The sequence below is a fragment of the Tiliqua scincoides genome, chromosome 4, assembly GCF_035046505.1.
Source record: "Tiliqua scincoides isolate rTilSci1 chromosome 4, rTilSci1.hap2, whole genome shotgun sequence".
Classification (NCBI taxonomy): Eukaryota; Metazoa; Chordata; class Lepidosauria; order Squamata; family Scincidae; genus Tiliqua; species Tiliqua scincoides.
The window spans coordinates 216,533,551-216,655,446 of record NC_089824.1 but is presented as its reverse complement, the minus strand read 5'-3'; the positions used below and the strand labels follow the sequence as shown (position 1 = coordinate 216,655,446).

General features: G+C 46.4%; 1 protein-coding gene across 1 annotated transcript; it reads right to left on the bottom strand.

The window, feature by feature from the left end:
* Positions 1–586: 586 nt before the first annotated feature.
* Positions 587–120,011, bottom strand: NTSR1 (neurotensin receptor 1). The gene is made up of 4 exons (XM_066626414.1): positions 119,325–120,011; positions 24,554–24,755; positions 1,628–1,718; positions 587–833 (listed from the first exon to the last, which is right to left on the bottom strand). The coding sequence occupies exons 1-4, from the start codon at positions 120,009–120,011 to the stop codon at positions 587–589; spliced, it is 1,227 nt and encodes a 408-aa protein (XP_066482511.1).
* Positions 120,012–121,896: the final 1,885 nt, after the last annotated feature.

Genomic DNA, 121,896 nt, shown 5'->3' with positions numbered 1-121,896 from the left:
CTGAGTTCAGACCTAATTCCAAACATACAGTAAAGACCCTGAGAATTGCATGCCCTTCTTTATTACATGATACATTCTTCTTTCTGTAAAGACTTGTCAGATCTGGTTCTCTCCAACCCTCATAAAACATCATCCTTTTCACTAAAACACACACCAACAAAGCCTCCCTATCATTTTACAATCTCAGGATCACCAGGAAAGGTGTTCTTAATCTTTGCAATGAGTCCATGGTACTACTACACTGAGCAATGACAGACTGTGGTACAAGAGGCGTTCAAGCTTGGCCAACATGGACTCCATAAATGCAGTGGCTCCCTGGATGAGCTCACAGGGATGCCTAGGATGGACCAGAGTTACAAAACATGGAGACATTACTCACAAGAGGCAACGGCCAATGCATTAACTTAACCCCAGAGTTAACCAGCGGAACGGACAAGTACCCGTTCCACTGTATGACAGCCAGCGAAACACATTCATGCTATGGTGAATTTGGCCATGTAGAGAAGCAGTCCAGCTCTCTTCACAAGTTCCAATTTTGTCTTGAACTGAGCCGCTTCTTCTTCCCTTCCTTGGCGATGCTCAAGTCTCAATATGTGGTTTCTCTGGTGACTTGGCTGGAGAAGGTATGGTTGCTGGAGATACTGTTGGATTTCCTGGTGAACTTGGCTCTCTTCTTCTTTCTCCAGGGCAGGCACACACACAGGAGCGTGGAGAGGAAGATCTGGCGGAAGTTGGCTGACACCAGGTTGTACAAGACCGGGTTGATGGCTGAACTGACGTAGAAGAGGATGTTTGTCAGCATGTAGAAGTAGTGGTAGAAGTCATAAAGGAAGCTGATAAATAAATAAATAAATAAATAAATAAATAAATCTAAATTGAGCAGGAACGCTTGTTTGGGGGGGGGGCAGAATTTAACAAAACAAGTGTGTATGGGAATTCAGGCACAGTTGCATATTTTCCCCTTATACAAGACAGTTATGTATATCTAGAGATTTGCGGGCTTGAGCAAGAGGAGGATATTGAAAAAACCTATTTTCTTTCCCAGGCATAAAAAGGTTGTACTGATGAAATATTTTCTCTTTCAAAATTATTAACAAATTGCTTGTCCTGTACTGACTGTATCCATTAATAGGGCCAACAGCTCAGGGGAAGATGTTCTCCGTAGAGAAGGTCCCAAGTTCAGTCCCTGCCATCTCCATTTAAAAGGGTTAGTTAACATCTGATTCAGACCTTTGAGAGCCTGCTGCAGGTAAAGAAGACCATATGTTCAGAACAAGCAGTCTTGGATGGTGAATGAGCACATTCAGTCCTCACCTGAGCTGCCAGTCTGGCTTGTTCTCCTTTAAGTGGAGGGAAGTTTTCCTTCGGACTGCAGGCCTGATGGACTGGGGGCTACATGACCTCAACTCAGTCACTGTTAGAATCACTCTTGGAAGGGCATGAATACATGTCCTCCCCTTGAGGGAGGAGGTCTAAGGTATCATCGAGCTAGGGTACCCAAGATGATGGGGACTTTTGGTTCTCCAACTGCTATCTTCTCCCATGAAGTCAAGTGTTGGCTATGGGGTGGCATTGCTACAATGAATGTTCAAAATCTGCAATTGGTGTTCAAAATAAAATTACTCACTCTGTCCACTGGTCTTCTGGCACATAGCAATACATAAGTCGCCGTACGTGATAAGGAAGCCAGCAGACTACAAAGGCAATCACAACAGCTCCTGCAAGGGACAAATATACAAATCATTGCCTCCAGCAGTCTTGAGACTAGTCAAAAGGCAAGATAAGAGATGATTGGGTCCCTGTGTTATAGAAAGCAGAGTCAATATCTCACTGCCAGTGCACAAGCAGGCTCACCTGTTGTCTGTGATCATTGCTGCATTCTATGTAAAAATGTTTATCTTTCACCTACCTATGACATAGTAATAGAAATAACAGGAACGACTTCTAATTTATAAAGGAGTTGGAATGTGCCATAAAGAAAAGGTGGCAGGCATAAGGAGAGATGAATATTTTACTTATGAAAATATTTTATTCTGCTTTTCAGGCCAAACTAGGGCCCGCAATGCCACAATGTAAAACAAATGTATAAAAACAGTAAATACAGAATGAGAACAAGCCAGGAAAAAAAAAAAAAAAAACTACAGGCAGTTAAAATGCTCACAGCATCAAAAAAAAAAAAAAAAAAGCTCAAACCAAATAAAAAGCCTGGTATAACAGAAAAATTTTTCAGTTCCTCTAAAAGCCACGAAAAGGATGGTTGGTCAACCATTCTTCTCACAGAAAGGAGTTTCTCAAGTTGGCTGCTGCAGCTGAGAATGTCCTACCCCATGTTCCAGCAGGCAGGAATATGTTGACAAACGGCAAACAGGAATATGTGAGAAAAGAGCAGTGTTAAAAAGTCTGAAACTTGGTTAAATAATATGAAAGAGCACCAGCAGAGTATTAGAATTGGTTCAAACTGTGCTCTCATCAAGTTATGTCACAAAAAATAACATCTCAGAGGTGTGCTGTCCCGTCCCAATGGTAACCTCTTAGCAGGGCAACCAGATACAATGGAGGACAGAGTGCCTGAGCCTTTAACCGTGGCATAGAAGAGGGAATTTTGGCAGGTGCAACTTTTTAAACCCTTCCCTGTTGAGCGGCACCTGCCAAAATTCCCTCTTCTATGCCATGGTTAGATGTTCAGGCACTCTGTCCTCCGTTGTATCTGGTCACCCCTGCCTCTTAGAGACCAGCTCTTCCTAGATGAGCCCTTCCCCACCTATTAATAGGCCCAATCCTATCCAGCTTTCCTGTACCAATGCAGCTGCAATGCAGCTCCAAGGTAAGTAAACAAATGTTCTGTTACCTTGAGGAGGCCTCCATGACTACTCCCCACACCGCAGTATACAGTACATGCCTTGTTGGCATAGCTACATCAGCGCTGGAAAATTGGATAGGATTGGAACCTAAGCTTTTTAGCCATGCTCAACCTCTCTTGAGAAGTGGGACTTATTCAATAGTCATCAGTGCTGGAGTATGGATGCAATGCTGCCTGCACAACTCTAGGAGGTGGGGAATTCTTCAGACACCTGAGACACCTTGCCTGCCCTCTGTGGTACCTGTAGGAGGTGTGTCCCTATGCAACTTCCTACCTTCCTGAACATCCTGCTCTCTCTCATCCTGACCAGGTGTCTGTGTTCTGTCCCCAATGGCAGACAGCCAATGCTGGTGAACATCCCCTCACACCCATACAGCTGTAGAGTTCTCTAGGTTATAGCAGCCTCTGATAATTTGGAACATGTATATGATTGTAAACTAGAAGTATATCTTTTTGAATCCTTAACTGCCTCTGCTCCTGGGTGTTCACTAATAGCAGAAAACTAGCCGGGTAAGTTTTCTTTTTCCACAGAAAAAGGGAAATCTTCTGCTGATTGCCTTGCTTCCTAGAATTACTCAGCTCCCTTTTCCAACAGTCAGGACTCAGCTGGGCTTGCTCCAGATTGCTGGCTACTAAGACAAGGACATGGTCCAACATGGGCAAGGTTCAGTTCAGTGAACTCAGATCCGGGCCCAAGGGCCAGTGGTAGGAGTGTTGTAGTCAGGGCTAGGCTGAGGGTAGAGTTCCAGAGACAGTAGCAAGGCACCAGCATGTGTTGACACTGCTCTTTGAGTTGAGTAGCACTGACTGATAAGCAAACTCCGAAGACAGAGTTTCATAGGTCCAGGTGAGTGGGGATTGGCACGTGGGGTCAGCTGACAATGACCGGGGTGCACCTTTGCCTGGCAACACTGAGGTTGGCAGAGAAGCTGCAGTCCTGGTGGTGCCAGAGGTGTGGTGCTGGAACCTGGGAGCCCCTCCAATGTTTAACAGTAGTATCCCTGAGCTTCTGGGACAGGCTGACTGGGCATCCTCTTTTTCCAGGACATGTCCTCTTTTTTTAGCCTCGTGTCCTGGACTACAAAATGTCCTCCTTTTTCCTGTCAGCAGGCCCCCACAAGCAGCACAGTCTTCTTGTAATTAATAAATTGTATGTAATATATTGTATGCAATATAGTTTTAAATTTAAATCCAAATAATATAGTGTTTAAATCAACCACTTGAAATCAATATACCTCTGGAACACAGGGATCTGTGTATTCAATAATCCTTAAATGCTTCTTATAGAAATGTAAAAGCAGTGTACAAAGATTGTACATCAGTACATCGTTTCTGTACATCAGTACAGAAAACAGCAATAAAATTAATCAGCCAGACAAAAGAATGTCATTCAAAAACACAGCAGGAAGGGGTCATGTGAATTTCTCACTCGGGAAGGACATTCTGAAGCATGGGGTTACAACAAAAACGCTTCCTTTCTAATGGAGGTCAGCCTATTAGTTGGCTGTTCTGATTCAGCAATACTGTTTCTGGATGCTTAATGGATTGCTGTTGGTTAGGGTTAGTGTGATGATTTAAATGTTGCACACAGCTGTTTTTCAAAGCACAAAGGAGTAAGATGGAAATCCAACCAGGAACTCACTTGTGGATCTTAACTGCCTGATACAGTTAATACCAGTGATTCTGGGTCTCTTTTTATTTTACTTGATGCGGGCAGAACACCCATGTGTATACATGGGTATGTGGTGCTGGGTGCATGCCAAGAGAGCACACTCCAAGCCACTAAGGTGGTTTCAGAAGCAGGACTGGTAGCAAGATAACTCAGATCCACAGGATGAGAAGACGGGCACACATTTGGTAATGTAATCTCTGCCCATTCCCCCTTTTAATCAGGCTAGCAGGGAGGAAGCACCTGATTTGCACAGCACATTTGACCCTTGACGTGGAGCAAACAGATTGCTTGCACCATCAAGGAGTCCCCAATCCCAGCTGCCCTCACCAACTCCATGGCCGAATGCAAACAAGGAGGTAAGTGAATGGAGCAACTGGCCTCTTGAGCTAGTGCTGCACCTTCCAGCAAGGTGCAAATGCAATAGACAGACCAGTGGTGTAGCTAGAGGGGGTGCAACGTGCTAAGTTTTGCAGGAAGCTCCACAGGGTGTGGGGCCCCTCCCCCTCTCCTTTGGAGCCAGGCGAATGCCTCTGTTTTTCTCCCACCACTTGGGAAAGGGGCCCCTTGCATGCTGCGGTGAGGCTCCCTGCAAAATGTAGTGCTTTGCACCTCTTCTAGCTATGCCACTGAGACAGACCCATTTAGAAATGGGGATGAGATAACACATCCCAACAAAAGTCTGTACAAAAGATTGCATGGAACCCTATGGAAGAAAAATATATGCTTTGAGTGGGAATGATGAGGAGCACTAGTCTTGTCTTGTCTAGTGTGTCTTGTCACTTTTGGAGCCTGCAGAAATAAATAATAATGCAGGCTTCTCACATCCCTATCTTGGGCAAGCCTCAATGACTCAAGGGAGGTTAAAACGCAACAACCCCATTAAGCCATTCTGAGCTCCTTTGGGACAAGAATTACATGTGATAAATACAGTGACCAAAAATAAATTATCCCCCCAGATTATGATTTAATTGGGGTGTCTCATTGGACCCTCCAGAATGGATTACTAAAGTGCATTTTCCAAGTAAGTTTAAAATTTGGATGCTGCAAAGCTGCACCAGTCTGGTTTACCTGCTGTACTTGATATGTGTTCCTAGACCTAGAGGATGAAACCACTGAGTAGCTTTTTGCCTTCACTGTCACTCTATATGATTTTCTTTAGCACCACTATTTCCTGTTGCTTGTCATAGCATTTCATGCCCAAGGGACACCATCAGCGGTTCATTCCATGCCAGTAAAAGTTCACTTGGTGGAAAGAGAAGATTGGATAGTTCTTTGGGAGACCTATATTATGTGACATGAGTGAAGCCAGAGTCTGTTCCCAGTGAGCAGGTACATCCATTTCGGGACCAGTTCTTTTCATTTGCTATGGTACTGGGAGCAACATCCTCATTCCGAGGCAACTTGCTGGTTGAATGACTTCCCCAATATACTATGTGGGATGCACTGAGAGGATGCGGCCCGGAGTTTTGGATTATGTCCTAGGTCTATTTTTCAGAGCCAAGCGATGAGGGAGTCTAGCTAAGCAAGACACCTTCATTTTTAAAAATGCCTTAAAAAGAAAATAAGGATATGGTCAACTGAAAGAGAAATACAGAAAGCTGGGGACTGTCTTCCCAAAATGGCTGCCACTCCATGCAATGGACACTGGGTAGCTGCCAGGGGCTCCCAATGTCTCCTCGGGGAAGAGGACATTCATCCCCTTCCTTTGGGTAAGGGAAAAAGACTTTAGAATACCTCTCTTACACTCCATTGCATTCATTTCTCCACACCCAATTTCCCACGGAATTTTAGACTCCGCCTTAATCCCACACCAAAAACATGCCAATATTTTAACTGTACAGCTAACTAAACCTTCCTAAATTCAGTTAAATATTTGCAGATTCTTCCCCTCCACTCCCCTCTATTGTCTCCCTGCTGTCAAATGAAACCTGTAAGCAGCTTACAGCAGTGACCTGACTTTTTTCTGTAAAGCACCAGGCATATGGATGAAACCACATAAAAACTTCAAAGGCTGATATAGCAGAGTGATGGGCAGCCCAATCCTGAGCTGCCCGGTGCCCGGGGCTGCTGCAGCACCAAAATGGCTGCCACTGCATCAAATGGATGCCAGGCAGCTGCTGGTGGCTCCCAACAACTCGTTGGGGAAGATGACATTTGTCTCCTTGCCTTGGGTAAAGGAAGAAGCTCCACAATGGGGCTACTAAACTGCTCCGGCTACTTAACACTGCATGGGGCTTGGATTTGGTGGAGCCAAGCTCCTTGGGACCCATCCCCTCCCATCCCCTCCCGCCCTGCCCCTCCCTCTGCCCTGCCTTTCTCCACCCTGGACCCCCTCCCTCCCCACCCCGACTTATCCTTCCACCATGGAGTGCTGGGTGACATCTAGCTGGCCTTCCACCAGTGGTGGCCCAGTGTGGACTTGTGCTGAGCCAGTTCCAGTGCTGGGCTGGTGCTGTCTGTCACAAGCATCCTTTACAGCATGTTTGTGATGGGCTCTAAGGCCCCAGTCCTATCCCTCACCAGTTTATGTGATGCAGTGGTGCCAATGAGTGCACACTGTATCCTACAGTGGTGGGGTGACAGATGGCCTGGGTGAGGTAGGTAAAAATATTTTTTATTTATCTCCTGGTAGGCTGCCTGGCCATGAATGGGTCTTCTTGGACCTAGCCAGATATTTAGATGGTGCAAGTCCAAGGAGCTTCAGGGGTGGGTCTAGGCCAGGAAAGAGTGATAGGATACTAGTGTGTACTAATGCTGCTGAGATCAAACCCCTCCTGCCCCCTTTCCACCCTGCTCCCCACCCCAGTCCTCTCCCAAATCACTCCTGCTGTCCAATTACATGCTCTAGCATGGCTTGGGTAAGCTGTTTGCACATGTGTGGGGCCTCCAGTTGCTTGTGCAGGTGGTCCAGTAGCCTGCAACAATATCCTGCTTTTTGCAGCACTGCACTGGCACTTAACGGCGGTGGATCAGGAGATCTGCCACCATAAGTGCTCAAAAGGACTGGGCTACCCAAGGCTGAGTGATGAATCTGGAAGTCTAGTTAAAATCTTACATTTGCTATGAACATCCTGGGTGGTTTAGGCAAGTGAGTCTCAGCCTCATCCTGCCCATCTCCCACATTGTATGAACTCTAGCACAATAATGTATACGAAGCATTTAAACATCTGAAAATGCAATAGCAATAGAGGATACTGCTTTCTTTTAGTGAGTGTGCTTTGTAAAAAAGTAACATGCACACATGGGGAAAATCAGTGAGTGTGCAAGGATCCTGTGTAGTGGCCAATGGCACGGCACAGCAGTTTGGTGTGGAAAAGGGGAAGAAAGGCAAGGGTTAAAGCTGGACACTAAGGAGATCAAAGGGGTCAAGAAAAAGATGCTGCCAGGGATTGAACCTGGAACTTCTGCTCGAAAAGGAGATGCTGTACTACTGAGCAACAGCCCTTCCCTTTGCAGTGCAAATGCAGAGTATTATTTTCAAACATCAGTTGGTTCAAATTACTTCTTTATTTGTTTCTGGGTTTTTTTTCCCCGTGGCTTGACTTGCTACTATAGACATCCTAGCAGTGGCATAACCAGAGGGGATGCAAAGGATTAAATTTTGCAGGGAGTCTCACTGCAGTGTGCAAGGGCCTCTTCCCCCCCTTTGGAGCCATTCCAGGGTGGAGGAAAACAGAATACTCTGAAGGGGAGGGTCCTTTTGCACGTTGCAATGAAGCTCCCTGCAAAATTTAGTGCTTTGTGCCTCCCCCCTTGCCATGCCACTGCATCTTGGTGCACCTAACATTTGATGTGCTGCAAGCAATTGGAAAATTTGCAAGCCTGATGTTTTGCTCTCCATGGTCCTGAAAGTTGTAAACAAAGGAAGAGTGTTTTGTTGTTAGGAAGTCCATGGCTGTTTATTCGGACCAGGGGTGCCCAAACCCCAGCCCTGGGGCCACTTGCGGCCCTTGAGGCCTCTCAATGCAGCCCTCAGGGAACCCCCAGTCTCCAATGAGCCTCTGGCCCTCCAGAGATTTGTTGGAGCCTGCAATGGCCCAACGCAACTGCTCTCAGCGTGAGGGCAACTGTTCGATCTCTCATGTGAGCTGTGGGATGAGGGCTCCCTCCACTGCTTACTGTTTCACATCTATGATACAGTAGGGGAGCAAAGAAAAGGCCAGCCTTGCTTTGTGCAAGGCCTTTTATAGGCCTTGAGCTATTGCAAGACCTTCATTCATTCATATAAGTTCATCTTTAATATATTCACTTATGTAAACTTATGTAAATTTATTCAAATTTTAAAAGTAAATTAATTCTTTTTTCCCCCTGCCCCCAACACAGTGTCAGAGAGGTGATGTGGCCCTCCTGCCAAAAACTTTGGACACTCCTGAATCAGTTAGACAACTGCTAACACCTTCTACAGGACTCCTGCTGTTTTAGCATCCTTGTGATACAGAACAAAAAGAAGCAAAATACAAGATCTCTCCCGACATAATGGGTACTGCACAACTCAAATTAGACAGTGAGATTCTTGTGAGACTGGATTTTATCATGTTCATGATAAAATCTGGTAAACATGATAAATAGTTTGAGCAAATTACTTGGGCAGAAGCAAATTTGCCACTTACCTTTCTCCAGCCATAAAGTATCCTCCACTGGCACAATCCTAGTTATGCCAGTGAGAGAGTGGACAGAGAATTGGGCCAACAAGAACCTAAGAAGGCAATGAGATGGTTTGGGAAAGATTTATACTTTTGAACGCTTTTTTGGGGTCTTTGACAGATTTCTTTGCAATCCAAAAAGCTTTAGATCTGTATATTTGACTTGTTGCCGTGACTCAGTAAATGAGTAATCAATTAGTAAGATATTTATGGTAATTTTGCAAACTTCCATGCAATCACACTGCTATTAGAGTTTTAAAAACTGAATGAAACATGCAATTAACTGTACTTGTTGTAAGGTCCTCCCCTCACACGTACACACTTCAGTTGGATCCCTTTCAACCCAGTCCTCTTTAAAGTTCTTCCATGGCAGCCTCATTTCCCATGAGTCATATACTCTGGACATTTCAGCTGGAGTACTGGAAGATTCCCCTAACTTTCTACTTGACGAAAATCTTTCAGTTGGTGTCATGGGTGGGCCACCAGCAGCAGTGGTGAAAAGGGTAAGACTTGAGAAGAAAAAAGCCAGCATTAACTTTCTTTCCCCCCCCACTTTTTCCCCTCCCCCCAAATTTGAACCCAGAACCCAAAATTTGAACCCAGAAGTTACCAGCAGAGAAGACATCTTTCTCTAAAAGCTCTGAAAATAAAACAAACTATCTGATATCTAAAAGCCAAAACAGGAAGTACTAAACCAGATGAGCATCAATGGGGAGAGTAGTCCATAACCAGGAAGTCACCATCAAAAACAGGTTCGATACCTTTCAAACCTTGACACCTGCATGGAATGACCTGCAGTGCATTCTGATGCAGATGGGATTCTTCTCTTAGTTAAATCAGCGAGTACATGTTAACCGAAGCTTGTACCATGTGCTCAGGCCAAATGCAGCCCACTCCACCAGGTGATCAATAAACCCAGTGCTGTTGCTTCTTTCCTGCTCAGGACTGCAAAAACCAAGTGTGTAGGTTTCGAGTGGCCAAGTATATGGTTGATGGGCAGCCACTGGCATGGTGAGTTGCCTTTTCTGCAGGCCTGACAAGAAAGCTTGCAGAAAAAAATGGAGACATATTTAAGTTGGCCTAAACTGAAAACAGGGGTGCAGGGCTGGAGGTCTGGTCTAGAGGGTAGAGCCTCCATTTGCCTGAAGATTAACATCCACAAGGTCGCCAGTTCGAGGCCACCGGCACCGTGCGACCTTGAAGCAGCTGGCAAGCTGCAGCTGAGCTGTTCCATCTGCTCGGAGCGTGGGAGGATGGAGGCCAGAATGTTAAACCAGATCGGAGTGTAACACCTTGAATGTAGTGGTTCCTGAAAGAAAGAACCTTCTTTCAATTTGTAAAAATCCCTGCGTGGATTTAATAAGCCTGCTTATGTAAACCGCCTTGAATAAAGTCTTGAATAAAGACCAAGAAAGGCGGTATATAAATACTGTATATTATTATTATATTATTATTTGAAAAATTGTCTCCTCCCCAGAAGCCTTCCTGAGAATTCTATTTCACTCCACACTTCCACCCCCCCCTCCCCACCACTTACGGTTGGATGTATGATGGGTTGGTAACCAGAACAGGATCTTCTCAATGATGGCATTCAAGATTTGAAATATCCTCCTGAGAAGTACATCTAGTGCCAGTGCTGCCTGTTTTCAGACAGGCAGTGAAGGCCATTTTCAATCAGCAGTCTTTTTGGAATTGTGTTCTTCTTGATTCAGGATTTAATGTCAGCTGCTGATTTTAATTGGATGTTTAATCTGCTGCTTTAATGCAGCATTGATTGATAAGTGTGTTTTGGGTTTTGATGTTAGTTGTATGATGATGCTGTTCATAATTTTAGGGCAGCAAGATACCTCGAATGCCCTGGTAGAAAGGCAGGATAGAAATTAGTAAACAACAACAACAATGGTTTGAATATTTGCTCCCCCGTCCTGCAGTATGCTATTTGGCAATTTGGGAGGCGGCATGATATGGTGTGAAAATCTTCAAAGAATGCAACTTTGGCCCCAGTCCTATCTCTCACCAGTCTACACAATTCAATGTTGCCAATGGAGTGTGCACTGCATCCTATGGTGGAGTGGTGATCAGAAGGCATCTCCCAAAATACCCAGTTCCTCCCTCTCCCTATTCAAAATCCACTCTCCCATGCCAGCTCACATGCTCCAGAGCAGGTCACCATTTGCAGCAGTGGGTTCAAAATGCCTATAAGTGGCACGCTGCATGCACTGCTGTATGGCCTGTAGTGAGAGAGGAATTCTGTTCTGCTGTTGTAACTAGGCCAGTAGGATTGGGTGATTAGACTGTGAGCTCCTTGTGGGCATCCATTGTTAGATGGTAATGTATATGTAGAAAATAGTCTACAGAGTATTCTTGGGGATGAATACAGGAACAGTTAACTACTCAACCACTTCAAGGGAAAGCAAAGGCATATTCAAAAGGATTTAGAAAGTCAATTCCACCCTGTGGAGCTCTTTGAACTATCCCACTTGGTTGGCATTGGCAACTGAGCAGAAGGACTCCAATCACTGGCAGACTAACTTGTTTAATTGTGCCAGATGGGCTCAGTTCACAAACTGGCACAAGCTGATAACTTGGGTGGTGGTGGGGGGGGGGGGAGAATTGTATCTGCATAAATAGCCTGGGGAATAAAGTGCAGGAGAAGAAGAAAAAAGCATGAACCCTCTAATCCCCAAGGCTTATGGTATCTGGCCCTTCAAGGTTTAAATCTTTCAAGTGCTACACCTGTTGCCCTCAGAATTAGGGCTGATTCATATGTTGCCAGAACACATGGACCCAACTCCTTCGTGACTGGTCCCCACAATTGTACCAGCTATGTCTGAATAACAGAATCACAAGGGTCACATAAGAAGTTTCTGTGATAGTACTGTGAGCCTCCCAGGAAGATAGGGCACTGATGTGAGAACTTCCCATAGTCCATCTATCCCACTTGATTTGCTTATTAAAATTGAACAGGACTGACATTGAATCCAGACATGCAGAAATGGCCGCTTCGGCAACATATGAATCAGGCTGCAGAGAGCTAGTGATGAGAGAGCTCTTTTATGTTCATTTGAGATGTATTTACTTAAAGATTTATCTGCTGCCTTTCCTACTAAAGACTAACGGCCCATAAGTGTGTTTGGAAGCCACACTGAAGGTACCCTGATGTTGGCACAACATCCTTTACGTCCTAAGCCTGGTCAGGCAGCATCACGTTGGTACAGCCCTCCCAGTAATGAGGGCTTCCCAGTAACATTCTAAGTTACAGCAGAGAAGGACTCCCTGCTTGGAACCCTGGAGAGCCACTGCCAGTCAATGCTGAAAATCTGGGGAGGGGGGATGGTGATGTCCCCACAGCATATTCTTAAAAACACTTTCTTTGGAGAATGTTCACCTCTTTTCATGCCTGCTCACAGCCACTGTTTCCTTGTTCTGCTTCTGCCCTGCTACTACTTCCTCCATCTTGCCTATTTGAGGGCTTAAGAACAGCCCCACTGGATGAGGCCAAAGGCCCATCTAGTCCAGCTTCATGTATCTCACAGTGGCCCACCAAATGCCACAGGGAACACGCTGCCCTCCCCTGCATCTGGCATTCAGACATAGCACATTTCTGAAATCAGGATGTTGCACATACACATCATGGCTTGTAATCCGTGATGGATTTTTCCTCCAGAAATTTGTCCGATCCCCTTCTTCCACCTTCATGTGATTGTCCCAGCCAATCAGGGATTCTGTCATAAATGCAATGACGCCACAATGCTCCAGAGCTAAGCAGATTTGGCTATGTGCTGGCTCAATGAAAACGGTTTAGAATGGGGGTATTGCTTCCTGATACAATCAGACACGTGACCGTAGCCAATCAGGAATGTGTAGACAAATGAAGTCTTTTCAGGTCAATGGTTCCTTAATAGGCAAACACTTTCATTCCTTTAGCATTGATCCCTGAAAAATCTCCAAAAAGCAAGGAGAATTTGCTTTTTTGCTACTTGATGATGGTTTCCATGAAAATTACTCCCCCAGGTGTTCTGCACATTAGTCACTTCGATGTGGAAAGTTCTGTGTGTTAAGCCCCTGATAAGGGGCTTATTTAAAAATGCATGAAAGTAACTGTATATGTCTCAGCTATGGGTGCACCCTAACAGGAAGAGCAAAATCAGGGCAAGATTGCACCATTGACTACATACAATAACTTGCAGAATTTTCAGTTGCCGATAATCAGAATTCCTAGCTTCTCAGCTTTTATTTAGAGCGATGGTGTAGCTAGAGGGGGTGCAAAGCACCAGGTTTTGCAGGGAGCCTCACTGCGATTTGCAAACGGCCCCTTCCTCTCTCCTTCGATTTTGCTCCCCCTGCCCAGGAGGGGAGAGGGAGGAGCTACTTGCATGCTGCGGTGAGGCTCCCTGCAAAACTTGGTGCTTTGCACTCCTGCTAGTGATGCCACTGATTTAGAGAGGGGCAGCCCAACCCTGAGCTGGCTCCGTGGAGGGCTGCCGCCAAATCCTGCGCCTCTTGTGCTACAGCAGGAGGCTCCTTGGGAGAAGGGGACGTTTGTCCCCTTTCCCCGATTAAGGGAAGCAGCCCTGCAGTGGGGCTACTCTCTTTAGCGCCGACCAAAAGGTCGGCACTAAAGTAAAGCCACTTGTGTAGGACGCGCAGCCCTCCATGAGTGCCCTGGATCCTGCAGAACAAAGCCCCACGGATCTGCCTCTCTCCCTCCTCAATAAGTCTCCCGCCTGCCCTCCTGGCACACCTCCTCCCCGCCCCCTGGCACACCTCCTGCCTGCCCCCACTGGCCTCCCCACTCTCCAGAATGCCTCTCCCATGCCCCCACCCCCACCTCCCGTTCCACAGCCCGGCTGTCTGGGAGACTGTCGAGCCGCGGAACTTGGGCCACCAACCGGCGCTAGCCCAGCACTGGCCAGCGCTGGGCTAACACTCGTGGGAGCCTGGCAGTGAGCCCCACAAACATGCCTTACAGCACGTTTGTGACTGTGGCCTGTGGCACAGAGCCGTGTCGTGGACTACAGGATTGGGCTCTATTGTATTGTATTGGCAACCTTCAGTCTCGAAAGACTATGGTATCGCGCTCTGAAAGGTGGTTCTGGCACAGCGTCTAGTGTGGCTGAAAAGGCCAATCTGGGAGTGACAATCCCTTCCACACTGGGAGCAAGTGCAGTCTGTCCCTGGTCTGTCTCCCTGGCTATGGGCCTTCCTTCTTTGCCTCTTTGCCTCAGACTGTTGGCAAGTGTCTCTTCAAACTGGGAAAGGCCATGCTGCACAGCCTGCCTCCAAGCGGGCCGCTCAGAGGCCAGGGTTTCCCACTTGTTGAGGTCCACTCCTAAGGCCTTCAGATCCCTCTTGCAGATGTCCTTGTATCGCAGCTGTGGTCTACCTGTAGGGTGCTTTCCTTGCACGAGTTTTCCATAGAGGAGATCCTTTGGGATCCGGCCATCATCCATTCTCACGACATGACCGAGCCAACGCAGGCGTCTCTGTTTCAGCAGTGCATACATGCTAGGGATTCCAGCACGTTCCAGGACTGTGTTTGGAACTTTGTCCTGCCAGGTGATGCCGAGGTTGCGCCGGAGGCAGCGCATGTGGAAAGCGTTCAGTTTCCTCTCCTGTTGTGAACGAAGAGTCCATGACTCGCTGCAGTACAGAAGTGTACTCAGGACGCAAGCTCTGTAGACCTGGATCTTGGTATGTTCTGTCAGCTTCTTGTTGGACCAGACTCTCTTTGTGAGTCTGGAAAACATGGTAGCTGCTTTACCGATGCATTTGTTTAGCTCAGTATCGAGAGATAGAGTGTTGAAGATCATTGAGCCAAGGTACACTAAGTCATGGACAACCTCCAGTTCATGCGCAGAGATTGTAATGCAGGGAGGTGAGTCCACTTCCTGAACCATGACCTGTGTTTTCTTTAGGCTGATTGTCAGTCCAAAATCTTGGCAGGCCTTGCTAAAACGATCCATGAGCTGCTGGAGAAGAAGCGCTGAACAACATTGAGTGCCTGCCTTTGCTGGAGGAGCTTGACAGTGAACCAACCCTAGAAGAACTTCACGTGGCCCTGGACTCCCTTGCCTTTGGCAAGGCACCTGGGAAAGACAGCATCCCTGCTGAAGTCCTAAAGTGCTGCAAAGAGATCATCGCTACTGAGCTGCATGAAATCCTCTGTCTCTGCTGGAGAGAAGATGAAGTACCTCAAGACATGAGGGATGCAAACATCATCACGCTGTACAAGAACAAAGGTGACAGGGGTGACTGCAACAACTACCGTGGCATCTCTCTCCTTAGCGTTGTAGGAAAGTTGTTTGCCCAAGTTGCACTAAAGAGACTCCAGGTACTTGCAGAGAGTGTTTATCCAGAATCACAGTGCAGATTTCGAGCCAGCAGGTCCACCACTGATATGGTATTCTCCCTTAGACAACTGCAGGAGAAATGCAGGGAACAATGACAGCCACTCTTTATAGCCTTCATAGATCTCACGAAGGCCTTCGACCTGGTCAGCAGGGATGGCCACTTCAAGATTCTCCCCAAGATTGGATGTCCACCCAGGCTCCTCAGCATCATCAGATCCTTCCACAAGGACATGAAGGGCACTGTTGTCTTCTATGGCTTCACATCAGACCCCTTTGACATCCGAAGCGGCGTGAAGCAGGGCTGTGTTCTTGCACCAACCTTGTTTGGGATTTTCTTTGCTGCTCTGCTGAAGCAGGCCTTTGGAACTGCAACAGAAGGCATCTATCTCCAGACCAGATCAGATGGAAAGCTCTTCAGCCTCTCCAGACTGAGAGCAAAGTCCAAAGTCCAGCTGAAATGTCTTCGTGACTTCCTCTTTGCTGACGATGCAGCTGTCACTACCCACTCTGCCAAAGATCTCCAGCAGCTCATGGATCGTTTTAGCAAGGCCTGCCAAAATTTTGGATTGGGCTCTAAGTTCTTAGCAATCATGATTGTGAAAAATGGTTCTAAGACATGAAAGCAACCAATCTGATAAAAGCTCATACTTCAGTGAGTGCACCTGGACAAGTTATCACTTTCTTCTACTTACAATACACCATTTGTAATTAGATTTTAAGACATCATATTAATGTTATTCTTATTTTTTTTTAATCCTTTTTTCCCCCAAGAATGTCTTGCTGATTTTCTTAAATGCATGCTAAACAGGACACGGTGGTAATCTTAGAAAATAAGAAATGAATGCAAAGTAATTTGTATTTATTCATCACCTGACCCGCAAGAACATTTGGGGTCATCTAAACTAGATGTGGAATAGAACCCCTGCTCACTGGGTAAGAGGCACTCTTTCAAGTGGGTGCTCCTCTTTTTAGCAAGGGGAGAGTGCAGCTCCTTGGCTGCCCGGGTGGGAAGTCTCGGGACTGGAGGACGTCATCCTGGAGAGGAGGGAAACAATCCCCTAGGGGGGATCCCTTCTCCAGGGGATGGGCCCGTATCCGAGCGCACTCGGGATACTCCTCGGCGGGAGGGGGGTCGGGGGCTTCTTGTAGTGGGGGATTCAATTATTAGAAACATAGAGAGGGGGGTTTGCGACGGATGTGAGGACCGCATGGTGACTTGCCTGCCTGGTGCGAAGGTTGCGGACATCACTTCTCGTCTAGACAGGCTAGTAGACAGTGCTGGGGGAGAGGTAGCGGCTGTGGTGCATGTCGGCACCAACGACGTGGGCAAGTGTAGCTGGGAGGTCCTGGAGGCCAAATTTAGGCTTTTAGGCAGGAAGCTGAAAGCCAGGACCTCAAAGGTAGCGTTCTCTGAAGTGCTACCTGTTCCACGCGCAGGGCCAGCTAGGCAGGCGGAGATCAGGGGTCTCAATGCGTGGATGAGATGGTGGTGTAGGGAGGAGGGGTTTAGATTCGTTAGGCACTGGGGAACGTTTTGGGACAAGCGGGGCCTGTACAAGAGGGACGGGCTCCATTTGAACCAGAATGGAACCAGACTGCTGGCGCATAACATTAAAAAGGTGGCAGAGCAGCTTTTAAACTGATCCCTGGGGGAAGGCCGACAGGAGCCGAGGGGCATCCGGTTCGGGACTCCTCATCCCTATGGGATGAGGATGGGGAGGTTAGAGAACAACAAGACAAAGGCAGGGTAGGAGAAGAAATTGGGAAAGGTGGGGTGATGGGATGTGATAGACGGTTTGGCACAATGAGAGGATGCGGGGACAAAGAAGCAAATAAGCAGCCCATCCTGGGGCATTCCGTGTATAAATGCTTTTATGCAAATGCCCGAAGTCTACGAGCAAAGGTGGGAGAACTGGAATGTCTGGTGACAAGGGAAAATATTGACATAGTGGGCATAACGGAAACCTGGTGGAATGCGGAGAATCAGTGGGATACCGCAATCCCGGGCTATAAACTCTACAGGAGGGACAGGCAGGGGCGTGTTGGAGGTGGGGTGGCCCTTTATGTTAAGGAAGGGATAGAATCCAGCAAAGTAGAGATTGAAGGTGGGTCCGACTCCACCGTAGAATCTCTGTGGGTTAAATTACCAGGCTTGTGCAGCGATGTAATACTGGGGGCGTGCTATCGTCCTCCAGACCAGAAATCTGATGGGGACCTTGAAATGAGGAAACAGATCAGGGAGGTGACAAGGAAGGACAGGGTTGTAATCATGGGGGACTTCAATTATCCTCATATTGACTGGGTCAATTTGTGTTCTGGTCACGATAAGGAAACCGGATTTCTTGACGTGCTAAATGACTGTGGCTTAGATCAGCTAGTCAAGGAGCCCACCAGAGGACAGGTGACTCTGGATTTAATTTTGTGCGGTACGCAGGACCTGGTTAGAGACGTAAACGTTACTGAGCCATTGGGGAACAGTGATCATGCTGCGATCCGTTTTGATGTGCACGTTGGGGGAAGAATACCAGGCAAATCTCTAACAAAAACCCTTGACTTCCGACGGGCAGACTTCCCTCAAATGAGGAGGCTGGTTAGAAGGAGGTTGAAAGGGAGGGTAAAAAGAGTCCAGTCTCTCCAGAGTGCATGGAGGCTGCTTAAAACAACAGTAATAGAGGCCCAGCAGAGGTGTATACCGCAAAGAAAGAAGGGTTCCACTAAATCCAGGAGAGTGCCCGCATGGCTAACCAGCCAAGTTAGAGAGGCTGTGAAGGGCAAGGAAGCTTCCTTCCGTAAATGGAAGTCTTGCCCTAATGAAGAGAATAAAAAGGAACATAAACTGTGGCAAAAGAAATGTAAGAAGGTGATAGGGGAGGCCAAGCGAGACTATGAGGAACGCATGGCCAGCAACATTAAGGGGAATAATAAAAGCTTCTTCAAATATGTTAGAAGCAGGAAACCCGCCAGAGAAGCGGTTGGCCCTCTGGATGGTGAGGGAGGGAAAGGGGAGATAAAAGGAGACTTAGAGATGGCAGAGAAATTAAATGAGTTCTTTGCATCTGTCTTCACGGCAGAAGACCTCGGGCAGATACCGCTGCCCGAACGGCCCCTCCTGACCGAGGAGTTAAGTCAGATAGAGGTTAAAAGAGAAGATGTTTCAGACCTCATTGATAAATTAAAGATCAATAAGTCACCGGGCCCTGATGGCATACACCCAAGAGTTATTAAGGAATTGAAGAATGAAGTTGCAGATCTCTTGACTAAGGTATGCAACTTGTCCCTCAAAACAGCCACGGTACCAGAAGATTGGAGGATAGCAAATGTCACGCCTATTTTTAAAAAGGGAAAGAGGGGGGACCCGGGAAACTATAGGCCGGTCAGCCTAACATCCATACCGGGTAAGATGGTGGAATGCCTCATCAAAGATAGGATCTCAAAACACATAGACGAACAGGCCTTGCTGAGGGAGAGTCAGCATGGCTTCTGTAAGGGTAAGTCTTGCCTCACAAACCTTATAGAATTCTTTGAAAAGGTCAACAGGCATGTGGATGCGGGAGAACCCGTGGACATTATATATCTGGACTTTCAGAAGGCATTTGACACGGTCCCTCACCAAAGGCTACTGAAAAAACTCCACAGTCAGGGAATTAGAGGACAGGTCCTCTCGTGGATTGAGAACTGGTTGGAGGCCAGGAAGCAGAGAGTGGGTGTCAATGGGCAATTTTCACAATGGAGAGAGGTGAAAAGCGGTGTGCCCCAAGGATCTGTCCTGGGACCGGTGCTTTTCAACCTCTTCATAAATGACCTGGAGACAGGGTTGAGCAGTGAAGTGGCTAAGTTTGCAGACGACACCAAACTTTTCCGAGTGGTAAAGACCAGAAGTGATTGTGAGGAGCTCCAGAAGGATCTCTCCAGACTGGCAGAATGGGCAGCAAAATGGCAGATGCGCTTCAATGTCAGTAAGTGTAAAGTCATGCACATTGGGGCAAAAAATCAAAACTTTAGATATAGGCTGATGGGTTCTGAGCTGTCTGTGACAGATCAGGAGAGAGATCTTGGGGTGGTGGTGGACAGGTCGATGAAAGTGTCGACCCAATGTGCGGCGGCAGTGAAGAAGGCCAATTCTATGCTTGGGATCATTAGGAAGGGTATTGAGAACAAAACGGCTAATATTATAATGCCGTTGTACAAATCGATGGTAAGGCCACACCTGGAGTATTGTGTCCAGTTCTGGTCGCCGCATCTCAAAAAAGACATAGTGGAAATGGAGAAGGTGCAAAAGAGAGCGACTAAGCTGATTACGGGGCTGGGGCACCTTCCTTATGAGGAAAGGCTACGGCGTTTGGGCCTCTTCAGCCTAGAAAAGAGACGCTTGAGGGGGGACATGATTGAGACATACAAAATTATGCAGGGGATGGACAGAGTGGATAGGGAGATGCTCTTTACACTCTCACATAATACCAGAACCAGGGGACATCCACTAAAATTGAGTGTTGGGCGGGTTAGGACAGACAAAAGAAAATATTTTTTTACTCAGCGTGTGGTTGGTCTGTGGAACTCCTTGCCACAGGATGTGGTGCTGGCGTCTAGCCTAGACGCCTTTAAAAGTGGATTGGACGAGTTTCTGGAGGAAAAATCCATTATGGGGTACAAGCCATGATGTGTATGTGCAACCTCCTGATTTTAGGAATGGGTTAAGTCAGAATGCCAGATGTAGGGGAGAGCATCAGGACGAGGTCTCTTGTTATCTGGTGTGCTCCCTGGGGCATTTGGTGGGCCGCTGTGAGATACAGGAAGCTGGACTAGATGGGCCTATGGCCTGATCCAGTGGGGCTGTTCTTATGTTCTTATGTTCTTATGTAACTAGCGCACCTCACCCCAGCAGTGTCTTTTCTAGTGGCTGTCTGCTGGTGTTCTTTTGCATCTTTTTAGATTGTGAGCCCTTTTGGGACAGGGAGCCATTAGTTATTTGATTTTTTTCTCTGTAAACCGCTTTGTGAACTTTTAGTTGAAAAGTGGTATATAAATACTGTCAATAATAATAATAATAATAATAATAATAATAATAATAATAATAATAATAATAATAGAAGAAGAAAAATTTGATTTGTTAGAGAGAAAATGCCTGCCTAGAAGAAAGAAAAAATGTTTTCCTTTTCTAAAATTATTATCTCATGTATTATATCTTTTAATGAACTATTATTTTTTTTTAAAAAGGAGTTATTGTTATTATTATCAGTGGTGTCACAATCCACCAGATATTTGGACTGGGTGCTTTGATGTTCACCAGTGGCATCTCTGGTGTGAGAGATAGGGGGCCGTGAATTCCCAGAACTCATGTGGATGGCAAAATCCATTCTGGGCAAGGTGACAAGGGTGAATAACAAGACTCAACCTGTATTCTGATTTTTAATAAAACAAGCAGTTCACAAAGTAGTTTACATAGCAAAAATAAATCAGTAAATGGTTTCCTGTCCTCAAATGGAAGATGCCTAGGAAGAGAGACATCAGCAATAAACAGCATGCTGGGGTAAAGTTCCTCTCCCCCTGCTAAATATAAGAGGATGCGACTTTAAAAGGTGCCTCTTTGCCCTGTTAGCAGGTGTTCACATGCCAGCAATGAGAAATATAATGAATATTATAGAAGGGCACTCAAGGGTCAAGAAGGGCATTCAAATATTCATCCTTCCTCTGGAGAACAGATACTGAGTCACAGACAGAAGGCATTCCAAGGAGTTTTCAGTGAACGTGGAAGCTTGCACAAAGTTAGATGCAAAGCAGTGAATTAAAATAAAAGGAGAGTATTGTTTTTCTGCAGTTGTCTTTATCATATTCATAAGCAGCAAACGATTGTGCTTCCAATGAAAGGTTTGTGAACTGCATAACCAATACACAGTCACGTGCTGTGATTTGATAGAACCCTGGGGGTTTGGGCAAAGATTTAGTGGTTTAATGCAACCAAAGTTGCTCACGGACATTGCAATTTAACAGCAGAAGTCTTCAAAATTATACTCGGCTGCTTAATTTAAGGCTGCCCAGTTCCACTGTGGCAACAGAGCAGCTAAATTCACGGCAGCCAGAGGAATTTGTGATAACTTGCATAGAAAAATCAGCAAAACTCATTACAAGCACACTGATAGCTTCTGTTCTTGGTGAGCAGCTGGAGGGCAGAGGCACATGATCAGTCAGCTCACAAAGTCAATCTGGGCAGGCAAGACTGTTTTCCTCTTTCCAGCCAGGTTCATCATTGTTGGGGCAGTTGCCAGGGTCCACAAGCTCTCACTCTTGGGATAGGCCTTGCAGCCTTATCCCCAGCAAGCAGGTAAAGGGGAGGTGCAATTTTTATTCCCAGAAACAAGAATTTCAGGTAGTTGCTGCACCCCTAAATTCTCCCTTTTTTCTTGGATCACCAGCCCATGAGAGAGAAATGCATGTAACTTTTTAGCATATGAATTCAGCCTTGTTGTCTTTCCCAACAAGTCCTGGGAAAATAAAAGGCTCTGGGATTTATTGCTGTGCCAGTAAGTTGGTTATAGCACTGTGTCTGTTCATCGATTTTGTGGGAGAAGGAATGTTGTAATTTGATCCTAAAACAGTTAGCCACCAAGCTTAGATTGAGTGAATCTCATTTGTGCATGAGAGAGAGGAAGACATGGTTTTGCTATCCTGGAGATGCTTGTGTTTCTTTAAGGATTTCAACTATGACATTACAGTTTCTTCAGAACTTAGAATTACATAAAGCTAACAGAGGTGGAAAAAACCAATCCTGTGCAGTTACCGAAATAACAGAATGAGATTTTAAGATTATTTTTCTTTCAGGCATGCTGTAAAATTCTATGGATATTTTTCAGCAAAAGCCTGTACACATTTACTGAGAAGTAAGCTCATTCTAGCCAACTGGCCTTACGCCACAATCCTGAAGGCTGACCTCAGCTGAAGTCTCACACTTTCCAATGGGGCTTATAGCAGCACTGGGGACAAACAACACTGGAACTAGGATGTGTAGATAGGAGGAAGTCCACTCATTCCCCATGTGCTATTTTCATGCTGGAAATCCCCCCCCCCCAGTGGTAATTTGCTTCAAAGGCAACTATTTCATGGGCAAAAGCAAAGTTGGCAAACTTTTCTAATTTGAAGGAGTGAAGATGAATGCCATAGATATAGGTAACTACGAGAAATCAGTGAAGTTCTACAATTGCTGTGATGGACTCAGTCAGGCTGAGGTATTAGATTGAAGAGCAATAGTAGTAGCTGGTGAGTCAAGCTAGAATTCTATAAATTATAATTGATAGTATGTTCAATTATATAAGTGGAGCTGAATTGTCAGTAATGAATAGCAAGTGGTCATGCTGAATGCAATTGTATCACAAAATCCAATACTCCCATTTTCTCCAGAGTTTGGTTTTGAAATTAATTTCATTTAGGACTGCCATGCAATTAAAGAGCTTCTGCTTCATTCATTGATTAACTATTTTAAGCCCATTATCAAATACAATATGATTTCAATACTGATAGATTCAGGATAGATTTGATATTACAATTACTGTACTTAACATGATAGATATACATAATTCAGTTTGCACACGTCTATTTCAAACCTCAGCACAAACTCAAACAGTAACATGTACTAGGATAGTTATCCTAGGTCAGGGATGTCAAGCATAAGGCCAGGGGCTGGAAGTGGCCCGCAGAAGCTTTTTATCTGGCTCTCAGCTGCTGAGCAGTGCTGAAGTGGCACTGCTGAAAGGGCAGCCCACAAGAAAATTGGGCTCTCCCATTTCTTGAAATATGATCAAGATTTGTGTGTTTTCTGTCGTTTGCAGCTAATGAGTTCCTAAGTGAGAAAAAGTGCTTATTTTTGGTTATGACCTGTTTAATGACAACACTTCCTGCCTAATGACATCACTTTCGGCCCTCAGCAGGCATCATGAATGCTATTTGGCCCTTGGTATGAAATGAGTTTGACACCCTTGTCCTAAGTCATAGAAAATACAGGCAAGAGTGCTTCTTTTGTCCGGGCCTGAACAGTAGTATAAAGCATTCTGGGATAGCATAGGAAATTCTGTTCGAGCCATGTATGTGGTTAGGTAGGAATTACATTGTCAACACCATGCAGTACCGTTGTCTCCACACAACCACATTAAAGAACCTTTGCCAAGAAACCGTGCTTGGCAGTGCCCATATGAATGAGTTCCAAACTCAAATCCTTATACACACTTGAGAGGTATTGGGAAGGTGCACTAGTGGACTGAAATGGAAGAGTAAAGAATGGATGAGTTTCCCATCAAAGTGCTTGGTTATTCTCTGTAGCTTGCTTGGGATGGAGGAAGCATCTACCTTATCAGGTGCTGTGATGGCTTGTTTTTTCTCCTTTTTTTTTTGCAGTAAAAAGGGAAAGCAGGGAGCAGGACAGGGGACATGATCACTGTCCATTAAATGCTACTTCCCTTAGACCAGTAGCATAGCTAGAGGGGGTGCAAAGCACTAAGTTTTGCAGGGAGCCTCACTGCGGTGTGCAAGCCCTTTTGGAGCCACTCGGGGCTGCGAGAGCAAAATGGAGGCACGGAATGACTCTGAAGGAGGGAGGGCCGCTTGCACGCCGTGGTGAGGCTCCCTGCAAAACTTAATGCTTTTCACCCCCTCTAGTTACACCACTGCCTTGGGTAGTCTGCCTTCTCCTAACTTCCCTAGACAGGTGCCCATGAAACCATGAGGACACTTGGGCAAGACTAGTTCCTGAAATACTCGTATTTCTTGCAAATACAGCTTCACAAACTTATCCACTCCTCACATCCTCCACCCATTATGGCAACAGGCATTCTGGGTAAATAATATAAACAGGAGCTGACACTAACAAGCCTAACAAGCTAAGAAATGCTTTGCTGATGAAACCTGAACATTTGGTAGTTTCTTTTCAGAGGGTAACAATCAGTAGCTTCTCTTAAGCACCAACCTGCATTTTTTTTTTTAAAAAAAGTTGACCGAAATAGGGAAAGTATGAACAGTGTTCAAAACCAGAGGTACATACGTAACACTCGAACTCCATGCTTCAAGGCTTGGACACGGCCGGGTTCTATGGACATGCTGAGCATGGTTTGCTGCCCTCCAATAGTGCACACCTGGTTTTCTTGTGCGGCTTGCCTGACCATGATGATCAGCTGATTGGCAATGATGGTGTTCAGGACGGAGATGATGGCCATTGGGAACACAAAGGAGATGAAAGCATTGACCTGTGAAGGGGGGGAGAAACGCAGCTTGAGTTTGGTGAAACACAAGGCGAGCAGTGACGTTTTGCTTCCCTCTGAAGAGCATGAGGCCAAATGCTGCAGCTCTAAAACATGCATGACATTCAGCAGAGCTTAGAATGGTGAAAGATGTTGTTTGATCTACTGTATGTACAGCAGCAAAACACCTCCTCACCAGAGCCAGGATTCTAGCGCCAAGGGTCCTTTGCCATTAGAAGGCACACTCAATTTACTCTTTTATGAGGGCCAAACTAGATGCAACATTAACAGCCCAATCCAGTGCCAGGGCAGTGCCAGCAGCTGCAGGCCAGCACACTGCCCTGGCAACGGGCTGATGCAGAAGTGCCATAAGACACTTTGCTGATGGTGGACAATGTACAGCACTGGTAGAGACGCCAGTGTCAGTTGGTACTGGGCCTCTGCGCCAGTGAGACACAGAAGAGGAGTGTGTGGTGGTAAGTGTCCTTGCCAGGTGGTGCGGTTTCTGGTAGGGGAGGCTGGAGGAAGGCGGGGAGGGGCAAAACTGGGTGGAGGAGGATGGACCGGAGGGTGGTTCAGGGCTGGCAGGGGGTGGGAACGGTGGCAGAAGCCGCCACCGCATCCTACCCCCTTCCGAGCCATGGAGCCCCACATGGCTCTCCTTGGTTCTTTGCCAGTTAAATAGTCCATTGCTTCTTACAGGGAAGGGAAAACTGCTTTTTCAGAATGTGGCAGATACAGGGAGGCTCCCTCACCATCATATTTGTACCCCACAACCCTGCAGACATGCTACCCAAATGGATGAGTATGGAATCCCCCAATGTGATCCTAGAAAGCAGAGGTTGGTTGCCCATTTGATGCTTTTTTGGCTATGCCTGAAGATCAGGCCTTTGAAGGAGCTTAGTCCTTCAGGGTGACTTCTTTAATAAAAACAGTTGACATGGGGCACATGGTGAACCATTTGTTTGATCCCCTGCCTCAACTCTGGACTGCCTCTGGGACCTCCCCACTAACTGAGATGATTTTACACTAGACTCCATAAAAGCCCCCAGATTTTTTTTATTCAAGGATTGATAGCTCCAGCTTGGTTGTGGGCACAGAGTCATACTTGGGGCTACTACTTTATGTCAGAGAGAGACTGTGGGCCCAGGGTGAACATAAGAACAGCCCCACTGGATCAGGCCATAGGCCCATCTAGTCCAGCTTCCTGTATCTCACAGCGGCCCACCAAATGCCCCAGGGAGCACACCAGATAACAAGAAGACCTGCAAGGCATTCTGGGAATTGTAGTTAAGAACATAAGAACAGCCCCACTGGATCAGGCCATAGGCCCATCTAGTCCAGCTTCCTGTATCTCACAGCGGCCCACCAAATGCCCCAGGGAGGACACCAGACAACAAGAGACCTGCATCCTGGTACCCTCCCTTGCATCTGGCATTCTGACATAGCCCATTTCTAAAATCAGGAGGTTGCACATACACATCATGGCTTGTAACCCGTAATGGATTTTTCCTCCAGAAACTTATCCAATCTTCTTTTAATGCGTCCAGGCCAGTCGCCATCACCACATCCTGTGGCAAAGAGTTCCACAGACCAACCACATGCTGAGTAAAGAAATATTTTCCTTTGTCTGTTCTAACTCTCCCAACACTCAATTTTAGTGGATGTTCCCTGGTTCTGGTGCCACCTATTCATCTAGGTGCCACCTAGCAAGGGGCCCATTGCCCCACACTGATGACATCATCATTATAATCATCAAAGAGTTATTGAGACCAAAACCCTTCTTCTCACAGTGGCCAAGCAGATGTCTCCAAGAAGCCCCCAAGCAAGGCTTGACAGCAATAATAAACCTATTCTCCTCCATCAATTTCCCTATTAAGAAACCCACAGAGAAAAGTGAAGGACAACAAGTGAGTGATTAGGAAGAAACCTAAGAAGAAACCTCTGTACACCATGCGTTCAGGGGGCAAAACCTTGTTCGCAGGAGGAGGCCCTGGGTGCATCTAGATTAGTGCTTGCGCAATGAATGGCAGTACAGGGCACCTGCTTCCTCCTCTCTTTTGAAACTCTTGAGCCCCCCTAAAAAGCAATTGATGAGAATGGCAGGGGCCTCTAAGCAATGACATGGGGTGTGATTGGGGGGCCTGTGAGGGGAGGGGGGAACAAACCAGAAACCATGAAGCCCACAAGTTGGGGTTCAGCTCTGCAACACTGGTAGTTTCAGCGTATCTTTCCTCTCCCCTTCAAGCCTCCCACACTGAGCCCCACCCTGTCCCATTGCACTCAGTTTCTTGCTGCCACATTAATTGAAAGAAGCCATTCATCTTGCTATCCAAAGAGCCAGCAGGTTGCCTCTTGGTTTCCATAGCACAAGGTAGCACTTTGTAACATCCATGGCTTCTGATTCACAGTTGCTGATTCATTCACGTCTTTAAAAAGAAATATATGTATATAGCCTGGGCTCTCCTTAGGCTCTGATTTGTTCCATCTCTTCGGAAGCTGTCTCCTGAGTAAAAGTTTATGGCTGCTCCCTGTAGCCAGCGATTCAATTGGCCAATAGCCACTGCCTGCAAGGATTAGAATTGACTGGACTAGTAAATCTAACTTACATCACTTCTAAAATCCAATGTATGTATTTTTTGAAGGAACAAAAGGAGATGAAATAACTTGTGCTTGAATCTAATAGAAGACCCTACAAACATCAAATGCAATTGTGGATTTTTTTGGTGAGGATTTCCCCATATTTGAAGTACTATTTTAATATGGGTTGAGACCAGTTTAAACATCATTGCTTCTCTCAAATAACCCTGGAATGTGTAATTCTGCCAGGTTTCTGAGATCCCTCAATTCTTTCTAGGATTATAGTTCTTCAGACACCGTGGCTTTCCCTAGGGTGGGCGCTATGATAAACAAGGTATGAACTAGTTAACTTAAATCTGTAATGTAGACATATAGTACTCGTATTTAAAACTGCATGATCTCAGATACACTTAACGTCGTGCAAAATCAACCACCAAATCAAATCCCAAATCCACTAACTCAGCATTTCTCAAACTGCGGGTTGGGACGCACTAGGTGGATCGCATGCAAACTTCAGGTAGGTTATGTAGTACCTAGCTCAGCTGCCATTGAAAATACAGAGCTGAAAATACAGGGTACAGAGTTGCTGGGCAGGGTGGCCTCCCAGGGGAAGAGATATGGTGCTTTGCCCTGAATCGGTGGGAAGATGGGATGCCAGAAAAGGGGAAGAACTGTGTGGATGGAGAAGGTTCCAAGTCTGCGTTCTGCTTTGACTTCCAAGATATGGAATGTTTGAATTCTAAACTATGCAACAGCACAGCAAAAGTATGCTGTATAATGGAATTTTGGCTGATCATAGCTTTGAAGCCTAAACTGATGATGCCACTTCTGGCCATGACATCATTTCCAGGTTAATGACATCACTTTTGGTGGGTCCCAACAGACCGTCATTCTCAGAAGTGGGTCCCAGTGCTAAAAGGTTTGAAAACCACTGCACTCACTTTACAGAAATCATGTCAATTCATCCCTGTTTGTGACCTTTGTTCCTTGAGGACAATCCCCCAATCCATCCTCAATAGTTTTGCTCTCTTAAATAATTCCATCAATTATTTGTATGGTCACCAGAAAACATGCCATAAGAACATAAGAATAGCCCCACTGGATCAGGCCATAGGCCCATCTAGTCCAGCTTCCTATATCTCACAGCGGCCCACCAAATGCCCCAGGGAGCACACCAGATAACAAGAGATCTCATTCTGGTGCCCTCCCTTGCATCTGGCATTCTGACATAACCCATTTCTAAACTCAGGAGGTTGCGCATACACATCATAACTTGTAAACCTGTAATGGATTTTTCCTCCAGAAACTTGTCCAATTCCCTTTTAAAGGCATCCAGGCTAGATGCCATCACCACATCCTGTGGCAAGGAGTTCCACAGACCGACCACACACTGAGTAAAGAAATATTTTCTTTTGTCTGTTCTAACTCTCCCAACACTCAATTTTAGTAGATGTCCCCTGGTTCTGGTGTTATGTGAGAGTGTAAAGAGCATCTCCCTATCCACTCTGTCCATCCCCTGCATAATTTTGTATGTCTCAGTCATGTCCCCCCTCGGGCATCTCTTTTCTAGGCTGAAGAGGCCCAAACGCCGTAGCCTTTCCTCATAAGGAAGGTGCCCCAGCCCCGTAATCATCTTAGTCGCTCTCTTTTGCACCTTTTCCATTTCCATGAAAAGGGTTCCAATAGTGGGATGGTGATGGCTGGGACATAAAAAAGTCACAACCAACCCAAACCTATGAGGCCTTTATTGACAGTGGATCTCACGTTCCACCACTATTAAGTGGTGCTATAAACAGCATGCCATTGTTGTGCGTGTTGGACCCAGCAGCACAAACAGCCAGCAGCTCTGTGCACCTGCCCACTGACAGAGCAGATAAGTTGGCAGCGGGGGCAGGTCATGGGTGGTAGGGAGGAAGAAAGCAGGGGGGCAGTTTTGGGGCTGGAGGAAGTGGTTCTCGGTGGCAATAATTTTTCCTTGGATCCTATCCCTATTTTTCCAGTCCTACCTGTGTCCCTTCTCTCATCAGATTTACACCAGCAAAATAGCTAGCATAAGTCTGAGGAGAGCCACTGGTGACAGGATTCCTACCAGGAAGTAAGTTTAAAATATTGTATTTTGCACCATTGCATACAACATGCATGCCATCAGCACAACTCCATGGCAGAAGGCAGTGGGTTATAGGACTGATCTATAAGGAGAGTTTTTAAACTGAATTTGCCTTATCTGGAGCTACCCAAAACTTTTAAATTTAAGTTTATATAAATATAAAACAAGCCCTGCTGGATCATCCAGCTGACCTCCTTCTCACAGTGGTCAACAAGATGTCTCTGGCAAGCCCACAAGTAGGACTTGAAGGCAATAGCCCTTTCCTGCTGTGGCTCCCTGGCAACTGATAGATTCAGTGACATGTGGCCTTTGAAGACAGAGCTTCAGACAACCATTATGGCGATCAGCCAATGCAAGATCCCTCCTTGGCCATTAATTTATGCAGTGCCCTTTAAAACGCATCAAAGTTAGTAGCGATCATCACAGCTTGTGGTTGCAAATTCATTACATTAATTATGCAGGGTGTGAATAAATTGGTGATGTGGATTACATGACTCTAAGTTGTGCGTTCCTAAAAAACATTTCTCCCAGAGGTCAGAACAAGTGTGCAGAATCTGGGATCCACTTCATTGGCATCCTTCAGTCTCGAAAGACTCTGGTATCGCGCTCTGAATGGTGGTTCTGGAACAGCGTCTAGTGTGGCTGAGAAGGCCGATTCGGAGTGACAATCCCTTCCACACAGGGAGCAAACGTAGTCTGGTGTGTCTCCCTGGCTACGGGCCTTCCTTCTTTGCCTCTTTACCTCAGTCTGTTGGGCAAGTGCATCTTCAAACCGGAAGTGGCCATGCTGCACAGCCTGCCTCCAAGCGGGCCACTCAGAGGCCAGGGTTTCCCACCTGTTGAGGTCCACTCCTAAGGCCTTCAGATCCCTCTTGCAGATGTCCTTGTATCGCAGCTGTGGTCTACCTGTAGGGCGCTTTCCTTGCACGAGTTCTCCATTGAGGAGCTCCTTTGGGATCCGGCCATCTCCCATTCTCACGACATGACCGAGCCAATGCAGGCGTCTCTGTTTCAGCAGTGCATACATGCTAGGGATTCCAGCTCGTTCAAGGACTGTGCTGTTTGGAACTTTGTCCTGCCAGGTGATGCTGAGGATGCGTCGGAGGATCCACTAAACTGTGATTTTCAGCCTTTTTCTTCTCATGGCACACTGATCTCTACGGTATTTTCTTTCTTGTGATGTACTTCCGGCTTCTAGGACTCTCTTCTGGACTCTGTTGCTCTGTTTGTACAGCAACTGTCTGCAGTAACGAATTGTCTGTCCCTCTTCCTCTACCAGCGGACAGCTGCCCTGTTACTACAGACAGCTGCCCTAAAAACAGAGCCACAGAACCCAGAAGAGTTTCTCAGCTATTTTGAACTGCTCTGCTCCAAACTCTCACAGCACACCTATGGACCTTTTGCAGCACACTGATGTGCCATGGCACACTGGTTGAACATAACTGCACTAAGCAATCACAGGGTGTAATCCTGAAAGGGATATGGGGTGGCGCAAGTCCCTTGAGCTGGCCCAGAGGTGTCGCAAATATGCCATAAGGTACATTTGTGCCACTGAGTGAGAAGGGAGGTTGGCCCAAGCCTTGCGGGCTGACACAAAAGGTAAGTCCATGCCAGCCGAGTCAGGCCAGTGTGGGGATCGGGCAGGACGGAGGCATTTCAGGGTGGGGGAGGAAAAGAGTGGGCCCAATGGTGGGCTGTGGGTGAGCAGAGGGTGGGACCAGGATCTGCCACTTGTGCTGAATCCTAATTCTGGTCTTGGGCAGCCTGGAACAGCTCTGGGCTGCTCAGATCTACACCACCTCTTGAGGTGCACAGATTCAAGTAGCCCCATTGGGGTTGCTGCACTATTACCTGGAGTAAGGGGAAGGAATTTCCCTTATCCCAGGCTGAGCTGCAACTGGCCCCGACCCCACATTGGATATGTGGCAGGTCACCTGGCCTCCCTGTTCTAGCACAGGTTAGGATTGGGCTGACAGCCTAGCAGTCATGTAGGGACAGTGTCCCATCAGGAGAAATATCCTCTGTCTCAGGTGCCTGCTTGAGGTTGCAAAACAGTGGGGTTGTCAAATCTTGCAGGCCACACAATACTCAGTTGAACTGGGCAGGCCTGACTGAGACCAACTTGCAATTTCCACCCATCCTTCTACTGACAGCTTTTCTAGTCTGTGAGTTTGCAAGCTTGTTGCTTGCATTGGCTTAAAAAAAAATTCTTGGGTTTCTTCTTATGAAACATCATGGTAGATGAACTATGTTCTCTCTCCACAGAAATCATCTAGCCAAGGGCTTTGGAGATATCATAAATAGCAAGAGCAGGGCTGGAATTGTTTATGAGCACCAGAGAACCACAAGATGAATGGAGGGCTTTGCAGCAGAGGTACCTCAGAAGATGAAAGGGTTGCCACAGTTTTTAAACTTTTGAAACATTAATAATATTGAGCTCATATGTTGTACTACACCATCTCTAAAACCATAAAACTGGGATCGTTAGCAGTAGAACTTGTAGGGATTTTTGCCAACGGACAAAGGATGAGCTGACCGTGGTGTAGCTAGAGGGAGTGCAAAGCACTAAGTTTTTCAGGGAGTCTCACCATGGCATGCAAGTGTCCCCTCCCCTTTGGAGCCATTCCGGGCGGCTTGAGCAAAACAGAGGTATATGAGACCAAAAGGTCTCACAGCCTAGAATGGCTCTAAAGGGGGGGGGGCTGTTTGCATGCCACAGTGAGGCTCCCTGCGCAACTTTCTCTTGTGGCCCAGAAAGGTTTTGTTCTTGCAGCCCGGAATGGCTCCAAAGGGCAGGGGGCAGCTTGCATGCTGTGGTGAGGCTCCCTGTAAAACGTGCTCTCGCAGCCCAGAATGCTTTTGCTCTTGCTGCTTGGAAAGGCTCTGAAGTCCCTCCCTCCAAGCTGTTGAATGTATTGAGCCCTATGGAAATCGAAACTAAGCATTTACTTGTGAGTAAGCAAATGTGCCTTGGCTCATAGTCAGGTCAGGCAAAGGGGACTGTGAGGCCACCAGAATGATCCCAACCTGATGGAACTGGAGCTCAACAAATGCTCCCAATAAAAAAAGAATAAAACAGAGACTTGAGAGGGTAAGGTGAATTTTTTCTATTTTAGACTTGTAAAGCTAGGTGGGTGGGTCCTGATAGGGATATGCTTGAAACATAAGAACTTAAATTGAACTGGGCATTGGGTATGGCTGAAAATCTCACTGATTTTGTGTGTGTGTGGGGGGTGTTATTACAGGTTACAGACAAAATTCACTTGGTGGATCAGGGCTATCTTCCCCTTATTTGTTTTTCTTTAACTTAATTATTTATTTTAATTTGCTTGATGATGTCACTTCCAGCCATGGCATCACTTGAAAAATTAATTAATTATGTTGTATGGATTGACAAAAATTTATGGGCCTTGGATGTCAAATGACCTAGCAACGCCACTCTGACTGACTGACTCTCTCAAAACTCAATTTGAGTGGATGTCCCATAGTTTTGGTGTTGTGGGAGAGGGAAAAGAGCTTCTCTCTATCCACCCCCTGCATAATTTTGTATGTCTCAATCATGTCCCCCCTCAGGCGCCTTTTTTCTAGACTGAAGATCCCCAAATGCTGTAGCTTTTCCTCATAAGGGAGGTACCCCAGCCAGTAATCATTTTGATAGCTCTTTTTTTGCACCTTTTCCATTTCCACAATATCCTTTTTGAGATGTGTTTGAGATTCATGGATTTCCATGAATATTTCCACCCAGTCACATGTGGGCTGTTTAGTACACACCCACAAAAGGGGACATGTGAGTTTTTTAAGGCAGATCTGAATCCTTGCTGCATGCCAAGAACACATTTTTATCTGCTTTTGGTTCAGTTGTACGTCACATCTTTCACTCAAAGGCACAGACATTTGAGCAGCAGAAAAACAGACCTGGATCATTGTTCCACATTACATGTCAATGACGTCTGCAATTGGTTTGATGGTGCCTCAATGTACCCCTTGAGTCATTGCCTTTATTTCTGTTTGCGAATTCAACCATAATGTCCTCAAACCTGCCACTTCTGTAGAATGCTTCTCTGCAGCAAAAAATAGGTGGTTTATCCATCGGAAGCAAAAGCACTCCTTTGCTAGATATAAAACACAACAGGAGTCCAGATAACTGTAACTGGAAGGATTATTGGTTGACTTCTAAAATGAAGGGTTCTGCAGCACCAGCCCACCTAGATACTGCACACCCGACATAGAAAGCCCTGCAGTACCAGATGTACCAAATGAGCAGTGAGGTTCACAGTCAGAGGTATTTTGTCTTTACTTTCCAGAACTTGGACCTAGCATTCAAAACAGAATCCTTCCAGCTTTCAGCCTTGGCTATATCAAACACTGAGCAGTGTAGGAATTCGGGTGGGCTGCTGGACCACTGCATAATCAAGGTGGAAGAAGGCAATTCTCTGCAGGGAGAATTGGAAAGCTGTTCTCAGCACATTTTTTGAGAGAGGTGGTTTTTCTACTTTGGATCCGGTATTGTCAGGCATTGGATCCTAGAACTACAGGAAGTAAATCAACTCAGAAAGGCCATTTCTCTCAGTTGGACCTGAAGTTTCAGGGTATCTTGATTGCCTTGCCGTGTGGTGGGTTAGCCCTGCGTTAACGGAGACTTGTGCATGGGTACACTTCATCCCACTTTCATTAAGGAGGGGAAGAGGTATTGATAAGTTCTTGCCAGTTCCTCTTAGTCCTTCAGCCAGGACTGTCTAATGTGAGAAGCTGTCCTTAATTAGTGGTGAGTCCATAGAGACCCAGGCAATTTCAGCAGTGCAGGTTTAAAATCAGGCCTGGGCGCCTCCATGCTACCAAAGATTGCCTTTGCAACAAAATCACTGGCTGAAATATTTAGTGGAAGAGCACAGTAATAGATGGGTCTAATCCCGGTTTGGCTCTTCATTGATGTCAGAAGTCTGAGTGCTAAATTCCCCCCTGGAGATGAGCCAATAGTGCCTTATTTGCTGCAAGCAAGAGACAGAACGAGGCACTAGCCCACTTCCATCCAGCTATCACACTGGTGATCGCTGGAGCCGAAAAGCAATTCAGTTGTCTCACTGCTAACATTTTGAGAGATGCAATTATTTCTTCTGGAGCAGAGTAATTTCTAGCTCTCATGAAACCAGCAAACTTCCATTCTGCTTCTCATTTGACCCAGTTAGCCTTTAGTGCCAGTGTACAGTAGTAGGGGAGCATTTTATATGGCAGAAATAGCTGTCACTTTTCCTTCCATCTAAAGAAATAGAGAAAAATGATTTCTTCCTTTTAAGTGAGAGTCACACTGCAGTTATTTTAATGGATTTTTTTTTAAAGAATCATGTCCAGAATTATGTTTTATTTTTAAAAAAGTTTAGGCGCTAAATTTCATATTATTTTTTGGTTTGTTTAAATAAACTACCTGCCTTACTTTTCAAGTTTAGTATGAATAGCATTTTTTTAAAAAAATCCATTTTTACATCCAAACCCTAAATATTTTGGGTGGAATATTGAACATGGGTTTCAGTGGTTAAGTTCCACTGAGTTAAATACACAACTAAGAACATCAAACCCTGTGATTTCAATCTGGGACAGGTGGTCCCTGCTGGATTTGCTCTGAAAATAATCCAAGAAAACTGGATTAATTTCCTGGACATCTGCTGGACACCCGAAAATTAATCTGGTCTCCAGATTAGGTGTGGATTTGGCTGCTAGTCCCTGGTACATGGCAGTGATGTCACTGCATGCATGTACCAAGTTCCTGGATGATTGACTACCCATGGACTAGATGTGTGCTGCTCAGAGCTCTGTCATAGAAAGTGGAGTATGTATGTAACAGCCTTAAGGGCTTGCAAATAGAGTGGCCAGTTTGATAGATTGGAAGTACAGCTAACAACTGTACTTCCCCACCCCTCCATGTTTCTGACCATGTGATTATTTCTCTGGGGGGGCTAAGAATTTTGGTTCTATACATTGAATATCTGCAGCTAAAATAAGTTTAAAAATTAATCATTCAACAGTTTTTTTAACTTTTTATAACTCACAATGACAACACACAGGAAGAAGGGAAAAAAGATCTCTGTGTGTGGATAACTGGAGGAAAGGCAAGAGAATAGAAACCGAGGAGGGGTAAGAGGGGAGAGGCTATAGAGTGATTCAGTGGCGTAGCTACAGGGGTGATGGGGTAAGTACTGCAGGTGCTGCAACACGCTGTGTAACTGGCCTCTCCTACTTGACATCAGAGCCATTCCAGAAAGCAATGGCAATGCGCAAGTACCTGTGAGTAGTTGTCGCTGCCCAGAATGGCTCCAATAATAAGCGTGGGGGGGGGGGGTAGCGTATAAACAGCGCATTGCAGCACCTGCAGTTCTTACCCAGCCACCCCTGTAGCTATGCCACGGGAGTGATCGACATTGTCATGCTGCAAGAACGAAAGGTTGAAAGCCAGTCTCCTGTGTTTAAAAACCAGCAATCTAAATGTCCTGTGCAGTGTCCTTGTAGAATTGTCTACAATATGTCACCCGCTCAGAGGTGGAGAATGCCATCAAATCTTCAGTCCACTGACATTCACAGGGAGGCAACCTACAATGTTATTAACAGGGCATGGATGAGCCAGTTTTGCTGGCCCTCAGGCAGTCTCCACATGAATGCTATATCATCTATCAGGTCTGTGAACCCCAGGTAGGCAGGAGTGCACACTCATTTTGAGGTGAACAGTACAATGGAACAAGTAACAGAACATCTTATTCTGCCTGGTACCCCCTGCCCCACTATGACTGTAATTGGCTGCAAACTAATCTTGGGGAAGCAGTGATCCAATTTTGCACTTGGGTCTGCTTTATTCCTTCAGCCTGTTTCCAAATCACCCTACAGCCAGTGCCTTCAGTTGTCGAAAAGGGCTCTGCATGCTGACCCAATCCTCAATAGGTTTGGACTATTTATACAGGAGATGTTACCTGTGCACTTGCTGTCAAGCTCTCTCTCTCTCTCTCTCTCCACCAAAATTGAACAACATGGGAGTTTCATTGAACATATATCTCCAAAATGTAGTTTGCCAATCAGAGGAGAAGATGTTCACATTGTAAAGCGCAGCTGAGTCCTGAAAACTTCGGAGAATTAAAAAAAAAATTAGGAATTGCTTCCTTCAAATGAAATCCACAATTGATCAGGGATGTGCACTGTACCTCTCTTCTCCAGGGTGGCTAGCATATATGTACACCATGGGTTGTGGCAGTGGCATAGTTAGAGGGGGTGGAAAGCACTAAGTTTTGCAGGGAGCCTCACCGTGGTGTGCAAGCTTCCCCTCCCTCTCCCCTTCAGATCCATTTTGGGCATTAGCCTCCATTTTGCAGCCACTGCCTGGAATGGCTCTGAAGGCCAGAGGGAGGGGTTGCTTGCACGCTGCGGTGAGGCTCCCTGCCAAACTTAGTGCTTTCCACCCCCTCTAGCTACACCACTGGGCAGTGGGCAGATCTCAGAGGTCTGCAAAGAAAGAGTGAGATGTTCCCACCCACCATCAGTCTCAGGGTTTTATGTTGCCAACACACCTGGGAAAAACAGCTGTCTAACATAACATTGGTCCTCTGTTTTTGTTTTTATGAACAATCTTCCCCACTCTCACTCTCTTATTTTGATGGGAGCTTTTGTGTCTCACAAAGCCTCATCACATTCCTGGACACTTTAATGAGAATGTGTCTGAGTTTAAAATTGGAGACTTTGAGCCCAATCCTAAAGCCTTCCTCCCGCTCCACAGCTGCAGTTGCACCAAAAACTGGCATGGAAAAAAAAAAATAAAAAAAAATCTGGGCTTCATTGAATACATGGGGTATTTGCTCCTGATCTTTAATTTTGATCTAAGGTGCGCAAATTTACAAACCATTTTGATGTTGCCAAATTCTTTTCTCATCTAAATCTTTTTGTTTAACTATTAACTGAACCTCACAGCACTTCAAAAGTTGGTTAAATTATTACACTTTTTAAGAGCAAGCTGTCTGGAAGAGAAATATGATTATTTGACTCTGCTGAAGGTCATCCGGAGCAGAACCAAGAAGTTCCAATAACCCCCATTAATTCCTGGTTCCCCTCACTTCTGCCTTCTTCCCATGAGGCATAAGGAATGCACTGCACATGGAGGCGATGAATGCAAGAGGTCTTCCTCTAGAGCAGCCATTTTCAACCACTGTGCCGTGGCACACTGGTGTGCCATGAGTGGTCCACAGGTGTGCCACAGGAATTTGGGGGAAGGTCATTTATTAATAGGGCTAATGGGAAATGTGAGCCCCCACTGGCAGCATGGTGTGCCTTGTCAATTGTTAAAAACTTGGTGGTGTGCCTTGACCATTTAGTGCTTTGTCAGTGTGCCATGAGATGAAAAAGACTGAAAATCACTGCTCTAGAGGTCTTGTAATGTTTTTAACCTCCCCATACAGGTAGCCAGAAAGGCTCCCAAGGTGAACAACTGAGCAGAAATGCATAAAAGATTCTCCAAAACAAATGAAACACTAAAACGAGAGAAGCGGCATAACCAAACAGCAGCACTACTGGCAGGCCATATGCCCTCCTGAACAGAAAAATCTTAGTTAACCTTCGGAACCAGCTTAGGACCAAATTGCATGTTACGTTAAGCTGATTGCTTGCCAATCGAGTTTTAGTTTGTTCTTTTGTAAATAGCAGCCATGGGGCAGGGAATCAGAGTGGCATGGCAGTGTGGGGGAGATGGGATTAATGATTTCTCTTGCACCATGGTCCTGTTGAATGCCCCCCCATGTGTGTGTGTGTGTGTGTGTGTGTGTGTGTGTGTGTGTGTGTCTGTGTGTCTGTGTGTGTCTGTGTGTGTCTGTGTGTAAAATTTCAAAAAAGAAATGGGGAAGACGAATTAACCCCCAAATCTGAGCCTGATCAACTCCCCTCCTCTTGTGGCTACTTACAAAAGAGAAAAAAACTAGAGGGCACTTAATACCAATAAAGGTTCTCGACTCGAAACTAGGAGGGCAAATGATTTGTTCAACATAACTCGTAGCCTGGTCTGTAGTCACATAGCCTGGTCTACAGTCACGTGGGCCTCTTGCCATGATGTTTCACACAGAAGGGAGGAGGCAGTGAGGGTGGGGGGGAGCAGCAGATGCGGGATGGCAGATAAACCCACCTGGCTCAAAACTGCTGGATGGAACTTTAAAAGGAGCCAGAGACCCAGACTTTTCGAAAGGGGGGGGTGTTTATACTTTGGACTCCCCACTTTTATTTCTTGTCCCACACCTAACCATTTTTGTAACAAAACCTACAGAACAAATCTGTAACCTACACAACAAATCTGAAACAAATGTGTTAAAACCTACAGAACAAATTGTCACCGGGATGCTGACAACCTACCCACAGACCATAAGGGGCCAAGATGGAGAGGAACATTAGTTTTCTTTTTCATTAAACGCAAGGGGCACCTGAGAGCACAGCCACAGTTCATTTCTGGGAAATGCCAATACTGGCTTTTTGAGGCAAGAGTCACGGCCCACCACAGTCCATGACAAAACACCCCACCGGAGCCAGAAAGCTCTAACCTGATGTGAGGAAACCTTTTGTTACAGACAGGGCCAGCCAGCCCACACATGACGCCACCTCAATATGTGCATAGTGTTCCTGTTGTCTCCTCAAAATTCACCTTTTCATCGAAGCCTGTGGCTTAACCCCTTAATCCTCAGGTCCAGCTCTAATACCAACTGCAACCAGGTCTAAGTCACATATAGCTATATTAACTCACATTCTTCCCTGATACCTTTCCTTCTCTAGGACACTGGCTCCCAAACCTTTTTGATTGGCAGCTCCCTGGACCATTGGGCCGTTGGTTGCAGCTCCCCATTAGGGCTATAATCCTATACATTATATGGGGTGGTGGGTTTTTTTGTGAGGATTCTGTGGCCCCCCTGACTGGCTTCCATGGCTCTCTAGAGAGCCACAGTTCACAGTTTGGGAATCACTGCTCTAGAACCAAACAAGGTGTTACTTTAAACAAGACTCAGGGCCCACCCTAAGCCGAATGGTCCAATTTTGTCAAATTGGGCCCCAGTCTTTTGGGGTGGCGGGTGGATTGCCTGCTGCTGCAGCCAGCATTTTGGGGCCTGGGAGGGTGGCAGGGTGAGTAGAGCACTGGCTCATATGGGCCTGTCCACTCCTGAGCCTGTTTGGCCCGAAATGGACCTCCCGGAAATATTGGTGGTGACATCATGTGCTTTGTGCATGACACCACAAGTGTGCACCGCACCACAAGCTAACTGGCTCTCCATGCTATATGCCATGCTGTGCTTTTTCACAACACCACAAGCTAACCTGGCTCGCCGTAGCCGCAGTCACCATGGCTGCAGAATGAGTGTGGGGAATACGCATGGATTTTGGGGGCCCTGGATGAGTGCTCTGCATTGGGCCCTGCCACTCTTGGGGCTGGCCCTGACCAGAACTAGTAGATTTAACCTTGCTGTGCCTCATGGGCCCAGCATTTCAAAGTCAAATGCTGGCAGTCTGGAACATCTTGTTGAATAAGAGTGACTCTGTTGGAAATATCGGCCATGTTGGATTATATGAAATTGTTGTGTTTTGTAGCTGTTTTGTGGCTGAGTGGGAAAAACCAGCTGAAGCTGGTCTGAGGTAACATCTGGCTATCTAAGTCAAATGTGAACATCATGCCCATATATGGTTCATGCTCAGATGAGAGACATGTCCATATGTGGTCATTGTCATTAAGTATAAAAGTGGGTTGTTGTTTCTGCTTGACAGGAAGAACAGCTGCATAGAAGCGTCTTGTCCTGCACTCTGTTCTCTATTCCAGAATAAACTTGATTGTGTTGATCCTCTACCTACGTGTGTTCGTTGGCCAGCACACCAGGTTAACCTGCGCATAAGGTGCACAGCACATTTTGCTAACAGTATGAAGCTGTCTCATATGAAGATGTGAGTGCATCTAACTCAGGGCTGTCTTGGTGCTCCAAGGTCTCAGGCAGCCATTGCTGGGATCCCTGAGCAGCTTTTCGGTGAAGATCGAACCTGAGAATTTCTGTAAAGCACATTTTTTTTTCCACTGACCATGCTTTGGTCCATCCCCAAACCCTAGGAGAGTGTGTTTAGGGGTCATAGGCCTCCCTCTTTCATATAGCCAGAGGACCAGACTAACTGTTCCTTTGAAAAGGACTTGCAATCACTTTTACCAGGATGATCTTTTCAGCATGGCAGGAAACAGGTTTCCCAGGGTTTGTAGCTGAAGGCCACCTCACACCACCAATATTTCATGCCAAGGCAACAGGAAAATGACAGGTTTTAGGCAACTCATTATGTGGGAATGTCTGGAGAAGGAAAAATAACCATGGGCAATCGCTCACTGAAGATCTCTGAGTGCTCACTGATGAAAGCTCCAGGAGAGATTTTTCTGACTTTCTCTACATAGCCAATTAAATGTGTACTTCGAAGACTCTCACTCGCATTATGGAACTTTTGCAATTGTCTGCTGGCCCTCAGCTCCTACTGGGAAACTGATTAGAAGAGCTTGGCAGTAGCCGAATAGGCGGGTTCATGGAGGATGGATGACAGATAGAACTGTCTTGACAGCTAGATACAAAAGTCAGAGGCTCTGATTCAAAATACCCATGAAATGAGGATTCTGTCTTCCATGGTCTGTAGAAGATCTTCTGGACTGGGCAGGCCTGGGCAGAAAGCATCTGAATGGAAGAAGGATGTATAAAAAGAGGCTGCTTAACACTTCCTCCTGATCCTTTCCCAGATCAAAATCACCCTCTCCACGCTGCTTTTTCACTCTTTGGGGAAAAGATACAGGGACCTAGAAATTTTTCTCCTATAGGTGAAAAAGTAAGTTATCGAAGGTGGTTTTGCATAGAAAACAGAGTGGATGGGAAAGACAAAAACAAAAAAACCTAAGCGGTCTCTCCACACACACCCTTCTTCCACTCATTTGTAGCCTCCCCTATTTTGCTTTGGGTTTAAAAAAAATACCATGGAGGAAACAAAATTATTTAGAGCAAACTTCAATCCTCTTTCAGCAGTATTTCTCATCAGTACAGTTTTAATTACCTTTAGTATTAGCTGGTGTTCCTTCTGGGGAAAGATGTATGCATTTCAGGTACACATGGAAACATCTAAATCTGTGTTGTAGGTGCTCACAGTATTTGTAGATGTTGCATGTGTAGGTGTTGCACATACTCTAGTAATAGATCAACACACCTTAAGAAGTATGATTGATGATAAATCAAGTCCCTCCATGCACAATGGTTCCCAAACTGGTGGTTTGTGACCCACTAACCAGGAAAGCACTTGTCCCTTTAAGAGGCAGGGAAGGGGGAAGGCAGAAGCCAGTGTGGCCACCAAGGAGGACAGTTGTGTCGTACTGCTGCAACCCCTGATGCTGGGGCAGCATGCCTAGGAATGCGCCTTCTCTCCACTCTGGAGGGCAATGTGGGATCTCTCACTCTGCTGTGGTGCCAGCCAGGGAGCACATCAGCAGGATTTGCTGCTCTTCCCAGCTGACTGAGCAAATGGAACATCCTGCTGGTGGTAGAAGGTTGACCCAGGAGGTGTATCCCACTGGCAGTATCAGCAGGACAGTGAACCTTCTCTCTACTCTGAAATGAGATGTGGGACCTCTGGCTCTAATTTAGCAGATGCCACAGCATTGGCCAGGAAGTACCCCAGTAGGCCTTGCACTGTGCTTGCCAGCACTCAGCTTGCTTGCTCCCGCATGGAGGCGGGCTGGCCTCCACTGACCATGGATAAATTGACCAGGATTTTTAAGGAGGGATAGCAGAACAATCAGCACAAGCGCCCCCTTCCTATAGTAAGATATCCTGCCCCCCAGACTAGTTACTGATCCATAAAACAAAGACAGGAGCATTGGCTACGGTTTCATAAGAAAAACTTCACACACTTCATGTCAGAAATACTTCCTTTCACAAGAAATACTTCATAGTGGTATACATACATCTTCTGACTGGCTCAGAGGCCCTACTACTTTGGAACAGAGAATCTAGAAGCTGTTCCTCTTGAATGGAAGTGTGGTGGTGGTGGTGGGATTATGGAGTCCATGCACACATCCCACGCATTCTTCTCTGGTGAGAAGAGAGAATGTGAGGAAGAGGGAAGGAAGGAACCAGTGTTAAGGACCGCACCTCCTGTAAGAACCACAGATAGACAGGTAAGGAAATCTCAGGTAACTGGACATTACACTGGCCTCCTGCAGGAGGCAGTGCATCCAAATTCCAACAGTGTAGCGATGCACAGGCGCTAGGCTTTGGGATGTCTTTGCATATTTGGCAATCTGGCAGGCACACCTGCGACTGTGCAAACGCTTTGCTAATATGTTGAGTGTCTAAAAGCCAGTGCTCTGGAAAATAGTAGAAGGTTATAGAAAGAGCTAGCCTTGAAGATGTGAATCTCAGCATCCTCTTGAAATTTCCCTATTATGCAGACTTCTGACTCATGGTTTAGTATTGTAAACAAGATAAGAGAATGGAAAACCCCAGCCTGTTGTGTATTGTTTGAGAGGGAATAAAAGTCAGAGAAGGCTGAATCCCAGATGCTTTTTCTTCTGTATCAAGCCTTCCTTCTGCATCTCGCTTCTATACATGTCTGTTGTCTTCATTGCTATAACTCTTTGCTGCCTCAAGTTCTAACTTTCAAACCCTCAGAGTGCTTCTGCTTTAACACTCTCCTTCAGGCAACAAGATACAGTCTTGTGTGTCTCTCACCAAGCACCAAGGCCCCCAAAGCCTTGGGTGCTCCCCAAAGCAGCATCTTGCGCTGCTACACAACAGAGTATAAATCAGGGAACTGGCATGGGGGAAAAAGGGTAACCCTGCACATCTGAGATCTGCTCACAGGACTGTCATGACAGAGTCTGGTCTTGAGCATTCAAAGGCGAGAAGTCACACTGGGTTGTAGTTTAGATCCTCCTTGTTCCCCTTGGGTTAACTTGGGTTTTGGAGGTTGAGCTGGTCTTTCTGCCTGAAATTGTGCCCTGAACACCTGCCTGGCATTTCATCCTGATATCTAACTGGTGAATGGAGTTATCAAGGTGCCATGTCCTTACAAACCAGCCAATGTATGGGCAGAATGCCGAATGCTTAAGAAACCAAAGGCCTCAACTTGCTTGGCCACTAATAATGTCAAACCCTGTTCAAACTGTACACTAATTTCCAAATGTTATGGTCTGCTGTGAGTTACCGATGTGACCTTTGAAATGTTCCACCACAGAATATTGATTGCAGGGAGGAAAATGGCAATGCAATAAATTCATAGGCATCATAGCCCCTGGAGTGAGGAGGGGTGGGTGGGAAGAGAAGGAGGCTTGCAAAATTTTGGTTTCAAAAATTCTAGGATGTTGGCAGGGTCAGAGGATCAAGTTCTGGACGAGGTGAAGCACAACAAAGGGCCAAATTCTATCCAACCTTCTGGCGCTATGTCTATGGAGTGTGTGCTGTATCCGGCAGTAAGAAGGTTATCATGGAGGCCTCCTCAAGGTCAAAGAACATTTGTTGCACTGCAGCTGCACCAGTGCTGGAAAGTTGGACATTCACCACGTAAAACATGTTTATCATCTATATTCCTTCTCTTGGCATTTCAACAAGCACCTATATAACCCATAGGTCACACTGCCCAGGATCTCTTCTGACCACTCTTAAACACTCCCGGCTCACTGACATAGATCATAAAGAAAGCATGCTTTACATTTCGAATGTCCCAGGATCAACCCCTGGCATCTCCAGATCTGGTCTGAGATGCACTGCCAGTCAGTGTGGATAATCCTGAGCTACAGACCCATGGTCTGGCTCAACAGAAATTTCTGCAGTAGCAAAGCTATAGGGGAGGTGGCGCAGTAAGTATAATGCTCCTCTTGTAAGCAGCCCCTCTCACTCACCATGGGATCCATTCTGGGCAGCAATGGCAACATGCAGGAGTTAGAACAGACAAAAGAAAATATTTCTTTACTCAGTGTGTGGTTGGTCTGTGGAACTCCTTGCCACAGGATATGGTGATGGTGTCTGGCCTGGACGCCTTTAAAAGGGGATTGGACAAGTTTCTGGAGGAAAAATCAATTACGGGTTACAAGCCATGATGTGTATGTGCAACCTCCTGATTTCATCTGATCTCAAAAGCTAAGCAGGGTCAGGCCTGGTTAGTACTTGGATGGGAGACCGCCTGGGAATACCAGGTGCTGTAGGCTTCTACCATAGTCCTTCGAGACTGATGGTTGCCAACCAACCATGTCAGATGCAAGGGAGGGCACCAGGATGAAGGTCTCTTGTTATCAGGTGTGCTCCCTGGGGCATTTGGTGGGCTGCTGTGAGATACAGGAAGCTGGACTAGATGGGCCTATGGCCTGATCCAGTGGGGCTGTTCTTATGTTCTTATGTTCAGGAGTGCAATGCCATCTTTGCCTGGAATGGCTCCCATGGTGAGTGGGACGGGCTGCTTACAGGAAGTGCATTGCAGTGCCTGTAGCCCTTACCGCACCACTTCCTCTGTAGCTACGCCACTGTTCCTATGTGCATATAATGATGTTTACTCAAAACAATTAGAGTTTTTAAAAAACAAAAAACAAAAATGACTTCTGGCAGTCCTCTCCAGTTCCTGGCTTTTTCACAAAATATTCTGGTAACAGGCCCAGAAGTTAAAAAGAAAACAAAACAAAAAAATTTGGCCTGATTGGTATTTTTTTTTCCTGGTTGTTGGCAACCCAAACAATTAATTAATTAATTAATTTATGTATTTCTGTCCTGTTGTGATTAATTTTTTTTTAAATAACCAAGATAGCTAACAAAATATCATAAGCATTCACAATACATATTGAAACGGCTATGTTCAAATTAGCAAAAATGTGTTAACATGATTAAAAGTCAGCAGTAACAATGAGATGTAAGCAGCTGAAAATTAGCCGAATTACCAAACATATTTAACTCAGATACCACCCCAAATTCATTAAAGTAAAGTTGCTTTTGCCTGATACCAAAGTACCAACAAAGAGCAGACACAACAGTAGCGTAGCTATCAGGGGGCAAGGGGGGTTGGCCTCCCCGGATTCCACTCTAGAATATTACATGGGGTGCCTGGGGCTGACCAGCCAAGATGGCAGTAGCCACCTCTTTTTGTTTTCTGAGGAAGTCCTTTGGCCCAAGTCTGAGTGGTCGCTTCTCTGTTCACCCCCTTTTGGCCCCTTCTAGCACTAGAAGGGGGTGTGTGAAGAAGTGACTGCTCAGAGCTGGATCAAGTGGCTTCTTCCTGGCCAGGAAGAATCACAGTTGTTTCACAATGTAACCACCCCCTACTTAGAGGAGGGGAAAGGGGGCAGTAGATACATTGCAAAATTGCAGCTGCTGCCACCTTCTCTTCTGGGGAGAATATGGAAGTGATGTCATGATGTCACACACTACTGTGGCAATGTCATGATGTCATGACATCGCTTTCAGGTTCTCCCAGGGTTTCCAAGTTCCCCACCTTAGGTTCCCAGAGGAGTGGCTATGCCACTGAGATAGAGCTAACCTTCTTGGGAAGGGAGTGTCACAATCTTGGTATCACTGCGGAGAAGCCCCTGAACTGACTAACTATCCCACCCCAGACAGCAGGGGGACATGGAGCACAGCATCTGAAGACAATCTTCATGTAGATGTATATTATCCTAGGAAGCAATTTCAGCTTAGATGTGAAATTCCCAGGTGCAAATACCTGCTTGCCAGGTGGCCAACAGATATATCAAAATAACAATGGAAAAAGTATCAACCTGATGTATATTCTAATGCACTTTGAGCTCTTGAGATAGGGTGGGAAAGAATTAATCCATGCAAATTGATCTTGCCACTTCTGTAAATTTGAGTTGGGTCAAATTTGGGTAGATTGTAGCAAAGGTTGTTTGCTCTACAACAAATAGAAGTGGAAATAGTTCAAAGAAAAATGGATGACTTTCCCATTACATTGATCAACATGCTATCTAGACATATAGACAAGTTATGTTTCTGCAACTTCCTGTTTTGTACTCTTATAGTGAAATGCATGGGCTTCATTTTATAACCAGGGTTGGGTTTTTTGGGGGGCATTCTCATTTTCTTTGAGACACCAGCAGCCCAAATCATTAAGGAAACTGATTTTGCAATTATGCAGCAAATATTATCTTATTAAGAGGGGCTCTTTTGTTCTCTACTGCTGTTAATCAAGAGGCACTAATCTCATACTGAAATCCTTTGGGTTTTTCTTGACATTTGATTTAATTAACTTCAAGCAGTTTGATTCTTAAAGTACTTGATTCAATTAGTTGATCCACATGAATTCAGATGCATCCAGAGAGACAAACACTTTTCATTAAGCTGGGGGCAACATAGTTTTTTTTGCTCCTTTTTGTGCACAGGTGCTTTTCATCAATATTTTATATGATGTATGGAGCACGTGTTGTTTGGCCATCTGTTGTTGGGTGATAACTTTCCATAGAAACTACTACACAGATTTGCACCAAAGTGCCCCTCCAACATTTGTGCTGTCCAGTTCAGTTGAAAAGCTGCTCATTGATCTTGGGTCTTAATTTCTAATGTTTCCTAATCTTCCTTTAGCATTCAACTAACTGGAGTAACCCCTGACAAAGTTAACCTTGAAACACATTAAGCTACAAATGACCCTCTCCACACTTTGAAGGGTCCTCTTCACTTCTGTGAATTGCTTGATAGCTGGTAAACTGTTGATTTACCATAGGCAAATTGTAGTCATGGTGGATGAAATTAAATTGAACACTGACCAAAGGGCCACCATGGAACACTGCTGAAAACATCTCTCCACTTCCCTAGTTTAGATTTTAAATAATTGCTTGTTGGAAAGAAACAACAGGTGAGAGTGGACATGAAGCTTCAAATGACCTCATGCTGAAAAATAGATTTGCAAACCTATCAAAGTGCTGGAAAATCAGCTTGAAGGCATACCAGCTGAGCCCTATAAATATGTATGGAGGCATGGACAGACCATTTAATCTCATTTCACTGCATGGTCTATAACCCAGGGCCTAAAGTGCTCTCATGCCATTCATAAACAATTCCATAGTTAGGTATAAGTCTCACCATGTGTGGGAGGAACTGCTAGTTGAGACCCCCCCTTCCACTAATGGGAAAAAGAGGCACCTTTTAAAATGTTAGCTCTCTTATATTAGTGGGGGGAGCAGAAAAGTGGAATATATATTCGGAATGATAATTATAATTACTGGGTATTTGAAAAATGCACCCAAAGGTCACATTAGAAAAAAAAAATTGTGGTGAATTTGTGAAACATCCTTATGGCAACGAGATCAGGTCCTAGGCAACTGCAACAGATGGTTTCTCCATCCTGATTCTTGACCCATCAAAAGGATGAGGCCAGGACACCAGAAGCAGAGAAACAGGACCACTGATCCTGTCAGTGGCATTGTCCCCTCTTTGTCCTGCCATGCTTGGGCATTGATGACCAGTCATCACATTAAGGGGGGAGGGGCTGTGAGGAATAGGATAAAATCTTTGGCTAGGTTTACCTCCATCTTGTAGACCAGAAGCCATTTTGAAGCAGCTGTGGGAAAGTAGCTTGTAGCGGTGCGTAAGCTTATCAGTCTTTCCAACAGTCAGGCTTGGAAGCATGATACACTATGCTGGTACCAAAGTCTCTCATTTAACTTGGCAAGATGCAGCTGTGACTCTCCAGCTGCAAATGGGTGAGAGTGATTGCCTGGCATTGGATCGGCCAATGAGGTCACCTTCCAGAAGCTTCCACTGGTTCAAGTTTCTGGTTGGATAAATGTCACTTTCAAAATATAAAAAAGGTTTTTGCTAGGGCAGGAGTAGTCTGCTCCTGGTCATGCGGTCATGGTTGTCTGGTTTAATCACAGATGGTACAACAGGTGGAAGAGTTGCCCTTTGCTTGCCCTCAGGAGTTAGAAAGTCCGGGTGAGCAATAGGAATAAGTAAGTCTAGAAGCTTAGACTGCAAAAGAGAGCGACTAAGATGATTGCTGAGCTGGGGCACCTTCCTTATGAGGAAAGGCTACGGCGTTTGGGCCTCTTCAGCCTAGAAAAGAGGTGCCTGAGGGGGGACATGATTGAGACATACAAAATTATGCATGGGAAGGACAGAGTGGATAGAGAGATGCTCTTTACACTCTCACATAACACCAGAACCAGGGGATATCCACTAAAATTGAGTGTTGGGAGAGTTAGAACAGACAAAAGAAAATATTTCTTTACTCAGTGTGAGGTTGGTCTGTGGAACTCCTTGCCACAGGATGTGGTGATGCTGTCTGGCCTGGATGCCTTTAAAAGGGGATTGGACAAGTTTCTGGAGGAAAAATCCATTACGGGGTACAAGCCATGATGTGTATGTGCAACCTCCTGATTATAGAAATGGGCTATGTCAGAATGCCAGATGCAAGGGAGGGCACCGGGATGCAGGTCTCTTGTTATCTGGTGTGCTCCCTGGGGCATTTTGTGGGCCGCTGTGAGATACAGGAAGCTGGACTAGATTGGCCTATGGCCTGATCCAGTGGGGCTGTTCTTATGTTCTTATGTTAGCATTATTGTTTTAGCATTGTGTGTACGCATTTATTTTCTCAAAGTAATTAAGTAGCTTTCAGTAACTTGTAACCATATTTCTATTCTTTCAATAAATCATTCTGTATTTACATGCTTGTGTCTGTGAGAAGGAATTGATCCATTTAAATCTGGGCCAACGCAAGACAAGTGAGGAAACCGGCGTGGAGGCTTGCGTTGGCCTCCGTAGGCCGGCGCTTCTCTGAGCACTGGCCTGGCTTCGTCCTGAGGAGGCACAAATGTGCCTTATAATGGTTGGCAACCTTCAGTCTCAAAAGACTCTGGTATAAGCCTACAGCACCCAGTATCCCCAGGCGTTCTCCCATCCAAGTACTAACCAGGCCTGACCCTGCTTAGCTTTTGAGATCAGACAAGATCGGGCATGTGCAAGGTAACAGTTGCTGCTGTAGCACATTTGTGATCCTTCTGGACCGGCGCAAGTGAAGGGCAGGATTGTGCCCTATGTGTACACTGCTATCTCAAGGAGTGTTGCGATCTTTGAGATAGACAAATACACTGCTTGTATTCACCTTCCTCTCTGGCCCAAGTTTTTCTCCCCCTTCTTGACCTGGCCCCTGCTTCTTCCCATCACATCCCTATAGCAGATTGCCCTCTGCGAGCCCCAGCAAGCCCATGGGTTCCTGCCAAGAAGAACATGGCAAACACTTATGGAGAACACCTATCTCTGACTCACTGAGAGTTATTGAACCAGTGAGGAGGGAGTTTGTAGGAACAGTTTGAGAGCGACAAAATTGCAACAGGGCCCTTAATAAAATCCACACCTCAGCCCTGACTTCCTGCCCACACTTATCCAAACTGTGGCTGTTCTGTATCTTTCCAAAAACAATTGCTGAAGGGAGCTTATACAGAAGGCTAGGGCTCTGGCCATTTATGGGATAACTAGTGTTCTTGGCAGGCCCAATTTCTGGGCCCCTGTGTGTGCAGTTGCACTGCTCCCAGCTCACCCTGCTCCCAGGTCCTTCCTCCCTGGCCTGAGTCTTCCTCCCCTTTCTTGTCCTGTCTCCTGTCTTCTCCCATAACCTCCCTGAAGCAGATTGTCCTCTGTGATCCTCTGCAAGACCATCTGCTCCACAAGGCCACACCTGGGACCCCAGCCCTGGTCCCCAATACTGTGGAGTGACACATGTGCAGCCCCTTCCTCACAAATGCAGAATGTGTGTGAATTGGAGTGTTGGGTCCCTGGTGCATCCCCCTTCCTGTCCGAATTTCCAGTATATTTATGTGGGGGGGGGGGAATCTCTGTATGCCCTTAAGATAGATGTTACTGTATATTACAAATGAGGAGGAAGGCACTAAATGGGCGGCTGTCATTTTAATAAAGTCTAGTTTAGCCATAAACCTCTGTTTCATTTCCCTCATAATCCCTTAGCTGTCAGTTCCCTCAAACCAGCCTCCACAGTGATGACTAAATGTGGCTCTAAATTATGCATCTCTGTATTGAATTTCCTTGCTTCAGAATCTGTTGGTATTTCAGTTTGGGGGTCTCAGTTGTGCCACAGGGCAACTGCCCATCACCCTTCACAATTAATTTCATTTTCCCACCCAACTGGGCTTGTTAGTCTCCCTCTCAGTGTTTTAATGAATGTTGATGATGTGCCACTAGATGCGTCTGACATTTGGAAACTCTGGCAATCTGGGGACTGGCTTTCTTTCTTTCTTTCTTTCTTTCTTTCTTTCTTTCTTTCTTTCTTTCTTTCTTTCTTTCTTTCTTTCTATTTACTTGTGTATAAGGCAATGGGGGGGGGATGAGAGAGGAAAGCAGGTGCTAACAGCTGTCTCTCTTCTTGTCGAAAACAGATCCAGCCTGCTGTGGTTGCTCCCAAGGGAGGGGTTTGTTCGCTGTCACTAATGATGCCCTGTCAAAACAAAGAAATGCTTCTTCTGCTTGTTATTCTGTGTGACGGGACTGCTCTTTTCAGGGGAATTGACACTTGGCTTCTTAGTTAATCACAAACAGGAGCCCACCCAAAGTCATTCTGTAGTAAGGTGCCTGAAGTGGCAAAAGGGGAGGGCGTGGGGTCTCTCCCATGGCTCTCCTGGTGGCACAAGGGGAAGGCAACCTCTGTGGCTCTTCCTTTATGACATGTCTGCAGCATGAATAATACCAGAAGTCTAAGGCTACGGGGGGAAGTCTTCCTTCTCAAAAACTGAGGCAACCCTGGAACGGGGGAGAAGCCCTCCCACATGGGCCACAGCTCCTCATGTGAGCATTTGGGTTGCACAGGACGGAGATGTACTAGAGTGGCTCCCACACCACAAGCACCCCTGCCCTTAACCCCTGCTAACTGTGCAAAGAGACACCTCAGGAAATGGTGGTTCTATTTGGGGGGGGGGGGAGGAGACAACTCTCCCTGTTCCACTCAGCATAGTATCTTTTACAAGGCCTGTTTGCTGGTGTCTGGTTTGTTTTATACTTGGGACAGGAAACCAGCAGGTTTTCATTTCTTTTGCTACGAAACCACTTTGAGAACATTTCTGGTTGAAAAACTCTGTGTGTGTGTGTGTGTGTGTGTGTGTGTGTGTGTGGGTGTAAATATATACTTAATATGATACAGCCTTACATTGAATCTACCCTTCGTTTCTACACTGATGAGCCTCTGAGTGACCCAGCCCAGTTCTCTGATTTTCTTCCAGAAGTTAAGTCAATGGCTATACTTATTGATTGACTCCCCTCTACTCATTCAAGAAGCAGCTGATCCTTACTGGGGAGGGGGGAGGGTAAGATGGAAGCCACTGATCCCCTTGGGAAGTGAGGCAGAAAAGATTCAGTGAGGTCCAAAGCCTCATTGAATACAAAGTTAAATTGCCAACAACAACCACAACAAATCTTATTTATCATGGTAATTTCATAGTAACTAGTGGTGTTCAATTGAAATATCACACTTGTAGGGTGACCAGATGTCATAACCGCAAAAGAGGAAAAAGCACGCCAAAATGTAGGACATCCAAGAAAAATGGACATGACAAAATGAAAGCTAAAAGCACTGTATATTGATTTCATGTGGTTAATTTAAACAGTATTACTCATTAGATTTTAAACTATATTACATATAATTTATTAATTACAAGAAGGCTATGCACTACCTGCAGGGCCACTCCCAGGGAAAAGGAGGACATTTCAGTTCTTTTCCAGGAGATGAGGCTAAAAAAGAGGAGATGTCCTGGAAAAAGAGGATGTCTAGTCACCCTGCATGCTTGGTCTGAAACGGGGCTGCTGGGAAGGGAAAGGGATTGCCCTCTCTGACCTCCTTACCTGGGAACAGGTAACCAAAAGTCACTGGAAATAGCCACTGGAAATGCCTTTCAGTGTTGTTTTCTTGTTGTTTAAAAGCATGGAGGTCCTTGTTAGAAACACTACCATAATCGAACAATGATTGTGATGGAATCTACTTAGGGATGTGCCAAATCTTCTCTCATATTTTCTGTTACACAAAACACTGGCATTTTGTGTTCAGGACATGACAGCAGAAGTATGAGTTTTGCCATTCTCAAATCGTGATTTTTCTTTGGTTGGCTTTCAGGTATCCCCCCCCCCCACTCGAAAGCCCTCGTTGGCAATCTTCAGTCTCGAGAGACTATGGTATCGCGCTCTGAAAGGTGGTTTTGGAACATCGTCTAGTGTGGCTGAAAAGGCCAATTTGGGAGTGACAATCCCTTCCATAACGGGAGCAAGTGCAGTCTGTCCCTGGTCTGTCTCCCTGGCTATGGGCTTTCCTTCTTTGCCTCTTAGCCTCAGACTGTTGGCCAAGTGTCTCTTCAAACTGGGAAAGGCCATGCTGCACAGCCTGCCTCCAAGCGGGCTGCTCAGAGGCCAGGGTTTCCCACTTGTTGAGGTCCACTCCTAAGGCCTTCAGATCCCTCTTGCAGATGTCCTTGTATCGCAGCTGTGGTCTACCTGTAGGGCGCTTTCCTTGCACGAGTTCTCCATAGAGGAGATCCTGTGGGATCCGGCCATCATCCATTCTCACGACATGACCGAGCCAACGCAGGCGTCTCTGTTTCAGCAGTGCATACATGCTAGGGATTCCAGCACGTTCCAGGACTGTGTTGTTTGGAACTTTGTCCTGCCAGGTGATGCCGAGGATGCGTCGGAGGCAGCGCATGTGGAAAGCGTTCAGTTTCCTCTCCTGTTGTGAGCGAAGAGTCCATGACTCGCTGCAGTACAGAAGTACTCGAAAGCACAGACTTTCAAATGCTGACAGTACTGAACAGCCAGGGAGAGGTCATAGCACACTAAGGACCCAATCCTATCCAAATTTCCAGCTCCGGTATAGCGACCATGCAGCCCCGTGGCAAGGAAACAAATGTTTCCACACCTTAAGAAGGCCCCAGTGACTGCCCCTCCGCCACAGGATGCAGCGCACACCCCACTGGTACAACTGCACCAGCACTGGAAAATTGGATAGGATTGGGTACTAAGATATTCAACAAGGATTCAGACAGGCATTTTACTGCTTTATTATATTATATTAGTCATGTATCATCTACCATTCAGAGGCCAAGTGGTATGGTGTGAGCCAGTGATGTGCATTAGGTACACAGTGAGTTGGCTTAGTTGTGCAAACAGCTTGCATAATTAAGCTGCCACTCTTCTCACATGTCTTCACAACTGCTGCTTGTTCATGATGCTCATCCAGCAAATATAAAGAAGCAGGAAATCACTTATATCTTCTCCAACCCTCTGCTGGAGAGGAGACAGTCTCTTATGTGTGTAAGTATTTTATTTATGCTGATCTGCCCCAAGGGGCAGTATTTTGTACAAGTCTTGCAGGCTGAAGTTGGCTCAAGATGGTTGCTTCAGGCTGGCACTGCATTCTTAATGACAGAAGGGGAGGCTTGCTGCAAGTGTTAATGGCATGTTTTTGTGTAAATAAATCAAAGCTGATGTTCCCCAGGGCTAGTGGAAGGCATTCTGGCTTCCTTCACATTATTGTGTTACTTCTTAGCTTTTGAATTCCTTCTCAACATATTCACTGTAACAAAGAAGCTTCTCACTTTAGCCATGAGCAGGACTGTGTCTATGTAGATCTTGAATTGGAGGGACCCCGAATCCCTTACATTTTGGAATCAGAATCAGACTGTATGAACAGGGTGATAATGTACAAGAGGCAATGAAGACCTCCCAGAGGTAGCGTAGCTAGAGGGGGTGCAAAACACTAAGTTTTGCAGGGGGCCTTACTACGCCATGCAAGCAGCCCCTCCCCCTCCCCTTTGGAGCCATTCCAGCCTGCTAGAGTAAAATGGAGGTGTGTGCTGGAAAGGCTCCGAAGGGGAGAAGGAGGGGTCCTTGCATGCTGCAGTGAGGCTCCCTGCAAAACTTAATACTTTGTACCTCCTCTAGCTATGCTACTGCCTCCCAGTAGTATAAAGCAGGAGAGGGACTATGTTCAGGGCAGTGAGCTGTAATTAGTGATAGGGGTGTCACAAGTACACAGAGTGTCCTTTTCTTTGATGAAGGGCTGGATGGTACATCAGTAGCATAGCCGGAGCAGGGGCAGTGTGGTAAATACTGCACATGCTGCAACATGCTGTGTAAGCAGTCTCTCCCGCTCACCATTGGAGCCATTCCAAGCAGTGACAGCAGTGCTCAGGCACTCAGCGAGCACCTGAGCATTGCTGTCGCTGCCTGGAATAGCCCCGACGGGTGAGTGAGAGGGGCTGCTTACACAGTGTGTTGTGGTGCCTGCAGTACTTACTGCACCAACCACCCTCTGGCTATGCTACTAGGGTATGAGACGGTGTCATCTGCCCCTGCTCTACTTTATTGGTACCTACAGTTTTCGGAAGAGTCTGTTGGCATCCTTCAGTCTCGGAAGACTATGGTATCGCGCTCCGAATGGTGGTTCTGGAACAGAGTGTCCTCTCCCGTGCGCAAAGCCTGGGTAAAGTAGATATGGAGGATAGACTGCTACCCATGAAGCAAACACCCCCCCTCCACGTTGCTGAAATGGTCCAATGGAAAGGCAGAGGCCAATACGGTTGGTTCCAGCGGCGTTGCAGGAGTTGCCAGAACGTGACTGTGTTCAGCCATGAACTGCCTCAGGGACTCCGGCTCCGGATTTTGCCTCGAGGTTGACTCCTGAAGCCTTTTCCATAACTGGATGTAGCCACAAGGCAGTGGAGATTTGGAATCAGCATTTTCCTTCTCTCAGGAAGGATGAGCTGCCTTCCCAGGCTAACAAGTCCCATCTACCCCATGGCTGTTTAGCTGCCTCTTACGACAAGTACAGCCAAACTGAGGGCCTATTCTTATCCCCAGCCCCTGGGTCAGAAGAGTCTATGAGCAAGATAACATGTTTCCTATTTGTACCCCTTTCTCTTTCCAGTCCCTGCAACTGAACCTATCCAAGTGAGATATATCACAACCAGCTTCAGTCTGCTGCCACTGCCTTTATCTTTTTAAAAATGATTCCTGCAACTTCAGTACTTGCAAGATCTGTTCATTCTTGGCTTCATATGCTCAGCTTCTTCTGAGGTTTAAAGGATGGGCTTGATATCAAGCAATTACATCTCGGTTTAGCTCCATTGATCTGTGAAGAAAATTAAAGTCACAGCGGAGCCTTTTTACCGGAAAAAGCATTTTCCACTCCTGTCAAATTGGTTCACCTTTCAAATTCCACTTCAAAAGAGCCTGTTTGATTTGCATAAATCTGAATGAAATGGATACCTCCTTGGAACAGAATTGATGGATTAGCTCATCCACAAACCACACTTGCCATCAGAGGAGACGCGATGCAGGCTCTGAAGCTCAGGAACTGGAGTGGAAATGAGGCTTCCTCAACTGGGAAACCATTCTAATGTGCATTTCATATTCCCTCCTCATGAAAGGAAGGACAAAAGCCTCTGAGAAGTGTTGGAAAAGAGACAGAGAATGGAAAGGATGGCCTTGAACATTGCAAATTGGGTTGCCACATTTCACAGAGGAATAGGGATCGGCTTGTGTACTGCCAAAATCCCTGTTGTCCCATCAGGACCAGTGCCTGAGCCTGTCTCCAGATTTCACATGGCTAAAGGCATTACAATCTCTGCACATGAACTGGAGGTTGTCCATGACTTTGTGTACCTTGGCTCAACGATCTCCGACACTCTTTCTCTCGATACCGAGCTAAACAAACGCATGGGTAAAGCAGCTACCACGTTTTCCAGACTCACAAAGAGAGTCTGGTCCAACAAGAAGCTGACGGAACATACCAAGATCCAGGTCTACAGAGCTTGCGTCCTGAGTACACTTCTGTACTGCAGCGAGTCATGGACTCTTCACTCACAACAGGAGAGGAAACTGAATGCTTTCCACATGCGCTGCCTCCGACGTATTCTCGGCATCACCTGGCAGGACAAAGTTTCAAACAACACAGTCCTGGAACGTGCTGGAATCCCTAGCATGTATGCACTACTGAAACAGAGACGCCTGCGTTGGCTCGGTCATGTTGTGAGAATGGATGATGGCAGGATCCCAAAGGATCTCCTCTATGGAGAACTCGTGCAAGGAAAGCGCCCTACAGGTAGACCACAGCTGCGATACAAGGACATCTGCAAGAGGGATCTGAAGGCCTTAGGAGTGGACCTCAACAAGTGGGAAACCCTGGCCTCTGAGCGGCCCGCTTGGAGGCAGGCTGTGCAACATGGCCTTTCCCAGTTTGAAGAGACACTTGGCCAACAGTCTGAGGCTAAGAGGCAAAGAAGGAAGGCCCATAGCCAGGGAGACAGGCCAGGGACAGACTGCACTTGCTCCCAGTGTCGACGGGATTGTCACTCCCGAATCAGCCTTTTCAGCCACACTAGACGCTGTTCCAGAACCACCTTTCAGAGCGCGATACCATAGTCTTTCGAGACTGAAGGTTGCCAACGTCACGAAAGGCAGGACATCTTAGATGAATTTTATCAGGGGGTACAAAGTTCCCATCTTCATTGGCTCATAATTTCATATGATCACGAGTTCTGATTTGTTTGGGTGAATCTAAAGGTATCTTTAAAGGTATCTAAAGGTATCTAATGGCATCTTGCCTGGATGCCTTTAAGAGGGGATTGGACAAATTTCTGGAGGAGAAGTTCATTACGGGTTACAAGTCATAGTAGGTATGTGCAAGCTCTTGATTTTAGAGGCAAGCTGCCTCTGATTGCCAGATGCAGGGGAGGGCACCGGGACGCAGGTTGTGCTTGTTGTCTTGTGTGCTCCCTGGGGCATTTGGTGGGCTACTGTGAGATACAGGAAGCTGGACTAGATGGGCCTTTGGCCTGATCCAGCGGAGCTCTTCTTATGTTCTTAAGGCACGCAAAGCTCCAATCCAGAAGATAAGACTTGGCTAATTTGGGAAAGGAAAATGGTTATCTAAATGTGTATTTGCTCTTTTGCTGGGAGCCACAATTAAGAGAGTGCAGATAGGCAATAGTGGGCACAATCCAAAAAAGGGCATGGGCCAGCGCAAATCCCTTGCGCCATTCCAGCGGTGTCACTAAAGTGTGCTGTAAAGCACTTTTGCACTGGTAGAGGAGGGAGGCTGGCCCAAGCCCTGGTGGTTGGTGCTTGGGGTGGGGGAGGTGTTGTGAGGGTGGGAAGGAGGCATTTTGGGGCAGGCCTGTTGATGGGCCACTGGTGAGCAGGGGGTGGGACCACTATCTGGCATTTGTGCCAGTCCTGCCCCCAGTCCCAGGCAGCCTGAAGCAGCTCCGGGCTGCTTGGATTTGTGTCACATCTTTAGGTGGCGCAGATCCAATTAGCCCCATTGGGGCTACTATGGCATTACCCAGGGTAAAGGAAAGGAATTCCCCTTGCCTTGTGCCGAGCGCAACGTCCCCCACCCCTCGTTGGATATGGGGCAGACCAGCTGGCCTCCCCATTCCAGCGTGGGTTAGGATTGGGCGGGGTGGCAGTTAACTACTGGTTTGTATGAAAGGGACTGAGGAAGCCTGTAAGAGTTGGCTGTGAGAAGGAGAGTTCTGTGTGAGTTCCAGAGAACCAGCAAACTTGGATGTTGTGGTGTGAGAGCTAAACTAAGGAGTTTTGAGTAGTGTTGTCCTCCTGCTCCTAAATCTGGGCTACTCAAAATTACAGAGAGGCTGACCCAGACTCAGCTACCTTTACATGGTACCTACATGGTAACTTCTTTTAATGTTTTTATGTTTATTAGAACATAAGAAGAACCCTGCTAGTTCAGGCCAAAAGCCCATCTAGTCCAGCTTCCTGCATATCACAGTGGCCCACCAAATGCTTCAGGGAGCACACAAGTTTATGTTTTTAGTACTGTTTTAGTTTATTATTGGTTTTATCTTGTAAGCCGCCTTGAATCCCCTGAAATGTGGGAGGAAGGCAGGATATAAATTATGTGAATAAAATATAAATAATCACTGGATCATAATTCCTACAAATTACATAAAATTATATAGGCTTACACAAAATGTGAATGCTAGTCTTCACACAAAATAGGTGAACTTTCTCTGAGATTCCAAGGCATTTCCAGTTCCCCTTCTTTGACTTCTGGGCCCCATTTTTGACCCTGGGCCCCAGGTATAATTTACCCCCTGCAGCTGCCTCTCATGAGCCCTGGCTAAAGGCTCTTTGCTGTCTGGCATGCATTTGTATTCATTGAATCTGCGGTAGCTTGTCCTGCACTGGCTTCCGAGGAAAGTTATGTTTGCAAACTGACCATAAAAGTGTCCCGTGTTTAATAGAATGTATAAACTCACAATGGATCTGGCTGTTCTTATTATTGGCAGAGTTGCAATTAAAACACTTCCAACAGCTTTAACTTTCTGGATAGGCGGTTTGGGGGGGATGGATGGCAGAGAAGTTATTAATGCAGCTTGTGTATGCGTCAGCATGCCAACAACATTTTTCAAAAGGCATCTCCCCAAAAGGAGATGAAGTCCCAAATGAAGGGACAGTGATTTACCAGGACAGCACTAGATTGCTTGACTTAATAGGCCGTTGGTCTGATCCAGGAAGGGGGGTTCTTATTTTTATTGCTGTACAGTGCTTTGAGCACCAGAAAAGTGGTAAGTAAGTAAGGCTGCAATCCTATCTACACTTACCTGGGAGTAAGTCCCACTTACTATAATGGAACTTACTTGTGAGAAGACATGCATAGGATTGGGCTTTAAGTAAGCGCATACAATGTAGTGTCACGACTTCTGGGAATGGCCACTTGCTTAAATGGCTTGAAGTGAACTACTTCATGGAGAAGTATGGGTCTATCCCTGGCTATTAGTCACTTTGACTATGTGAATCATCCACTTTTGAATACCAGTTGCCGGGGGGAGGGAAGGCAACAGCAGGGGAAGGCTATTGCCTTCAATCCCTTATTGTGGGTTCTCTTAGACTGCAATGCTATGCACATTTACCTGTAAAAGGGAGGGGGGAGGAGAAAGGAGGGCAGCTCTTGAAGTGCTCCTGTGTTCCTTTTACATGATGAGAGAATCCCAGCCTTTCCTACTTTGAACTGGGGGCCCAATCCTATCCAATTTTCCAGCACTGGTGCAATTGTACCAATGGGACATGCACTGCATCCTGCAATGGAGGGGCAGTCACTGAGGTCTCCTCAAGGTATGGGAACATGTGTTCCTTTACCTTGGGGCTGCATTACAGCATCACTGGTGCTGTAAAGTAGGATAGGATTGGACTCTTAATTAGGTTAGCTGGTCCTTGGTGCAAAAAGAACAGCCACCATCGTAGAACGCCCCTGTTAACGGCATAGGAGACCTGTGGCTCTCCACATTAAGTTTCCAAAGCAGAATTTCCACATTAAGTGTGTTATGGGCTTCTTGAAGAAGCAGAAATCTGGCTAAATGGTCCTGTTTGGAACTGATCAGCTGCACCTTTGTTTTGAGTCTGACTTAAATATGATATGAGGGCAGGGTCATTTTCTGGACATATTCACAAAGGGGAGATCTGTTTTGATATCAAATACAAAACTAGAAATATAGGGAGCTGAACCCCAGAAAAAAAAGGTGGTGTTTTCTGACTGGCTTGCAGGATTAGATGCACTGGTTATAGTCCCTGAAAAATATCCTATGCAAATGTGCTATTCTGAGCATTATGAATTTCATATTATAATGATGATAAATGGTATGTTCAATTCTATGGACCAAAACACCTTTAACCTGTATGTAAATTTAAGGGCACCTGCTGCAATGGGGAAAAAAGGGAGCGATTCGACATAGCAGTCAGACTGGGAGCCCAGGTCTACCCTCACAGCAAATCTCTGCCATGGAGGCCACAGGTTCAACTGGGAGCCCTGGTCTACCTAGCAGGTAGATCTGGGCTCTAAATCCAGGCAGCAGCCCAGGTTTATTTGCTTGGCTGACGGGCTCTGGAGTTGAGCCAGTGCTCGTGCCCCCCCAACAGGAACTCTGGATCCGCCCCTGCACATAGGTTTACATGGGATTGAAGCCTAAGGGTAGATTTCCATGTCCACGTCTGCTGCTTTTCCTCTGGGTATTATCCCCAACTTTATACATAGGCAAATCTGTGAAAGGGGCATTTCCATTCATTTCTGGTCACACCCAAGAAATACCATATCATTGAAATGCAGCTGTGGTTTTTGATTTCATTTTTCCAAATGATTCTATTTAATTTTGAAATTCTAGTCTCCTCTGCTTGTCTTTTTTTTTTCAGCATAGAAAGGAGCAGAATAAATTCAAGCTTTGACCAGTATTCGTCAAAATGTTATCAGGAAGTCTCTCTGTACCTGTGATATGCATACCTGCGTAACATCTGTCTCAATTAAAGCCAAATTGACTTTCTAATGAAAAACTCTACCTCATTTCCCTGACTGATGACTTTCTGAAATTTCACATTATTGGATAATTTTCCAATCTAATTAATTTCGCCGTTGGGGTCTCTTGGCTTCTCAACCCAAGGCAATTTACAGAACTCCATCAGTATTAATTTCCATTGATCCACAATTGATCTCATTTCATCAAACAGATTAATCAGTTGTCAAAAACAAACACATACCCTTGCCTGCCTAATAGAGTAAATTAAGTTGAATGAACTGAAAAGCTCTCCTGTGGTTCAACAGTGGTCTAGCTAGCCACAAAATGGAACTGACTGGAAGCCCAACCTACAGCAGTCACCAATGCCAGTGTGGGGTGAAATCATTACTACTATAGTGCCATCAATATATATGACACTTTGGACAGAATACAAAGAAAGATTCCCCCCCCCCCCCCAAAGGCTTACAATCCAGAATTTACACAAAGGAGGGAACAGAGGGAGGGAAGGGAATGGAGGCAGAAAAAGCATATGCAATCATTTCAGTTATACATACTTAAGCTTAGCTACTGATGGAAGGATGGATTAAGGGACGGTATCCAAAGCTTCATGGAAGAGGTGGGTTTTCAAAAGGGAGTGTAAAATTGTGAGTGATGGAACATCCAGCAGGTGTTCTGGGAGGCAGTTCACAAGGGACAGTGAGGGAGAAGGAAACAGGAAAGCTAAGTGTTAGGGTTAAGAGTTAGAGGTAGCTGGGCTGGAAGAGTGAAGGCCATGCACCTGAGGGGGGATACGATTGAGGTGTACAAAATTATGCAGGAAATGGCTACAGTGGAACTCCATGCCACAGGATATGGTGATGGCGCCCAGCCTATAAGCCTTTAAAAGTGGATTGCCCAGATTTATGGAGGAAAAGTCTATCACTGGGTACAAGTCATGATGGGTATATGCAACCGCCTGGTTTTAGAAGTAGCTACCTTAGAATACCAGATGCAAGGTAGTGGGCAACAGGATGCAGATCTCTCATGTGCTGCCTGAGGCCACTGGTGGGCCACCGTGAGATACAGGAAGCTGTACTAGATGGCCTTTGGCCTGATCCAGCCGGGCTCTTCTTATGTTCTTATGAGTGCAGGAGAATATGAGAGTAAATAGGGAGGGAGGAACAACGCCATAGAGTGCTTTGAATGTCAGGGCAAGGAGTGTACGCGAGATCCAGGAGAGGGTAGGAAGCCAGAGTGGTGGGATTTCAAGTGGGATATGAACTGTTTGAGATGAATGATCTGATCAACAGGGTGTTGGATGTAGGTAAGGTTGCTACGATGAGCCACTGGTGGACCAGCAAGGAGAAGGCTGCAGTCAATGTGAGAGGCCAACAGAGCATGAACTAGAGTTATTGCTGAGGGGCAGAGAGGATAGGCTGAATTCTTGCAATGCTGTGAAGGGAGAAACAACACCGTTTGGTGGATGGTGAATATGAAGCTCAGAGAGGAGGCAAAGATAAAGCCAAAGCAATGTGACTTACATACCTGTGTAACATCTGTCTCAATAAAGCCAAAGTGACTCTCTAATGAAAAACTCTCTACCTTGTTCTTCAAGGTGAATGGTGACACTGTCAATGGATAAGGAGCAAGTGCAAGGAGATGAAGGCATGGAGAACTTGACATACTTGCAGTTGGAATACGTTGGTGGCAATCTCCCAGCCTATTTGTAACCAACCAACCAACCAATCAGTTTTCATCCTGCTTTCCCCTTCTCAGTGATGATCAGTATGCTCAAGTCAGTGGCATCCAAACAAGGGGTCCGTAACATCTTTAAGCGCATTCTCATATGCACCGGTCTATGTGAGTACACCCCCTCCCATAAGCAGTGCCCCCACACGGAGGTCCTTTTCAGTTGTTTTCAAATGAGGAGTGTGATATATAAATTCAGCACCAAACCGCAACACCGCAGCCCCTTTCAATTCCCACCTTTCTAATTCAGACAAAAGAGAACAGCATCCCTTTTCAGGTGACACGTTCCCCGACATAGTTATAACAGCAACAGTTCCACCGCTAGCCAAAGCTTTGGTAATTGCAACATTTTAATTCCCGTCCTGAAGGAAAGGGAAAATCTCATTAGTGCTTGTATAGAGAGGCAGTAATGAATTTAAGGGGGAGGGAGGAGGGATTTTCAGAATCAGCAAGGTTGGATTGACGCCAACAGTCTTTAGTACCTTCCAGGCATGAGCCACTGAGTGTTTGCAAACATCCCTGATCTTGGTCAATGATGAGAAATAGCTCTACCCTACGCATGGAGAGACACCAAAGGCAGCCAGCAGTGGCATAGCTAGAGGGGGTGCAAAGCACCAAGTTGTGTAGGGAACTTCAGGGTGGCTCCTTCCCCATCGGAGCCATTCTGGGCGGTGGGAGCAAAATGAAGATTCACCTCTATTTTGCCTCCACTCCCCAGAAAGGCTCTGAAGGGGAGGAGGAGGGGTTGCTTGCACCATGCTGAGGCTCCCTGCACAACTTAGTGCTTTGCACCCCCTCTAGCTATGTCACTGGCAGCCAGTTCCATGTCCAGGCCCTTACGGAAGCACCATTGGGATGACTACAGGCCTGACCTTCTCTGTTTGAGGAACCTCTTTCCCCGCTGGCCCATATGGTTGCCACCCCTTCTGCTTTTCATTGTGACATGAAGCCATTCCCAGGCAAGTCCGCATTTGCCCTTTCTTGATTTGCTGCTACGTGTTGCATTTTACTGCTTTTTCATTGCTGTGCACTTGTTTTATGATGTGTTCAACTTTAACTGTATCTCCTTTATGGTTGCTGACTTTGGTTTTTATATGGCTGCATTTATCACAGAAAAACCAGCATATAAAGTTTGTTATCAATTAATGGTCAATCCTAACCATTGAAATGTGCCATTGAAATAGTGTAAGGTCTTTTATGGCTGCCACAAAACGTGAAATAACATTTTGCACCTTTGGGAAGCGATGAGTGGCTGTGGTGGTGTGTCAGTGGTCCATCCGAGACCCCCAGCATAGGTAAGTCAGATGGCAGGAGGGAGGCAGGGAGTGGGCTGAAAAGGGCACAGAGGCGAAGGCACGGGGCAAAGAGAGGGGTGAGAATGAGGGCAGATAGAGGATGGGAAGCAGGCAGTATTGGCTGTAATGGCACTGGTGATATCCTATTCTCCTTTCTGGTCTCAATTCACCTTCCCAGGTCCATTTGGAATTGTGCCAGCAATATAGCTGATGCAGGTCCAAATAGACCTAGTGGGGCAGTGACAGCTTTACTCCCAGAGAAGCCAGCATTTGGAAATCCCAAACTGGCAGTCCTAACTCAATATACTGTACACTGTTGATGCCATATATAAAATACATTCACATTTTGGGATTTCTGATCTATAGGTTTTTCCAATGTACAAGTACTTTTTGTATCTCGTTCTTTGTCGATCCTCACATCAACCGCATAAAACCAAGAAAGAGGAGGCAATTGGACTGAGAAGGCCATGCAGCGAGTTTTGTAGCTGAATGGAGTTCGGGTTCCAGTCCTCCCTTGCCTCAACCCAGCAAACTATCCACACAAACCACTTGCAAAGTGACCTTCATGTGGTTAGAAATTTCCAGGTTTTGAGAGCTGATCCAAGCACTTGTGGAGAGTTCCTTTTAAGCTTTTAATCAGTATTACAGCCTGTTTCTTACTTCATTGCACCTTTTCTTCAGCCGTCTCCAGGCAATCTGATCTTTAACCCATTTCTGCAAAGCCCACAGTTGTACACATTTGATCCCTGTTGCATATATGCAATGTTGGGCAGAAATAGCTTAATTTTGTCTATCGTGGAACATCTTCTCAGTTCTTGACTTGTCCGAAAAAGATATTTCTTTTTGTTATAACTGTGTGAGGGTCAAATGCCAACCTGACAACTTCCCCTTCCCTCGAAGAAACCTCACTGCCCGTGGCTTCACTACAGTTTGGGAGGCCAGCATGTAAACCCCATGGAGTAGGCATGACAATGCCCCGGGCAGTGGGCATGGAGATCACCTCACACCCACTGATTTTTTTGTCTATAGCTTTTGATAGAATAGAGATATTTCAACATGGTTTGTTTCATTGCATTGTGCATGAATTATGCATCAAACTATATATAACATGATGGTATTATTAGAAAATACCAAGATTTTTTGGCTACCAGCGGTGTCACCCTCCCTCCCCCATGTGCATCATATAGTGTGGCCCATACTCCCTAGCTATACTGCTCACTGTAAACATTCTGACAACTTTGTTTCCCGTGTAGGTGGGGGAGAACTTGACACAGGAGTGAGATTTTTGGTGGGTTCCTAGTGTCATCTGTAAGGTTGCTCCATCGCCAATGCAAACATATGCAGTGCTCTAGTCATCAGTGATACACAATATTTTGATGGAAAGGTTTCAGCAAACATGAACGTAAGAATAAGTATACTGTACAGAGTTACAATTTAAATATTTATAGGTCTGATTTTGCAAATGCATTTTGCAAATTGACACAGAATAATACCATTTTAGTGTTTTGGTTGCCACTCATGTAGGGCTACTTTCTAAACTAACTTTGAAAACGAAAAGACCTTACGTTGTTTCTAAAATATTAGTCTCCACTTTTTTGGGTTGTTGCTGGAGGGAGACAATTCCGTAAGGCTGATGTTGTGATTACATGTATTCTCGTGAGCAAGTGACAGAACAGTGATCAGAGATCATGCTGGGTGTGGGTAATTGCTCTGGATGTTTGCAGAACAATCACACACTTACCACACGCTGATTGCCATCTTTACTGCAAGTTTACAAATGAAATGTAATTGGGTGTGTTTGAACAGCCTCACACAACAAATCTTGTGTCACTTTAGGTTGCAGGTGGGGAATTGAACGCTTCAAGGCTCCTCTCTCTCTCTCTCTCTCTCTCTCTCTCTCTCTCTCTCTCTCTCTCAAATAGCAACAACAACAACAAAACACCTTCCTGCAAATACAAAACAACTAGAATTTAACATTATCTGGTTTGGAGTACGAGTTCACCTGGCTCAGCTCATAAAGTATTGCTGTATTACATACTGAGTGATAAAAGAAAACAAACAAAAACAATGAGTGAATTTTCTCCCAAAGTTATTTTGCAGCTTGAAATGTGAAATGAGATTCTGAAAGAAGCACAGGCAGTAATCAGAAAACCAGGCAAGCCAAGCCAGGTGCTGCGGAGGTGCGTGAGCAAAAACCAAAATCTCTAATGATGAAACACTAAGGACCTGCTGGTGATTGCATAGTCTGGCTGTTGACAGCTATGCGACCAGGCCTTCCAATTAACCACCCTTGTGTACATTTAGCATCTTCAGTATTTGGGTCAATCACTTCTCCTAATTGTTTCTGGAAAACAAAAGCATTTTATACAGTTGTGACATAGTCAGGACCTTTGGCATTCAAACTGTGGACCTGATGAGACAGGTGGATTCAATCCTTCCTGAGGGACAGCCAGAGGCCGTAAGGAGCTGCAGATCCCTTGGGCCCTTACACACCAGAATGAATAGCAGTGGTGAGGTTCCTGGTAGTGGCTTCACCTCCAACTGCTTCTGGAGGGGGGAGTGATTTCAACCAATCAGATTCAGGGGTGGGCTGGGAGGAGGGCCTTCCAGCAGCAATGCTTCACTCACTGCGCTATCCTCACGATGCCTCGGCATGGAAGATTTCATGCTGGTGTGTCAGTTACGGAACGACGTACTGGCTGCAGTTGTGGGTAATTTACTCGCTGCCCCAGTGTGAGCCTCCTCCAAAAATGGGGCCCAATTTGGCCAAATTGGTCAAATTGCCCTTAGGTCAGCCCTGGTCAGAGACTGCCCCAGATGACATCCCGTTCCAAAAGAATCTGGCAGTGAAGAATCCAATAACCCACATTGGGACCCCCTCACTAGCCCAGGACAATACGTCCCTGGGACCTCAGAAACATCAGCAAGGGTGGGCCTGTACTGGAGCTCAGATATTGCGCAAGGGTGCCTCTTTGGTAGCTTGAGGCCTTCCACCCATCTGGTCTACTTGGATGGGAGGAGGCAAGCCCCACGCATGCATCAGTGCTCTGGGAGGATCCGGCAGGTGGCAGACCCATCAAGCACACTATAAAAGTCTCTAGCTGCTCAGTACTGGTACAACAGCTCCAGCTTACCAGCTAGTCCTGACCTTTTGGCTGAGCCCTTGCTCCTGTCCCTTGGACCTCCTGTCCAGTTTCGGGGTGGCAGGAATGAAATTCAGATAAAACCCCTCTTATGTTTCCAGGAGGCTCTTACAGGCTGGTTGTATGGCATGAGTATTGTGTCGGGGAGATCTAACCACAATTCCCAGGAGGTACTACAGTAACACACGTGCACGTAACATCCTCAGTATGGATACAGGAGCATTACAAGATGATACTGAATCAAGCTGAATGTGCCCACCACCATAAACATTCTCCTCGGTGTTCTAACTTTCACTGGGTGGGAGTTGCTTTTAAGTAAACAAGTAAATATATAAATGGGTTGCATACCTCCTTGTATTGAGTGCAGCATCTGATATTTCAGCTCTCAGCCTGGGATGGCGGAGACTTTCGGGATGACGGTGTGTAAATATTATTCTTGTACACAGTGGCGTAGCTGGAGGGGGTGCAGTGCACTAAGTTTTTCAGGGAGCCTGACCGCAAAGTGCAAGTGGCCCCTCCCCCTCTCCTTAGGAGCCATTCTGGGTGATGGGAGCAAAAGAGAGGCAAAATGCTCTGTAGGGGAGCGGGAGGGGCCACTTGCACTGCGCGGTCAGGCTCCCTGAAAAACTTAGTGCTTTGCACTCTGTCTAATTATGCCACTGCTTATGTGACACTGATAAGGCTGGTTTGCATGAAAAGTATTCACATAACTGTTACTCTGAGATAACGAGGAGCTCTGAACTGTTTATGCCACTTTCTTTGCGGGCATCCACAGATCATGATGCTTTTTTGTGGAACTGTGAATCCAGTTGCTTTGAAAAAACCCTCATCCTGCTTGGGATTATTGACTCTCATTCAGCTCAACCTTTGATTCACCTCTTGAACACATACATAAAGTAGAGATTGCGCATGAGAGGGAGACAGAACGTCTGATACGTGAAACAAAATTGAATTATACAATGTTTAACTTGATTTTTTTCCCCCTCGCATTGGAAGTACATCTGGTGTCTATTTGCGGCATAATTGGTGCTCCTTTGATAAAAATAGATCATTTAAATAAAAGAATCCAACTCTTTTATTTCATTTGAATGGTAATGAGGCATGATCTTCTCTAACAAGAAATGAAAAATATACTGGGTGTCTTTAGATGCTCATCTCACACAGGAACCCCAAAAGTGAGAACTCTCAACTTCAGAAATAGGGTTGCCAACCAGCCAGGGCAAAGAAAAGTGAATTAAAATATCTGCTTCTATATCTTTAAGAGAGGCTTGCTATGCAGGAATCAACCTGTGAACCTTTTCGTGGCAAGGAGCTGATTATGATTGCCTGCTAACTAATGCAGAGAAATGGCTGCTTAAAGGATAGGACTGTAGCTGTAACTGTTTCTATGAATGACTCTTATAGTGGTACTTCCAAGATTCTCTTTGTCCAGATTTCTTCCTCGATTTTGAAGCTCCAATTTTCTGATTAGGTTTCCAAAGTAGATGCTACATCAAGTATCAGGAGAGCTTGGGCTGTGTACGTACATTGGTAAGATAGAGCCAGACAGTGGCGTACCTGGGGGTCCCAGAGCCTGGGGCAACCCCCATTTTACACCCCTTCCACAACCTTTGCACCGCTTGCAACCATCCCTTTTCCGCCCCCCACACCCATGACCCGGAAGTCATTGTGGTGATGTCATCGTCACCGCAATTACTTCCATGTGGCTACCTCCTCCGTTCCCCCTTTGGAAAAAAGGGGGAACAATGGAGGGAGCCGAGGCCCCGACTGAGCCTTCTGCACCGATTAGAATAGGTGCGGAGGTCTCCATTGGAGCGGTGTGGGGCTGCTGGAAGCCCTCCTGTCTGGGGCGCCGCTTCCAGCAGCCCCAGACCACTCCAAAGGAGACCTTTGTGCTGCTTACAAGCGGCACGGAAGCCTCCATCAGGGCCCAGGAGGCCTAGAGCCATGCTGATCCTCTAGGCTGCCCTCTCGCTTCTGGAGGCCTCTCTGGAGGAAATGAGGGCAGGGGTGCCCAGGCTAGAGCATCAGCGCTGACGCTGTAGGCTGCCCTCTCGCCTCCAGAGACCTCTCCAGAGGAAGCGAGAGGGCAGGGGCACCCGCGCTAGAGCATCAGCGCAACAGGAGTCATGCTGACGCTCTAGGGTACCGCTTTCCCCTCCTCCTACAAAGGAGGAGGGCGGGGGGCGGCCCAGTCTGGTGCTGAGTCGCTGCCAGAGAGGCTTTTCTTAAAGGGGCAGAAGCCAGTGGAGCTTTTTCTTTAAAGGCGGGTGGGTGGCGGTGGGGGCGAGGCTTGAGAAGGTGCCCCTGGAGGGTCGGCACCTGGGGCATTTGCCCTGTTTGCCCTGTTCAGGTATGCCAGTGGAGCCAGAGGAGTTTACAGATGCAGCAGCATAGTTATGGAGAGGGCGGCGCAGTAAGTATTGCAGGCACCGCCATGCTCCGTGTAAGTGGCCCTTCCCACACACCATCATAGCCATTCTGGGCAGCGAAAGCAACATGTTGCCATTGCTGCCCTGAATGGCTCTGATGGCAAGTGGGAGGGGCCACTTACATGGCGCATTGCAACACCTGCCGTACTTACTGTGCCGCCCCCTGTAGCTACGCCACGAACAGAAGGAATTGAAAACCATAGGAAAGTACGTATATATAGTACTCCGTGCAAAATTCAGAAATTTGCAGTGGAATCCTAAGCATGTCTGCTTGTAAGGAAATCCTGTTCAACTCAGTGTGGCTTGTTTCCATGGTAAGTGTGTACAGGAAAATTTCAAATTGTTCCATTTTTAAGGCTGCAGTCCAACCAAGACCTCCTGGTCCTGGTGGAGAGTCAAAGACTGTCTCACTTACCTGATGATATGCCAACCTCTGCTACCCCCCCTTCCTTGAACAGGCAAACGAAGAGGATAGATTGGAAAGGGAAGTGTGGAGAAGACAGTGCTGACCTGGAGCATTAGATAGTCTAGATCACCTCTCTCCTCCACACTTCCTTCTCTGCTCTATCTTCCTTTTCCATGGCGTTGGGGAAGGTGGGGGAGAACCAGTGTAGCAACTGTGATGGGTGCTCCTTACCAGTGGTCTACCTGAGGCAACCCTCTCACTAAGGGCCTGATCCTATTGGACCCAGTGCTGGTGGTACGTCCATGCCGCTGGCTCTGGGTGTTGCAAATGTGCCATAGGGCACCCAGCAAGGAGGGGCTGCTAGCATTGGGCTTGTGCCAATCAGTGCTGGGCCTCAGCACTGGAAGACAATGCCACAGGAGCAGTCAGCAGTAAGTTCCTCTGCAGCTTGGCAGCGAGGTGTTTCAGGGTGGGGGGAGGGTGGGGAGAAGGGTGGAACCAGGTACAGGGAGGAGGGATCGGGCCTGGGAGGGGGGCAGAGACAGTGGCTACCTCTGCCACCATATCTATCCTCCCTACTGGGTCGGGTAGCCTGGCATGGACCTCCGTGACTCTATGCCCAGTTGAAGAGCTGAGGAGACCCATTGGTGCCATGGCAACGTTACCTGGGGAAAGGACGCAAATGCTCCCTGCCATTGAGGAGACTCCTGGCGCTAACCTGGCACCCATAGGATCCAGCGGCAGCCATTTCAGCATTGTGCAGCCCTGGGCGCCAGGCTGGATAGGATTGGGCTGCCCACATCAATTGGGCCAGCTCTGCACATCCAGGTATTGATGTGTCCCATGTGCATTTTTGTTCGGTCTTGTGGAGGAATGTTCAAGTACACAACCTCCTGCCTGCAGCCTGAAGTGATGTAGTATAGGAAAAAACAACAACAAAAAAACCCACCATCTTTTCCACTTGGTTCTGCCAAATGCATAAACTGGCTCTAATCTGGCCCCTGTTTATTTTACCCCCTTCTATACATATCCAAGGAAAGAGAAACGGACAAATTGTTCCACTTAGCACAGACAATGTGTGTAGATGGACAATATATCTTTCTGGAAGGGACTCTTCCTGCAGCTGTGAAATATATGGAGAGGCGCCTTTCATGCGCAAGGTAGCGGTGTGTGCCGCATGGCAGTCTCTCGATGGGCTCCTGATGTCTGAAACCGATGCACGCTGGTTGAGAGAGAGGTAACAGGCTGCCTACTAGGTGGTGCACTGACAGAAAACACTGGCCGGGTGTGATGAATGCTCCCTGCAGGGCTCAGGAAAGATCTTCATCTTCCAGGTACCATCCTTGTGGAGGAAATTCATCATCCTTAAAAACAGCCCCTTGCCAGCGAATGGATTAAGTTTCTCCTGCCGGGCACAAAATGTTTGGATGATGCTGCCTAGCAGGATTGATGAACTGTGCCTGAGGTTTATTATGCATCTCCTTGATCTGGTCCCTTGGAACAGCATCTCCTTGGGTTGTTTAGATAATGCTGTAAAGGCATGAACTGTGCCGTGATTCTTCCTCCATAACCCAGAGATTTTACAGGCCATGAATCCATGAGGTTCTGAGTGCATGCATTTGCATGCTGTTAAGATTTAGACTGGGGAGAGGGGTGATAAATAAAGCTGAACCACAACACGCTGTGCATATGTTTCAGATTAGGAACTGGTTAGAGCCATTCCCAAATCCTTTCCTCATTATTCATTTAAGTCAATAGCCTCTCCTCATCTCCAAGGATTAATTGCTACCTATATGGCAAGGCAATCCTAAAGGCTGCTGTGCAAACTCTACATCCCAGGCTAGCCCTGTAAAAGTTCCCTGCAGCCATATTGATTGGCAAGGGAGCAGCGCAGGTCTAACAAGTCATCTCCTCCTTTAAAGAGTGTGGGTGACAAACAGTAAGAGATAAAAAGCGCATTCCCAAACTGCAAGAGAAGAGCTAGAAGGATACCTATTCCAGTGCAATTGTCCCTGGCACCCATTGACCAAGGATGGAATGGAGGTTAAAAGGCAAGTGGTGAGAGCCAGGATAGTGCAATGGTTTGGGAGCCTATCAGATTCAGGTTCAAGCCCTTGCTCAGCCATGATGCTTCCTGGATGACCTTGGGCCAGTCACTACCTCTCAGCCTCATTGACCTCACAGGGCTGGTGGTTGGCAACCTTCAGTCTCGAAAGACTACGGTGTAAGCCCACAGCACCTGATATTCCCAGATGGTCTCCCATCCAAGTACTAACCAGGCCTGCCCCTGTTTAGCTTCCAAGATCAGACAAGATCAGGAATGTGCAGCTGTTGTGAGGACAAAAGGAAAGGAGGAACCATGTACGTGCCCCCAGCTCCTTGGAGGAAGGGTGGTATAAAAATGTGAAAAATAAATGAATAAAAATAAGCAAAAGCCCTGATCTAACTTTTCGGGGGGGGGGGGCGGGGCCACCCCCACTATACACCATTCCAGGTTCCTGGATCCCACATGCAGCAAGGGTAAGAGGTAAGACCCAATAAGCAGACCTGGGCAGAGCTGGGCAAATTGCCAGTGGTGAGAACCAGGATTTGGGAGTTGGACTTAGGCCCGTCAGATTCAGGCCTGTTTTGTATAGTCTTGTGGGTGTGAATCCTGCTTTACTTGTGGGACTGGTTACCTGCCCTTTAAATGTCCTGTTCTTGGAAATCCGGTGTGTTTCATAGTCCAGTAAACTGGCTGAAAGCCAGATTCTTTGTCTACTGGTCAGTGGGAGATGTTCAACCATTTGAACATCCTTTGTTATTTGTATCCAATAACAAAGGATAATAGAAGGAATGACTTAGGCTTATGGATGACCCTGCAGACGCCTCAGGACAGGGATGTGCAGTGGATGGGGAGGCAAGTGAGGCAGAGCCTCCCCACTAGAGTCTTTTGAAAAGCACCGCTGCCATGTGAGGTGCTCCAGCACACTCTGTCTCATCTGCCTCCCCACCCACTGCACGACCCTACCGCAGGATGCTGAGGCATCACAAAAGCTTCTGGGGAGCAAGAAAGATCTAATGTACCTGAGAAATAAGGACAAAATCAGGGATTGTCAGTACTGTGCCCACATGCAAAGGAGGAAGAGGGCTGGGCGTTGATGCCCTAAGAACCCTCTGAGCCCACCCAGCTCCCTGCCCCCTCCAATCCCCTTTCAGGGGAGGACACTCTCTCATGTTCCAGGCTGGGCCAAACAAACCCAATGTTGCTTACATTGCACAATCCGCATTTTCCCCATAGGCTTCCATTGTCACCTAGCAACACTGCTGAGTGACATTCAGCAGGCCCACCCACCAATGGTTTGCTTTCTTCAAACCCATAAGGATATAGGAAGAACACCAACTTTGCTGGATCTGGCCCAGGAGCTGTCTAGTCCAGCACTGTGTTGCTATCATTGTCCTGCCAGATGCCTCTAGGCCTTCACAAGCAGGGCAGGAAGCTGACTGCTTCTCTTGATTATGCTAATTGGCCCGCTTTAAGTAGGCAATTTCCTTCTGCCCTTTAATTGCTGGTGATTATTTTTTGCATTTGCTCAAAGAGGTTTTGCAAAGAGGGTTTTCCAGAGTGACCCTCATTTCCCTTCCCCTCCAGTCCACTTTCACAGTCTGTGAAGGATTGTTAAACGGCATTCTTCCCCTCGATCGAGGATGTTGTGATGGCACTGGCAAACACAATACAAAAATCTGGCTTCCCTCATAAATAAGTCAGTGTGTTACTCCTGCTAGACTGGAAGTGGGATGACAGCTTTTCCAGATGCTTTGACCTCAGGTAAACCGACGCTCACTAAAAATACACTATATAGAAGCACATTTGCTCCAGGGCTACAGGAACACCTGGAAGGGCCATGCAAAGGATGCAGAAGGCCTCGCACTTAACCAGCCAATCCTCAAAGGGTTGTGAGCCCCACCTGAATTTTTGTTTGTCTTTTACTACAGATAACAGGGGAATCTGTCCTGCACTTAGATCTGCCACACGGATGTTCCTTATATGTTACCACTTCACGTCAGTGTGAATAAACGGTTCTGGGCGATGGAGCTTCAGCTCCACAGAGACGCGAGTGTATCATTTTGTGAATTTTTCAAACCTCGGAAACTCTGCAGCATGTTATGGTGTCTGCAAGGAGCTTGCAGCCAAATATTTGGCTGGCTATTTCAAATCAGGCTATGAAGTTAAGGATTTTTTCATTCCTGTAGTTCCTGAGCTGTAACCGTAGGGCATTCTAGCCAATCGCTGCCACCACCAAATCCATTAATAGTGAGAATCCCACATTTCCTGGAAATTCCTTGACCTGGATACTTATGAAGCTTTGTTTTAATGTGAAGCAAAAGGAGCACTGCATCCTTGACTTCTCCTCGTGATGGGATTTCGAATGTTGCAGTAAACGAACATTAAGAAATCCACCCTCCAACATCTTCTCTCAAGGCAAAATAGGGACAGAAGAGAAAATGCATCACTTTGCATTAAAGCAGTAGAGAAACTGAAAATCAAAACAAAAACAAACCAAAAAACCGAACAAATAAATAACAGGGTCAGCATTCTCCCAGAGATGAATGCTGGATTTTAGTCCCCTTCCTCCAAGTAATGCCACAGGCAGCCCTATGGGTTCCACTCAGATCTACACCTGCATTTCACAGGCACAAATCCAAGTGGAATTGGATTACAAATCGATTGGATTACAAATTTGTGGTAAGGCCACACCGGGAGTATTGTGTCCAATTTTGGTCGCGGCATCTCAAAAAAGACATAGTGGAAATGGAAAAGGTGCAAAAGAGAGCGACTAAGATGATTACTGGGCTGGGGCACCTTCCTTATGAGGGCTGGCTATGGCGTTTGGGCCTCTTCAGCCTAGAAAAGAGACGCCTGAGGGGGGACATGATTGAGACATACAAAATTATGCAGGGGATGGACAGAGTGGATAGGGAGATGCTCTTTACACTCTCACATAACACCAGAACCAGGGGACATCCACTAAAATTGAGTGTTGGGAGGGTTAGAACAGACAAAAGAAAATATTTATATACTCAGCGTGTGGTTGGTCTGTGGAACTCCTTGCCACAGGATGTGGTGATGGTGTCTGGCCTGAACGCCTTTAAAAGGGGATTGGACAAGTTTCTGGAGGACAAATCCATTGCCGGTTATAAGCCATGATGTGCATGTACAACCTCCTGATTATAGAAATGGGCTATGTCAGAATGCCAATGCAAGGGAGGGCACCAGGATGCAGGTCTCTTGTTGTTTGGTGTGCTCCCTGGGGCATTTGGTGGGCCGCTGTGAGATACAGGAAGCTGGACTAGATGGGCCTATGGCCTGATCCAGTGGGGCTGTTCTTGTGTTCTTAAGTGGCCCAAGTAACACAGCATGGGCCGAGGACAGGGGTTGGCATCCGTCCTGTGCTGTGATTGGCCCCACCACCCTCCTGTGCTCGTTCCTCCCCCCATGGCTGCCCTCTCCCCACCCTGAAACACTATCCCCCGGCCTCTGCCTCTCTCCCTCTGCCCTCTCCCACCCCCTGTGCTGGCCTGCCTGAGCTGGCCCAGCCTGCTCTTGAGCAGCTGTGAATGTGCCTTAGGGCATGCTCGCGACACTTGGGAGCTGGCTCAGGGCAGCGGCTGGATTGCACTGTGGGTGATCTTGGGCCAGTCACTGTCTCTCAACTTAATGTACCTTCATGGTTTGTTGTCAGATAAAATGGGGCGTGGAAGAAGAACCATATGCCACTGAGTTCCTTGGGAGAAGGGAAAGATTCATATGAAATTCAGAATACTTGCTTAATCACAATTGCATGCTCTGTGTTGGTTCACTGCATGTGAGGGTATTAAAAATGGTTCACAAGAGCTTGAGCAAGATGCTCAAAGAGCTTCCCTTACTGTGAAGGGAAAGATATATGAAGTTGCTTTCATCATTGTTTATGATTTGTGTAGTGCTCAGGGCCTCTGAGAGGAATTTTATCAGGAGGTACAAAGTTTCTTTTGGGTACCTTCCCAAAGAGCGAGGGGATGAAACAGAGTGGGGGGTGGCAATGGGGGCAAAACAGGCAGGGGGAAAGTGGCAACAGCCAGAAGAGTCTTTGGAGTTCAGGTCTACTGTCTTCCCAATACCAAGCTCAGGTCTACCTACCTGCCCAGCGTTGGCAGTTAGGTACAGTAACATGGAAAACCAAACACACTCCCATAAGAACATAAGAACAGCCCCACTGGATCAGGCCATAGGCCCATCTAGTCCAGCTTCCTGTATCTCACAGCAGCCTACCAAATGCCCCATGGAGCACACCAGATAACAAGAAGACCTGCAAGGCATTCTGGGAATTGTAGTTAAGAACATAAGAACAGCCCCACTGGATCAGGCCATAGGCCCATCTAGTCCAGCTTCCTGTATCTCACAGCAGCCTACCAAATGCCCCATGGAGCACACCAGATAACAAGAGACCTGCATCCTGGTGCCCTCCCTTGCATCTGGCATTCTGACATAATCCATTTCTAAAATCAGGAGGTTGCACATACACATCATGGCTTGTAACCCGTAATGGATTTTTCCTCCAGAAACTTGTCCAATCCCCTTTTAAAGGCGTCCAGGCCAGTCGCCATCACCAAAGAGTTCCACAGACCAACCACACGCTGAGTAAAGAAATATTTTCTTTTGTCTGTTCTAACTCTCCCAACACTCAATTTTAGTGGATGTCCCAAGTCTCTCTAAAATCTTTCAAATATAGAAAATCATTACAGGAGATTAGTATCATTGTATTTAGGCTCACACTAGAATGGAAAGTGTCCTGTGTACACCAAAATGGACTCCTGTGGTAGCTGCATTCCTGCAGCCATGTCACTGAGCTCCTATACACCCCTTCATGGTTAGTCAATTTCCTCCCAGATGTGACAACGTTAAGGAATATAAGCATTCCTGGGCCTGGTGTGCATGGGTTGTTGCAGTAGTCATCGCCATGTGCTCACGTGAGCAGTGAGTCTGAATGAGATTGGAAAATGGAAGATGCCAGGAAATTTCTGGGCCCCCGCCTTTGGCTCCTGGGCCCCCTTTCTGACTCTGGGCCTGGGTACAAATTATCCCCTTTACCCCCCCTCTCCTAGGCCCTGGTAGTGCCATCAAGGTGCACAGTGCTTTACAACAGAAGAGAAGACAGAACCCTGCCCTGAGAGGCTTACAGTCTAGAAAATGACACAAAAGGGAAAAAAAAAACAGGGAGGGGAGGGGAGGGGAGGAGAGGTTCCTGGATAATGAAGAAGAATTTGCAATTATTTCATGGACATGTACTTAGCCATATTTGCAGTAGGGTCAAGTGCCTTATGCCGAGTCAGATCATTGGTCCATCTAGCTTGGTTGGCAACCTTCAGTCTCGAAAGACTATGGTATAAGCCTACAGCACCCAGTATTCCCAGGCGGTCTCCCATCCAAATACTAACCAGGCCTGACCCTGCTTAGCTTCCGAGATCAGACAAGATCGGGAGATAGTGTTCAGTATAGGGAGATGGTTGGCAACCTTCAGTCTCGAAAGACTATGGTATAAGCCTACAGCACCCAGTATTCCCAGGCGGTCTCCCAGTATTGTCCATACTGATGGGCAGCAACTCTCCAGAGTCTCAAGCTGAGGTTGGAGATGCCAGTTATTAACTTTGGGACCTTCTGCATGCAAACCCTTGTGCACTACTACTGAGCTACAGACCTTCAGCAAGGATGCTAAACATTTACCTCTCCCTTTGACAGAAATCTGTGGGAGGAATTCCCAAGCTCATGCAAGTCAATCTCTTGCACAATGGAGTTTGGGGTGGAGGCCAAAACAGACACTCTCCCCTTTGTTCCATGGAAGTAAACTCAAGGAATGAATGAAATGTCACCAGAGCCTACCCATTCCTTTTTCTTTTTCGCGCTTTAATATCTGAGAGGCGCCAAATACTGTGCAGCAAAAAAGGCAGTTTGATTAATGTTTTACTCCTTCTGCTCTGCTGTTCCCAATTACCCATCTATTATCTTTCCTGGTTCTCCTCAGCTAAGCTCTTTCCCTCGTCTGTTTTTGCACCTCAGATCCAGCGAGATTAAATGATAACATTTTAATCAAAAGAAAATTAAAAGCGTTCAGAAGAAGTGGTTGTGCTCCATGGCGGTCTGTTTTCGATCCCCCATGTAATTACTTTCAAAAATGATGCGCCAAGGGAGAGCGCAGTCCAACTCCCAGGTTGGTGACAGGCAGGCAGTAGCAGCAACAGCACACTGCAGAAATAGATTCCAGTCCTTAGCGGAAAGAAGGTTGGTTTAGTGGGCAAGCCAGAAGTGAAGGTGAAGAGCAAAGTTGTGGATTTTCAGATCTGTATTTGAGAGCAAGTTTAGACAGCTGCACTTGAGAAATCCAACGTGGCCCAATATGGGCTACTTTGAGTCTTATCTAAAGTTTCATGCAAAGTCCTAATTATTATGCCCAACTTGATTTCTTATTTAGCATATAGTCAGTATATATCAGAACCTTTATTTGCATAATAAACTTACATACAGAGCACAACATATATTCCACAATTAACAAACCCGATACACCCCTATTGTATGTTAAAATCAGATATTATATAAAAATATCAACAGTTGGGAGCCACTGTTGAGGTGTGTCTCTTTATTATCAGCTTTATATACTTGGTCACAACCTTTGATAACCCCAAATCCATCCCTCTAAGAATATATTAACCAGGTCATTCCAGCCTGAACAGGTGTCCAGCATTGGAGTAAGATAGCATGACTGTAGATCCTGACACAATGGGCAGTAAAATAGCATATGGTAGAATGATTCCACACACCCCAACCCACAAGAGCAGAGTCTTTCCTCAACGGAAATCCCTCTGAATCTGCCAAATAACAATTCCAAAGGAATACCATTACACCTAGTGAGGGTAAATGCCCTTCTCCCTTGGGGACAGTCCAAAATATGTAGATACTCAGGCATTCTGCCAAAAGTGACAGGAAGCTGAAAATAAAATGGGGAGCAAACCTCAGAAGCATTACTATACATGACTTGCTGCTCTAGCATGTGGTCCATGCCATGTGGTGTAAATAATGTGGAACTGTATTCAAATCCCAGTGTTCCCAGTGGGAGGTCCTGGAGGCCAAATTTAGGCTTTTAGGCAGGAAGCTGAAAGCCAGGACCTCAAAGGTAGCGTTCTCTGAAGTACTACCTGTTCCACGCGCAGGGCCAGCTAGGCAGGCGGAGATCAGGGGTCTCAATGTGTGGATGAGACGGTGGTGTAGGGAGGAGGGGTTTAGATTCGTTAGGCACTGGGGAACTTTTTGGGACAAGCGGGACAGGCTCCACTTGAACCAGAATGGAACCAGACTGCTGGCGCATAACATTAAAAAGGTGGCAGAGCAGCCTTTAAACTGATCCCTGGGGGAAGGCCGACAGGAGCCGAGGGGCATCCGGTTCAGGACTCCTCATCCCTATGGGATGAGGATGGGGAGGTTAGAGAACAACAAGACAAAGGCAGAGTAGGAGAAGAAATTGGGAAAGGTAGTGTGATGGGATGTGATAGACAGTTTGGCACAATGAGAGGATGCGGGAACAAAGGAGCGAATAAGCAGCCCATCCTGGGGCATTCTGTGTACAAATGCTTTTATGCGAATGCCCGAAGTCTACGAGCAAAGGTGGGAGAACTGGAATGTCTAGTGACAAGGAAAAATATTGACATAGTGGGCATAACGGAAACCTGGTGGAATGCGGAAAATGAGTGGGATACCGCAATCCTGGGCTATAAACTCTACAGGAGGGACAGGCAGGGGCGTGTTGGAGGTGGGGTGGCCCTTTATGTTAAGGAAGGGATAGAATCCAGCAAAGTAGAGATTGAAGGTGGGTCCGACTCCACCGTAGAATCTCTGTGGGTTAAATTACCAGGCTTGTGCAGCGATGTAATACTGGGGGCGTGCTATCGTCCTCCAGACCAGAAATCGGATGGGGACCTTGAAATGAGGAAACAGATCAGGGAGGTGACAAGGAGGGACAGGGTTGTAATCATGGGGGACTTCAATTATCCTCATATTGACTGGGTCAATTTGTGTTCTGGTCACGATAAGGAAACCGGATTTCTTGACGTGCTAAATGACTGTGGCTTAGATCAGCTAGTCACGGAGCCCACCAGAGGACAGGTGACTCTGGATTTAATATTGTGCGGTACGCAGGACCTGGTTAGAGATGTAAACATTACTGAGCCATTGGGGAACAGTGATCATGCTGCGATCCGTTTTGACGTGCACGTTGGGGGAAGAATATCAGGCAAATCTCTAACAAAAACCCTTGACTTCCGACTGGCGGACTTCCCTCAAATGAGGAGGCTGGTTAGAAGGAGGTTGAAAGGGAGGGTAAAAAGAGTCCAATCTCTCCAGAGTGCATGGAGGCTGCTTAAAACAACAGTAATAGAGGCCCAGCAGAGGTGTAAATCCCTCCACTAAATCCAGGAGGGTGCCCGCATGGCTAACCAGCCTAGTTAGAGAGGCTGTGAAGGGCAAGGAAGCTTCCTTCCGTAAATGGAAGTCTTGCCCTAATGAGGAGAATAAAAAGGAACATAAACTGTGGCAAAAGAAATGTAAGAAGGTGATACTGGAGGCCAAGCGAGACTATGAGGAATGCATGGCCAGCAACATTAAGGGGAATAATAAAAGCTTCTTCAAATATGTTAGAAGCAGGAAACCTGCCAGAGAAGCGGTTGGCCCTCTGGATGGTGAGGGAGGGAAAGGGGAGATAAAAGGAGACTTAGAGATGGCAGAGAAATTAAATGAGTTCTTTGCATCTGTCTTCATGGCAGAAGACCTCGGACAGATACCGCTGCTCAAACGGCCCCACCTGACCGAGGAGTTAAGTCAGATAGAGGTTAAAAGAGAAGATGTTTCAGACCTCACTGATAAATTAAAGATCAATAAATCACCAGGCCCTGATGACATCCACCCAAGAGTTATTAAGGAATTGAAGAATGAAGTTGCAGACCTCTTGACTAAGGTATGCAACTTGTCCCTCAAAACGGCCACGGTGCCAGAAGATTGGAGGATAGCAAATGTCACGCCTATTTTTAAAAAGGGAAAGAGGGGGGACCCGGGAAACTATAGGCTGGTCAGCCTAACATCCATACCGGGTAAGATGGTGGAATGCCTCATCAAAGATAGGATCTCAAAACACATAGACGAACAGGCCTTGCTGAGGGAGAGTCAGCATGGCTTCTGTAAGGGTAAGTCTTGCCTCACGAACCTTATAGAATTTTTTGAAAAGGTTAACAGGCATGTGGATGCGGGAGAACCTGTGGACATTATATATCTGGACTTTCAGAAGGCGTTTGACATGGTCCCTCACCAAAGGCTACTGAAAAAACTCCACAGTCAGGGAATTAGAGGACAGGCTCTCTCGTGGATTGAGAACTATTTGGAGGCCAGGAAGCAGAGAGTGGGTGTCAATGGGCAATTTTCACAATGGAGAGAGGTGAAAAGCAGTGTGCTCCAAGGATCTGTCCTGGGACCGGTGCTTTTCAACCTCTTCATAAATGACCTGGAGACAGGGTTGAGCAGTGAAGTGGCTAAGTTTGCAGACGACACCAAACTTTTCCGAGTGGTGAAGACCAGAAGTGATTGTGAGGAGCTCCAGAAGGATCTCTCCAGACTGGCAGAATGGGCAGCAAAATGGCAGATGTGCTTCAATGTCAGTAAGTGTAAAGACATGCACATTGGGGCAAAAAATCAAAACTTTAGATATAGGCTGATGGGTTCTGAGCTGTCTGTGACAGATGAGGAGAGAGATCTTGGGGTGGTGGTGGACAGGTCGATGAAAGTGTCGACCCAATGTGCGGCGGCAGTGAAGAAGGCCAATTCTATGCTTGGGATCATTAGGAAGGGTATTGAGAACAAAACGGCTAGTATTATAATGCCGTTGTACAAATCTATGGTAAGGCCACACCTGGAGTATTGTGTCCAGTTCTGGTCGCTGCAACTCAAAAAACATAGTGGAAATAGAAAAGGTGCAAAAGAGAGCGACTAAGATGATTATGGGGCTGGGGCACCTTCCTTATGAGGAAAGGCTACGGCGTTTGGGCCTCTTCAGCCTAGAAAAGAGACACCTGAGGGGGGACATGATTGAGACATACAAAATTATACAGGGGCTGGACAGAGTGGATAGGGAGATGCTCTTTACACTCTCACATAATACCAGAACCAGGGGACATCCACTAAAATTGAGTGTTGGGCGGGTTAGGACAGACAAAAGAAAATATTTCTTTACTCAGTGTGTGGTTGGTCTGTGGAACTCCTTGCCACAGGATGTGATGATGGCATCTGGCCTGGATGCCTTTAAAAGGGGATTGGACAAGTTTCTGGAGGAAAAATCCATTATGGGGTACAAGCCATGATGTGTATGCGCAACCTCCTGATTTTAGAAATGGGCTATGTCAGAATGCCAGATGCAGGGGAGGGCACCAGGATGAGGTCTCTTTTTATCTGGTGTGCTCCCTGGGGCATTTGGTGGGCCGCTGTGAGATACAGGAAGCTGGACTAGATGGGCCTATGGCCTGATCCAGTGGGGCTGTGTTTATTTTCTTATGTTCTTATGTTCTTATGTTCAAATACCTACATATGGGGATTCCCAAGTTAGCCCCCAAACTCAAGCAACTGGAGGCCCCCAGGCACAAAGAAGCAGACACTCGAAGAGTCCTGCAGTACCTCTTAAGAGTACTACTCGCTAACTCGGCAATTTTCAACATTTTTTGTCTCACGGTACTCGGACCTCTGTGGTCTTCTCTATAGTCTTCACCTGTTGTGATGCCACTTCTGACCGAGCCGTCAGAGGAACAGACCATGCACGACGACAGACAGTTGCCCTCGAAACAGAGCCACAGAACCTGGAAGAGTTTTTCAGCAATTTTCAGTTGCTGTGCTCCAAACTCTGGCATGGCACATCAATGTATTGTGGTGCACTGATTGAAAATTGCCCCTCTAAATAATATGACATTTATTCCCCTGAGCTTTGCATCCTGGAATACAACTACCCAGAATGTCAAGACAGTGGAGGATAATAGAATTGGGGTGTGTGTGTAAAATCCTCTCTCTTCCCTTGCCACTTGACAGAGGAGTAAAAGGGAATAGGAAGAAGGGAGAGGGCGTTTGGGAGGCTGGTAGAGAGGACCTTTGGGGAGAGTGAGTGAAAGGGGCATTTTTACAGCCCTAAAATTGTCTTGGAAAGATTACCTGAACTTAAAAAAAAACAAAACAGAATAACTCACGCCAAATCGGAGTTAATGTCAGATGAGTTTGGGAATGCTTCTCCACCTCCTCTTGCATAGTAATTTTCAAATGCTGTCAGACCGTGACAAAAAAGCCCAAGACACATGAACTGTCAGTTGCTGTCCAATCTTAAAATAGCCCCCAGTAGCTTTGTCAGATGGGGAGGTGGAGCTGTAAGTGCCTCATGGCTCCGAAACTCACCGTGTAAACTGCCTGTAAACTGCATCTCAGAGCCTGTTCGGGAGCAAAAGCAATGCGGAGGAGAAACCTCCTTGTTTTTGCTCCTCAGAATGGCCTGAAAGTGGCTCCTGCTTGATGCAAAAGCCATCCTGGCCTCCTGGCCAGGATGCAAAAGTTCCTGCCTCCTGGCTGGAACTTCCCTGATGCTCACTTGGCCTGAATGATGGCCCCACGAGGTCATTCACACCGTGAAAACAGTAAACAAGCACACCCAGACACAGGCAGAGTCCAATTTCCACACATGCGGACTCCTTTCCGAGTGAGTGACCTCAGACTCGAGTCAGTGCTGGAGTCATTGACACACCTGATTCGAACGTACACGAGTCAGCAAAAAACACCTGCTTTTGTGACTTGGACTCGAAGTCACCTGACTCAAGTTCCCATCCCTGCAAAGTTCTAGCACTTGAGGAGGTCTCTACCTTGAGGAGGTTACCTTAAGGAGGCCTCCATGACTGTCCCCCCCCCCATCACAGGATGCTGTGTGCACCACTTTGGCACGGCAGTATCAGAGCTGGAAAGTTGGACAGGATTGGGCTCTGAGTTGTAGATGGACAAGGTACCATACCTCTGCAGTGGAGAGAGAGAGAGAGAGAGAGAGAGAGAGAGAGAGAGAGAGAGAGAGAGAGAGAGAGAGATCTGGGCTAGAATAGAGTTTATCTGAATGCTGCAGGCAATGCTTTGCTCTATTCCCAGGTGTGTTATCTTCTTAAAGAGTGAAGCCAGTTAAGATGAACAATTTACTGAACTTGCAAACAACTGAAAAATATATATCTGAAAGCTTACAGACTTGGATCTTGAAGGGACTTGCTCTAAGTTCTAAGGGCATGCTTATATGCCTGCTTTGCTCCTATGCCTTCCCTGGAGTCTGCATCCTTAAGGGAGCTCCTTCCTGCCTATATACATTCCTGCACCCCAGGTCTTTGTTGGAGGGACTGCTCCAAGCCCCATCTTTTAAAATTTTTTACTTCTGTTGATTTTATTTATTATGACATTTATAGATCCTCTTTCAACAAGACGTGCCCAAAGTGGAAAACAACATTACAAAAAACTGGGTGGATTTTGTGGATAGTGATAGTTGGCAACCTTCAGTCTCAAAAGACTATGGTATCGCACTCTGAATGGTGGTTCTGGAACAGCGTCTAGTGTGACTGAAAAGGCCAATTCGGGAGTGACAATCCCTTCCACACTGGGAGCAAGTGCAGTCTGTCCCTGGTCTGTCTCCCTGGCTATGGGTCTTCCTTCTTTGCCTCTTTGCCTCAGTCTGTTGGCCAAGTGTCTCTTCAAACTGGGAAAAGCCATGCTGCACAGCTCGCCTCCAAGCGGGCTGCTCAGATGCCAGGGTTTCCCACCTGTTGAGGTCCACTCCTAAGGCCTTCAGATCCCTCTTGCAGATGTCCTTGTATCGCAGCTGTGGTCTACCTGTAGGGCGCTTTCCCTGCACGAGTTCTCCATAGAGGGGATCCTTTGGCATCCAGCCATCATCCATTCTCACGACATGACCATGCCAATGCAGGCGTCTCTGTTTCAGCAGTGCATACATGCTAGGGATTCCAGCTTGTTCCAGGACTGTGTTGTTTGGAACTTTGTCCTGCCGGGTGATGCCGAGGATGCGTTGGAGGCAGCGCATGTAGAAAGCGTTCAGTTTCCTCTCCTGCTGTGAGCGAAGAGTCCATGTCTTGCTGCAGTACAGAAGTGTACTCAGGATGCAAGCTCTGTAGACCTGGATCTTGGTATGTTCCATCAGCTTCTTGTTGGACCAGACTCTCTTTGTGAGTCTGGAAAACATGGTAGCTGCTTTGCCGATGTGTCTGTTTAGCTCGGTATCAAGAGAAAGAATGTTGGAGATCGTTGGGCCAAGGTACACAAAGTCATGGACAACCTCCAGTTCATGCGCAGAGATTGTAATGCAGGGAGGTGAGTCCACATCCTGAACCATGACCTGTGTTTTCTTCAGGCTGATTGTCAGTCCAAAGTCTTGGCAGGCCTTGCTAAAATGAATCATGAGCTGCTGGAGATCTTTGGCAGAGTTGGCGGTGACAGCTGTATCGTCGGCAAAGAGGAAGTCACGCGGACATTTCAGCTGGACTTTGGACTTTGCTCTCAGTCTGGAGAGGTTGAAGAGCTTTCTGTCTGATCTGGTCCAGAGATAGATGCCTTTTGTTGCAGTTCCAAAGGCATGCTTCAGCAGGACAGCGAAGAAAATCCCAAACCAGGTCGGCGCAAGAACACAGCCCTTCTTCACTCTGCTTCGGATGTAAAAGGGGTCTGATGTGGAGCCATCAAAGACTACAGTGCCTTTCATGTCCTTGTGGAAAGACCTGATGATGCTGAGGAGCCTGGGTGGACATCCGATCTTGGGGAGAATCTTGAAGTCCCTGCTGACCAGGTCGAAAGCCTTCATGAGATCTATGAAGGCTATAAAGAGTGGCTATCGTTCCCTGCATTTCTCCTGCAGCTGTTTAAGGGAGAATACGATATCAGTGGTGGACCTGTTGGCTCGGAATCCGCACTGCGATTCTGGATAGACGCTCTCTGCAAGTACCTGGAGCCCCTTTAGTGCAACTCAGGCAAACAGCTTTCCTACAATGCTAAGGAGAGAGATGCCGCAGTAGTTGTTGCAGTAACCCCTGTCGCCTTTGTTCTTGTACAGCGTGATGATGTTTACATCCCTCATGTCTTGAGGTACTCCACCTTCTCTCCAGCAGAGACAGAGGATTTCATGCAGCTCAATGACAATGATATCTTTGCAGCACTTTAGGACTTCAGCAGGGATGCTGTCTTTTCCAGGTGCCTTGCCAGAGGCAAGGGAGTCCAGGGCCACGTGAAGTTCTTCTAGGGTTGGTTCACTGTCAACCTCCTCCAACATAGGCAGGCACTCAATGCCTTGTGGATAAGTTGGTAAAATGTAGGCTAAATGGTACTACTGTTTGGTGGATTCAAAGCAAGTTGAACATTTTTTTCCAGTGCATGCTCTTCAATGACTCTACATAAGAGCATAAGAAGAGCTCCGCTGGATCAGGCCAAAGGCCCATCAAGTCCAGCTTCCTGTATCTCACAGTGGCCCACCAAATGCCCCAGGGAGCACACAAGACAACAAGCACAACCTGCGTCCTGGTGCCCTCCCCTGCATCTGGCAATCAGAGGCAGCCTGCCTCTAAAACCAAGAGCTTGCACATACCTACTATGACTTGTAACCCATAATGAACGTTTCCTCCAGAAATTTGTCCAATCCCCTCTTAAAGGCATCCAGGCAAGTTGCCATCACTACATCCTGTGGCAAGGAGTTCCACAGACCGGCCACACGCTAAGTAAAGAAATATTTTCTTTTGTCTGTTCTAACCCTCCCAACACTCAATTTTAGTGGATGTCCCCTGGTTCTGGTGTTATGCGAGAGGGAAAAGAGCGTCTCTCTATCCACTCTGTTCATCCCCTGCATGATTTTGTATGTCTCAATCATGTCCCCCTTCAGGCGCCTCTTTTCTAGACTGAAGAGGCCTAAACGCTGTAGCCTTTCCTTGTAAGAGAGGTGCCCTGAGCTGGCCCAGGAGAGGTTTGAGCTGTTACTTATAAAACTGAGCCACAAGGTCTCAAGTGGGCATTGTCAGCTCATTCCCCCCCCCCCCACTTTCAGGGGGTGAGTGGAAGGCAACTGAAACCAGGTCCCTTGACTTATCTAGTGCACATAGGATTGCACTGCTATGAATATTTTCCCATAATCCCCCTTGGAATGATGCTGCATGATGATGTAGCATTTCTTGAACAAAAGATATGAGGAGGAAATAGCACCAGCTAAATAGCAACTCCTAGGATGGGCACTCCTGCCACCGTCAAATTTTATGACCTCCAAATTTCGCACAACCCCAAAGACTGCTAAGAGGGCCTCTCATTTTCACTGCCCATAAGCCAAGCAGCAAAGATTAGTGGGAGAGGAAAGGAGGAAGCAGGTGGGGCAGGATCTCAGTGGCAGCAGTGAGATCCCCTCCTTTTTTGCCAGGACCCGCTCCCCCAGCTGTCACCTAAGAGTTACGCCAGTAAAAGAGCTAGCATAGGTACGAGGAGACCCACTGGAGTCCAGGCAACCTATGGGGAGGTATGTAAAAAAGTTTTTTACATACCTAACCTGGGCCATCTGGTCAATAACCCTCCCCCCATAGCATACAGCATGCTCTCTTTCAGCAATGCTGCATGCTCTGAGTTGGCTGGGGGGTAGGATTTGGCCATTGGACCTTTCGATCTCTTTTGTAATGGAAACAAATGTAAAGGTTGGTATGAAGGAACAAAAATCAGAGACACAAGTACAGGAGGGGGGAAACCTTGGTTTGGCAGCAGCATCTGTAAAGCTACCTCTATTGACCTACCTGCTCCAGTGGGGTTTGAATGCCATTGGCGTGTGTATGGGCTACTAGCCATTTGTGCTGGTGGCCCTGGCCTGTGAGTCTTCACAGTGGCTACTGTACCAGTGGTGTAGGGCTTGCACCGAGAGAGTGCAAGTTCCGAAGCCCAAGGCCCAGATAGGATTGGGTTATCTGCGATGGTTCCATTCTAAAAGTCACCCATTTCCTTTGCTTCCTCCTCCTCAAGATTTATGTCATGTGAATTCTTATTTTATCTTATTTGTATTGGGGGAAACTCAGGCAATTTTATCACTGGCGTTCCGACAAATCCCTGCTTCCGAAAATGACAAAGCATTTGGTAAATCTTTTGTTGCGCTCAGCTTGCTGAAAACTAGTTCACAGAAGAGGGGAAAAAAAAATCTTTTCTTTTTTTAATTTCAGCTCCAAATAACAAATGTGACTGCTAAAATTGCTTAATACTTCGACCACACGCATCCCGGTGACAGGCTACAAGAGGCAGGATCTTTGTTTATTTTCCCCGTGCATTTTCAATATTGATAATGCAATTCCAGATGTATCGTTTTTTTGTTTACTTTAATAGCATGTTGAATAAGGAGTTTTAAATAACTGGTGGATTTAACAAAGCAGGGAGCCAAAACAGGGACAAATCTTTCTCTATGCTTGTTTGCTCTGTGTTTTTTGCTAGAGGCAATCAGGAAAGGATCAGTGCTTTGCAAGATAAGGGGGTTGTTTTCCTTCTTATAAATCACATGGCAGAAAACCTACTCCCAGTCAATAGGACTATACCAAGGACTGGAACCAGTGGTCCCATATCCTGCTCTAATTGTTCTTTTGTTGTTTGCACATCGTGGCCCTTTGGTGGCCCTTAGTGGCTCTGCCCTTGGACAGAGGTGAAATGTCAGCAGGTGGCACCCTAAGACAAAGCTGATGTCTGTGCCCCGCCCCCCCAAATGCTGAGTGCTGGCCAAAGCCCTAGGACTCGCTCCTGGGGAGAGAAAGCACATCATCCATGTTTCCTTCTTCAAAGCAGCCATCTCCTCTTGTGGTCACTGATGCTTTAACTGCCTATGGTCCTTCCACCCCAAGTAATTGTTTTCCATTCTCTGCTGCTACTGCTCTTACCCATTGAGGAGGGGGCAGCAACATAGGATGAGGCCCACTGTTTTGCCCTGGCCCTGCTCAAACCTGGATCTGGCCCTTCTATGGATACACACAGAAGTGTACGTTACATTATACTGATTGCTGTACAAGATGATTTGTATTCATCTTTTTCATTTATACGGACAACCAGGATGGCGAACAAAACTAAATCAATGTAAGCCATCAAGGCAGCTTAGAAACCCACCACAATCTGAGAGCACTGAGACACCAGGTTGACAACCCAAAATAACATGGAATCAGGTAGCCATGTTAAATGCCTGCCTAAATGGACAGATCTTAAGAAGACAGTGCATTAACAGTAAAGGGAGTGCTAGTTAAGTTACCCAAGGCAGGGAGGTTCACAAAACTCTTCCTGTTGGAGAGGCAACAGCAATGTGAGCACAGCCACCCAGTGTATGCAACAGGAACAGGGGAGAGGGAGGGCAAAATGAGGCCGTGATGGGGGCAGCGGAGGGCAGAACAGGGCGACAATGGGGGCAGGTTGGATCCAGTGCAGGAAGGGGGTGGGTTTGGTGGTTGTGGTGGCTGATAAATCCTAACCCGCTTCTTGAACCTGATCCCACGGTTCAGGTCCATGCGGAGCTATTTAGCTAATGCAGGCTCCCTGTGCCGTGCAGATATATCCCTGGGTAAGCGAACAGTTGTTCCCGTACCCAGAGGAGACCTCTGCAATTACCCCCTCCCACAGGCTGCAGCAGCAGCCATTTTGGCACAGCTGAATTGGCAGGCAGAGGGATTGGATTGGGCTCTTAATCAGGCCTTGAGCCTTCCTGTTTCTGTTCAGTTGTGACACAACACCTCCCCCCCCACACACACACACACTGCTGCATGCCATGCTCTTATTGCAGGCTAGTCACCCACAAGTTCAACCCATTTTGTGGAAAATTCATGGGTTCACTTAACCATTGTCCCAGCTGGTGTCCTGCCCATCTTGATGTTATACCAGCAGGGGTATGGCAAAGGCCTGACCTCTGTAATGATTCTTTTGTAATGGCAACATCGAAGCGTTTGTTACCCTGCACATGCCCGATCTTGTCTGATTCTCAGAAGCTAAGCAGGGTCAGGCCTGGTTAGTACTTGGATGGGAGACCGCCTGGGAATACCGGGTGCTGTAGGCTTATACCATAGTCTTTCAAGACTGAAGGTTGCCAACCAAATGACACCATCTTGCCATTTCAAATCCTACTGCAGAAATGAAAATGAAATTCAGTTCAGCTTCCATTTTTTAACTGACTCCGGAACTAGATTTTTCTGACTTTGCTAAGTTTGGATACCTGGCATTTCACATTTGGAATGATGAAAGACAAGACATCTATCTGCTTAATGTTTTTGAGCTCCTAGAGAGAGTAGATCTCCCCTCCTTTATGTGCTCTGTCAAGACAGTTCTACTGATGATTTCGTTGCACTTCAGCTCATAAGAAAATAATGCTATAGGGGAGATATTTGTTTTCATAAACCTTCAGAGAACAGTGAATTGTTGGAAAGCAACAAAACCCTACCAACCTCTCTTATAAGATTAGAGCAAGGCAAGTAAAAAAAAAAATTGAGACGCACACCACTAAAAACAGTAATGGAAAACCCATGATTGAAAAGTGCTATAAGTTTATAAAATTATGAGCCAATTCTAACCGGCCCTTGGGCTTGTGTAAGTCGCTTGCACCAGCACAGTAGTGTCGCAAAAGTGCCATAAGGCTCTTTCGCTCTACCAGGAAAGGAGGAAAGCTGGTGCATGTCCAGAGGTTGAAACGGGCCCCGCAGAGCCAGTGCACCGGTAAGTTTGTGCCAGCTGATTCAGGCCAGTGGGGGGAGGGCTTGGGGAGGACAGGAGGGAGGGCAGGCGGTGGGTGGGCCCGTGAGTGGCCCAGGACTAGGTGGGCGGTGGTGGTGCCAGGGATCCTAAACCTACTCTGGCAACGCCGGCCTGCACAACAGACCCATTAGGGCTGCTGCCTCGTTATCCAGGGTAAGGGGAATGAATTCCCCTTACCCCGGGCTGAGCCATCGGCAGCGCCAACCCCACACTGGATATGGGACAGGCCAACTGGCCTACCTGTTCCAGCATGGGTTAGGATTGGACTGCCTGCCTAGCCTGCAGAAAACAGACAACTGGCAACTTTAAGCAAAATGACTTATAACAAAACCAATTTTACCATTGGCTTATATATGTAAACAAGAATTATGTCCCTACAGAATATGTCTGGTCACAAAAACATCACCAAACTTCTAAATAAAAACCCAAAACACTTTGAATATTAAACACAGAAATAGATGTGAGCTTTCCAGGTTAGAGAAAACCATGCAGTCATGGAGAGAATGTGCAAACTCCACCCAGACAGTGGCCCAGATCACAAAACAATTTTTTTTCTCCACAACTTTAAAACGAAACGACTTATAAAGAAACCATTTTAAGTGAGGACTTGCTATAGAATCAGCTGCCAAAAGAAGCAGGATAGACACTGGCTTAGCTGGCCTTAGACAAATGTCTGGAGGGAAGGTCTGTCCATTGCTATTAGTATTGATCACTCCATGTTTGGAAGTGGTTTGGTACCGCATAACCGCTGGTAATGAATAAACTGCAGGGGCTGGAACTGCTCTCCTCCAAATCAACTTGCCAGCCTGTTGATTCCAAATCAACTGTCCAGCCACTGTGGGAACAGGATACTGGACTAGATGAGTCTGATCCAGCAGTGGTCTTCCTATGTTCTCAAGTCCCTTTTCCTACAGGAACATTCATCTATAGGGGAAGGGTCATAGCTCAATGGTAGAGCACATGCTTTGCCTATGGATGGTCCCAGGTTCATTCCTTGTGCTCTCCAAGTGGGGCAGAGAAAAATCCTTGGCTGCAACTCTGGGAAGCTTCTGACTCAGTGTTAACAAGACTGAGTTAGTGATACCAAAACTCCGGTTCAGTTGGTGGCAGCTTCCTTTGTAATTTTCAGCAACTCTGTCTGCTTGGTTGTCAGTGCTAATCGTGAGTTAGAGATGGGTTAAAAACAAATTCCTCCCCATGTGCATTCTCAGACCCAGCATATATTTTATTCGGCTGCTAATTATTGACCCTTTAGATTAAGCCAGCTCCATCAATTTATGTTTCAGCTGCTTTTGCATAACAGAAAATTAGTCAGCTGAAGGATACAATGCCTACAATTATCATGTGTACAACCAAATTATACCTTCAGGTGCATACTTAAGACAAATTGATCCATTGCAATCACTATATCTGTGGATAACCATCACAGCAGTTAATGAGATAAAAGGGGAGGCTCTTTGCAGTCCATTATCATCTCTGCTAATTTATGGAGATCACACAAATAGGGATTTAGGCTGCTTGGATGCAAGTTGTCTTTGCTAATGGTGCAAGAGAGAATTTGGCAGGTGCAAGGTTTTGCACTCCGTGATGCGACAAACAGCATCTGCTAACATCCATTCTACCACTCAACCATGAAAGCCAGGTGCAGCAATTCCATAATCCTTTGCTGATTGGTCTTCCCTCCGTCATTTGCCTTGCCACCTCGCCCCTGCGTGACCTCATTAGTGAGAAAAAGTGCACACCAAGAACCCCAGCTATGGTTGTGAACAGATACATTTGTTCTAGAGGAAAGGCTATAAAGACACACCATGGAGACAACACATGAGGGCTTTCTCTGAAGCTTGCTGATGATGTGCAGACGTGGCCTTGACTGTGGCCCTCCATGTGATTCTGTGACCATGTCTAGTGGTGTAGCTAGAGGGGGTGCAAAGTACTACGTTTTGTAGGTGCCTGAACATGCATTCAAGCAGCTCCTCCCCAGCATTTGCCTCTGTTTTCTTCCCCCACCCAAAATGGCTGTGAAGGGCAGGGAGTGGGGCCGCTTGTTCAGGTGCCTGCAAACTTAGTGCTTTGCACCCCCTCTAGCTATGCCACTGCCAGTATCATTCACTTGCAGAGATGCTGACATTTTTTTCAAAGTCTGCTGAGCTGTGTTCAGATGTAAGCAGCAGAGGGAACAGGATCCTATTCCCCCGACCTTTAGTTATGACCAGCTTAGCAATGATTACAGCTAAGCCTTGGCATTGCTGCATCACCATGTGGGGAGTTAGAATTGGGCTGAGGTTATGACTGGGCTGCCCATCTTCCAAGTTTAGTTTTTGTAGGCTGTTGAAGAGCTGGCTTGCAAAGTGTTTGACTTTGCTCTAACAAGCTTAAATCCTGGAAAGCTTCTCTTTGTTAGGAAGGATTAATGAAGGCAAAACTGATCAGGACAAAGTCAAAGGTTACAGGCCACATTTCTAAACAGAAGTGGAGGAAGTCAGATCAAATCCAAGGTCTTCAACTTTCCTGGCAGAGTCCAGAAAATACATTTTATATGGTCTTAGAAAGGCAGGACTCACCAAGGATGATAAAAAATTTGAAGTGCTAAAATGAGCAGATTATCCAGTAGGTGCTACATACTAGCGGTGTCTAGATAAGAGCTGCTGAGGAACATCTTAGTTGGTAGGCAGGCTCAGGTACGAGAAGGCAGCCCTTCAATTCCTTGGTCCCAGGCAGAGAGTGTATCTATGATTCTTACAGTCTAATCCTAACCAGTGCTTATGTGGAAGGGCCAAGTGGCCCATGCTGCAGCCAGAGCTGGTAAAAGGCAGGCTGGAGGTCTCCTTGATGTGGAGACAAGCCCCAACCTGCTCAATGAGGCAGTTCAGATCTGTGCCTGCTAAATAGCCAGTGCAAATCTGAGCTGCCCCATGTTGGGTTTTCAGGTCTGGGCAATGGTGTCTCTAGGACGTGGGGGCTGCACTGGGTGACATGCACATGTGCATCTCTCTCTCTCTCTCTCTCTCTCTCTCTCTCTCTGTGACACTATTACTTGCCAAAAATTTTAAAATCTTGGTATTTTCGAATAATACCATCATGTTATCTATCTATCTGGTTGGCAACTTTCAGTCTCAAAAGACTTTGGTATAAGACTACAGCACCCAGTATTCCCAAGCAGTCTCCCATCCAAGTATTAACCAGGCCTGACCCTGCTTAGCTTCCAAGATCAGACAAGATTGGGCATCTATCTATCAAATGCTATAGCCTAAAAAACAGGAGGGGTGGGGCGATGGTACATCACCACATCCACCACCCAGGGTGTTGCCTCGCCCACTTCTTGGGAGAAGGTCCATCATAGGGGTGATGTTCTGGCCTCCTGTACCGGGTGATGCAAACCCTAGCGACGCCACTGAGCCCAGGGAGGGGAATAGGCCACAGCCTCACCAGCTCCTCTAGTCCTGCCTCATCCTGGGCCTGATCTGCCCCATCTCTGCCCTCCCCTTGCCCCACTACTCACCTGCCCTCCCGCTGCCCCTCCGCTGCCCGATAGGAGCTTAGCTGCTCCGTTGGGTCCTCCATTTGGATCAGGCACAGGTGGGACGATGCAGGTCTCCCCATCAGCACTAACTGCTAGGCTGTTGCAATAAGTTTTACAGCACATTTGTGACAGCCTAGGGGGGTGAAGCAGTCACTGTGCCTGCACTTCCTGCCCTTTGGATTGTGCTGCTAATGGTTGGCAACCTTCAGTCTCGAAAGACTATGGTATAAGCCTACAGCACCCGCTATTCCCAGGCAGTCTCCCATTCAAGTACTAACCAGGCCTGACCCTGCTTAGCTTCCAAGATCAGACGAGATTGGGCATGTGCAGGGTAACAACTGCACTTTAATAATACACACTTTTTTTTTCCAGAAATAACAACTCTGAGAGATTTTCAGTCCTTCTTAAGTTGAAGCAGCTATCCATTTATTCATCAGATAAAGACATATAAATAAAGGGATCCCTACACCATGCCTATGGTTTACAGAACCACAAAATGTGTTTATAGAACAGCCAACACGCAATAAAAATACTGTCTTACAACCAGTGTCATTTCACAACACATGTTTGATTTCAATTCATAACTTATGCTGATTTTATTTCAGTGAGTTGTAAACAAACTGATAAATCACATTCAAGAATGATCAGATCTGCAACCCAACTGGCTGAGGGAGATTTAATAAGTGAGCAAGAACTCTGAAAAGTATCTTGAAATGGTTAAAACTGGCTGGCAAAGTATACATCTGTCTCTGGTCCCTTTGTATGGAAATAAATATTATGTAGCTGAGAACTGTGGGTGCCAAGTTAACTGCAGGATAATGGGGGGGGGGGAATCAGAGAGGAGTTCAACAGCACAGCTCTTACTGGATTCCAAAGCACTTTCCCAGAAATCTTGGTGCTTCACTTGACAGTGTCATTTCTTGCCCATAACAAGGATTAAAGTGGCTCTGGTTTAATTAATTGCAAGATTCCAGGAGAAGTTCAATGTCAGCTTGAACTTGATGAGATTAACTTTCAGGACCCTTGTTTAAAACAAAAATAGGCTCTGTGTTTATTCAAAAAGGAGATTGTATATGGGCAGCCCATTCCTTTGCTTTCCAAGGAAATCTGTGGCTAAGGACATGAGGATAAATCAGTCTTCATGCCTGAACTCACTGACAGTCACTCTTGCAAAAAGGAAGAGTAGCACAGCTCCCACACTAAACATTGAAGCAAATGTGTTAAGTATACACACACATTTCAGTGACACTCTTGCCATTTTCCTTCATTTTATTTGTCCTGCCACTCTGGGGAATTATTAGCCCACGGTATCATTTAATCCTTTTGGCTGTGGCCACTCCTGGGATTTTGTTGATGACATCATAGTGCAACATCTGATGCCCTGATGTCACAGGCACCAATACGCAACATCTTGTGGGTTGACTGTCAGGCTAGCTAGTGAATGCTGGTAAATGAGGCTGAGGATTGTGAACATACTGAAGAAGGGAAATGGTGCAGAGTTAAAACAGCAAACCCAGGGAACTGCACAGCATCAGAACAATGTGATTATTGGAAGAAGTATATTTTTCAGTACTCTGTTCAACATTTGCTACTTTCATAGCAAAGGCTGGACACTATCTTGTGTCACCCTATCCAAAGCCAAAATCTATTATGATTTTTGGCCTATAAAAGGCCTTATAAGGCCACGTATGGCCTCCCTGGCCCTCAGAACACCTGGGGAGGAGAGGCAGTGGGCATGGGGGGGGCAGCACCTTCAGGTGGGGGGATGGCACCCCATGGAGGTGCTCCAGGTAGGGCAGTGGCCATGAACACCACTGGGGCCGCCCATTATTTTGTCCCAGTGTTGTCTTTGGTCATACACATTCTAGAACCACCACTGAACACTGCATCATCTGTTTACCAAAGACAAGACTGAAGTTGATCTTTAGGCCAAACTTAACCCACTGATGTGACCAAAAACTTGACCCTGGGTGCGTGACGGTCTTGGGGGAATGAACTTTATACTGTAGCACACGCCATTCATGATTGCTGCAATGTACACTGTTTTTATCCTAGATAGTGCTCACATTGGCTTTATCTCACATGACCCACTGTTCTTGCTAGCATTACACTTCCTGTCCTGTGTCAATAACCCAAGTATTTTCAAGCTGTGGTCTCTTTCTAAAGAAACATCAATGGTGAAATACCAGTATACCCCTCACTGTGCAATCTGTCCTGTTTCACCCCAGTTCTGCCAATGAGTAGCATATGTTTGTGTCACTAAAGCCCTCTCTTGTCCCATCTCCTCTGGAAGTCACCCACAGGGGACATCTCCAGACTGACTATTACTTTTTAGGGGTGGTGGTGTCCTCGTGGCATCTGAAGGCAAAAGTAAATTTATACTGGAGTACCCAGAGAGCTACGAGTAGTTTTTACCCAGATGTTTGGCAAATATGCAAACATTTAGAGAAATTTACTAGGGGAATATAAGAAACAGATGGTGCACCTCAATTTCCAGCTTTACAGGGGAATTTATGTTCGATGCATTAAATATTTAGGTTGACAACTTTGCCATGAGAGCATGTCTATATGTTCAGGGAGGGACAGACATACAGTTCATCGAAGCCCTATTCTGCATTATCCCTTGTCTGGCTGGTCCCCAGCATACACTGATGATCAAACAGAATGAGGAAGGCCAGTTGCACTTCCTAATCCCTCATCCTGCCATTCTTGCCCCACAGGGCTTGGACTGACCCAGTAACAAATGAGGGCTGGAGGGCTGGACGAGTGTATAAGAGGCAAATCAAGGGCCATCAGAACATTACCTTGGGGCAGAGAGAAGCATTTAGTGGTGGTAATTGTTGCAGGTGCTCCAGGTCCCAGCAGAACATGATTCCCACTTAAGATAAATTCTGGGGCTGTCCCTGTAGTTGACATGGTGTGCAATTGTCATTTTTGCACCAGGGATGCTGGCACATGAAGTTCCAGTCCAGTTCCTGGAGATCAAATACACTCTTCTGGGTTCTGGAGCCACTTTCACTGCCTTCTCCCACTCTCAAGGTATGTTTCTGGGGCAGGCAAAAGAAGAGCCGTAGCCAAAGGTGGTTCACAGAATTGAACTGAACACAGCTCTGCTTGCAGTCTGTATTTGGTCTGATCCTGAATGCTTGCATTTTTTTAGGGGTGTCCAATATGACAAAACACCGCAGTGAGGCTCCTTGCAAAACTTGGTGCTTTGCACCCCCTCTACTATGGCACTGCTCGATGTCTACAAATTAAAAGGAAAAAAAAAATAGTAGTTTTTCTTCCCAAATGGAAGCTCATTTTTAGTAGTGATTTGCCATCCAGTGAGTCTGTCTTAACAAGGCACTTTGAAACAGGAGCTGCCTTTGGTTCCCCAGTGGTGTTCATGATGCATCATTAAAGTAAATAACTTGAGTAGATGTCCTTAACATGCAGAAGGCTTTAATCTTCTCCTTGTGGCTCTTTCTGTGGCTCTCTCTCTCTTTGACCGCATTTTCAAGTTCAAGACAATGGGACTGAAAGTCACAATGGTCAAAGGAAAGAGCACTCTAAGGAGCTAAAATCTGCTTCATTAGAGAGCCTATCAACAGTGATGCTGCTGAAAATTATCCAGGCACTGTTACTGTTGGCTACCTTCAGTCTCGAAAGACTATGGTATAGCGCTCTACAGCTGGAAAATACAATCTAAGGGACTTGTAATGCTCCCCTCCAATGCAGTACAAGCACTGCAACCTCAAAAGTTCTTCTCCAGCTCAGACTGTAACCTAAATGAGGGAGTAACATAAGAGAGGGAAGGGAAAAAAAGATGTCATTCCATCCCTGCTGTTGCTGGAGCACCAAGAATGCTAAGCCTGGGGGGAAGGGGCATGACAGAGTGGCAGGCAGGTGGGCAGATGAATGAGGATGTAGGGTCTTGGTTCTCAAACCCTTCAGGAGTTTGAGACCTGAGGTAAGCGTGTGCAGGGCAGGGGCTAAGGCTAAGTATCATGCCCCCCAGGATCTCGCTGCTTCTGGAGACAGGAGGGTTATTCTACATACCTCCAGCAGCACTGGAGTCCTGGGGGGACGGGGAGTCTTCTGCAGAGCTCACTGTGCCTTCTAACATCTACAAATCACAAAAAAGGGCACTTTCGGTTTCACGTTTCGGTTTCGGCCACTATCATACAAAAAATGGAAGTGCCAACTTTTTGTTATTTTCAGAAGTTAGGACGCTCAGGAAGCCCTGCAGAGGACTCCCTGGTCCCCCAGGACTCTGGCACTGGCTAGAGGTGAGTTAACCCACCTGTCCTGGCAGCAGCACAATCTTGGGGTTCATATCACTGCCTTCCCCCTTCCCTGCCACTTAAGTGGCCAAAGGAAGGGCTTTTCAGGCCAGGGCGTTGCAACAGTTTGAGAACCTCTGGTATAGGGTATTGGACATTCACAGGGGGGTTGGAAGGATTGGACCACTCCGGAGGCGTGCAGCCATAGAATCGAATTCCAAATGAACAGGGCCCACTCAATTTGAGTTTCATTCATTCTGAAATAAACGGGGAGGCCCATGAATGGGCCCAAATGGGTACAGATGGGGTTTATTTTCAGAACCCCATTTGTTGCCCATTTTTTAAAATTAAAATAAATATATTACTTTAAACACCTGTGTTGGAGGCAGCAAGAACTCCAGTGCACTGTTGCCTCCCAGTGGGCAGTTTCTTAAATACTCTTCCTAGGACATATACCAGAGTAGTGTGGCTAAAGAACGGCCACTGTAATACAAGAATGGTGGTCGCGACATTGGTGGCAGCCCTTTCTTCATTGGTGGTGACCCAGAGCGGTATGATCATATTATCTGCTATTGCGTGAATTACACTGGCTGCTGGTTCATTTCTTGGTGTAATTCGAGGGGTTAATCATTGCCTTTAAAGTTCTCAGTGGCTTGGGAACCTGTACAGCTTTGGACCCAGCAATCCAGTTCAGCCCATCAGTCATACATGGTGGCCTGCCAGGTGCCTGAACATCTACACCTGCTTTTGTAGTCCCAGGTGGGCAGCTAAGAGGAGGCTTCCAGAGCCTCCAAGCAGGTTACCACATACACCTGATAAGCAAAGGTACTGTGGTCTCAAACCATGGCTTCTGGAGGCTAGGGTCCAATGCCTTACTCTTTGTACCATCAAGTCTGGAAAAAGGAGTTGCAGGATAACCTATGCTATCCTGAGGTTCCACCTCCTTCAGTAGTACAAGCGTCACTAGCTGAAAACCTGGTCAGCAGAGCCATAACTAGGGTGGAGCTTGAGGGCACCTGCCTCAGGCGCTAAGCCAAGGGGGAGGCGCATGACAACCCCTCAGATTCTGCACTAGCTACAGAGGAGGCGCTGGCGGTTTCAAACCCCAGTGCCTTCTCTCTTCACAGGAGAAGGAATGGGGGCCCAAAGCCACTGCAACAAGAACATAAAAAGAGCCCCTCTGGATCAGGCCACAGGCCCATCTAGTCCAGCTTCCTGTATCTCACAGAGGCCCACCAGATGCCTCAGGGAACACACAAGACAACAAGAGATGCTCCCTTGCATCTGGCATTCTGAGGACGCCTACTCCTAAAATCAGGAGGTTGCACAAACCCATCATAACCTCGTAACCTGTGATGGACTTTTCCTCCAGAAATTTGTCCAATCCCCTTTTAAAGGCATGCGGGCCAGATGCCATCATCACTCCCTGTGGCAAGGAGTTCCACAGACTAGCCACACACTGGACAAATAAATATTTTCTTTTGTCCGTCCTAACTCTCCCAACACTCAGTCTGAGTGGATGTCCTCTGGTTCTGGTGTTGTGTGTGAGGGAAAACAACATCCTTCTATCCACTCTTTCCACCCCCTGCATAATTTTGTATGTATTAGTGTAGCACCCTGGAGTATTGCATCTCCCCTCCTCTGGGGAGAACCCAGAAGTGATGTCATGTGACACTTGTCTTGTGATGTCACTGCCCTGGGTGCTGGGGCAGTGTGTTACGCCTCTGCTGGTCAGGTGAACCAGGTAACCAAGATAGCCCCACCTAGTTCCATAAAACCTCAGCCCTTTTTGTCTCCCAGGTTTCTGCTTGCCAGCACTCAACACATTTCTGCCATCAGCACCTGACTGTTTAACTGCCTTGGACTGCTCTGCTCACCTCTGACCTGTCCACTCATTAACAGCTTTGTCTATATCCTGACCACTTGCCTGTCTCAGCCTCATCAGTGGCCTTTCAGCTCATTAGCAGCTACTTCAGGAACATGAACTTTGCCCTGCCTTTGACAAAGCCCATTCCCTCCATGCCTACTGACTAACGCTTGCTCTGACCTTGCTACCCTTGGGATGTTCACCTTTAGTTAACCTTGACAGTGATCCTTTTGAGTAAAGCTAAGTCTGGGGATAATTTCAAGGCTCCTGCTCAGGCAAACAGCTTCAGGACATTGGGGGCATGAAAAGAATTTTGATATGTGCTAGTGGAAAGGCTGAAAGGCCCTGCTTAGCGCATAATGAACATGGAAAGCATGAAGAAACATCTATCTATCTATCTATCTATCTATCTATCTATCTATCTATCTATCTATCTATCTATCTATCTATCTATCTATCCTTCTCACCCTCATCATCTATTTTAATAATAATAATAATAACTTTATTTCTACCCCACCTTTCTCCCCGAAGGGACTCACACAGTCATGTTGTTTTTGACTGGATCTTGTAGATATCCACCTGTTGAGTCCTTCCCAAGGCTAGGAATAAATGGCCAAGTGGAAGGAACAGTGGCATAGCCAGAGGCGGAGCAAAGCACTAAGTCCGGCGGGTAGCATGCAAGTGGCCCTCCCCCCTCTTCTTCAAGCCATTCCTGGCATTACAAATATTGCTGTGGTATGCACGTGGTTCCAAGTAAGATGGCCCTTTGTGATGCACTGATGGTGCTCTGCTCATCCCGATGGTGTTCAAGTGCTATTTCCAGCTGTTTTGGGATAGCAGCCTGGCCCCTAGGACAATTGGTACTACTCTTGCTTTCTTGCACCACAGTCTTTCAATTTCTATTTGCAGGTCTTTATACTCTTATCCAGTTCTTTATCTTCTATTCTACTGTCACCAGGTATTGCAATGCCTACTATTCAGACTTTCTTATCCTTTTTGCCAATGATGGTTATGTCTGGTGTGTTGTGTGGCAGATGCTTGTCGGTTTGTATACTAAAATCCCAGAGCACTTTGACATCTTTTTAAACAAAAATCCCACAGCACCTGGGCGCCTCCTGGAAGGTGCTTCTAGCAGCTCGGAAAACTCCGATGGAGCCTTTCGTGCTGCTTAGCAGCAATGTGAAAGTCTCCATCGGAGCCTGGCCCACCTTCATCCTCCCCCCTTTTTCAAAGGGGGAAGGGAGGAGGCAGTGCGGAATAAATTGTGGTGACAATGACATCACCACAATTACTTTTGGATTGAGGGCAGCAAATGGGGAGCAGCCCCTGGTTTGAAAAGCACCTGGACCGCCACTACTTCCTCCTATGGTAGTACATCATGGAATAATAATGTACAGCAAAATGAAGTGGTATCACTTTTCATTCTTGATGGTTGTGCTGCTTTTTTTTAAAAAAAGATCCATATGATGACCAAAAAAATGATGACAATCTGCAACCTCTGGATTTTAAAGGTAGCCTATCTCTGAGTACCTTATGCATGTGTTGGCAACCTTCAGTCTCGAAAGACTATGGTATCGCGCTCTGAATGGTGGTTCTGGAACAGCGTCTAGTGTGGCTGAAAAGGCCAGTTCGGGAGTGACAATCCCTTCCACACCAGGAGCAAGTGCAGTCTGTCCCTGGTCTGTCTCCCTGGCTATGGGCCTTCCTTCTTTGCCTCTTTGCCTCGGTCTGTTGGCCAAGTGTCTCTTCAAACTGGGAAAGGCCATGCTGCACAGCCTGCCTCCAAGCAGGCCGCTCAGAGGCTAGGGTTTCCCACCTGTTGAGGTCCACTCCTAAGGCCTTCAGATCCCTCTTGCAGATGTCCTTGTATCGCAGCTGTGGTCTACCTGTAGGGCGCTTTCCCTGCACAAGTTCTCCATAGAGAAGATCCTTTGGGATCCAACCATCATCCATTCTCACAACATGGCCGTGACCTTATGCAAGGGACCGTGACCTTATGCAAGGGAGTGGCAAAAAGATACAAATATTTTGTTGCCTTGCATGCTACCAGAGGCATTGGGTTGGCTAATGGAAGATACAGGAAACTGGACTAAATGGTCCCTTGGCCTGATTCAGCACAGCTCTTCTTATGTTCTTATGATCCTGCATTGTGAAAAACAAAACAAAGCAAGGACCCGACACCTCTTATGTTCTTTTAAAAGGGTTTTCCGTGAGTGAATATGGAGGGGCGTAAACTCCATATTCATAAACTCCATTCATAAACAATGAATAAACTACATTGATTCAGCATCCAATTGCTCAAAATGTCAAGGGATGGTTGTGCAAGATGCCATCCTAGCCATACAGGGAAAAAAAGTGTGATATCTTTGCACACTTCCATTACCAGGGATGGAGGAAGAAGGATTCTGTCTCTTGTCTGCTCAGGGTCCACTCCTCCCAACTCAGAACCACAAGCCTTGGTTCAGAGGGGAGGGGACTGTTGCATCTTCGAACCACTTTCTGCTCTCCCGCTCGACAAGCCGAGAGACCCAGGATGTCCTGGCAAGCCTTTAGCTGCTTGCAGACATACACCTGACACTGCCCCCATCCTATGTGTGCCTGATATCCAGAGTGTCTCCTTGAAAAGGTAGTGTCCCAGTTGTCTCCACAGCAAGGTCTGACAAGTATGAGAGTGAAGCGCAGGTGTGCATTGCTGTGGTCGGTGACAGTAGGGTCTGTTTCACTGGGGGTGGGTGGAATTTCAGAGCACTCCAGGGCAAAGTGCTTAGAGCCTTTGAAAAGTCACCAAGATGTCCACTGGCTGATTCAAACTGCTCAACGATCGCACAAGTTGTGTGGACTGTAGTTTGGGAGAGGCTATCTGTGTGAGAATGCAGTTGTTCCTCCATGACCAAGGAAGTTGCAATATTCTACGAGAAGCCAGGACCTCTCCTGACTTGCTCATCTAAATGGTTCATTGCATTGGAAAACCAGCCCATGCATCTTCTATTCTGCATAATCTTTGTGTTGGGGGGGGGGGGGAGTTAGAAATGGTCCCATTCTGGAAAGAGAAAGTGAATGGGAAATGCTTTCCTATACATGGTGATCGCATGTCAATAATGAATGTCCTCAGCTCACCCAGTTCCTGGTTATGTGAAGAGCACCAGCAACTGGTTCTATCCAGAGAGAGGTCAATCCAGTCCGTACTGATCCCAGTAGCATGTTGCTTTTTCAGAGCAAGTCGTCAGGCCACCTTGGCCTCCTTTTAATGCTGGCCTTTGAAAAGCCGGTGTTTTAAGTAAGTGGGATACAGAAAAAGCATCCACTCAGGGACAAAACTAAAGCCACACGGAATTGCAGAAAAGACTGCTGGGAACCAAACATGCTAAAAGCTGAAAATTCTCTGGAAAGCGTGTCCTCCACTCCAAGAAAAAAAAAAGCTCTTTCAGCCCAGACTGCCTCGACTCGTAGCAGCAAAATGAACTTGCTTGGATCACACCTTTTAAATTGGCTTCAGTGTTAGTACGTAAGAGAGCTCTACAAGATTTCATTGTAAAGATGCATTGGAGAATAGTTAGAAACCAGCTACACACAGTCAGGGCTGCCTTCACATATGCTGCAGTTCTAGGAGAACAGGAAATGCATCTTGGGAGTACAGAATTCACCATCCTGAGAATTCTGTTTTCATTTTTTTTTTTTTTTAAAGCAAGTTTCTAGCCCTTAAGAGGTACATTGAGAAACTCCCCCGGAGATGAGAAGGGCCACAGGCCCAGCTGGTCATAAAGCTGCCACTCCTGCCCACTTGTGAAGGTGAGTCAGAACAGAGGTCTGCAAATTATGCCACTGTTTATAGGGGGTTACAGAATTTAACTTTTCATTGCACAAAATTTGGACAGTGGAAGGTATTTATTTTAAAGAATGCGTATGATCTGAATTCACATCATCACACGATCAACCTGCTCCCACAATGGGCCCCACTCACGTGGATGAAGCCTTCACGCGCAACCCCATCCCCCAAGGGAGCAGATCACAGAAAGGCAGCTCCCAGGAGGTGAGCGCTTGCACTTGGAGGACCCCATAATGGAAGCCTTTGATGAACAGCACAAGAGAATGGAACGGCTGTTTTGAGAGGCATATGCAGAGTTTGCTCTTCTCTACAAATCAGGACCGGCAACATTGACTTCTATGCTTCCCTTTGTGCAAACCTCCATAGCAATTGCAAAACAAGAAAGCACTGAGAGCAAACTCTATCTACCAAGAAACATTTCCTTCCTCTTTCTGTTCCCAGCTGCTGATGCCTTGCAAGAAAAGATGAATTATAATAGACAGACACATATACAAAATTATGTAAGAACCAGCGAAGCTTAGTAAGCCAAGCGATTATATAAAGCAGTGAAAGCAAGGACTTATTTTGTCGAGATCCAGCCACAAGACTGGCTTTGGTGCAAAGTGGCAAGGATTTGTAATTCTTGGGGAGCGCTGTGCATGCTCGTGAAGATAAGCTGCCTTCCTTTTGTGATGTGGCATCACACAATCTTCCCCGGTAATAAAAGATTTATGCCAGGGGAAAGGAAGGATTCTGATTCGCATGCTTGATTCTCCCATTCCCCCTTGTGCGTTGTGCTGCTCTCCACCATTACCATCAAGTTTAAAATGCAGAGCCAAATGAAATCTTCTGTCTCTGCAAATGTAGCATCATCCAGTTCCCAATCCTTTTCACCCTGTAGCGCAGTGGTTCCCAGCCTCTCAGAGCCTGCGGACCACTGAGACAAAAACTGGAACCATTTTGGAATGCATGCAACCCCCTCCCACTTCCATCCCCTGCCCGCAAAAATTACAATTAAATTTGTAATAATTAAAGGAGATGTATTATAGAGAAAATTTGCAGGTTGTGCTTTTGTTGCCAGTTGAAGCTGTGGGCAGTCCATTCTCTGCCCTCTGGTGGTCTGTTGGGGAGCGCTTGCTTGGTGAGACAGTGGAAGTGCTGGCTGTGGATGGTCTGGTCTCTGCTCCCTCTCCTGCTCCATGGAAAAGAGTATCCCGAGCAAGTGCTCCCCGACAGACTACCAGAAAAGGCAGAGAACAACTGCCCATAGCCATAGCCGACACTTCAGTGCTGGCTACTGTGGTCCATTCTCCACCCTCTCTGGTTGTCCATAGATGAGTGCTCACTTGGCGAGATGCTGGAAGTGATCAAATGGCAATTTTTTTTTCCTGAGACCTTGCAGACCACTTCTTAGGGTCTCATGGACCACCACCATGGACCCCAGGTTGGGAACCAATGCTGTAACATGACAACGAAGGCTACACTTCCAGGAAAGAAAAAAAAAAAAGGCCTCCAGACTGTAGCATACCTAGATGGGTTGCAAAGCATTAAGTTTTGCAGGGAGCCTCACCGCGCCATGCAAGTGGCCCCTCCCCATCCCCTTCGGAGCGTTCCGGGCCACTAGAACAAAACGTAGTCATAAAACGTAGTACTTTACACCCCCTCTAGTTATGCTGCTGCCTCCAGATACTGAGAATTTGGTTTGCTGCCCAATGCGTTTTGAGGACTGAAACTATTCATTGGAGTGTATCCAGTGGTCAAACGGCGACATTTGACAAACTGCATGCTTAATAGCTCAGTCCTATTCTTCCCACCCTCACTGATGCAGCCATGTCAAGGTGGTTTGTGCTGCATCCTGGGGTACTGGGAGGCTTGGGAAGCGCCTGTAAGCCTCCTGCTTGCCAATGGGTCTCCTCAAAGCTGCACCAGCTCTTTAGCTGGCACAAATCTGAGGAGTGCTAAGGGGTGTGCTTGGCTGCTATGAGAGGGCATAACTTCCAGTACAAGTTGCCTACACCAGGTGCCACCCCCTCCCACCTCTTATGCATCCCCAGTCGTCATCCCATTTCACCCTCCCCCACCCTGTTTTGCTTTCCCCGCCAACCTATCCTTGTTGGCAGGTGCTCCATTTGCTACTGCTATGTGTGGGGCTGTTCTGGGTTCATCACAAAAGTCATGTTTCAAAGAGGAAGTACCTCATAAGTACTGCTGGATCCATAAGTACTGCTGGATCAGGCCAAGGGCCCATGTAGTCCAGCTTCCTGTATCTCACAGTGGCCCAACAAATGCCCCAGGGAGCACACAAGACAACAGACACAACTTGTGTCCGTGTGCCCTCCCCTGCATCTGGCAATCAGAGGCAGCCTGCCTCTAAAACCAAGAGCTTGCACATACCTACTATGACTTGTAACCTGTAATGAACTTCTCCAGAAATTTTTTCAATCCCCTCTTAAAGGCATCCAGACAAGATGCCATCACCACATCCTGTGGCAAGGAGTTCCACAAACTAATTACATGGAATTAGCCCTCTTTACTGCCACTGCACATTGGGTTGACACTTTCATCGACCTGTCCACCACCACCCCAAGATCTCTCTCCTTATCTGTCACACACAGCTGAGAACACAGTAGCCTATATGTAAAGTTTTGGATTTTTGCCTCAATGTGCACGACTTTACACTTACTTGCATTGAAACGCATCAGCCATTTTGCTGCCCAATCTCCCAGTTTGGAGAGATCCTTCTGGAGCTCTTCACAATCTCTTCTGGCTTCACCACAGAAAAGTTTGGTGTCATCTGCAAACTTGGCCACTTCACTACTCAACCCTATCTCCAGGTCATTTATGAACAGGTTGAAAAGTACAGGTCCCAGGACAGATCCTTGGGGCACTCCATTTTCTACCTCTCTCCATTGTGAAAATTGACCATTAACACTCACTCTCTGCTTCCAGGACCTCAACCAGTTTCTAATCCAGGAGATCACCTGCCCTCTAATTCCCTGACTGTGGAGTTTTCTCAGCAGCCTTTGGTGAGGAACCATGTCAGACGCCTTCTGAAAGTCCAGATATATAATATCCACAGGTTCTCCTGCATGTCCTGTCATCAAAAATGACCTCCTGTATCTCCTATCATTAACCTCCTGTCATCAGAAATGGCCCTAGGGGGTCTAATCCTGTTTGGGACCATGTTGCACAGGGAACTGGAATTTGACTCTTTCTCCTTGTACCAAAGAGAAATGAAGCAATGCATGAAAAATAGCCACGTCTTGGCAAAAATTCCCTCTCCAAGTGGCTCTTTGCCCTCAAAGTGTCGATTTGCAGGAAATAGTTCCTTTGGAGGCAAATAGCTACTTCATGGGGTAATTCCAGTGAGAAAATTTCCCCCATTCTGTGCCTCACAGAGTTAACCAAGGTTGCTCTTGACAGCTGGTTTGTGGGTTTTTTGTTTTGTTTTTTTTAATGTGAGAGGTACTTGTACCTTTAAGCATACTGTGAAGTGAAGTTCAAGTTGAACCTTAACTCCCTTCTTTCTAGGACAGACTCTAGAAAGGTTATTTTGAGATGGTGTGAAAAAGCAGTTCTGACCTTTCCTTGAAATAACTGAATCAAGTTGCCCCGATGAAGAGCTAGAAAGCATGACAAGGAAACAGAACCCAGGATTGTTCTGTAGGGTAGTGCAGATATGGAGCAGGACAAGGCCAATACAGGTTCATATGGTTCTCACTGGCTCCCACATAGCTCTCTGGCTTTCAGTCTGGGACTCAGTTGAGAGGACAGCTCAGAAACACAGAGGACAGTGCAGAGGAAAGAACAGTGAACTGAAGGAATTGATAAATTCTGCATGGATAAATCTTGACTGGGGTTGTGGTGTAGGGACAGAAGAGCAGCTAGAGGGGGTACGAAGCACTAAGTTTTGCAGGGAGCCTCACTGCAGCGTACAAGGGGTCCCTTCCGCTCCCCTTCGGAGCCATTCCAGGTGGTGGTGGGGGGGAGCAAAACAGAAGCATATGCATTAAAAATATCCACATCCTGCCAAAAATTCCCTCCCCAAGTGGCTCTTTGTCCTCAAAGTGGCGATTTGCAGGAAACAGTCACTTTGGGGGCAAATAGCTACTTCATTGGGTGAATGCCTCTGTTTTGCCCCCGACTCCCTTAAATGGCTTTGAAAGGGAGGAGGAGCGACCCCTTGCATGCTGTGGTGAGGTTCCCTGCAAAACATAGTGCTTTGCACCCCCTCTAATTGTGCCACTGTGCGGGGAAGCTATTTTTCCCCCCTTCATTCCATTTTCCCAACTCCATCAGTGGCTTTTTCACAGTATTAGCTATCCTGTATTTCTGACCCTGCTAGCAATCTACAATCTTAAATTACATCATTTCCAGAGTCCATCTTTCCAGTTGGTGGTACACCTGTTGAATCACCAGGAAAAATCTGACTGAATGGTGGACTGAAAGCACCCCATAAAAGTGGTGAGGCAACATGCTTTCAGCATTGCACATAAATGTAAATACCATTTTATCTGTCAATAGCTACTCCCGGTTCATCGTAGCAGAGGTTCTAGCTTGAAGGTTCACTCTTTTCTGGCCAAATCCTTGGATATGAAGCAAAGTTATTTTATCAGTCTCTATTCTGCTCGCCAAATGATCTAGAGAGCTTACAAAACTCATTAAAAACACATTCAAAATCATAGACACCAAGACACCGAGAAGCAACTTCTTGCTTGAGGAACGCTAAAGTGGCACTCCAAAAATGCCTTGTTCCCATCCCCAGTGGGTATTCTGCAAGCCAGCCCAATTCTTGGGAAAGTGAACAAATTTTGCTCATCCAAATCTGGCTACAAAGATCACAGAGATGATTGCTATTGGATGACCATGAAATAACAAAATGGATCTCATACATTCATTTCATCCCCTTCTCAAAGACAGGTAACAACCATATAAAAGATGCATAGACCACATGACATAGACCCAAGATGCCCACTCCAATTCACTGGGAAGTAACAATGAAAAAGCCTCATGTGAAAATTTTGCAAGCCACCTTGCTATATTGGTATAGATGTATGCATTTAGCATTGTAGCAAGGGAAGGCTTTTTGGGTTCATGAAATAAATTCAATTTCTATTAAAGGAGCATGAAATTAGATGGGAACCAATTTGATTATTCTCTTAATGTTAGATTTCATTGCACTCATGATTTCGTATCTTAACGATGACCGAGCTCCTGACTGATTGGCTTATTTTATGATCATATCTTCATTATTTAGATATGCATCAATCTGACAGTCAAATGGTTTAGTTCAGGGGTGCTCAAACTTTCAACTTTAGGGATGCTGGACCTTTAACAAGTGTATAGAAGAGAGAATTGCAGCAGGTGCAACTTGTCATCCCACAGATGACAAGCTGTACCTGCTGAAATTCTCTCTTTTATACACTTGTTAAAGGTCCAGCATCCCTAAAGTTGAAAGTTTGAGCACTCCTGGTTTAGTTCAATAATCCCTCCCCCCACACTCACCAAAATTGGAAATTGCTAAATTATGAGTTATGAAAATAAAAAAAAATGTTGGAGAACAACTCCCTGACCCTTGGTCCACTTGATCAGGGTGGATGTAGAACTAATGCCCAATCATATGGGTAGAGGTGGGATTTTTTGGTGATAAGAAAATAAAAACACATAACACCGCTTTATGCATTTCTCATTTTTGTTTAAAAAAAAAACTCAAAAAAGTCAAAATCTGTGAAAAAATAAAACCATTCTCTAACACCTCTACATGCCTGTGGCTGCATCTGCTGAAATGATACCACCTATATCACCTACTTAGTACACTTTTAAAGCCATTATAATTTATAATTCTAATTTATAAAAAAGTGCCCATGGAATAAAAACACATAACACCACTTCCTGCACTTCTAACTCTGGAAAACACAGAAATCAGTGGGGGGGGGGGGAACCATTTTCCCCCATCTCTTTCTATGGGCCTTTCAACAGCGGGGACAAGTATCCCACTGTTATGAACAGGTCCAGCAATTTCATGAGGAGCACACTGCCGCTGGGCCAGTCCAATGCACCTCCACAAAGGAGCAACAGCAGTGTCAGAGCCACATCACCATGAACCCTGGGCTGTAGCAGCCTCTGTAAGTTGGCAGTGGGGGGTGGGCTGTTGTGGGCAGGGAGGAGGAGGGCAGGGAAAGTTTCAGGACAGATCAAGAGAAGGGAGTGGATTCAGGAAGGAGAAGGTGGATTCTGGGGGCATTAGCACGCACCAGATCCCATCACCTTCCTTTCACACAGTCCTTCCACTTTTCTCATCGTCTCCTTTATTCTCTCCCCAGACTTACATCAGCTATATATCTGGCAGAGGTCCAAGGAGACATCATGAGACCTACAGAGGTGTAAGGGAAAATATTTTATTTCCGGACCACCACCCTCACATGTCTCTGTGGCATGGCTGCATGCTCCAGCGTAGGAGTGGGTTGTAAACTGCTTCCAATCACTCCCTACACCTGATAGAGAGTGAAAGTGCAAGTGCACCTTCCCTCCCTCCCACCTGATCTGCCTGCCCTGCCTCCAATGCTATCAGATGTCCAGATGGAGGTATATGATTTATATCATTTGAACCAGATAGCTCTGCATACAATTCATAGGCTCAGATTACACAACCAGTTCCTTAAATAAATCCAGGAATCGATGGTGTGTTTTTGGCCTGTATATGCACAGGATTTCATGCATGTATACCCCATTTGAATGTGATGGCCCTGGATAGTAGGAGCAGGGAAGCAAGTCAATTAGGAGTACAAAGAGTTGATGTTCTAGACTAGAGAGTAGGGATAAATGGCCAGGTGGAGGGAAGGAATGTAGAGGTGGGGTCCTTCAGTGATCTGAGTTGGGACCACTGCTTTTAAACTTATTCATAAATGATCAGCATTTGGGAGTAAGCAGTGAGATGACCAGGTCTGCTGATGACTATTTAAGGTGGTAAAAACAAAGGTCCGTATAGTCAAAGCTATGGTTTTTCCAGTAGTAATGTATGGCTGTGAGATCTGGACCATAAGGAGGTCTGAGCCCTGAAGAATAGATGCTTCTGAATTATGATGTTGGAGAAGACTTTTGAGAGTCCGCTGGACTGCAAAGAGAACAAATCAGTCAATCCTATAGGCAGGGCCTCTGAGAGGAATAGAGCTAGATAAAGTATTATGGAAAACCAAACAGACTCCTAAGCCTCTTTAAAATCTAATTAATAAATATAGAAAAGTCACTGCAGAAAATTAGCATTTTCATATTTGGGTTCACACTAGAATGGACGGTGTGCTGTGTACACCAAAATGAACTTCTGCAGCCCCACAACTGGGTCCTGAGCTCCTTCATGGTTATTGGATCCACAAGCCAAAGAGCTACAGCAGCAGACCTGTTCCTTCCCAGATTTGACACTGTGTTAAGGAGCCCATGGTTGTGCTTCCAGCGTCATGCACAGGTATCGAATTCAGGTGAGTTAGGAAAATGTCAGATCCCAGGAACTTTCTGGGCCCCCTCCTTTGACTCCTGGGCCCCCCCTGGGCCTGGGCCTGGGTACAAATTACCCCTTTTACCCCCCCTCTCCTAGGCCCTGCCTACAGGAAGTCAACCCTGACTGTTCATTGGAAGGACAGATGCTGAAGCTGAAGCACTTTGGTCATCTCATGAGAAGGGAGGACTCTTTAGAAAATACCCTGATGCTGGGAAAAATTGAAGGGAAAAGGAGAAGGGGAGGGCAGAGGATGAGATGGTTAGATAGTGTCACAGAGGCAGTGAACATGAATTTGGATAAACTCCAGAAGTTAGCAGCGGTAGACAGGGGGGCCTGGCGTGCTGTGGTCCATGGGGTCGCAAAGAGTCGGACACAACTTAACAATGCAGCAATGCGGAACGCCCCCACTGCTTCCCTTCCTCAGTGCCGCCACCCCAACTCAGTCATGACGAAACCCACTCCCCCTCCCCTGGGCATGTTAGGGAGCAAGGATGCATCCCAGCTTGGGCATATCTATATAATATATTGTATTTACAAGAGTGTATGGATTAGGAAAACTAAGGCTGCTGTCTGCCCACTTGGATGGGTGCTATGCTGGGAGAGCACAGAACTTCTTTGAGTGGGTGAAAACATGGAATAAGTATGTGAGCTGTGGGGTGGCTGTTCTTCTATGCTCTGAGAACAGCCTGCCTCCCGCTTGTCCCAACCTCCTCCCGCTTGCCGCCCTTCCTCCTCGTTACAAAACTCACTTGTCCCTATGGGGAAAAATGACTGCTTGTCCACCTTAGCCCTTCCCTCTCCTGCAGACCCATCCTTCAGCCAATGGATGCAGCAGAAGACAAGCGGACCAACAAAAAAAAGTTAATCCTTTCACTCCATTCCCCCAGCCCATCTCTGAACATAGCATACCCTGCTAGCCGCTGGTGCTGGAGCTTGTGCACTCAGAAGTTCCTGGATGAACTCAAGAGGTTTTTTCTGTGAAGGGGGTGGCGCAACCCATGCCTGTTGGCACGCAACTCGAGTTGTCGGAATGGAATGCAAGTCATAAGTCAGGCGGCCCCGACCCAAGTGTTTTTTCTGAGTCTTTCATGCGCGCTACTCACAAGTCCACAAGTCAGCAAAAAATGCTCATTTTTGTGACCCAGTCACCTGACTCGAGTTCCCAACCCTGCCTGATACCACAATTGTAGGAGTTCCTCTTCTGCTTTTGGGCTTCTCAGAGGCAGCTGGTGGGTCACTCTAGGAGACAGGATATAAAACCGGATGGGTCTTTGGCCTGATCCAGCAGAATTTTCCCCCTGCGTTCATGTGTTCCATGTTCAATTCCTCAGCATCTCTGGGTAAGGCTTGGAAAGAATTTTCTCTGAAGTGCTAGAGAACCACAGCTAGTCAGTTTAGACAACCATGAGATAGACAGGTGTCCATCACCTGACTCAACAGAAGGTTCCTATCTAGTCAGAAAACTGATTTGAACTGTCCAAAACTTGAATGCTTTTTTTTTTTTTTTATTGACAGAGAAGTGCTTGGGAGACCGCCACAAACTATTGGTGCCTTCTGAACAATTCTCTGCTCTGCAATATTCAGGATATTTTAAACTTTTTGTTGCACTTTCCACTGATATATATATATATATTTTTTGGTGGAATGGTGGTCTGTTGCCATAGAGAGGGAATCTGACAGTGTAAGCAGGGAAATGCAATTTCAGGGTGGGAAGGAAGGAAGGAAGTAGGATGCTTGTTTAACCTGACATCTCTTGACATTTTCCAGACAAGGGAATGAATAACCTGGAGGAATGCCAAAGGAGTAGGGGGGAAACAGGTGGGTTTCAAGCAGCTTTTAATTGCTGCTGGAAGGAGAATACAATGTTATGCAAGATGCATGAAGTCATGTAAGGAGTGCGGCACCACATGGCTCCCCTGACACTCTCTCTTTGGAGAACCACATGGTCCCCTCATTCAGTCGACAAAATGTGGTACAGTTTTGACCCAAGGGATGGGGGAGGTAGAACCATGCTGGCTGGCCTTGCCCTTGATTTCCACATATTGATCCAGCCCTTCTAACATATCCTACACCTGTACACATTGTAAATGTGTATACACGTGGTGGGAGTCTGCAAAACTGCCTAGATAGCTCCTACACATGTAATACATACATGTTTCTGTGCAAAACAGCCAAATCAATGCGTGCAGGTCTAGATGAGGTCAACAGCCACTTGATTATGTTCACTTACACACCCACATACGTTAGGGCATCTGTTGTTCTCCGTGACATGTGGTGACACAATTGTTACCGCAGGTACCTACTGGATAGTGCTTGTGACATCACTGATTCTTCAAATCTCTACCTTCCTTGTTTCTTCCCTAACACCCTTCACTGCTTCCTCTGCTGTGCACATGGTAAGGGCAGTTCTCCCATGTTGCCTCTTGCTGCTGTGACAAGAGCCCATAGATCTCAGTTCTTCAAAAGAGATATTATTTACAGTCCAGTATTCCTATTTCAGAAGTCACATGCTTATGTATGATGTGTCTATGGCTGGGCTGCACCATGTCAGACCGCAGGTGAGAGATCACATATCTGTCCCCCGCACAGAACAGAAAACAGAACATAAGAACAGGCCCGCTGGATCAGGCCAAGAGCCCATCTAGTCCAGCTTCCTGTATCTCACAGTGGCCCACCAAATGCCCCAGGGAGCACAGCAGATAACAAGAGACCTGCATCCTGGTGCCCTGTATGCAAATACATAAGAACATCAGAACAGCCCTACTGGATCAGGCCATAGGCCCATCTAGTCCAGCTTCCTGTATCTCACAGCGGCCCACCAAATGCCCCAGGGAGCACACCAGATAACAAGAAGACCTGCAAGGCCTCCTGGGAATTGTAGTTTAAGAACATAAGAACAGCCCCACTGGATCAGGCCATAGGCCCATCTAGTCCAGCTTCCTGTATCTCACAGCGGCCCACCAAATGCCCCAGGGAGCACACCAGACAACAAGAGACCTCATCCTGGTGCCCTCCCTTTGCATCTGGCATTTTGACATAACCCATTTCTAAAATCAGGAGGTCGCGCATACGCATCATGGCTTATAAACCGTAATGGATTTTTCCTCCAGAAACTTGTCCAATCCCCTATTAAAGGCATACATGTAATATGTATTATATGCAAATACATACAATGCAAGTATGTCAGAGAGATGGTTCTAATTGAGCTGTTTCTCTAACACACTAGTGTTTAATATGGTTAATATGGTAATACTTCATTTTTAATATGAAAAAGCGAACAGCCCCCGACCTCCAGTCTGAAATGGCAGTCCAGGAAAACCCAGACCACCAGATGGATCTGATGATGGGTTTTGCCTCCAAGCCCATCTCAAGATGAGCTGCTCAGATTACACGTTTTTAGCACATGATTGGTCATAATGTGTATAACTATATAACTGTTTGTGGTATAACTGTTGAGGAGGGCCTGATCCATATCAGGACTGTGGCATGGGAGGCCTTTAATCTTCCACCTCCACCACTATTACAATCTAAAGCCTTCCCCCCCAGCTGCTATTTGCCCCAGACGAGAAACTCCCTTTAGTGCCAATAGGAATTTATGTACTGGGGCAAATGGCAGTTTTGTGTGTGTGTGTGTGGGGGGGGGAAGGGGATAGGATTAGCTCCCAAGTTTCAAAAAAGTGACATTTGAAGCAAATTCTGGGGTTGCAAAGTGCCTGAGTAAGTTTCTGAAAGATCAGTGACATTTTTCAGGGTTTTTCCATACTTCATTTTGTGGCGGGAGGATTTAGCTAGAAACTGCAGTGGGTTAAAGAGTGAAAGCCCCCTTCTCTTCTTTTTGATAGAATAGAGGTATTTCAACACAGTTTGTTTCATTGCATTCCACATGAAATCACACATCAAATGATATATAACATGATGGTATTATTCAAAAATTCCAAGATTTAAAATTTTTGGGCTAGTATTGGTGTCATCCCCTGTGCACGTCACCCAGTGCGGCCCATTTCCCTACCCCCCCCTCTGGCAACAGCACTGACTATTTGTGAAGAGTACCTTTCCTTGAAATTGCCACAGAGCTCCATCAATGGGGAGTGGCAAGGATAAATGTGTGGCTCCTTGTTTCAAGTGGTGGCACTTGTCCCCCTAAGCAATTGTGTGATTCAAGCAATGTCAGGTTTGACCATCAATGCCCCATGCGTGAATCCCCCTTGCCTCACCTGCCTGGCTCTGCCCCTGCCTCCTACCACACCTCTTCACACTTCTTGCCTTTTGGCTCTTTCACCTGCCTGACTTGTGGGACTGCTTTTGCCCTGCCATTGACCAAAGGATTGCCTTGCATGAAGTATCTCTAGGTCAGTTCAAACATGTCCTGCTTCAAAGGGCTCCCTGGACTCTTTAAAATGATTGCAGCGGGGACCTCCTACTGCAGTGCTCCTGGGACCATTTTACTGCTGGAAAGATGTGAGCAGCAGACTTCCAAGAGTAAATTCACCACCGCTACTGGCCTTAGTCATGGGGAAATGATTCCCTTCTGTCTCTTCCCCGAGGCTAGGATGGGTTTGTGTGTGACTGATCTGACCTGGCCTCACCTCCTGCCAGCCCCATAGCTGGACTCCTCTGGTAAGTTCATGGAAAGGCAGTTTCACATATTCAGACTCGTTTTCTACAAATATATAGAAAAGCAGACTGAGTATGTGAAAGTGCATATATATGGAAAGGCATCACTAGGGTTAGCGTCACCCAGTGCGAGAGCTCACTGTGCCATGCCCACAATAGCCCTCCTCCTATACCCAACCATACAGAACAAATTATATCATACACACAGCCTAAATGCAGTGGCAGCAGCAACTGTTACCCTGCACATGCCTGATCTCAGAAGCTAAGCAGGGTTAGGCCTGGTTAGTACTTGGATGGGAGACCACTTGGGAATACCAGGTGCTGTAGGCTTATACCATAGTCTTTCGAGACTGAAGGTTGCCAACCAAATGCACTCACATTATTAGGGTTAGTGTAACCCCCATTAACTCTATTCATTTATTTTAATATATAACAGCACAGGTCACCCAACAAATCAGTAGCGAACAAAAAAACCAGTGGCCAACTTGGTGACACTCACACAACTGCATACAAGTTCTAGGATTAACTCTGATACATGAAAATGAGAGCTGACTCATACTAACACCTTACTGGTTCCCTGCTGTGTCATTATTATTAGCTCTCAGAACAATCAGTCTTATTGGTCAGTTCTGAGTTAAAGAAAACCACTTTTTGTTACATAAGGCAATGTGTGTTTTCCTTTTCTGGTTATTTTGCTATACCTTTTGATAGAATACATATATTGCAACACAGTTTGTTTCATTGGATTCTGCATTAAATTCCTCATTGAATGATATATAGCATGATGGTATTGTTCAAATACACCATGATTTTCACAATTTTGGCCAGTTACTTTTGTAATTTTGTAATTTAGTAATATTGACCAACGTTACTCCCCCATGGAATCACCTGGTGCAATCTGCACCCCCTTGCACCCTCTAGTGACACAACTGTATACATGCATACCCTACCCCTTCTGTGCCCCCCTGAGTCGCTACTGTTTTTGCTATAGCTGTGGGTGTCTACTTGGGGTTGGGAGAAGCATTGTGGATTTTGTCAGAGGAAGGTACTCAATCACTTTCTTTGACATGCCCCCCCCCCCGGGTCCCAGGTATATTATTAGATGGGAAAGTGTCTTTGTTCTTTCAGGGATCTGCAGGCATTTAGTTATGAAGTGCCTACTTTTAGAAACAGTCACTTCCTTTTTTTTTTTTTTTTTTTTTGCAACCAGCTAAAAGTGATGCTACTTGGTCTGACACTGATATTGATTCAAACTTTACATGCACTTAAATTCACGCCTCAGTAAACTTTAATGACACCAGAAAACTTCCTCTGGATTTTTCCTCCTGTCAAGCATGATATCCGCATCTTTTTCTTCCTTACTTGTGGCTCAGTTCACAAACTAGCTCAGCCACTACAAGAGTTGGCTGGACCACAGTTTTCTTACAACCAAGAACTCAAGTTCAGCACACCACTTCTGCAATGGGATTGCTGAATATTGGACATTGTATACTGTCCAAGGTACGCTTACTGAGAAAATCAGACAAACCAGAATATATGTACATCTTTGGGGAGCCAGAATGCTCAGACTTATCCACAAAATGCTTAAAACCTTCTTGACGTCAGTGTACGCAACCTGATCCATGGTTAAACAGCTGACGTTAAAGCATGAAAATCTATGAGGATAAGGATGCAATCTATGCGCTCTTATTTCACAGTTAATATGTCAGAAGTAGGACTGTAGGACTGCAATCCTATGGCGTTACCCAGGCATACACCACACTGAACACAATTTTGACTTTACTTCCAAATAACCCAAGTTTGGAGAGAGAACAGGATCCACATATTCTTTTACTGTAGTTTGTCCTAAGTACATTACTCCTTTGCCACACTTTTGAGTGTGTCTGTGTAACTTCTAGTAATGTGCATATAATGTGCACATCACTGAACAGCAGCCCTATGGGTATTTCACAGCAATATGGTATTCTAGTGTATGTTACCAGAAATAGCTCCTATGCATGTGTGCTGGTTTGCCTGATATAGAATAACAACATGCCAATGAAAAGGAGCAAAAAGCATATATTCTGTGTCTTTTAAGCACATATGTACCCACCTTTTCCCTTTTCTTCCCCTTTTCTTCCTTTCTAAGAGAAAAACCCAATCTGCAATTAATATGTTTGTATGCAACAAAAATCAATCTCCTTGCAATCTCTTACAACCCAATAATTAAGGACTGAGCTTGACAGTGAGTGTTGTGTGTGTATATGGGAATTCTGTGCAAGCTCAGGAAAAATTGCACAGTGTGGCAGCAGGCACAGCGCCCAATTTTTGAGGAGCTTTGCTTTCCTTTTTGTTTAAAAGCAACCTTCTAGCCCTCATTGTTGGAAAGATGTCCTTGAAAGTGACAGGTGGCATCGTGGGAAGTCTTGGAAGCCTTCAGAATTCCTGAATAAGTCTCCAGTAGTCCAGGGATTTTATATGCCTTTAGTTGTGGAAGCAGAATACATGGTGCAAAACAGTAAACACGGCTTAAGAAATGAGGCCATATAGAAAAAATCATGCATATTTGCATAATGTATACAGTGTGGACAGCTTGGTGTGGTGTAGAACTTTTAGTGCAGCTAACACACAGCCCTGCTTAGGGACTTTAGAGCCATTACATGCCTTATGCAGCAGCAAACCCTGCTTGGGGTTGAGCATACACCCAAAATAGAGTTGCAGCCAATGCTGGGGCTCTCCTGATTGTTTGATCCTTTTGATCCACATGCCTGAGAGCATGTGTTTGTGGCAAGTACACATCACAATTCTAACTCTGCTGCTTAAAAAAAAATTGCAGGTGTTCCTGTAAAAACCATAATGCGTGAAGTAACTTTTATATGAAGGCAAATCGTTTCCTTTGCAAAGTTCAGGAAGCTGACTTTGGTCACCTGGGAGCCAAAGCACGCAACAACTCCAAACTGTACAGCCACACGAGGAACTGAGCATGCTCTAGAGGGCTGCTGACATCTGCTGTGACAGCAGAAAGCTTATGGCTTCACAGGAAAACGAGCGTCTGCTTGCTATGTTGTTGTTTTTTAAGTCGCTAACTAATCCCTGATCTCTGGGTATTAAACATAGCTTGAGCTGGGTGCAGTTTAGACAAGCTGCCAGTAACACAAAACAAAGCAGGCATAGTGACTGACCTGGATGACAATCTTCAGCGTGGACGGTTTCACTATCTGGGTGCAGATGAGCGAGTCAGGGTCTTGGGGTAGCTTGTACACCTCCCCCATGGTCAAGATCATAGGAATGGCTAGAAGAAAGGAGGCCACCCAGATGCAGCTGATGAACTTTTTGGTCCTGCTCCTGGACATGATGCTCTTTGCTTTGAAGGGGTGGCAGATGGCCATGTACCTCTCCACGCTGAGGCTAGCAATGTTGAGGGCAGTGGCGTAGGTGCAGGCGTCCCGGAGGAAGTAGTAGCCCTTGCAGATGTCGTTGCCGAAAGCCCAAGGGTGATGCACCCAGATGAAGTTGTACAGCTCGATGGGCATGCAGAGGAGGAAAATGAGGAGGTCTGAGAATGCCAGGCTGGCCAAGTGATAATGCACAGTGCTTTGCAGGTTCTGCAAGGACTTCTTCTGGACCAGAGTGAAGGCAGTGATGGAGTTGCCAATAGTTCCAATCAAAAAGAGCACCAAGTAGATGACGGTGACCAGGACTTTGGAGTAGATGTCCGTGTTCACATCCAGATCATCCTCAGAGGGTGTCCTGGACCCATGTTCTGAGCTGTTGGAGGCATTCCCTGCTGTAGGCAGTGCGGAGTCACTGGGCTCAAAGTGGAACTGGTATCCCAGCTGGTACAGTGAGGAAGTTGTGTTCAGGTGCATGCTGTTTTTCTCACGAATGAGAAGGCTCTCCCGTGCGCTGCCAAGGACGCTCACTTGAGGATGCTCCGGACCCGACTGGTACCCAGCTTGGACGGAGGGTGCCTGGACGCCACGCAGAGGGTGTGACTGGCACCTTGCTGGAAGGCAAGCAAGGCTAGGACAAAGCTCCCACTAAGGACCGGAGTGGAAACTTGTCTCGTTTTTAATGCAACGGAGAGGAGGAGCTTGCTGACAAGTCCCTGCGTGGAGAAGAGAGAGGAAGAGAAATGCCGAGCGGGCTGGCACAGAGGAAGCGTGTGGCTGCGTTCATTTGTGAGAGCAGCTCCAGCAAGCAGCTCCTAGATCTCTCCCTGCAACTCTCCTCCCTCCCATCCCTTGCTTTTGTGCGTGCCTCATTCTTTAGGCTCCTGCACTCTCCAGATGTGACTAGCGCTAATGGGGTTTAGCAGGAGAGTAATCTCTCATTCCCTAGGATGGGAGGTGGGGAGAGAGAGAGAGAGAGAGAGAGAGAGAGAGAGAGAGAGAGAATCAGCAGCCCCCCCCCCCCAGATATGTAGACATTTGTGCATGGCAACAGGCACAAAATTTTTCCATCCTTTTTGGAGCGAATCTCATTGGTTTTGGCCCCACATTCCCTAAACCTGTGTCTATACATAAGAAAAAAATGCTGCTTACTATATGCTCTCCTCCCAGGCTACATAAAGATATTTGTGAATTGTTTGGCTTCTAGACAGAGCTGGATATATTTAGGAACGGCATACTGAACTCCGAATCCCAGCATCTCGGCTGTACACTACAGCGGTTAGGAATTATTCTCGGCCACTTCTTCTGTTTTTTTTTTGTTTTTTTTTTTGCTGCCAGGAGTCAAGACATGAAAATGAGATGGTGTGGAACTGCACCCCAAGAAACTTTCTCAGGAGGGAGATTTTTCAGACCCACTGTTTGGTGGATGGCTATGTTGGGAGTAAGGAAGGTCATTTCTTCCCTCGGTGGCTAAGAGACTGACAGCCCAATCCTATCCACACTTTCCTGGAAGTAAACCCCATTGATTCTAATGGAACTTGCTTCTGAGTAGACATGCGTAGGATTGGGCTCTCCGGCTGCAATCCTAACCACACTTTCCTGAAACTCCATTGAACAAAATAGGACTGAGTAGACCTGGTTAGGATTTTGCCCTAAGCTGTGTTCCAGTAAGTTCCCAGTTCAAATGTCACCCCTGCCACAAGGGAATGCTCTGAGGGTATATGGTGCAGTCACCTTGCTTGTCTGAGAACCCCCTATATGTATCTGCTTTTAGATGCATGGTGGAAGAAAGACATCACAGAAGACATGATTTGGTGATTTAAGGCAGGCCATTTTCGCCCAGCTGCAGCCATCCACTGTGGGGATTAGACTGACCTCCTTTGCAGAGCTGTTATAAGGACTGCTCTGTTCATGGATGTCAACTCTACTCTGCAGTGCCTATGAATGCCAGTATCATTATTACTAGTTAAAATTAATGAGTAATATTTGAAATTTCCTGGAGTGCATAGCTTGGCTCACTTGCTTTTGTGATGTGCAGCTAAGGGCACAATCCTAAGCAGACCTATTCAGAAGTAAGTCCTATTGTGTTCAATGGGACTTACTCCCGGGAAAGTGAAGTTAGAGTTGCAGCTGGGTCAGGCCAAAGGCCCATCTAGTCCAGCTTCCTGTATCTCACAGTGGCCCACCAGATGCCTCAGGTTGCATACAAGACAACTAGAGACCGGCATCCTGGTATCGCTCCCTTGCATCTGAAATCCCTTGCATCTGGTATTCAGCTCTTCCCCAAATTCATATATGATTGAGCTTTATAATCCAAATGATTCCCTTTTACACCAGCAAATAGTGTATTCTGAATCCAAAT

What these genes read in the sequence shown, in the direction of transcription:
- NTSR1 (XM_066626414.1), bottom strand. Translation starts at nt 120,011, where the DNA reads ATGCACCTGAACACAACTTCCTCACTGTACCAGCTGGGATACCAGTTC. An exon ending in GCATGGAGTTCGAGTGTTAC is followed by an intron (nt 1,719 to 24,553) that starts GTATGTACCTCT and finishes TGTCCCTTGCAG; the next exon opens with GAGCTGTTGTGATTGCCTTT. An exon ending in CCAGAAGACCAGTGGACAGA is followed by an intron (nt 834 to 1,627) that starts GTGAGTAATTTT and finishes TTTATTTATCAG; the next exon opens with CTTCCTTTATGACTTCTACC.